General features: G+C 39.8%; 1 long non-coding RNA gene and 1 pseudogene across 1 annotated transcript; both read left to right on the forward strand.

Annotated features, from left to right (window-relative positions):
- Window positions 1-18,813: 18,813 nt before the first annotated feature.
- LOC147000672 (tRNA-splicing ligase complex subunit RTRAF-like) lies at window positions 18,814-117,407 on the forward strand (annotated as a pseudogene).
- Window positions 117,408-139,345: 21,938 nt separating this feature from the next.
- Window positions 139,346-143,617, forward strand: LOC110311233 (uncharacterized). Its single transcript, XR_002379945.3, has 3 exons — window positions 139,346-139,455; window positions 143,298-143,375; window positions 143,482-143,617. It is a non-coding gene; the product is annotated as an uncharacterized LOC110311233 (long non-coding RNA).
- The last annotated feature ends 562 nt before the right edge of the window (window positions 143,618-144,179 follow it).

Consider the following 144,179-nt stretch of genomic DNA (forward strand, 5'->3'; position numbering starts at 1 on the left):
TGCACTGCTCTTGGAACATCAAAACTGTGAGCTAAGTATAACTCTTCATTTAAAAAGCATATTCATGAAAGAAAAGCATTTCATGTAGGCGATTTAATTTCAAGTCAAAGGCTACCTGCACCGAGACCCTTCTAACTAGGGCTTTCCGTAAAATGCAAACAGCTCATACAATGTAACTGTCTTCCTTCTAAAATAAGGAATAATGCTATAATATCCTCTCTTCAACACTATGACAAGGGAAAAAATAAATAGTACTCATATAGAAATGGAAGTAGTAAAACTCTCTGTATTTACTGATGAGTGTCTTTATGAAATCTTAAGGAATTGGTGAAGAGAAATATATTAAAGCAAGCAAACACAGTTAGAGTTCAACATAAAATTAATCATGTCTCTAGAGAGTAGCAACATAAAATCAGAAAAAGAAGTTAGGAGAGCAAATACACTTATAACAGGATATACATTGAACAGGATATACCACTAGTAATACCTTTAAAAAAGAATCCCATGACAGATCTTCCATAAATCATTGTTTTCAATAATAAATAAACACATTGAAAAGCATTACATGTTCGTTCGTAGATTGCATTACAATTTTGTGAAGTTATAAACACTTCCAAAATTGATCAATGGACTGAGTATAATCCCTACCAGTCAGCTGGCATATTCATAAAAACTGTCAGGGTAATTTTAAATTTGACCTGGATAAAAGGAACCTATACACCACCCAATGCTCCCAGAGACTAGACCACCAACCAGGGAGTGTACAGGGAGGAATCCATGGCTCCAGATACATATGTGAGGCCTTGTCTGACATCAATGGGAGGAGAGACCCTTGGTCCTGTGGGGGTCTGATGCCCCAGCATAGGGTAGCTACTAGAGCGATGGGGTGGGAGAGAGTGAGTGGGTCGTGAAGCACCCTCATAGAGGCAAAGGGGAGCAAGGAGAGGGTGGATGTGGGGATGTGGGGTTTGTGGAGGGGTGACTGGTAAATGGGATGTCATTTGAGATGTAAATGAATGGAATGATTAATAAAAACTAAACACAAAAAGAAAAAAAAAGGGACCCATACATAATAGGGGAAAAAACAACCTATGAAAGAAAACACAGTTCATATTTCAATACCTACAAGTTTTATAATCTGGGAATGTATTTTGGGCACAGTTATAAGCATAGAATCTGGTGGAATCTATCATCAGTGCAATCAGTTATGTAGTGAGTGCATAAACACTGTAATATCTATGGTCAATTGGTTTCCATTGAGTGTCAAAGAAATTTAATAGGTTAGGAAAAATTAATGAGAGGTAGACTAGAAAGCCCTGAGTTTGGTTCCTACTACTATATAAATCAGGCATGATTTATAGTAAATGCCAACAATCCCAACATGCAGGAGGTGGAAGCAGGAGATTAGAAGTTCAAGATCAAACTTTACTATATAGCGAATTTAAAGCTACCCTGAGATAGATGAGCTCCAAACCTATGAACCAAATGATTATCTGCTTGTCAAAGAATGAAGTTGCCCAGACTCTGGTATGTAAAACACACATACTCCATGCTTACACAAGTAACCTTAATCAAATGCAGTGGGGAAACCAAAACAGACATGAGAGTAGGAGAGGACTTTTGTGGAAGATGGGATTCTGTGGGGGGAGAAAAGGGGATAAAAGAGAATAATGAAATAAATATGATTAATATATATAATATATATGTGAAATTGTGAAAGAATATTTTTTAAAAAAGAAACCAGAAATGCACTTTTCATGGCACAGCTACATCTTAACAGGGCATCAAGTGAGGGATGGGGTTGCCATCCCACAGTCAAAACTCTGACCCATCATTGTTCCTGTCTGAAGAACTGCAAAGAGAAAAATGGAGACGAGCCTGAGGAAAAAGGAGGTTCAGCAACAGGCCCAAATTGTGATCCATCTCAAGGAGAGGCCCCAAGACCCAACACTATTGCTGAGGTTATAGTATGCTTACAAACAGGGGCCTATCATGACTGCCCTCCGAAAGATCCAACAAGCATCTGAGTCAAATGCATATATCTGCACTCAACCAATGGACAGAAGCTGCTGACCTCTGTGGTTGAACAAGGGAAAAGCTGGAAGAAGCTGAGGAGGACGGTGACCCTGTAGGAGGAGCAGCAGTCTCAATTAACCTAGACCACAAAAATCTCTCAGATACTGGACCACCCACCAGGCAGCAGACACCGGCTGATATGAGACCCCCCACCCAAACACACATACAGCAGAGGACTGCCGAGTCTGGGTTCAGTCAGAGAAGATGCACCTAACCCTCAAGAGACTGGAGGCCTCAGGGAGTGGGGAGGTCTGGTGGGGTGAGGGTGGTTGGGGACATCCTCACATCCTCTTGGAGTTCGGGGGTGGGGAGGAGGTATGGGATAGGGAACAGTGAGAGGGTGGACTGGGAGGGGGATAAAATCTGGAGTGTAAAAACTGATTAAATAGAAATTTTTTAAAAAGAAACTAGAAATGCACTTTCCATGGCACAACTACAGCTTAACATAGTAAAATAGCTACTATGTTCTAGCTATTTTCAAGTATATGTTTCAAGTATATGTTGGAGAGCAACAATAGGTCTGGAGAGATGACTCAGTGGTTAAGAGCACTCACTGGTCTTACTGAGGTCCTGAATTAAATTCCCAGCAACCACATGGTGGCTCACAATCATCTGCAATAGGATCTGATGCCCTCTTCTGGTGGATCTGAAGAGAACAACAGTTTACACGGATACATTTTTTTAAAAAGCAAACAAAATCTTTTTTAAAAACATGCATTCTATCCTTAATATCCATCAATTTTCTTACTATGAAGAAGGATTGTATAAATTTAATCCATATTAGTATAAAATAATGAGTACTCTAAAGAATAAGCCATTTTGTGTTTGATCAGAATTACAAGCTAATTCTTTCAATCTTTAGAGCTTCATGCCTCTGAGAAAAACTAAGTAAGTGGATCTCAGAAAACATTTTAAAAACAAAATTAAGGGCCCAGCTCTTCCACACTTACTTTAATCACCAGCTCCCACGTTCAGCATTCTGAAAATACAGAAACAAAGTCCCTCGGTCTAATCAAACCCTTCTGCAACATGCGTTATGCAAGCATCGAAGTGACTTCAGAAAGACTATGAGCAGTGATCAAATCAATAGGTGAGATCACACCAACTCAGTTGTCCAAGTGATACCTTCTAAATGTGAAGTTTGTAAGGCACAGATGTCAACAGTTCTATGGATCATCTAGGTAAGAAACACAAGGAGAAGAGGAAGACTTCAGGTGCCGACAGCCCTGGTCCAGATATCGATTATACTTCTCTGTACCCTGAATAAGCATGAACATCTTCCTTTCCTAGAGTAAGCCAAACACAGAACCATGGATTTTTCAGAGCTTGAAGAGAACTCCTATTTTGATAAAACAGACAATTGCTGCACAAAGGCGAGATTGGAGAGGACATGATTAGTGTACAGAACTACTTGAAGGTCAGGTACTCACATGCAGGATTTTTGATTCACAGATGTTCATCCACTCTCTTTGGCTTCCTCGGTTACAGTTCTTTAAAGCAACTGTAAATTGTTTGTGAGTAAAAACTCACCCCTCTACTTTTTTTTTAACTCCACAAAGTATGTGCCACGGGGAAAGGTTGTATGAAATTTAACTTACTCCCCTTAGCAGCAGTGTGAAATATATTTGCAGTTGCCCTCAGACCACAACTTGATTTAATGATATAGAAGCACATTAATAATTTTAAAGACTTAATGCGCCCCTTCCAGTCCTACGAGCACCAGGGTAGCTAGGGCGCAGAGTCAGCTGACACCCGCCAGCTACGCACTACACCCACAACGGGATCTTAAGACTTCGGGTGAGTGGAACACAGCGTCTGCTCCAATCTCTAAACAGAGACAACTATAACAACTAACTCCAGAGATTACCAGTTGGCGAAAGGTAAACGTAATAATCTTACTAACAGAAACCAAGACCACTCACCATCATCAAAACCCAGCACTCGCACTTCGCCCATTCCAGGGCACCCCAACACACAGGAAAAGCTAGACCCGGATCTAAAAGCATATCTCATGATGATGGTAGAGGACATCAAGAAGGACTTTAATAACGCACTTAAAGAAATACAGGAGAACACTGTTAAACAGGTAGAAGACATTAAAGAGGAAGCACAAAAATCCCTTAAAGAATTGCAGGAAAACCAGACCAAACAGGTGATGGAATTGAATAAAACCATCCAAGACCTAAAAAGGGAAGTAGACACAATAAAGAAAACCCAAATTGAGGCAACGCTGGAGATAGAAACCCTAGAAAAGAAATCTGGAACCATAGATGCGAATATCAGCAACAGAATACAAGAGATGGAAGAGAGAATCACAGGTGCAGAAGACTCCATAGAGAACATCGTCACAACAATCAAAGAAAATACAAAATCCAAAAAGATCCTAACTCAAAACATCCAGGAAATACAGGAAACAATGAGAAGACCAAACATACAGATAATAGGAGTAGATGAGAATGAATATTTTCAACTCAAAGGACCAGCAAATATTTTCAACAAAATTATAGTAGAAAACTTCCCAAACCTAAAGAAAGAGATGCCCATGATCATACAAGAAGCCTACAGAACTCCAAATAGACTGGACCAGAAAAGAAATTCCTTCCGACACATAATAATCAGAACAACAAATGCACTAAATAAAGATAAAATACTAAAAGCAGTGAGGATAAAGGTCAAGTCACATATAAAGGCAAGCCTATCAGAATTACACCAGATTTTTCACCAGAGACTATGAAAGCCAGAAGGGCCTGGACAGATGTTATACAGAAACTAAGAGAACACAAATGCCAGCCCAGGCTACTATACCCGGCCAAACTCTCAATTACCATAGATGGAGAAACCAAAGTATTCCACGACAAAACCAAATTCACACATTATCTTTCCAGGAATCCAGCCCTTCAAAGGATAATAACAGAAAAAAACCAATACAAGGACGGAAACCACGTCCTAGAAAAAACAAGAAGGTAATCCCTCAACAAACCTAAAAGAAGATAGCCACAAGAGCAGAATGCCAACACTAACAACAAAAATAAAAGGAAGCAACAATTACTTTTCCTTAATATCTCTTAATATCAATGACTCAACTCCCCAATAAAAAGACATAGACTAACAGACTGGCTACACAAACAGGACCCAACATTTTGCTGCTTACAGGAAACTCATCTCAGAGAAAAAGATAGACACTACCTCAGAATGAAAGGCTGGAAAACAATTTTTCAAGCAAATAGTTGGAAGAAACAAGCTGGAGTAGCCATCCTAATATCTAATAAAATCGACTTCCAACCCGAAGTCACCAAAAAAAAAAAAAAAAAAAAAAAAAAAAAAAAAAAAAACAAGGAAGGGCACTTCATACTCATCAAAGGTAAAATACTCCAAGAGGAGCTGTCAATTCTGAATATCTATGCTCCAAATACAAGGGCAGCCACATTCATTAAAGATACTTTAGAAAGGCTCAAAGCACACATTGCACCTCACACAATAATAGTGGGAGACTTCAACACACCACTTTCACCAATGGACAGATCATGGAAGCAGAAACTAAACAGAGACACAGTGAAACTAACAGAGGTTATGAAACAAATGGATCTGACAGATATCTACAGAACATTTTATCCTAAAACAAAAGATATACCTTCTCAGCACCTCACGGTACCTTCTCCAAAACTGACCACATAATTGGTCACAAAACAAGCCTCAACATATACAAAAATATTGAAATTGTCCCATGCATCCTATCAGATCACCATGGACTAAGGCTGATCTTCAATAACAAAATAAATATTAGAAAGCCAACACACACGTGAAAACTAAACAACACTCTTCTCAATGATACCTTAGTCAAGGAAGGAATAAAGAAAGAAATTAAGGACTTTTTGGAGTTTAATGAAAATGAAGCCACAACATACCCAAACTTATGGGCCACAATGAAAGCATTTCTAAGAGGAAAACTCATAGCTTTGAGTGCCTCCAAAAAGAAACTAGAGAGAGCAGACATTAGCAGCTTGAAAACACACCTAAAAGCTCTAGAACGAAAGGAAGCAAATTCACCCAAGAGGAGTAACGGCAGGAAATAATCAAACTCAGGGGTGAAATCAACCAAGTGGAAACAAGAAGAACTATTCAAAGAATCAACTAATCGAGGAGATGGTTCTTTGAGAAAATCAACAAGATAGATAAACCCTTAGCCAGACTCACTAGAGGGCATAGGGAAAGTATTTTATTTAACAAAATCAGAAATGAAAAGGGAGACATAACAACAGATCCTGAAGAAATCCAAAACACCATCAGATCCTTCTACAAAAGGCTATACTCAACAAAACTGGAGAACCTGGATGAAATGGACAAGTTTCTAGACAGATACCAGGTACCAAAGTTAAATCAAGATCAGGTTAATGATCTAAACAGTCCCATATCCCCTAAAGAAATAGAAGCAGTCACTAATAGTCTCCCAACCAAAAAAAAGCCCAGGACCAGATGGGTTTAGTGCAGAGTTCTATCAGACCTTCAAAGAAGATCTAATCCCAGTTCTTCACAAACTATTCCACAAAATAGAAACAGAAGGTACTCTACCCAACTCATTCTATGAAGCCACAATTACTCTGATACCTAAACCACAAAAAGACCCAACAAAGATAGAGAACTTCAGACCAATTTCCCTTATGAATATCGATGCAAAAATCCTCAATAAAGTTCTTGCTAACCGAATCCAAGAACACATCAAAACAATCATCCATCCTGACCAAGTAGGTTTCATCCCAGGGATGCAAGGATGGTTCAATATAGGGAAATCTATCAATGTAATCCAGTATATAAACAAACTAAAAGACAAAAACCACATGATCATCTCGTTAGATGCTGAGAAAGCCTTTGACAAAATCCAACACCCCTTCATGATAAAAGTCTTGGAAATATCAGGAATTCAAGGCCCATACCTAAACATGATAAAAGCAGTCTACAGCAAACCAGTAGCCAACATCAAAGTAAATGGTGAAAGGCGGAAGAAATCCCTCTAAAATCAGGGACTAGACAAGGCTGTCCACTCTCTCCTTACCTATTCAACATTGTACTTGAAGTCCTAGCCAGAGAAATTAGACAACAAAAGGAGATCAAAAGGATACAAATTGGAAAGGAAGAAATCAAAATAACACTCTTTGCAGATGATATGATAGTATACATAAGTGACCCTAAAAATTCCACCAGAGAACTCCTAAGCCTGATAAACAGCTTCAATGAAGTAGCTGGATATAAAATTAACTCAAGCAAGTCAATGGCCTTTCTGTACACAAAGGATAAATAGGCTGAGAAAGAAATTAGGGAAACAACACCCTTCTCAATAGTCACAAACAATATAAAATACCTTGGCGTGACTCTAACTAAGGAAGTGAAAGATCTGTATGACAAGAACTTCAAGTCTCTGAAGAAAGAAATTAAAGAAGATCTCAGAAGATGGACAGACCTCCCATGCTCATGGATTGGCAGGATCAACATTGTAAAAATGGCTATCTTACCAAAAGCAATCTACAGATTCAATGCAATCCCCATCAAAATTCCAACCCAATTCTTCAAGGAATTAGAAAGGGCAATCTGCAAATTCATCTGGAACAACAAAAAACCTAGGATAGCAAAAACTCTTCTCAAGGATAAAAGATCCTCTGGCGGAATCGCGATGCCTGACCTAAAGCTGTACTACAGAGCAATTGTGATTTAAAAAAAAAAAAAAAAAAAAAAAAAAAAAAAAACCTGCATGGTACTGGTATAACGACAGACAAGTAGACCAATGGAACAGAATTGAAGACCCTGAGGATGAACCCACACACCTATGGTCACTTGATCTTTGACAAGGGAGCTAAAACCATCCAGTGGAAAAAAGACAGCATTTTCAACAAATGGTGCTGGCACAACTGGTTGTTATCATGTAGAAGAATGCGAATCGATCCATTCCTATCTCCTTGTACTAAGGTCAAATCTAAGTGGATTAAGGAACTCCACATAAAACCAGAGACACTGAAACTTATAGAGGATAAAATAGGGAAAAGCCTCGAAGATATGGGTACAGGGGAAAAATTCCTGAATAGAACAGCAAAGGCTTGTGCTGTAAGATCGAGAATCGATAAATGGGACCTCATAAAGTTGCAAAGCTTCTGCAAGGCAAAAGACACCGTCAATAAGACAAAAAGACCACCAACAGATTGGGAAAGGATCTTTACCTATCCTAAATCAGATAGGGGACTAATATCCAATATATATAAAGAACTCAAGACGGTGGACTCCAGAAAATCAAATAACCCCATTAAAAATGGGGCTCAGAACTGAACAAAGAATTCTCACCTGAGGAATACCGAATGGCAGAGAAGCACCTGAAAAAATGTTCAACATCCTTAATCATCAGGGAAATGCAAATCAAAACAACCCTGAGATTCCACCTCACACCAGTCAGAATGGCTAAGATCAAAAATTCAGGTGACAGCAGATGCTGGCAAGGATGTGGAGAAAGAGGAACACTCCTTCATTGTTGGTGGGATTGCAAGCTTGTATAACCACTCTGGAAATCAGTTTGGCGGTTCGTCAGAAAATTGGACATAATACTACCAGAGGATCCAGCAATAACTCTCCTGGGCATATATCCAGGAGATGTTCCAACCGGTAAGAAGGACACATGCTCCACTATGTTCATAGCAGCCTTATTTATAATAGCCAGAAGCTGGAAAGAACCCAGATGCCCCTCAACAGAGGGATGGATACAGAAAATGTGGTACATTTACACAATGGAGTACTATTCGGCTATTAAAAAGAATGAATTTATGAAATTCCTAGGCAAATGGATGGACCTGGAGAGCATCATCCTGAGGTAACACAATCACAAAGGAACTCACACAATATGTACTCACTGATAAGTGGATATTAGCCCAAAAACTTAGGATTCCCAAGATATAAGATACAATTTGTTAAACTCATGAAACTCAAGAAGAACAACGACCAAAGTGTGGACACTGTGTCCCTTCTTAGAATTGGGAACAAAACACCTATGGAAAGAGTTACAGAGATAAAGTTTGGAACTGTGACGAAAGGATGGACCATCTAAAGACTGTCATATCCAGGGATCCATCCCATAATCAGCTTCCAAACGCTGACACCATTGCATACACTAGCAAGATTTTGCTGAAAGGACCCAGATAAAACTGTCTCTTGCGAGACAATGCCGGGGCCTAGCAGACACAGAAGTGGATGCTCACAGTCAGCTATTGAATGGATCACAGGGCCCCCAATGGAAGAGCTAGAAAAAGTACCCAAGGAGCTAAAGGGAACTGCAACCCTATAGGTGGAACAACATTATGAACTAACCAGTACCCCAGAGCTCTTGACTCTAGCTGCATATGTATCAAAAGATGGCCTAGTCGGCCATCACTGGAAAGAGAGGCTGATTGGACTTGCAAACTTTATATGCCCCAGTATTGGGGAATGCCAGGGCCAAAATGTGGGAGTGGATGGGTAGGGGAGTGAGGGGGGGGAGTGTATTGGGGACTTTTTGGATAGCATTGGAAATGTAAATGAGGAAAATACCTAATAAAAAATTAATTCAAAAAAAAAGGGAAAAAAAAAGACTTAATGCCTGAGATGACAGCAAGTATCCCAACATCTTCCTTCCTCCCAGTAATGTCCCTCCTCCCAGGAACCCAGAACTCCGCCTTATCAATGACTTACAAGTATCATTCTCTCTGTTTTTTGTTGTTTCTTGTTTCTCTTTGCTGCTTTTAAAAAAACTTTTTAATTGGATATTTTCTTTATTTACATTTCAAAAGTCATCCCCTTTCCTGGTTTCCCTTCCAGAAATGCCCTATTCCATCCCCTCCCTGCTGCTTCTATGAGGGTGCTCACCCACCCACCCACCTACTCCCTCCCACCTCCCTGCCCTGGCATTCCCCTACACTGGGGCATCGAGTCTTCACAGGACCAAGGGTCTCTCCTCCCATTGATGTTCTACAAGGCCATCCTCCAATTCCCCTGGCTTTCCTTCTATTTTTCTGCTGAAATATACAAGACAAAGGATGGGACCAACCCAGGGATTTGGACAATGAACAATTGTTCCTTTTGTTTCCTCTGAGAATTTATTCTCTCAGCCCCCAATACGTGAACAAGACACAAACCCTTCCTGTTTTCTATTAGAGCCATCCTCATTTATTTCAATCACTCCATAGACTGTATAGACAGGAGAACAAATGGCTAATACATTCTCTCACAATTTCTGTGTTTGAAACATTCAGCAGTGGGAGAGAGGAAGGTGGACAGCCTGACAGTCTCTCTTAATAATAGTATTACTGTTGTTTTCCTTTCATTTTATCTTTGAGACACTGAAGCTTGGACATGTTAGTGTTTTTGTTTATCATGTCAAGTTCTTACCAAAGCATCTGAGCTGGAGTTCATCCAACATCTATAACTCACCATGTAATGCATAATTTTTCTGTCAGACAGTTGCAAATTTTGACACTTACTTTGCCAGAAAACACAGGTATGGATATGAAAGCGCCCCCTCTGAGATTTACAGCTTCGTCTCTCACTGGTTCCCCAGTTATCTATTGTCAAAGCCCTGCCACCTTCTGCATATTCCCAAGCAAATTTCATTACCCTTTGTTTCTGTTCAAATTTGCTTGAAATCGCCCATTGAAAAGCTTCCGTGGTGAGCTTGTTTAATTGTTAATTTATTCTAATCTGTCAAAAAAAATGAAATGCCATAAACTGCCCCCGACAAAGGAGTTTCACAACAAACATACCTGTCAATAATCTTACAGTTCTCTTAAAATGGAATCATAGATGTTAGCAGTAGATATTAAGAGCATAATTTTTCTCATTTATCCAACTTGATCTACACAGCACTGCTTCTCTTTACACTTGCCTGACTTGATGTTCTTTGTTTCAGGTATATAAAAAACGAGTTACTCACAAAGGCAAAAGGTGCATTTTTTTTAAACTAAGGAAATATTAAAATTCTTAATTCAGTTATATCTGAAATTCAGCATATCCTGAGTTAAATTAGTGCACCACTTGAGTATCTGCAATTCAAATAAGTCATCTGAGAAATTGGCCCCATAACCAGTGACGTGCTGCCTAACTGAACAGCTCTCCAAACTATCCTAACAGATTTCTTTCTTTCTTTGTAGAATTATTTCCATCTGGTGCTTCAATATTAAACCTGGAATATGGAAAGGCTCTCCCCTCTCACCCTATTTGACTTCGAAATCCTGGCAAAGAATTTGCATGGTCAATGAATTGAGTGTTAAAATGTTGAACTTAACTGTGTAGTTGTAAGATGAAACTTTTTAAAGCAGTAAATATCTAAAGAAGTGAGTTTCTTTATGGACTTCTGAAAGCCTCGTTATATACAGAAGATCCTTGAAACCTGTTGTGTTTGAAGAATAAAATTTTTCTCGATTTTTCCCCAGGTTATGGATATTGAAACAAATTTCTGGTGAGTGTCCTAAGCCATACTGAACATTTTAAAGATGTTCAAATTTGAGCATCCAAAACTTTGAGGAGCTGAAATATATGTACACAGATGTTTATATAATATAAGTAAATAGCTATTTGCAGGCATCCAAGTGACACTAATAGTGATTTCTTCCTAAGAAATTAAAGGTCACTGTAAATTTGTAACTTTTAAGCATGGCAACATTTTTTTTTATAGCATCTTGACTGGAAAGCACAGAGTTACTTCTAAGAAACATAATTGCTTCCAGAAATTTCTAAACCACTAAAAGAATGTTTATATGAAGTAAGCAATAGTCACAAGGACTGAATAAGCCCATTCCTACACACATGGCAGCCCAGCCCAGGCACGCATAAGAACTGCAGGAGACCCAGGTGCAGTACACATCACTATGGTCACCTTCTTCCTGCTTGCATTAGTCTTGCCACCTGCCACCATTCCTCTACCATGCAACACTAGAGAGCAGAGGCCTTCAATAGGTCAATGAGTCCGGTTCACTCTCCCAAGTCTTCACCCTGGCATCTGTCCTCCCAGCCTTCCTTTCATTCAGAAGCCTCATCATCCTTTCTTCACATTGTCTCTTACTCAATTGCTTCCTTTTATCTCTTATGGATGCTGATCTTCCTTGATCTTCTGGATTAGTCTGATGCTATGAAGCAAAACGATACACATTCTGTCCTTCATAGCTGATGATAAAAAGGATGCTGAGTTGCTACACAAAACTTGGGACTATTCCTCATCTCTGATCCATCCTCATCTAACTTTGAAAAAACATTGGAGGAGTGATCTGTTGTCCCAGAGGATCTTGGAGAGTCCCATTGTGTCATATCAGGTTCCTTGTCTCAATGAACTGGAATAGATACCAAGGATCAATAATAAAAGTATAGATCTGTTGAAAGAGGGAGTAAAAGGGGCTGCAGTCCACAGACTCAGCAAACTCAAGTTTAGATCTGAGAGTTCTTTTCCAAGCTCTTTGTATGAGTTAGAGCTAGAGCAGCCCATCCGCAGGGGAAGACAGAGGATAGATCCTTATCCTGATTGATTGACAGGCTGATAAAGCTTTGGACCATCCCTTCATGGCTCATTCATCCCATAATTCTAAGCATCTGCAGAGCCTATCATGTTTACATATGAGATGGTTGATCCATGCTTTCCGCTGGCAGGTCACTTGAAGGTCAAACTAGCCTTGAATCAGTTAAGTCAAATTCTGGCTTAAGCCTGCTTTCTTAATATTTCTTTTGACCATAAAGTACCTAAGCCCCAAATTATCCTCAGGAGACAAAGTGCTGATGTTGCCCCTCCAAGAGGTGGAAAATAAGGAGACGTGCCACCAGAGCTGGACTGTGCTACAGTCTCCTACCTCAGGTTCATACGACCTGAACAAGAACAATAGAGAATGGACAACTACTACATGTTCTTTCTCAATTTATTAATGCTTAAAGAGATGGAAAGATTAACCATCGATTTGATCATTATATAACATATGCATCTATCAAATTGTTGCACTCTACCCTGTAAATCTATACAATAAAAACAATGATTTTAAAAATATTTACTGATAGCAGAAATCACAGTGTCCATGAATCCTGGTCAGAAATGCCCGAGGGAGTCTGAAAAGCCTCTTAGAACAGTTAGAACTCAACTCAAGCTCCAAACGTCTCCAAACACGAAAGCTCTAACAAAATAAGTGAGAATCTTCCATAAAACTTTAAGATGCCAAAGGACGGATTTTTATCATTCCCCACCACGCAAAATGTCACTGTCCAGAATCAGAGCTAGGACGCAAAGGCTTTCGTCTCAAATGTAAGGAAAAACAAAACAATAATGCCCATTGCAGTATACAGAAAAAAACCACAATGTGTGCTTCTGGCTCAGAGCAACAAACAAAAAGGTCTATGTTGAGGAGTGATTGATGTAGCTGGTTTGTATCTTTAATACTCCAGGGCAACAGAAAGAAAGCAAGGAGAATTTAATTTCCTCTGATTAAAAGTTGCGTTTTCTTTTCTGTCTCTGTCTTCTTTCTCCCTGCCATCTGTCTTCCACATCGTCGTCGTCCCCGCCCCCACCCCTGGCCCCCCGAGTTTTCTCTATTTGTACCCTGGTGGCTCAGATTCAGAAGAAAGGTGGAGTCCCATGACTTGGGTGGTCCGAGTAAATCTTTAGTCTTTGGCTAACCTCTCCTTAGACTGGAAAGTGGCCAAGAATTTGCAGTGTTAGGGAGAGTCACTTTGAAAGGCTGCAAAGCGTCCATCTGGGTGCGTGTCAATACAGTTTCCCTGGTTTAGTAAAAAAAAGAAGGGAACAGAAACTTTCCAGCCAGAGCAACAACTGTTTCTCCCAAACTTAAAAGTGCACCCTTGGATAAGCTGTGTTTCTTACCAGTTATAATGTCCCTTTATTTCCGTTTACGGCTTGACCCCTCCTGCTAACTGAGCCAACAAACTCGTCATTCTAAAGAAACTACTCCACCCCACATGTATTCTCTTTGTTCAGACTCTCTACTCTCTCTTGCCCTCACAACATTTCATTAAATGCAGGCTCAGGACAGATCGGATTTGCTTTTTGTATCTCAGTATAAATTTAGGAACATCAAGATCTCTCTCCACGGCACCTCCTCTTTATTATAACATTAAATTAAGTTCAGGCTCATTCTGAAAGACCAGTTGTATTTCTTTTTAATTAAAAGGAGAAATAAAATCTCCTTTTTTCTATAAGTAGGTTCACAAAGAATGCAGGAGTTATTTCTCCCAATAATAACTTAACAAAAGAGATTTAAATCCTCTGCATTACAGGGAGGATTAGAGAGGGAAAATCACCTGCGTAGTTCGAATACATTATCACAAATATTGAAGGGGATGTATCTTTTGGTACCTGGCAAAAGTTAATAAAAATACCCACAAAGGTAACAATTGTGTAGTGTCACTACAGTGAAAATAACCCAAATTGCTGCCAGACGAAAAGGTTCTAAATCTACTTAGGCTCATCAATGCAGGCTTAGAAATTTCTAATGAAGGACTTCATCAAAGGAAGGTTTAAACACTTCGTGCAAAATCAAACTTGTAAAATTAAACTCAAACTGATTCAATTTTTAAGGGTCTCAAATTCCCACTATTCTAATCTCTTAGCTCTTGAAATCATTCTTGAATCAAACTATGTCAGGTGGGCTACAAGCAAGGAAATGGCTATTAGACATGGAAGACTGTGTAACTAGTCTCCACTGGTGGGCAGCTCCCTCTGGAAACCCTAATGCTCTAAACTGTGATCAGAATGGTACTGAAAAAGATAAACAATACCACACTGTAATAACGCAAATATGTGACCTGGGTTAAAATAATTAGATAAACCTTACTTTTAAAATAAAAAAAAAAACTCCAGCAGAAATGATATTCAAAAAAATAAAGGAAACATTTCAAATTCACATTTGAAGGTTTGTTTTATTCTGTCTGTCTGTCTGTTTTGTATGTGTATACACAACTGTGTGAAGGTGGAGCCCAGAAGAGGACATTGGAGTCCTTAGAATGGAAGACAAAGATGTAAGCCACCCACAATGGTGCAAGAACAGCAAGTGCTCCTAGCCTTTGGGACATTTCTGCAGCCCCTCAAGTTTGCATTTGAAATTTTCTAGGTTTTAGTATATTTTTCCTATTTTAAAAAAAAAAAAAAAAAAAAACAGAGCTAAACTGACTGAGCTACAAAAAGGGGGGTGGGGGTTAATTCAGATAATACCAGACTAATGTTTTAAAGAACTACAAACTACTTAATTCCAAATTATACCTACATTTTTTAAATCTTTTTATATGAAAAGAAAATCATATGATTTTCCACCTTCCCCAGTTCCTACCAGATCCTCCCCCTTTTCCCATCCACCCAAAACTGCACACCTTCCTTCTCTGTGTCATGAGTCTGGGTGTCTCAGTTCTTCTTGAGTATTTGTGGGAATCCTGAAGACATGGGCTCTAATGACAATGAAGAAATTGATTTGCCAGCCAGAATGAGAACACGCAGGCAAAGAGAAAGCCAGCTTCCTTCCCTCTTCTGTGTCCTTTACATAAGCTGCCAGAACAAGGATGGCCCCATCTCGGAAGATCCAGAGGAACTGTAAATCTTCCCAGGTCAAACACTTTCAATTAAGGAAAAGCCCTTATGCCTCTTAGCTTCTATGTGTAGTCAAACTGACAACCAAAAGTAGATATCACACATATCATTTTCCTTTGTGTATATATTATGGTTTCCGGTTTTGTGTTTTTGTAGGATTGCTATGGGTATGAATGTCTGTATTTCTATGTATACATGTGTTTCTTACTATTTTTCTTTGGCTTTTTTTCTTTTGTTTGCTTGTTTGTTTTGTCCTATTGTGATTTATTTTTTCCTCTTCCTCTTTTCTTCTAGTATTGTTATTATTATTATTACTAATTATAACCATCATTATTATTTATTATTCTATCTACTTTCCTAATGTCCTACCATCCCCCATGCAAACCGTTTGACTTCTCTTTCTTGACACTAACCCATACAGCAGTTATAATCTCTGTCAAACACTTTCCATGCACTCCTGTTCCTTTCTTGTACAAACTGAATATTTTTTACACTTTTGTGCTTTGTGTGTGTGTGTGTGTGTGTGTGTGATTCTCACTGTAAACCTAGCCAATCCCAACCAACAGTAACCATGCAACACCCTGAATATTATGTAATTATGAAACTTCCCCCACTAAATTAACTAACCCGTTACTTTTAAATTTAACCTCATTAAACATTGAGGAAACAGCAAGATGAACACAAAGCCTTTTCCAGAATGTCAAGTGAATTAAATTGGATCCTATTCTTTCTGGAGTCATCCCACCTCAAACCTCATGTGTACAATCTTTGCTGTTCATTTTTCTACCACAATTTTTCTCTTCCAGCATCCCACTAGAATTCTCCAATAAGCAAGGCTTGGAAGAATATGGGACAAATCTCTAGCCTAAATCTCCAACCCTTCCTAAAAATCAGTTCCAAAGGCCTAAGAACCATGTGGCCTAACAATCCCTCAGTTAATGTTTCCTCTTCCCAGATTCCAGGTTTGGGTCAAGTTCACAAAACCTAGCCAGAACATCAAATTCTTCGACTCAGACTTGTAGTGGCTTGTCTGGCCTCTATGCCAATTAGGTAAGAAGAAAGAATAAAAGCTGTCTAGATTAGAAAGGAAGAAAGGCTGCTTTTGAACAAAGTGACCTTCTGTGTGAGTTTTTATATCTAATAAATATGTTTTGGAAATTAATGATGTAGCTGAGCAGAGGAATGTTGCTGGGCAAAAGCATCCTACATTGAATCTAGAAAAAAAATCTAATAAACAGGCAGAATAGAACTCTTTAGAAGTATCTTTCTCTGATAGTCCTGGGGAGAGGCCTCATGAATTTTGTGATCTTAGCTTCCAGACCCTCATAAGTATTTTTTTTAAAAAACTTTCTTACCTAAGTGTCTCTACTGCCTGCAAGAGGGGCCATTTCGATTTCAATAGCCGCGCAGCTGGCATGAGCCCAGACTTGAAGGAACAGACCTTAAAACTACAAGAGGCAACATGAGGCAGTGCATGGAAGCTTTTGCACAGCAAGTGAAATGATCGAGTGAAGAGATGATCTACAGTACGGAAGATAGCCGCATATTGTACATCAGACAAGTTGTCCATATCCAGAAGATGCAAGGATATGCATATTAAAGGAAGAGGAAAGACGAAAAACAAGTGAGTAACTTCGTTTAATAGTTGATAGTGATGGAGATGGTTTAAGAATTCCTGCTTCTTTTACATAAGAACCAAGCTGAGTTTTCAGCATTCCCTTCAGGAAACTCACAACCACCTGGAAAGCTAGGTACAAATCTAAACCACAAACCAACGAGTGCACACATGGAGGGACCCACGGCTCCACCTACTGAGTAGCAGAGGATGGCCTTGTGGGGCATCAGTGAGATGGGGGCCGTAGGTCCTGTAGAGACTTGACACCCCAGCATAAGGGGACACTAGAACAGTGAGGCAGAAATGGGAGGCAGGGGAGCACCCTCATAGAGGCAAAGGGGAAGGAGGTGGGATGGGGGTATTGTGGAGGGAAATCTGGAAAGGGGAACAACATTTGAAATGTAAATAAGTAAAATAACCAATAATAATAATAATAATAAAAGAACCTGAGCCATTTTCACCTGGCAGACACACAGACACACAGGCATACATGTAAATAAAGTCTTGAATTGGTAATAAGTTTAAGGAGACATTATCCAAAAGGAGACAAATAGCTGAGATATATGTGAATAAATCTTCACCTTTGCTCATTATCAGGAAAATTAAAAATTAAAACTACCGTGAGATATCACCTCACCTCAATATGAATGGCTGCTTTCAGAAAGTCAAAAGATGGTTAATTTTATGAAGATAACCAAGGAAACAGAGCACTAGTACGTCTTAGCAAGGATGCAAAATAGTAGTGAAGTTATAAAAATTAATATAGAGGGTCTTCAAAGCATCTACCAAATGATTCAGAAGTTGGACCACCCACCAGATATGCAAAAGAAAAGGCATTCCAAGCGACATCTGTATGCCTATGAACAGTATTCACAACAGCTAAGAAACTGAAACAACCTGAGTCTCAAAGGTGATAAATGCATTAAAATGTATGTAAAATAGAATGCTACTCAGCCGGGATACAGGAAAAGCTCCTATCATTTGTAGCAACATGAACGAGATTATGGACCAGCATTATAAGTAAAATAAACTATTCATCAAAGGCAAGTGGTACAAATTCCCACTCATATGTGAAATGTAAAAACATTGCTCTCTTGATATTGAGAGTAGAATGGTGGCTATTGGATTGAGATGGAAAGAAATCGATCAGTGGATACATATAGTTATCCTAAGTGAGTCCTGGAGTCTCTACAGACCAACATTGTGACCAGTTAATAAGGATGCACTGTGTGTTTCACCATGGAGTGACAATGGATTATGAAGTATGAAAAGTATCAGAGGAAAATAAATAGGTTTAAACTTATTAAAATATCATGAAATATACATATTATACCCTGAACGGCAAGTACATATAATTTTTCTGTTTACATAACAGAAAAAAATACTAAAATAAAATGGTAAATACAATGTGGTTTGGAAGAACAATGTAGAATGTAATGGTCATTTATAAAGCTTCATTAATCAACATAATTCTATGTCACCATGAAAACAGGGAGTGCAAATCGATGGGAAAAATTCTGTGGATAAGCGCTCACCTACATACACAATGAGGTTTAACAAAGATGCAAGATTAAAATTACAAGATCTTTCAAAAGATGGCGGTAAGAAAATGGGATGTGTATTTGGAAGATATGAACTTTGATCTATATCTCATACTGTATACAAAAATTAAACCAAATGGTTTAGAAGCTTAAGGTTAAATTCCATAGTGATAAAATATCATAGCAAAAACTTAAAAAAAAATAATAAGTGACTTTGAATTAAACAACTTTTTAATACCAGGATATGTTTTTTATTAGATATATTCTTCATTTACATTTCAAATGCTATCACCAAAGCCCCCTATACTTTCCCCCCTCCCAGCTCCCCAACCCAGCCACTCACACTTCTGGGCCCTGGCATTCCCCTGTCCTGGGGCATATGATCTTCGCAAGACCAAGGGCCTCTCCTCCCATTGATGGCCGACTAGGCCATCCTCTGCTACATATGCAACTAGAGACACAGTCTGGGGGGTACTGGTTAGTTCATATTGTTGATTGTTGATTTTTAAAATAACTTTATTCCATCAAAATTAAAAAGAAAAAAATATTTTCCAAAGATTGTTTAAAAGTGGTGGCGCACGCCTTTAATCCCAGTACTCGGGAGGCAGAGGCAGGCGGATTTCTGAGTTCCAGGACAGCCTGGTCTACAAAGTGAGTTCCAGGACAGCCAGTGCTATATATACAGAGAAACCCTGTCTTGAAAAAAAAAAATAAACAAAAGTTTAAAAGTGACACTCGTTGCCAGCTCATGCTGGCAAGGATGTGGAGAATGGGGGAAATCCCTCCCTTCCTGGTGTAAATGCAAACTTGTACAGCCACTTTGGAAGTTAATAAGATGGTTTCTTAGAAAATTAGAAATTGGAGCTGGAGAGATGGCTCAGTGGTTAAGAGCACTGACTGCTCTTCCAAAGGTCCTGAGTTCAATTCCCAGCAACCACATGGTGGCTCAAAACCATCTGTAAAGGGACCTGATGCCCTCTTCTGGCATGTCTGGAAACAGCTACAGTGTATTCATATAAATAAAATAAATCTTAAAAAGAATAGAGAAGAAATTTAGAAATCAATCTATCCCAAGACACAACTATACGACTCCTCCATATATACCCAAAGGATTCTCTATTCTACCACAAGGATACACACTCAACTCTGATCATAGCAGCATTATTCATACTCACGAGAAACTGGAAACAACCTAGATGTCCCTCAACCAAAGAATGGATAAAGTAAAGGAGGTACATTTACACAATAGAGTATTCCTCAGCTATTAAGAGCAATGGCATCATGAAATTTGCAGCCAAGTGGATGGAACTAGTAAAAAGATAAAATCCGCACCCTCTCCACTGCCCACCTTGCTTCTCCTGTCCCCCAGGAGGCCCAGGCGGCCCATGTTCCAACCTCACAGCCCTGGAATACCACAACCCCTCAAGCATCAACTCCAAAGATGAAACAGAATTTAGAGACTTTACCATTTGGATTAAAGACCAGAAAATCAGACACTACAATATCGAAGACAGAGGTAACTTGAGAATCATCCACAACAGAGATGTTAACTGTCCCTTTAAGATTCAGGATCTGCAAGAAGCAATTAACTGGCTTCTTGGTTGAGCTGTTAGACCTGAATATGGAGATAACACTGAAAAATACAAAGACTTAGTACCTGATAACAGGAAAAATACTGACAACGGTGAGCCATTGATCAACTTGGACATAAATAATCCTGATTTTAAGACAGGTGCCATGGCTCTAGCTATCAGCTTCCTGATGACTACTTGGTAATGCTTAAGGTAATTCAGTTTTTGGTTCAGGAACATCTAACACAGGATGCAGTTGCCAAAGCAAATCAATCAAAAGAGGACTGACCTGTTGCTTTGGGCAAACATATTCTTGGCTTTGACAAAGGTGATGCAGTTCTTAATGAAGCTGCTCAGATCCTGCAGGGAGGGAGGGAGGGAGGGAGGGAGGAAGGAAGGAAGGAAGGAAGGAAGGAAGGAAGGAAGGAAGGAAGGAAGGAAGGAAGGAAGGAAACAAAGAAAGAAAGCTGAGAGAAACATTAGAAGAAAAAAAGAGATCCTTGTTCATGAATCTACAGAGTCCTATAAAGGTACCATGGTGACAAAAGTTAGACACAAATATCAATATATCATTGGCATTTTTTCATGTCAACAGAAAAGGAATCTTCATGTTTATCTGGAAATACAAACAATCCTGAATATCTAGAAGAATTCTGATAAATGCAGCAGTGTAGAAGTCCCCTGCTTTCAAACTATACTGCCATGGTATAAGAACAGAAACACCATGAGACATATATGTTAAAAAATAAATAAAACAAAAGATTCCAAAATAGGCCCAAGCAGGTGCAACCATCTGATTCCTGACAAAAATTCCAGAACATTCATTATTTTAAAAACAAACAAACAAAAAACCAGCTCCTGAAAAAGGGGGTCCTGAATAAAATCAGATCAATGTCTCTCGGCCTCTAAAAAAAATAATGAAAATAGACCCAAGACATTAATATAGGTTTTTAGTTGTTTTGTTTCATTTTTGTTTTGTTTTTTGTTTGTGTTTCTTTGTTTTTCTATACAGGGTTTCTCTGTGTAGCCCTGGCTGTCCTGGAACTCACTCTGTAGACCAGGCTGACCTCGAACTCAGAAATCTGCCTGCCTCTGCCTCCCAAGTACTGGGATTACAGGCATGTGTCACCACTGCCTGGCAAGGCATTAATATAGTATCTGAATCTTTGAAAGCACAACAAGAAAACAGAAGTAACACTTCAAGGTCTAATGTAAGCAAGGATTTTTTCTAAATGGGAATCAGCTCAAAATTAAGAACAAGAACTGGCATCAAATTAAAACACTTGCACAGCAGAGGAATAACTAACAGGGGGAGTCTATGTGCAGAGTGGAAGAGAAGTATTTCTCAGAGGAATAACCTCCAAAATATGCAGATTAAACTCAAAAAGTTGACAAAAGAAAAATAACCCAATTAATTAGTGGACAATGAAATTGAACAAGTACTTTTCAAAAGGAGACATACAAAGTATCAATAAGTACGTAAAGAATATTCAACATCCTCAGCCATTAGGGAAACGTAACGCAAACCTATGCAGAGATCCAGCCTTATCTCCTTAGATTGGCTATTGCCAAAACACAAGGGACAAATGTAGGTGCTGATGCACAAGGTGGGGTGGGACTTTATCTATTGCTGGTTAGAACGTCAATTTATTCATCTATTATGGAAATAGGTAAGATGGGTACCTTAAAGGACCAAAAATATAATTTTCATATCATCCAGGCATAATACTTCACAATATACAACCTAAGTCAGCTTACTAGAGGGATACCTACCTACCAATGTTTATCAGAGCACTATGACAATCACCAAACTATAGAATTGAGAAAATATTCTCCTGTGGATGACTGGGTAGATGGGTAGATAAAGCATGGAATATACTTGCAATGGAATTTTATTCATTGAAAAAAAATAAATTTATGCCATTTGTGGGAAATGAGTAAAACCAGAGACTAATAAATCAAGTGAAATAAGCTAGGCCCATGGAGAAATGTAGCAGATGATTTTCTCTTATCTGTAATCTATGGCAGAGAAGAAGAAAATCATGAGAACAGAGCTAGGGGCTACTAAATACACAGAAGGGGAATGGAAGGCTGCCAACAAAGGTTAAAGAAGGAATGAGTACAATCAAAGTAAACTGCACGCATGCTTGTAAATGTAAGTTCTTACTTAACACAATTTAATACACACTAACAAACACTCTAGAAAGAAAAAATGCTATTAGATGAATAAAAAGGCAGCCCATATACTAAACTTAAACATTTACAAATTATATACGTAATAGTAGATGTGTGCCGAAATACATAAAGAATTCTAAACGTTAATAGAAGAAAGCAAACAACCCATTAAAAGAGACAAGAAACTTGGATGAGCATTTAACTGAAGAAGTTTCACTAGAGAATACGGATACTAAAAATATGCTTGATAACTTTAGCTGGAGGGGTAAAAAAAAAATCATAATAATATCCAACTATACACATATTAGAAAGGTCAATTTAAGATGACTGATCAAGTGCTGCCTATGATATGGAGAGACCAGAGCTTTTGTCTGCTGCTGGTGCAGATACAAAATAGTAACAACTTCTATGGAAAACATCATACACAGGCAAAATATATATATATATATACACACAGTATATGATCTAGCCATTCCACTCCTAAATATTTGCCAAGAGATTTAAAAAAAATGTGTTCACACAAAGACTTACACATGAATGTTCTTAGCAACTTTATTTCTAACAACCAAAAAAAAAAAGCAGTCAAAAAACCCACTACTAACAATGGATACACAAACCAACATACCCAAATAACAGACTAGCAATCAGTCAAATGAATGTTCAGCTGATGTGTATTATACGAAGTATTCTGAATAATCAGCCAGACTAAAATAAATGCATATTGTTATTCTATGTATATAATTCTATGTACATAATTCAGTGACACATAATAACAGAAAGACCTGGAGTGGCCTGAACAATTACACCACGGTGACCATGCTGAAATGAATGACACACCAACTGCAGAGAATTTCAATATCAAAATAAATAATGATGGTAATGTATCATAACACTGAAAACCCTAGGTCATCTAGCCATGAGAGACAAACAAAAACCGGAGCAGAGAAATGACCTTCCTGGGCCAAGATTGCCATATCCATTAACATTGAATGAGATAATCATAAGGTAGACATCTTCAACCTTTAATATAATAATGGTGTTAGGGGAAGTCAGTAATTTGTGCAAAATACAGCTTAGAGACATTTTGTTTTGTTTTCTTCTGAACTGAAATGTAGTTCCTGGAGGGAGGAGGAAGCTTGTAAGACTAAGAAAACCAGTGAATTCCAGCAGGATCAGGAAGCTTGGAAAGCTCTGTGATCTGCCAGACCCCAGCCAAGGCTGTGAATACAGTGGACTATTTCTGAGGAAGCTAGACCCACTCCCTAATAGAGGAGCAGCCTGCAAGTTGGGCAGGGAGCTCCGGAGATGCAACTTTCATGACCCATGCTGGTCCAAGATTTTCTTTTTTTTTTTTAATATATATTTTTATTATGTATTTTCCTCAATTACATTTCCAATGCTATCCCAAAAGTCCCCCATACCCTCCCCACCCACCCCCCACTCCCCTACCTGCCCATTCCCACTTTTTGGCCCTGGCAATAACACAGCTACCTTGGAATCATCAAAATCCCTGTATATAAACCCAGTCACCTCATTGGTTTAGCAAGCTAGGCTTAGGTAGAATGGGTTCTCTCATCAGTGCCTGATCTAAGGTGACTAAATATTTGTTCACATCTCCCCCAGAAGAGTCTTAGAACAATTTTGTATTTATTTTTCAAACATTTTAAGAGCTACTCCACTTCTTCAGCTAATATTAGCTGAAGATCTGCTCCCATGTCTTTTGCATGCATTCAACCTGATACACTTCTCTTGGAATGGGCAGCAATTCTGATTAGCATGTGTGAAACTATTAAAGGGATGGTGGTGTTTTCAGAGAAGACTTGATGCAAATCAAGGATAGAGAAGTGATTTATAAGTTCTGGTCTGCTGGAAAATAACTTAAATGTCTGTCTCAAATCATTCTCACAAAGAGAGACACAGGCCTATCCACAAGAATCAACAAAGATGCTTTTATACGGTGCTGCCTGCCTGAGGCTTTTGTGCTAATGACAAGGAGTATAAAATGTTCCTCAATTTCTACATATCTAAAATTGTATGGAAGCAAAGAGGTTGATAGCATTCTCTCTCTCTCTCTCTTTTTTTTTAATTCTTTTTTTCTGTCTTGACAGCTGGCATTTCTCCTTTATATATAATAAACAAAGACAAATTTGGGGAAAAAAGATTCGAACACGGCTGATATGATTTCAGCAGCTAAGTGTGCAATCTGGACACTTCACCTCTAGCAATTTCAGTAATTTTTTTTTCCAATTAGCTTGGGCGCTACTGCTTTATATAGCTCCAGGTGTGCAGAGCAATGGAATCCCCCCAGTGGTTGAAGCTGCTCTCAGTATTCTGCCAGGAGTCTGAACACATATCTATTCCTCTCTCCGTTAGCAGCAAAATACCTGAGGGATTGTGTAACTCATGGAGTGTTCCTGTTATTTAAAATCCATCCCTAGTATTAGTTTTATAATTAAACAAATTCCAAGTTATGTGATTTTGACTACTGGCACATTACACTAGACATTATTAAGAGGAAGAAATGAAATGATCATGTCTATGCAAGAGCATCCTTTTAGGTTACTGACTTGACATAGTGTAATCATTCTAAAGGAAATAAGAGAGACACTGGATACATTTGGTGCAGTCATTTTATATTAGTTTTGTTTTCTTTTTATGACAGGGTCTCAGTATAGTCTCAGTTTTGCTTTGAGCTCATGTGACAAAGAATAACCTTAAACTTGTGACTTTCCTGCTTCCTACCAAGAACTGAGGTTATGGGCAGGTACTGATACACTGTGCTGGGTTTTCCTACTTCATCTATAGTAGAAAACTATTTTTTAATGCTTGGGTTGCTCTTTTCTCTATTTACCATGTTTTTTTACCAGCTTGTGAATCTTATGTCTTGCCAACAAAGCAGCGGGAAGTGTTCCCCCTCTCTATCCTGTAGAAGTTATTTCTTTATCCACAGTATACTACCCTGGTTCTATCTCAGGAGTCTAATACTAGTTGCTGGGTTACATTTCAGTTATGACACGGAATCAGCATTCCGTCCCATCAGTTTGGGGACTCAGGAGGCACTAAGCTGCTCACCTCAGAAACCAGTACCAAATACTGGAAGCAGGGGTACCCAAGTCACCCACACAGACAACCACTGGCTGTTCATCTGGGATGACCACATTCTCTTTCAAATCTGTATACACTGGAACAAATGAAGAAACTTAAAGAAGTGAGTTCAGTTTTGGTTTTTGTGTCATAGAGTCAGGATATCACCTTGTTTTTGAAAGGGACACAGGACAATGAGACTTTTGCTAGGAAGTTTCTTAGTCAGGGTTTCTATTCCTGCACAAACATCATGACCAAGAAGCAGTTGGGGAGGAAAGGGTTTACTCAGCTTACACTTCCACATTGCTGTTCATCACCAAAGGAAGTCAGGACTGGAACTCAAGCAGGTCAGGAAGCAGGAGCTGATGCAGAGGCCATGGAGGGTGCTGCTTCCCCTGGCTTGCTCAGCTTGCTTTCTTATAGAACCCAGAACTACCGGACCAGGGATGGCACCACCCACAATGGGCCCTCCCACCCTAGATCACTAATTGAGAAAATGCCTTACAGCTGGATCTCATGGAGGCATTTCCTCAAGGGAGGCTCCTTTCTCTGTGATAACTCCAGCTGTGTCAAGTGGACACACAAAACCAGTCAATACAGTAAGCAATTTCATCCAGCATTGGCTCAGTGGATTACTATCCAAATATAGATAGATAGATAGATAGATAGATAGATAGATAGATAGATAGATAGATAGATGATAGATAGATAGATAGATAGATAGATAGATAGATAATTTATAGATATAAGAGAATATAAGTGTATTTATGTACTTATTTATATGAATTATGTGAATTACATATGAATATATGATCTAAATAAATGTATAGAAATATATAGATATAGATTAGGTAGATAGGTAGAAAGGTAGATAGATAGATAGATAGATAGAATCTCTATCATCATAGTGGAGCTTTGCCTTATATACAAGTTTTGCCTTTTCATTCCCCTAATACAGGTAACAGGTAACATACATTTTCACTTGGTATGTCATGTGTCTACAGAGCTCTGATACCAAGGCTACACAAATCCCATAGGCTGCTGTGACATTAAGTCACTGAGACCATACAGTGAGATGGGATTGCCATGCAAAGGACACATTATACCAAAAGGACACATTATACCATACTTGTGCTGACACTGAAGACTCTACAGTGTTTCTTTGTTCTAAAAAGACATTTACCACATCAGGGTATAGAGCTCATCTTTAGCATCCTATGTGTTTACTAGCCAGGAAGCTCCAAATAGCTTCCAGTTCTCAACATTACAGTTTCTAAAGAGTTCCTTTACAGAGAGACAGTTCGGCAGGTAAAGACATTTGCTGCCAAGTTGAGTTGGATTGCTGGGACTGAAAGGTTGAAAAAGAGAACAAGCTTCTAGAAGTGTTCTTCTGCCCTCCACATGTACCCCATGGCACATACACACACACACACTCAAAAAGAAATGGAAGAAAGGAGAAAGGAAAGAAGTGAGGAAGGAATACTTAAAGGAAAGAAAGAAGATAGAAAGTATTCATTTACATAGGCAAGGTTAAGCCCAATCACCAGTGGCCATGTGAAGATCAGTCCCAACCCTCCGCTCTCTCTTGACCTGCTGTAAGCAATGATCTTCCAAACTTATAAAACTGTCAAGGTGTTAGCTACAATATTATCATAATTCAAGATATTCCTGGGAAGAAATCCATGCCAAGAAGCTGGAATAAGAGTCAGACAAGTTCTTTATTAAACTACATGTGCTCAGCTGATACTAGCACCTTTTATTAGCTACAAATCTGTGCCCACTGTGACCTGTTAGCCACTCTCTGTACTGTCTCATCCCACCTGCTCCAGATCATCGATCATCCCGTTAGCTCTGTCTTTGTTGCTGTCCATTTCACAGGTTGGTCTTTCTGCCATTGTGGGTCTTGTTCCCATCCCACAGCTTTGCCCATACCACAGCTTTTCGGATTCCTTCATTTCCTCCATTTAATGAATAAAATGAAATCTTCAGATTAGCAAATTGACATCTTATGAAAACAAATTAGCTACAGCTAAACACTTAAATAGAAATGGAATCAAGAGAAAAGAAGTTCAACAGGATGGTTATCTTCCTAATGAAGAGAAAATTTACCCAGTAAAATAATTGCAAGCATCTGAAATTCCATGCTATTTAATTAGCTCCTCAAATACTTCCAAGCAAGTAGCTTCTCTTGAGAAGCTCAAATGGGGTGAATTGCTTGCTTCCCCAAAGGTTTGTAATGATCAAGATTTACTTCTAAGCCTTCACCTTGGTGGAACCACTATTACTAAACTGGGAAATTGCATACATTTCCCTATTCCAACTACACCTGCTATATATATCCAGGCTACAAAATTTTGTAAATCTATGACCTTCATTTCTCCAACCTAAAATATTACTAAGATTCGTTTAGAAAGCCAATCTCCATTTCTGCAGAATTCAATTTGCTTACTCGGTTTATTTCAACGGCACTTTGAAGAAAGTGAGCACCACCAGTAGCCATGGAAACTTCATTCCTTCTAGGATTCTTATAAGGATAAGTTTTCGCTTATTGACCAGTTTGACCTGGTTTCCCTCCCCCCCAAAAATATTCTGATATGTTATATTGTTAATACGCTGTGAACAATAATCTACCCTTTCTCTGACCCAGGAGTCTGTGTCTTCAGATGACTTTTACAAAAAAAAAAAAAAAAAAAACTTTTACAAAGTTATAGTCTACCATCTTAACTTGCACGAAGCATAAAATCTTAGACCCTCCATAGCTCTTGACAAGCTGTTACATTAGAAAAATAGAAATGTGTGTAATGATATTCATAACTGGTATTTATCAGGAAGGGCAAAAGAGAAAACTGGCTTGAAAACTATCCATTAATCAGCCTAACTTTTAGTGGATCAGGAATTTAAGATCAAGTAGCATGCCATGTGAGAGTACAGAATGATGTCTTGAAAGCAGATTGGGGATCCTCATCAAACCAGGAAGGGCCTTGATCTTGGAACTCCATATGCTAGAACCGTTAGTACAAAGACATGAATTCATTTTAAATGGTCCATCCTCAATACCATTAGACAAAAAAAGACTATAACTTTGCATCAATCTTTAAGAAAATAATGACAATATATGTAGGGATAATCTCGTGTTCACTTTATAACAGCCTCACCTGTCAATAAAGACCTGAATTGGCTATAGCAATGCAGAAGAGAATAGGTGGGACTTCTGAGAAGACTTAAGAATTCTGGGAAGGGGTCAGACATGGGAGATTTGCCACCAAGACACAGGGAAAAAAAGGTAATCATCCATGTAGCATAGAATAGAATAAATGAGATAATGTAGTTACAAGCTAGCTGGAGAACAAGCCTAACTTAAAGCCTAGGCATTAATCAATAAATAAATAAGCCTCTGTGTCATTATTTGGGAACTGGGGTTGACATAGAAAAGCCAATATTTAAATATACAATTAAAGTATGTAAAACACTATATCACCCTGATGTCTTACTATATGTAAGAATATATTTTATACTACATTACATTTCTATTTTCTTTCCTACAAAAATGAACTTGACATTACATTGTCTAGAACTTTAATTTGCAGCAGAATGGGGAAAGTGGACGAATGTGCAGAGGAGTGGCTGAAGGAGCCGATCTTCCATGAGACAGCCTGCTTCCAGCCAGGGGCACCAGAGGGCCCCTTACAAGTACAGACACCCTTGTCCCTTTTGACCTGGTCCTGTTTCTACCTGCTCCTTCTCTGCAGATTATTAGAAAATGAACTTCGCTCAACACAAACCCCGGAAGCCCAGGCTGGACCAAGGGTGGGCATGGCCACCTTCTCTCACTTTGCTGGGGTCTCCTGCTTCAAACAGGCTTCTCCCACTCCAATCCCCTGCCTCATCTCCCCAGGACCTGAGTGATGAGGTGGCCCCAGGGCTGATCTTTATCTACCCTTGCTAGCCCCGTGTAGACTGTTCTGGAATGGAAGGGCTATGAACCGCCCTAGGACCTGTGCACCAGAGGGGTGGAGGGCCCTGAGGAGGGACTCGGGCTAAGCTCTGCCCTGCTCATCTTGTTGGAACCCCACCCCATTTTCCCTGACAGAACATTCCTAAGTCTCAAGGAAGAGTTTCCCTGAGGAGCCAGGCCCAGGCCTAACCCTCTCCCTCTCAAGCTGCTGCATGTAATGTCCTTGCTGTTGGGGGCTGGGGGTGAGTGGGGTGGGTGGGTGTGGATGTGGGGCCCGTGGAAAGTCGGTTCCCCTCCCCACCTAACCGTGCCTATATCTAATATATAAATAAATATAGAGATGTGTATATGGCAAAAAATGCATTGCATACATATGTAAAATTCTCAGAGTGCAGAAAATACTTAAAAAAAAAACAAAAAGCAAAAAACAAACAAACAAACAAACAAACAAACAGAGGCTTACAAGTCTCTGGTTTTAACACAGACAAGATAAAACTCAAAACACACGCCTGTCTAGGAAGGCTATGACAAAATTGTGACAGCCATCCCTCAGTGTTTGATTCCTCCCTTTATCTCTCATATAATCATTCATCAAGTTTGTATGCTCGTTCCCACCTCCATTCAGCCAAAGCCTGTATAGTCTTCAAAACTCTGTCACCTCATGTGTAACCTTTTGCTAACCCATCACAGCGTATGACTGATTCCTCCAAACTGAAGCATTCTCTCCTGGAGGAAGGTGAGAAGTTCATAAAGCTGCAGGAGGAAATAAACATACAAAGCCCAGGAAGTACATAAAACTTAGAAAGCCCAAGGTCCCTCCCCACGGGTATATAAGCAGTAAGAACTGAAAGAGGAGAGTCTCCTACCATCTGTGCTCCCTTGAAAGTCACAGAGAGCTACAGAGAAATCGGTTTTGTGACTCATCATCTATGGTGGGTGGGATTTTTCAATGATGCCAATGCTTTTGAACCAATTACTGGTGCTCCTATAAGCAACCCTTCACCTGTGGTCCTATATGAAAATCCCAGTAACCTTCCTGGCGCACTCAACTAGATTTACATAGAATTTCTTCTTTGTTCTATCACTGACTGGTGTCCTCTCTTTGGTAAATAGACATCTGTTTTCATCTCGTCATGAAAAGTCGACACAACAGTGATTTAGATAACTCTAACCTATAGTTCCATGGTGCCAAGGACCAGCCATGGCTTAGTCATGTGTCCTGAGGAAGGGGTGTTTGCGAGCAGCAAAAGAAATGACTGGAAGTTGATCATAAGGTACAAACCAGCAAGCCCTGAGTTTTGCTCAAGATGGCTCTCCAAACAGCTATGTATATATAACTCTTGGCTCTCCAGTCTGCTCAAGATAGCTTTCTGCTCCAGACAACTCCTTGCTAGAGACGACTTTCTGCTAGCTCTCTGGATAGCTCATGGGTTTTCCAACTAAAGTCAGAAAAACTACTAGAAAAAAAAAATTCTTGGATTTTTCCAACCAAAATCAGAAATCCTGTTAGAAAAAACTCTTAAAAGAGCTGAGTTTGCTCCCCAAACTCTCTCTCTCTCTCTCTCTTTCTCTCTCTCTCTCTCTCTCTCTCTCTCTCTCTCTCTCTCTCTCTCTCTCTCTCACACACACACACACATCAAAACCCAGTCTTTCATTTACATACCAGTTCAGTCATTTTTTTCCAGGTTCCCTTTTGATTATCCCACAAATCAGCATTTTGTGATGTTAGTCCTTGATTCTTACAAAGAGATAGCAAGTACATTTAAAAAAAAATTGCAAATGAATTCAGAGATCTGCCTATCTCTGACAGACAATAAGCTAGCTGGGTGGGATTCCATCCTGAAACTACCATTCCCACCATGCCCAGACCTAAATTTGCTCTGTCCCACACTGACCTTGAACTCGGGAATCTGCCTGCCTTTTTATTTTTCTGACAAGCTGGCTCATTAGTGCAGCTGCCTTTATTCTTTTAGGTCTGTGAAGCCTCTCATATACTTCATATTACATCCTTATATTTTTCATAGTTGAGAAATTATATATTCCTAAGCTCTTGTTTTCAGAGTTCTTTCCACAGCCTTAAAGGCTATCCTGAAAGTCAGTGTTTACCATTTTGCTAAGGACATAGACACACCCTCAATTCCTGGACTCATGCTGTTTCTAATTAGCATGGAGTCCTTAACCTTGGCAGGGAGAATATTTCCCAAAGGAGGAACATGAAGCTAAATATATACATTATTATACAAACAAGGCTCACATTCAGCACCCATCAACACTGGTGGAGGCCCACAGTCTGCTGGCTCTATTCCAGGGGTGGGAAACCAGGTCATGCTGTCCCGTCCAAGACCATGCAGAACTCAGCACCATAGCACCATCAAAAAAAACAAAACAAACAAACAAAAAAACATAATATTCCACAGGCAGCACATTCCACCCCCTACTTTTTTTAAGCTGTGCATCTTCCTCAGTGATGTGTTAGAATGGTGGGTCATGTCTCTACAGCACACAGGCCAAGACAGTTCCACGTGGAAGAGGAGAAACAAGGTAGTGGCAGAAAGAGAAGAGGGGAAGAGAAATGGGGGAGGGGTGTTGTCCCTATTTATATGGAGAATTATGTAAAGGTAAAGGTGGGAGATGAGCCAAGTGGATGTTGAGAATATGGTGCCTGTCACCTTGGCAACCGGTATGCAGGTCCCTGCTTATGCTGCCGCCTATGGGATGTCATAGGTTTGGGAAGTCCTGATGACAACACTCGATATCTGACATTTTTTTTTTTTTTGGATGTTGTTGTTTTTATAAGTACACCATTTCTTTGATGTCATGTCTGTATTAGATGTTCATTTCATATATTTAGGCTATAATTCTACAGACATATTTTTAAGGTTTCACCAATATAGCTACCTTTTTGTACTTAGTCTGGTTTGACTAATTTTTTTTCAAATACAATTCAAGTGCTTAAAATTTCCTGATGCAATCCCACCTTTTTCATGTAAATTCCTCCAAAGGATTCTAGTTTTACATGTGGAAGATTTCTTTGTTTTTCTAAAATGTCTTTATTATTATGCAGATGATCTCATTTCCTTTTTTTCATTAGATAGTTGGATTTTTTTCCCTGATTTACTGCCCATTAATTGTCACATTTATCCAAAGCCAGGCATAAAAGAATCAAAGAGATATAGTAAACCCTCAGAGACTAAAACAAAGAAATCAACAGGCTATCACATCTTCCCTTTCTTCCATGAATGATGTTGTTGGCAGAAATCAAAACAAACGTCAAGCAGTGTGTCTTAACTAATCAAAGCAATTTTTTTTGTTTTGCCTTAAAAATTTTGTGTTGAATCCAATGAAACATTCTGCCACATGCCTATAATCTCTCCAACTGACACAATGGTAATTGTGTACATTGCATGGTGGTGAGTCCTGGTGGGTAACTTAGAGACAGGGACTTTGATTCTTGTCCTAGGTCACAACCATAAACTCCCTTGGTTATGCCTTCTCCAGAGGCCATAAATGCCAGAAGTGCTTAAAGGCTGTCCTTCCTGGTCTGATTTCTTGTTATCATTCCCATTACTCAGCTTCTCCTTGTATTCCATTGCTTGTAAGCTGTCCATGGGGCTGACACTGAAACTACAGTTGCAATACTTAGGAAGGAGGTGTATAGGGAGCCTCATTGGTAGAACACCTGGACTAACTAGCTCATCTTCTATGCCTCAACACAGGAAAAGCCATACGAGTCTCTAGACAACACTCAGGGGAGCCCATTCCTTTGGACTTTCGTTTGATAAAGAGGAATCCTTTTGCTTCTGAAACTAGTGCCTGTGAACATACAATAAAACCCGTTCTCAACTAAGGAATACCGAGTGGCTGAGAAGCACCTAAAGAAATGTTCAGCCGGGTGGTAGTGGTGCACGCCTTTAATCCCAGCACTTGGGAGGCAGAGGCAGGCAGATTTCTGAGTTCAAGGCCAGCCTGGTCTACAAAGTGAGTTCCAGGACGGTCAGGGCTACACAGAGTAACCCTGTCTTGAAAAAACAAAAACAACAACAAAAAGAAATGTTCAACATCCTTAGTCATCAGGGAAATGCAAATCAAAACAACCCTGAGATTCTACCTCACACCAGTCAGAATGGCTAAAATCAAAAATTCAGGTGACAGCAGATGCCGGCGAGGATGTGGTGAAAAAGGAACACCCCTCCTTTGCTGGTGGGATTGCAAGTTAGTACAACCACTCTGGAAATCAGTCTGGCAGTTCCTCAGAAAATTGGACATAGTACTACCTGAGGACCCAGAAATACCACTCCTGGGTATATACCCAGAAGATGCTCCAACATGTAATAAGGACACATGTTTCACTATGTTCATAGCAGCCTTATTTATAATAGCCAGAAGCTAGAAAGAACCTAGATGTCCCTCAACAAAGCAATGCATACAGAAAATGTGGTTCATTTATACAATAGAGTACTACTCAGATATTAAAAACAATGACTTCATGAAATTCTTAGACAAATAGATGGAACTAGAAAATATCACCCTGAGTGAAGTAACCCAATCACAAAAGAACACACATGGTATGCACTCACTGATAAGTGGGTATTCGCCCAGAAGCTCCAAATACCTAAGATACAATTCATAGACCACATGAAGCTCAAGAAGAAGGAAGACCAAAGTGTGGATACTTTGGAGGGGAAACAAAACACCCATGGGAGGAGTTACAGAGACAGTGTGGAGCAGAGACTGAAGGAAAGACCATCCAGAGACTGCCCCACCTGGGGATCCATCCCACATACAGTCACCAAATCTAGACACTATTGTGGATGTCAACAAGTGCTTGCAGACAGGAGACTGATATAGCTGTCTCGTGAGGGGCTCTACCAGTACCTGACAAATACAGAGGTCGATGCTCTCAGCTATCCACCAGATTGAGCATGGGGTCCCCAATGGAGGAATTACAGAAAAGACTGAAGGAGCTGAGAGGGTTTGTAGCCCCATAGGAGGAACAACAATATGAACCAACCAGTACTCCCAGAGCTCCCAGGGACTAAGCCATCAACCAAAGAGCACACAAGGAGGGACTCATGGCTTCAACCACATATGTAACAGAGGATGACCTTGTCAGTCATCAATGGGAGGAGAGGCCCTTGGTCCTGTGAAGGTTCTATGTACCAGTATAGGGGAATGCCAGGGCCAGAAAGCAGGAATGGGTGGGTTGGAGAGCAGGGGAGGGGGGGTACAGGGGGTTTTCAGAGAAGAAACCAGCAAAGGGGATAACATTTGAAATGTAAATAAAGAAAATATCTAATAAAAATAGGGAAAAAATATAATCATTTCTAAATCCCATTCTGCTGGTTGTCTGAGAAACTCCTTCTTCAAGTTCATGAAACAAATGACCTGGAAGCCAGTGCCCACGGGTGGATTTCATGGCCATTGGTTTTCCAAGAATATAGCTTTCCAAGCTACTGTTCACTTGAGTTGGCAAAGCCTCCTCCATTGTATATGAGAATCCACATACTTTGTCCCTGTATCAGTGGAAATTCAGATATAGGATAAGGTCAAATATTGGTGCAATTTATCTAGAGTCACTAAATCTTAACTGTAAAAGCAAAAGGTAAGACTGTTTTGAGTTTTTATAAGCAAAACATATTATGAACTTGTAAATTAACTTTTGAATGGCTGACTTAGCCCCTTGTCTTTGATTATTATAACATATGTGTATTGTGGGAAATATTTAGAACTAGCCCTAAGCCAGTCACTTGCTTGGTCTCTCAGCCCATCAACTCACCAACCCTGCTGAGCCACATGGCTCCCACCAGGCCATCTCCCAGATGGGCCCTCCCAGAGTTCCTCTCTCTTTCATGCAACGCCCCACGCACCCCTAGTTAGTCATCTCAATACCTAATTATCCAGTAGCATCAAGACTCTTAATGCTCAATTAGCCAATCAGATTTATGTATCAATAATAACACAATTTACAAGATGCCAATACAATAATTTCAGAGCCAAATGATAATGATAAAGCTTTAACACAATTGTTCTAACCTTTTGATAACACCACGTCAGCCTCCATTCTGGTTCTCCCTCTCCTCCTCAGGCCTCTCTCTCTGTCTCCTCAACTTCTCACTCCACCTCCCTTCTCCTATCCAATCACAAGCCTCCCACTGCCCTAATGTGATTGGACAGGGAAAATTCTGCAGTATATATGTGTGCATATATTCACATGTACAAATTAATACACCCTGTGGAGTCTCTTTTTGTCCTCTGTGGATATGGTTCCAAAACTAACCACTCTATATTAGACAACAAATATGGATACTCATCTCTGGGAGAGACTGATTTAATTCTCCTTTCCTCCGCAGTTACCAGTTAATTCTCCTTTCCTCCGCAGTTACCAGTTGTCTGTAGTTCTTTGGCTAGGCATGAGACTCAGGAAACTCTCCTCCTTCCGTGTTCGCAAACTCACTGCTATTGCCATTGCTACTGCCATTTGTGCAGCCATTTCTAGGAGACAATATTCCATAGCTGACTTCCTGGTACGCTGGCTCTTACAATCTCTCAGTCTCCTGTTCCAAGATGTTCCCTGAGCTGTAAATGCAGAAACTGGTGTAGATGTAGCCATTGGATCTGAGGTCCCCACGATCTGTTGATCTATGCATTGAGATTTCCCATGATGCTCTCCACTTGCTATAGAGACTTCTCTGACAAGGTGTGGTAACTACAATGTAGGAAAAACTATGCAGCTCTAGCAAAGTGGTAGCAGTAGATTCTTTTCTAAGAACCATGTCCTCTCCAGCACTTGGAGAACTGGTTCTGTTTTGAATGTCAGGCATGATTCCCATCCTGTTAGTGGGCCTTAAGTTCAATTAGACAGCTGTTGGTGGCCACCAACATGTGACTTCCGCTTATTGTGCCTTTATGCATATCTTAGCATGCTAGTCATTATCTTGGTTCATGAGTATTGCAGTTCAGTAAGACTTTCGCTGCTTCCCTCCTTTGGTACCTTGTATAAGAATTTCTGGATCCATGGACACTAGATAGTGAGGGAAAAAATGCTTTCTTATCAGATCCAGACTGCTATGTCCTAAATGTGCACTGTCTTCAAAAATAGGGATCCAAGAGCAAGAACCAAGGGCCACATCTATAATCTATATTGTTTTGGGAGTGACTTAGACTACATTGATAAACTATCCTCCTGTCTGCTTTTCCCAGCATTGGGGTAATGGGCGTGCAATTACACTGGTTTTCTATGTGGATGCTGGGAATCACAGGTCACAGATTTATGCTCAAAAGTCTTAACCACTGAAACATCTCCAAGCCTAAGTTTTTTTTTTTTTTAGAACAACAATGAGCTATCATTTCAGATCATGAGTTATGGAAAAGATATGAGTTTTATCTTTAAGTACAATGGAGTAAGAGGTTTAGGTGTGGTTAACCCCTGCTGGGTGATATATTTGATTCATAATATTAAACAGCCTTTCAAATTCTCTGGGAGCCCATTGTCACCTCACCACAATGAGAGAATTAACATGAAGATTTGTAGAAATTTGGAACAAGGTGCAGAAAAGCATTAGGATGGCATCAAGTACATAGACAGTTTTCTTGGTATTCATCACTCCCTTGTCTAGTCTCAATATGGCACTGCCAGATTGTTAAATAAATAAGTCTCATATCTGTTCCACCCCCCCCCCTTTTTGAGACAGGGTTTCTCTGTGTAGCCCTGGCTGTCCTGGAACTCACTCTGTAGACCAGGCTGGCCTCAAATTCAGAAATCTGCCTGCCTCTACCTCCCGAGTGCTGGGATTAAAGGTGTGTACCACCACTGCCCGGCTGTTTCCCCCTTTCTAAGTAAGCAGGTACCCATTCCTAGTCCTAGTGGATCATTTACCAACATTTTTAAGGTTTCTTAAGGGTTTTTATTTTCAGAAACTTCCTATTCTCCCGCATCTTTCTAAGCATAAAGAGCAGAGTAATATTTGCCCATTTGTTCTGCACTGCTGTCTCTCCCTTCTGTCTGACTACTGGAATTCGCTTTTCTTCACATGCCTGCTTTCCATGAGCAGTTTGGCTGAGAGTAACTATTTGTCCATATTGATACACTTAAACAGTTCTTCATCCATATTTCCTATTTTATACTCAAGCAAAGATGAAGGTGAGTTTTCCATACACCTGAGTTGCCTCTGCTCTAGCCTGAAATCCCCACCCCATGTATCACTCAGTGCTCAGTTTTGGCTGTCTACTGTTCCTGTGCAAACCAGAGACTTCTTCATAAAAGAAAAGGTGACTATAGACAAACAGTTGAATGATTCTATATGGAGCTTCAGGAACACTACCAGTTTGCAAGTGTCACAGAGTTTAGATTTGGCCCTTATTGACCAATCTGCACGATTGTAAATTAACTTCCAACTCCAGCGTTCTAACAATTGACATGATGAAGACATCAAAAAATGCTTGTAAAAGTTAAATATGTGTGTTGTTGTGATTGTTGCTGTTTTATTCATCCTAAATTTCATTTAGCTATTTTCAGAAGCTTCTACCAGCCTGAAAACTCATACATTATTTCCAAGCTGATTCTAATTTACACACACTATCATTTGACAGGCAGAAATGTACTTTTCATTTCACTGATTATCCAATAATTCATATCTTTTTATTTATATGTTTGTAATGCCAATCATCTAATAACGTGCCTTCCAGCAGCACTGAAGCATGGCTAATCTGTCATAACACTCCTACGTGCTTTACTCTCCGTGGGTAAGGCTGTGATCATTCAGAACCACCATTACCACTGGAATTTTAACTGGACCTCTTTAGTTAGAAGTCACTTCAGTGATAGAGCAACTGGTGAGATACTTAATGCCTTTTGGTAATAGCAAAAGGAAAGGAAAGAACAAAAAGTAGTGGCTCTTGTTGAGGTCAAGATGGCTCAAAGAGCCCCTAGATGACTATGACTCTACATTTTCCAATTATGACTTTGTTATAAAACTGATGAGCACTTTATCAGCTGCTGTTCTATAGAACATTCTCAAAGATGTTTATAGTTATTGAATAAAACAGAAGGAAAGGGGTCTTGAAATGTAAATTATGAACTCAAAATAGCACTTCATTGATTCCCATAGCTAGTGTTTATTATTATTCTAAAAACCAAAATGATCAATATTTTATTAAGAACCTACTTTAAATATGAATAGCTATGGAAATTTTTAGAATAATGTGACACAGAGTGAAAGTTTCCCAGCTGATGTGAAATACTATTTTTTATGTTTTCTTTACTAATCTTTTTTTTTAAATATCATTATATGGGCAGAGAGATGGCTCTGCAATGAATAATACACACTACTGTTGCAGAGAACCCAAATTTAGTTTCTAGCACCTATGTCCAGTGGTTCACAAATACCAGTAACTCCAACTCTAGGGAAGACTAATGCCTTTGACTTCCATAAGCACCTAAAATCGTATGCACAAATACACATACACACACACTCACACATGGGGGGGGGGGAGACTGGAGAGATAGCTTAGCAGCTGAAGGCACTCACTGCACCACAGAAGACCTCAGTCCTTCATTTGTCAGCACCCATATCAGGCAGCTCCCACCCAACAGCAACTCCAGTTCCAAGGAACCCATGCCTTCTGGCCTCTGTGGATACCTGCATACATATGGTGAATATAAACTCAAGTATTCTCTCTCTCTCTCTCTCTCTCTCTCTCTCTCTCTCTCTCTCTCTCTCTCTCTCTCTCTCTCTCACACACACACACACACACACACACACACACACATACACACACACCAATAAAAATAATAAAAGGCCCTTTAAAAACAAATAAAACAATCTTTTAAAAATAAATATTATTCATGGTATGCACTCACTAATAAATGGATATTAGCCCAGAAGCTCAGAATACCCAAGATACAATTCACAGACCACATGAAGCTCAAGAAGAAGGAAGACCAAAGTATGGATACTTCAACCCATCTTAGAAGAGGGAACAAAATAGCCATAGGAGGAGATACAGAGACAAAGTGTTGAGCAGAGACTGAAGGAAAGGCCATCCAGAGACTGCCCTACCTGGGGATCCATCCCACATACAGTTCCAAACCCAGACACTATTGTGGATGCCAACAAATGCTCACTGACAGGAGCCTGATATAGCTGTCTCCTGAGAGGCTCTGCCAGAGCCTGACAAATACAGAAGTGAATGCTTAGCCAACCATTGGACTGAGCACAGAGTCCCCAAAGGAGGAATTAGAGAAGGACTGAAGGGGTTTGCAGCCCCACAGGAAGAACCACAATATCAACCAACCAGACCCCCCAGAGCTCCCAGGGACTAAACCACCAACCAAAGAGTACACATGGCTCCAGCCACATATGTAGCAGAGGATGGCCTTGTGGGACATCAATGGGAGGAAAGGCCCTTGGTCCCGTGAAGGCTCAATGCCCCAGTGTAGGGGAATGCCAGAATGGGAAAGCAGGAGTGAGTGGGTGGGGGGAGAGAACACCCTCATAGAAGCAGGGTGGGTGGGATGAGATAGGGAGTTTTCAGAGGGCAAACCAGGAAACGAGATAACTTGTGAAATATAAAGAAAGCAAATATCTAATAAAATAAATGAATAAATAAATAAATAAATAAATAAATAAATAAATAAATAAATAAAATTACATGACATGCTGTTTTTAAAACCCGTTTTCTGCTTTCACTGTTTCTCATGCCAAAGAAATCAATGTCCAGCACCCACCAGAGGTAGTGGAAAAGAAAGGATACAGGGAAAGTGAACCTGTTTAGAAAGGTTCTTTGGAGCAACTCCCATCTGTGCTGTCTGGAAATCAGCAGTTCAGTTCACAGGTTATCAGTGGCAGCTCAATCCACTCTGAAACACTTCACAGATACACCAGCAGTCCAGTTCAGTAGGGATAGCAAGCAGGAATCAGCAGCAGTGCCACTACCTAGCAGAGACAACCAGGCCTCAGTACCAGTCAGCAGGAAGGACCCAGAGGAACACCAGGAGAAGATCTCAGCTGCGCCTCTCTCAAGGAAGCAAAGATCAGCAAAGACATGAGACCAACAAGCATTGCACAGCTAGCTATACCAGCAAGCCAAGCTCCACCCCCACAACTGTCTGTCAAGTCCTACTTATACCCTCTAAACATCATGCATCCTCCACAAGTCTACTCAGCATCTGCCTTGTACATGCATCTGTCTCAGCTGACATCACCCCTGCCAATCAGCCTGAGTCTGTAGAAGCTGCAAGAAACTGCAGCATACCACCTGAAGATTTTTGGTGCAGTTCTCTCTATGGAGTCCTGACAAATGCAGCTCAACTATACAATGTAAGGCAGGCAAAAAAAAAAATGCCTATTGTTAGCAAAGAATCCTTCATCACGTGTACTATCATATGTTTGCTTTAGCAAAACATTCTTTCACCTGTGTCTGCTTCAACTAAACATTTCTTCTCATGTTTGCCCCAGCAAAACATCATCCAACCAACTTTCCAAAGAACCCTTAAGTTTCCACTTCAAGTCAATTTCTCTTTTTGAGTTTTAATGAAGATAAGAACTCTGTTAGGTCCTGAATCTCAAGTGATCCCTCCTTCTCTGTTCAATCTCAGGCATCCCTCCGCCTCTTCTATCCCAGGCAGTATGCTAGCAGACACCCCACTGACATCACCACCTAGTACTATAAATAGACATCTAATTTCCTGCCAACTTTATAAGCTCCAGTGACAAATTACTGCTATTGGTTATCAGTGTTCACATATATACTCTGAGGTCCAATAACTGCACCTGGAACTCTGTTAGTTTTTAGCACATGACACTTCATGATAAACCATCAAAGGTGTCATTAGATTCTCCATGTTATTCATGAATTTGTCAAAAGTTTAAATCAGAATCAAAATCAAACCAAAAGACAGTCTGTAAACTAACTTTGTCAAAACCCAATCACATTATTTTTAAGCTAAATTTTTAGTTTGTTTTGGTCTGTTTGTGGGGGGGGTGTATGGTCTTAGTGTGTCTATGTGTATGTGGTATGGGGTATATGGGGAGGTGTGTGTGTGCATGGTGTGTATGGTATGTGTATGTGTGGTATGTGTGTGGTATATGTGTGATGTGTGTGTAATGTGGTATATAGGTGATACATGTGGAGTGTGTGGTGTGGAGTGTATGTGATATGTAGTATGGTGCATGATGTGTGTGTTATTTGTGTGATGTGTCTGGTATGTATGTTGTATGTGTCTGTGGTGTGTAGTATGTGGTATGTAGTGTGGTATATGTGATGTGTGTGGTGTGTGTAGGTGTGGTATGTGTGAGTATGGTGTATGTGTGGTATGGGGTATGTGGTCTAGTTTGTGTATGAAGATATGTATGTGGGGAGGGTGTGGGTGTTTATGTGTGTGTGTGTGTCTGTGTGTGTGTGTGGTATAGTATGTGAATGTGTGGTGTGTGTGGTTGTGTGTGTGGTGTGTACGTGAGGGATTGTGTTCATCTGTCTGTATGTATGTGGTATGGTGTGTTGCTTTTCTTTGTTTCATTTTTTTGCTGCAGCATCTACAGCTGAGCCCTTTCATTATACTACATTCTCACAGTTTTGTTTATTTCATTTTACTTGAGTGATCCCACAAGAATAAGTTTGTTACCCTGACATTATGGAAGAAACACTATTTATTATGTTACTGGTATAAAAAAATCAGATAACATATTTTGTTAGAAATAATAATTATATTTCAGTAAATCATTTATGCCTAGACAACTTTCAAAAGGCCATTATCAGCCACCTGCCTCAATGCGCAAACCCTGCCCTTGACCTTAGATATCAGTGAACTGTTTCAAGCATAAGTGTATCCACAGTTAAACACTTTTACCCCACCACTTAAATTATTCTTAATAATAGCAGGTTTAGTTTGATTTGTGAGTTAAAGACTTAGTACGAGTTGTTCTTCTGTAATGACAGATAAACTTATAAGATCTACAACAAAAAAGAATAATTATACAACTACACAAAGAAGAAACATGAACTAACAATTCAAGACAGAAGTGGAGGTAAGCTAAGTATTTGCTAAAAATTTGGGCAAAAATGTGAGTAAAAGAGACACAGAATAATCTGCTGTTGGCAATAATCCAAGTGTTGGTAACACTTGGGTTCAGTGTCTAGCTCCATAAAATAATAATAATAATAATATAGTCTTCTTGGGAATTAATAATAAGTCTTAGTCATTAGCAAAATAAAGTGTGTGTGTGTGTGTGTGTGTGTGTGTGTGTGTGTGTGTGTGTGAGAGAGAGAGAGAGAGAGAGAGAGAGATCTAGGATGAATAATTACAAACCAGTAAAACAGTGATCTCACAGCCTAGCAAGTCTCATATGCTTTGAGAAGACTTGTACATTTCATCTTACTATAAAAATTAACAGTGGGAATTAAGCAAAGAACATTAGGCTTAACTATTTTGCTTATTTGTTCCCAGCACATCATTAGGGACCTATAGATCCATTTGGATGACTTTGCTTAAGCCCATAGGGAAGCAAAGGCAGAATAACTAGGTCAGAATGTGAACTTGGCAATTCTATCGATTGCAAGGTAGCACGGGTGTTATGTGCCAGGGTTTAAACTACACTTCCTGGATCGGTACAAAAATTTATAGTTATAAAACATTGGGGTGATCCGGCACCCTCCCAGCCGGAGGACAGTGACCTGCCCTGCAGGGAGCGCCATCTTGGCTCCGGGACTCCGCCGAACTTAGTCTGTACAGGTCAGAGTGAGGACCACAGAGGCAGACAGCTTCTGGGACAGGCGGGAGCCACAGAGCCGCTGAGGCAGCACCCTTTTGGGGCCGCAGACTTCCGGCACCCTCCCAGCCGGAGGACAGTGACCTGCCCTGCAGAGAGCGCCATCTTGGCTCCGGGACTCCGCCGAACTTGGTCTGTACAGGTTAGAGTGAGGACCACAGAGGCAGACAGCTTCTGGGACAGGCGGGAGCCACAGAGCCGCTGAGGCAGCACCCTTTTGGGGCCGCAGACATCCGGCACCCTCCCAGCTGGAGGACAGTGACCTGCCCTGCAGGGAGCGCCATCTTGGCTCCGGGACTCCGCCGAACTTAGTCTGTACAGGTCAGAGTGAGGACCACAGAGGCAGACAGCTTCTGGGACAGGCAGGAGCCACAGAGCCGCTGAGGCAGCACCCTTTTGGGGCCGCAGACATACGGCACCCTCCTAGCTGGAAGACAGTGGTCTGCCCTGCACAGGAGCCCTCTGCCTCAGGAGCAGGGAGCACATCTTGGATCCAGGACTCCACTGAACTTAGGAACTTAGTCTGCACAGCTGAGAGTGTGCACCACAGAAGCCTACAGCTTCTGTGACCTGCCAAAGCAACACAGCATCTGGGAAAGGTCCTGTTTTCCGCCTTCTTCTTCGGCCAGGAGGAGGTCCAAACGCCAGATATCTGTACACCTTCCCTTTAAGAGGAAAGCTTGTCAGCAGGGAGTGCCCTAACCACTGAAACTCAGAGGAGAGAGCCTGTCTCCCAGGTCTGCTGACAGAGGATACTCAGAATCACCAGAAGAACAACCTCTGAACAGAGAGAGACAACTATAACAACTCCAGAGATTACCAGATGGCGAGAGGTAAAGGTAAGAATCTTACTAACAGAAACCAAGACCACTCACCATCATCAGGACCCAGCACTCCCACTTCGCCCAGTCCAGGGCACCCCAACACACCTGAAAAACTAGACCTGGATTTAAAAGCATATCTCATGATGATGGTAGAGGACATCAAGAAGGACTTTAAAGAACTACAGGAGAACATGGCTAAAGAGTTACAAGTCCTTAAAGAAAAACAGGAAAACACAACCAAACTGGTAGAAGTCCTTAAAGAGAAACAGGAAAACACATCCAATCAGATGATGGAAATGAACAAAACCATACTAGACCTAAAAAGGGAAGTAGACACAATAAAGAAAACCCAAAATGAGGCAACACTGGAGATAGAAACCCTAGGAAAGAAATCTGGAACCATAGATGCAAGCATCAGCAACAGAATACAAGAGATGGAAGAGAGAATCTCAGGTGCAGAAGATTCCATACAGAACATCGGCACAACAATCAAGGAAAATGGAAAATGCAAAAAGATCCTAACTCAAAACATCCAGGAAATACAGGACACAATGAGAAGACCAAACATACAGATAATAGGAGTGGATGAGAATGAAGATTTTCAACTCAAAGGACCAGCAAACATCTTCAACAAAATTATAGAAGAAAACTTCCCAAATCTAAAGAAAGAGATGCCCATGAACATACAAGAAGCCTACAGAACTCCAAATAGGCTGGACCAGAAAAGAAATACCTCCCGACACATAATAATCAGAACAACAAATGCACTAAATAAAGATAGAATACTAAAAGCAGTAAGAGAAAAAGGCCAAGTAACATATAAAGGCAAGCCTATCAGAATTACACCAGATTTTTCACCAGAGACTATGAAAGCCAGAAGATCCTGGACAGATGGTATACAGACACTAAAAGAACACAAATTCCAGCCCAGGCTACTATACCCAGCCAAACTCTCAATTAACATAGATGGAGAAACCAAAGTATTCCACGACAAAACCAAATTCACACATTATCTCTCCACGAATCCAGCCCTTCAAAGGATAATAACGGAAAAAAACCAATACAAGGACAGGAACCACGCCCTAGAAACAACAAGATGGTAATCCCTCAACAAACCGAAAAGAAGACAGCCACAAAAACAGAATGCCAACTTTAACAACAAAAATAACAGGAAACAACAATTACTTTTCCTTAATATCTCTTAATATCAATGGACTCAACTCCCCGATAAAAAGACATAGACTAACAAACTGGCTACACAAACAAGACCCAACATTTTGCTGCTTACAAGAAACTCATCTCAGAGAAAAAGATAGACACTACCTCAGAATGAAAGGCTGGAAAACAATTTTCCAAGCAAATGGTCTGAAGAAACAAGCTGGAGTAGCCATTCTAATATCAGATAAGATTGACTTCCAACCCAAAGTCATCAAAAAAGACAGGGAGGGGCACTTCATACTCATCAAAGGTAAAATCCTCCAAAAGGAACTATCAATCCTGAATATCTATGCTCCAAAAACAAAGGCAGCCTCATTCATTAAAGAAACTTTAATAAATCTCAAAGCACACATTGCACCTCATACAATAATAGTGGGAGACTTCAACACACCACTTTCACCAATGGACAGATCATGGAAACAGAAACTAAACAGGGACACAGTGAAACTAACAGAAGTTATGGATCAAATGGATCTGGCAGATATCTACAGAACATTTTACCCTAAAACAAAAGGATACACCTTCTTCTCAGCACCTCATGGTACCTTCTCCAAAATTGACCACGCAATTGGGCACAAAACAGGACTCAACAGATACAAAAACATTGAAATTGTCCCATGCATCCTATCAGATCACCATGGACTAAGGCTGATCATCAATAACAAAATAAATAATAGAAAGCCAACATTCACATGGAAACTGAACAACACTCTTCTCAATGATACCTTGGTCAAGGAAGGAATAAAGAAAGAAATCAAGGACTTTTTAGAGTTCAATGAAAATGAAGCCACAACATACCCAAACTTATGGGACACAATGAAAGCATTTCTAAGAGGAAAACTCATAGCTCTGAGTGCCTCCAAAAAGAAATTAGAAAGAGCACACATTAGCAGCTTGACAACACACCTAAAAGCACTAGAACAAAAGGAAGCAAATTCACCCAAGAGGAGTAGACGGCAGGAAATAATCAAACTCAGGGGTGAAATCAACCAAGTGGAAACAAGAAAAACTATTCAAAGAATCAACCAATCAAGGAGCTGGTTCTTTGAGAAAATCAACAAGATAGATAAACCCTTAGCCAGACTCACTAGAGGGCACAGGGAAAGTATTCTAATTAACAAAATCAGAAATGAAAAAGGAGACATAACAACAGATCCTGAAGACATCCAAAACACCATCAGATCCTTCTACCAAAGGCTATACTCAACAAAACTGGAGAACCTGGATGAAATGGAGAAATTCCTAGACAGATACCAGGTACCAAAGTTGAACCAAGATCAGGTTAATGATCTAAACAACCCTATATCCCCCAAGGAAATAGAAGCAGTCATTAATAGTCTCCCAACCAAAAAAAGCCCAGGACCAGATGGGTTTAGTGCAGAGTTCTATCAGACCTTCAAAGAAGATCTAATCCCAGTTCTTCACAAACTATTCCACAAAATAGAAACAGAAGGTACTCTACCCAACTCATTCTATGAAGCCACAATTACTCTGATACCTAAACCACAAAAAGACCCAACAAAGATAGAAAACTTCAGACCAATATCCCTTATGAATATTGATGCAAAAATCCTCAATAAAGTTCTTGCTAACCGAATCCAAGAACACATAAAAACAATCATCCATCCTGACCAAGTAGGTTTCATCCCAGGGATGCAGGGATGGTTCAATATACGGAAATCCATCAACATAATCCAGTATATAAACAAACTCAAAGACAAAAACCACATGGTCATCTCGTTAGATGCAGAAAAAGCATTTGACAAGATCCAACACCCATTCATGATAAAAGTCTTGGAAAGATCAGGAATTCAAGGCCCATACATAAACATGGTAAAAGCAATATACAGCAAACCAGTAGCCAACATCAAAGTAAATGGTGAGAAGCTTGAAGCAATCCCTCTAAAATCAGGGACTAGACAAGGCTGTCCACTTTCTCCATACCTATTCAACATAGTACTTGAAGTCCTAGCCAGAGCAATTCGACAACAAAAGGAGATCAAAGGGATACAAATTGGAAAAGATGAAGTCAAAATATCACTTTTTGCAGATGATATGATAGTATATATAAGTGACCCTAAAAATTCCACCAGAGAACTCCTAAGCCTGATAAACAGCTTCGGTGAAGTAGCTGGATATAAAATTAACTCAAACAAATCAATGGCCTTTCTCTACACAAAGAATAAACAGGCTGAGAAAGAAATTAGGGAAACAACACCCTTCTCAATAGTCACAAATAACATAAAATATCTTGGCGTGACTCTAACTAAGGAAGTGAAAGATCTGTATAATAAGAACTTCAAGTCTCTGAAGAAAGAAATTCTAGAAGATCTCAGAAGATGGAAAGATCTTCCATGCTCATGGATTGGCAGGATCAACATTTTAAAAATGGCTATCTTGCCAAAAGCAATCTACAGATTCAATGCAATCCCCATCAAAATTCCAACTCAATTCTTCAACGAATTAGAAAGTGCAATCTGCAAATTCATCTGGAATAACAAAAAACCTAGGATAGCAAAAACTCTTCTCAAGGATAAAAGAACCTCTGGTGGAATCACCATGCCAGACCTAAAGCTTTACTACAGAGCAATTGTGATAAAAACTGCATGGTACTGGTATAGTGACAGACAAATAGACCAATGGAATAGAATTGAAGACCCAGAAATGAACCCACACACCTACGGTCACTTGATCTTCGACAAGGGAGCTAAAAACATCCAGTGGAAGAAAGACAGCATTTTCAACAAATGGTGCTGGCACAACTGGTTGTTATCATGTAGAAGAATGCGAATCGATCCATTCCTATCTCCTTGTACTAAGGTCAAGTCTAAGTGGATCAAGGAACTTCACATAAAACCAGAGACACTGAAATTTATAGAGGAGAAAGTGGGGAAAAGCCTTGAAGATATGGGCACAGGGGAAAAATTCTTGAATAGAACAGCAATGGCTTGTGCTGTAAGATCGAGAATTGACAAGTGGGACCTCATGAAACTGCAAAGCTTCTGCAAGGCAAAAGACACCATCAATAAGACAAAAAAACCACCAACAGATTGGGAAAGGATCTTTACCTATCCTAAATCAGATAAGGGTCTAATATCCAATATATATAAGGAACTCAAGAAGGTGGACTCCAGAAAGTCAAATAACCCCATTAAAAAATGGGGCTCAGAATTGAACAAAGAATTCTCACCTGAAGAATACCAAATGGCAGAGAAGCACCTGAAAAAATGTTCAACATCCTTAATCATCAGGGAAATGCAAATCAAAACAACCCTGAGATTCCACCTCACACCAGTCAGAATGGCTAAGATCAAAAATTCAGGTGACAGCAGATGCTGGCGGGGATGTGGAGAAAGAGGAACACTTTTCCATTGTTGGTGGGATTGCAAGCTTGTACAACCACTCTGGAAATCAGTCTGGCGGTTCCTCAGAAAATTGGACATAGTACTACCGGAGGATCCAGCAATACCTCTTCTGGGCATATATCCAGAAGATGTCCCAACCGGTAAAAAGGACACATGCTCCACTATGTTCATAGCAGCCCTATTTATAATAGCCAGAAGCTGGAAAGAACCCAGATGTCCCTCAACAGAGGAATGGATACAGAAATTATGGTACATTTACACAATGGAGTACTACTCAGCTATTAAAAAGAATGAATTTATGAAATTCCTAGCCAAATGGATGGACCTGGAGGGCATCATCTTGAGTGAGGTAACACAATCACAAAGGAACTCACACAATATGTATTCACTGATAAGTGGATATTAGCCCAAAACTTAGGATACCCAAGATATAAGATACAATTTGCTAAACGCATGAAACTCAAGAAGAATGAAGACCAAAATGTGGACACTGTGCCCCTTCTTAGAATTGGGAATAAAACACCCAGGGAAGGAGTTACAGAGACAAAGTTCGTAGCGGTGATGAAAGGATGGACCATCTAGAGACTGCAGTATCCAGGGATCCATCCCATAATCAGCTTTTAAACGCTGACACCATTGCATACACTAGCAAGATTTTGCTGAAAGGACCCAAAGATAGCTGTCTCTTGTGAGACTATGCAGGGGCCTAGCAAACATAGGAGTGGATGCTCACAGTCAGCTATTGGATGGATCACAGGGCTCCCAATGGAGAAGCTAGAGAAAGTACCCAAGGAGCTAAAGGGATCTGCAACCCTATAGTTGGAACAACATGATGAACTAACCAGTACCCCAGCTCTTGTCTCTAGCTGCATATGTATCGAAAGATGGCCTAGTCGGCCATCACTGGAAAGAGAGGCCCATTGGACTTGCAAACTTTATATGCCCCAATATAGGGGAATGCCAGGGCCAAAAGAATGGGAATGGGAGGGTAGGGAAGTGGGGGGCGGTATGGGGGACTTTTGGGATAGCATTGGAAATGTAATTGAGGAAAATATGTAATAAAAAAAATCAGTGAAAAAAAAAAAGCATTGGGGTAACTTACTTCTAAGTGTCGATTGCTGACAGTCGAATAGCACCTCCCACATATATTACCTGACATATGCATGTGAAGGTACTCAATACCTCTTTTGCCATACCCAAAAAATTGACTATTAAGTATTATTCAGTCTGGTGAAGAAATCAAGAGGCAGGAAATATGGAAAATTCATTTTCCTGTCCAAATATGAAATACACAGACAATGTTAGAATATAAAGATGATTTGAAAAATATAGGGTTATTTTTTCCTTTTCTCACGAAATTATCATCTGCCTCTTATTCTGGTCCTAGTTTGTGTCCTGCAAAGCAGGAAACTGAGGCTGCTAGAACTCTTCTCCTTGATCCTTCACATCCATTTTCCATCTGCTCCCTGATTATATATGTCTATGCAGTATAGCAATGGGTCTGTTCCTCTTTGGGTTTTTATTTGATTCAGCCAATAGGAGCATCTAGAAATGATGAAGAAGACAAGCAGAATCAGATGAACTAAATTAACACATTGTAGTGTTATTGCGAGATGGCTATGTCCATCAAGCAAAGATGTTCAACTTCTACCTAAAAGCCCTACTGATTCTAGCTTAAGTCTTACACTACATTTTATTTCACCCACCTTAAAATTTTCTCTAGTCAACTCTCTTGAAAAGTTTTCCAAATGGAGTATATCTTTTATGGTTCTGCTAATACCCTTACTGACCCACAAAGAATAAAATAATCTAGATTTGAACATTCCAAAGGATTGGGAATTAGAGAAACATACCTTGATAAACTAAACAGAATTCTTTCCTGGGCCCCATGGGAAACTTTCAACCAGTGAAAAATACTGGAGAGAAATAGTTAGGATAGTGTTCATGCTATGAGTACTGCAAAGTAGTAATTAATGAGAGGAGTTGATTATTTCTCATACAAGATTGTTTCTCAGTTGACTGGCACAGAAAGAATAGGCTATTGAAGGGTCCAGCTAGTACACAAGGATAACCCACATACTTAGAGTGAGCAATGATTTCACCAAGAGAAGCCATAAAAGAACAAATCCCTAAAACTGGTGAGACAAACTACACTTAAGTGGAGATCAGCTCATTATATGACCAGAAAATATAGACCAGAATATTGTGCAAAAGACAGAGAGAGATACCAAACACAGATGAGGTAAGCATAGAGGGGGGTGTCATAGCCAAAATAGTCCTCTTCAAATGACATAAAAGACATAAGACAGAGGAGTACCATAGCCAAAGTAGCCCCCTTCTAAGGACATAAGAGAAGTACTATGACCAATGTGGTTCTCTTCCGGTGCTATGAGGACATAAAGTTTCATTCTGAATAAAAATGTCATCTTTGGTAGGAAAAGGAAGAGGACAAGATCACTTGAGAGGAAAATTTAGCAATAAAGCAAAATGGCAGTAAGATTCTAAACAAGTGATATATAATCTATAGTATTTAAATGGCAAACTCTGGAGGCCACTGGGTACCTGAGAACTAGGTGAAATATTAGTAGCTATAAACACCTCACTTATATTGAATTTCTGCTTCCCAGTTTGTGATCATCCAAACCAGTCTTTACCATAAAGATGTTCACATAGAATATGAGAAGCCTCTATGTATGAACATGGGCTGAGACTGCAATCCTGTCATTGGATACTTTTTGTGGACTCTATCACTCTACAAACGGGATCTATTTGAGAGGATCTCTATGATACCCATAAGTACCCTTTGGACCAGCAAATCAGCCTCCTGAAGTATTGGCTGACAAGAAATCATAGCAAATAGAGTTCCATTCCTGGAACCCAAGAGACGTATAACTGCACTAATATCCTTCCCCAGGACACTTCCCATCCACTAACTAGTTCTCCACTAGATCAGGAGGGATGGAGATAAGATCACTGATGTTCCAGTATCTTAACTGGGAACAGTCATAAAGAACTGCATAAACTTCAGCAAATATGTCCAAACTTTTGACTTTGCAATGCAACATTGTCATCTATGAAGTTCATGTTCAAGAACTGCATTACCAAAATAGAAAAAAGACACACGAAAATGCTTTGAATAACTTTAAATTTTCATATTTGGCTACATTTCTCATTATCCTTGGCTGTGGCTGCATGCATATCTAGGTTGTCCACGGGGACACATGTTGAACACACTTCCACTGCCTTTCAAACCTCTTTCTGCATCTAATCCTGTTTCTTTTAAGCCCTTCATCCCTTAATTCCTGAGTGAATTCACCAATAAAATTTCTGTATGTAAAGAAAGCTCCATCTCAGAGGGCCTTGATCTTGTAAAAATTATATGCCCCAATTCAGGGGAATACCAGGGCCAGGAAGCAGGAGTAGATGGGTTGGAGAGCAGGGTGGAGGTATGGTATAAGGGACTTTTGGGATAGCATTTGAATTGTAAATGAAGAAAATATCTAATAAAAAATTATTAAAAAAAAAAAAAAAAAAAGAAAAGAAGCCGGGCGTGGTGGCACACGCCTTTAATCCCAGCACTTGGGAGGCAGAGGCGGGCGAGTTTCTGAGTTCGAGACCAGCCTGGTCTACAAAGTGAGTTCCAGGACAGCCAGGGCTACACAGAGAAACCCTGTCTCAAAATACAAAACAAAAAAAAAAAAAAAAAAGAAAGAAAGAAAGCTCCATCTCAAAGTCTATTTCATTTTTTTTTTTTACTTTAAATTTACAAATGGTTTTTTCTTCTTTTTTAATTTTTTCCCTGGGTTGTTGTAACTCTTTTACTTTTTTATTATTATTATTAAATTTATTTTTTATTCATTCTTTACATTTTTCTCACTGTTCCCCTCCTAGTCACCCCCCCCCACAATCCCTCACCATTCCCCCTCCTCCTCTTCTCCTAGAGGGTGGGGCCTCCTGAGTGTCCCCCCAACTCTGATACTTCAAGTCTCTGCTAGGCTAGGTGGTTCCTCTTCCACTAAGGCCAGACAAGGCAGCCCATGTACAGGCAACAGCTTTTGGGGTAGTCTCTACTGCAGTTGTTTGGGACCCAAAATGAAGACCAAGCTGTACATCTTCTACATATGTGCAGGGAGACCTAGGTCCAGCTGGTGTATGTTCTTTGGTTAGTGGTTCAGACTCTGAGAGTCCTAAGAGTCCAAGTTAGTTCACTCTGTTCTTCTTCCTGTGCAGTTCCTATCCCCTTCAGGGCCTGGAATCCTTCCTGCTATTCTTCCATAAGAGTCCCCAAGCTCTGTCCACTGTTTGGCTGTGGGTGTCTGTATCTCTCTGAGTCAACTGCTGGGTGGAGCTTCTCAGAAGACAACATGCTTCTTGTCTGCAAGCATAACAGAGTATTGTTAATAGTGTCAGGGATTGGTGCTTGCCCATGAGATGGATTATTGGTTGGCCATTCCCTGTGCCTCATTTCTTGTAGACAGGATAAATTTGAAGGTTTGGGTGGGTGGATTGTCTCTATGGCTCCACTAGCTTTCCTGCCTGGCTACAGAAATAAGACCTCATGAAACTGCAAAGCTTCTGAAGGCAAAAGACACCGTCAATAGAACAAATCAGCAGCCTACAGATGGGAAAAGGATCTTCACCAACCCTACATCTGACAGAGGGCTAATGTCCAAAATGTACAAAGAACTCAAGAAGTTAGACACAAATAACACAATTAACAAATGGGGTACAGAGCTAAACAGAATTTATGCCTAAGTCCGCTAATCTAAGGCAGCTGAACTCTAGGGCTCCTCCAAGAAACAGGAGCTAGAACTGAACCTTGGAGTTGAGTCTTCTGTCGATGGTTAGCAGTAAGGTGGAGTGCCACCAGCCCTTGATGTATGACATCAGTGCAGCCTGTGCTGGACACGGTGGGAAGTGAACATTCTGTGTTGGAGAAAAATAGCAATCATAAGGAATAAGCATGGAATGCTATTGCTAAAGGCTATCAATTCATTAGAGAAAGACAATAAAAATCTGGAAATAGCCACCAACTAAAAGTCAAGTATGAAAGTCATGGATATTCCTTGGCAGTATATAAAGAATATCTGAGGACTGAGGGTGCACCTGAGTGATAGAACAGTTCCTTAGTCCATGCAAGGTCAGGGGTTCCATCCCTAGCACTAAAAGAAATAATGCTGCTTTTCTGGAGCCAATTTTTACCAAAGAAAGCAAAGGAGCCTTCCCAGGACTAAATAAACTATGCAAATTCTATCGCACGTTACATCCTAAAACAGGCAATTTTAAAATGTCAACACCAGTTATCTGCCTTAGTAGATCTGAAAAAGAAACTTGTATGCTTTTCACTCAAAACCTCGGCCACCCAGCTTGTTTTGCAAACCTTCTGGACCCATCAGCAATGACTTAATGTTTCTTTTGAAAGATTACGGACACTAATTAGTGTCTACCTTTCAAGACAGCTCATGTCCTTGGCATGTCCTGTCCAGAAATGCCAAGGTCACGTTGATTACTCGGGAAATTAAAGTCATCTGGAATTCCTTGGCAGAACGGGTGCAATTATCAGAACCACTAGCATCAAGATGGTAGAACTTGCCAATAACTATCTTCTCTCTCCTGAACATTGTAGTAGAACTGACAGTCTCCCAGGATCCCGCTCTATGTGGGCTGCTTGACATTTGTATAAAAGTTCTTTGAAGAGAGAAAGAGCACATTGGTGTTGATATCTTGAGAGTTGAGTAGTTAAGCTGTTGATTAGCCTGAGAAGGGTATGGTAACCTACGGTCACAACCCTAACTAGGGTTGGCGGGATTACTCACTAGAAAATCCATCTATGCAATATTATTATATGTCCATTGGACCGGATTGTTCAACAATATCTGTATGCAGAAGTAATTCACTTCTTGGTTAAAAATCTTTAACCGGTATGAAGTCATCAATGGCTAAATGTCTATGACGTAGCTAATAAAGTAAAAGCTATTCAAAAAAAGAAAGAGAGCCCACTGTCTACAAAGAAAGAGAATACACAATAATGTAATACAAATTAGTCAGGAACTGAAAAAGGAAAACATCCCTCCAGTTTATTGGTTTATCTCTTTTCTCTCCAAGCATGAAACAGAAAGAGAAGTTCTGCAGAGATATTATTTCATAATCTCAAAACATCGTGGGATTATTTCCTTAATATGTTATCAAAACTCAGAAGTTCAAACCTACATCAGCATCATTCTATCAAGCAGATACCTCTACAGCAACTGTACTGAGTCAGATTTTAAAAGGTTCTACAGAGATGCATGTTTCAAGGAAACACATCTTTAGTTCTAACTAAGATGAAGTCATTGTGTTTTAAAAACAAAGTTTAAGATGATGCAGTAGTCACAACAATCAGTCACCCACCCTTAAATTATCTGTTGTAATCTCCACTTCTGGATATGGATAGCTAAATGACAAAGTATAAACAGGCCGCATCAAAGTGCCTTCTTGGCTAAATGCCACCCTGCCACTTCTGAACTGAAGCCAGTTATGATGACATCACTCCAGCTTTGTGTCCTACATATGTTGCTAAAATGCATTAAATGTCTTCCTTCCAATTTGCCCTTTATTCACTTTGGCTTCCTTTAAATAATGACTTGACATCTCTTGACCTCAACCTACAATTTTGGCTAATATTACCACTGAGCAATTGAGCTACAGAGACAGTCTTGTAGAATCATCTTCTGTGTCATATGTAAATGTGTGCAAGAGAAGACTGAATTTATATAACACAGAACTGAGTTTATTTTAAGTACACAAAAGCCTCACTTTGATTTCATAGGTAAGATAGGGTGTCCGTCAAGCTGAGAAATCCAGGTTTTATGGTACCATAACTATAAAAAGATGTATAATTAGCAAACCCATGTTCACAGATGTCTATTTAGTATTCTTTAACTGAAAAAATTCACTGTGACCACTCAGTTAAAACCGTAAGTTATGTCCTATTAGTTAGGCCTCCTAAATGTGATTAAAGGCTTGGGTATGTTTGACTATCCACAATAAGAAAGGAAAATTAAGTAGCTCTCCATTTGAAGCAATATTATCTGTTTGAAGTGGTGAAGCTCAAAAGCTTGTTTTTCCTTTAACTATGACCTACTTAATAAACACTCATTAGTATAAACATTACAGAATAAAGCTTGAACTCACTTATTTAATATTGTCCCATCATCTGCTCATTTACACATGATAATTAAGTAAAAGTTTATCAAAATTACTCAAGTATGAGAAAGTTTTGGTTTTCTTCTTAAAAGTACCTAAAGGAATGACATGTGCATAGTGTGGCTTCCTCTTTAGAATTTGACAGTAAAGTTGCAGGTACTCGGCAGCACTTTAGAAAGTAAAGACTCATGGAAAAAGAGAAAGTGAATATTTCTTTTTAGTTTCTACATGAAAAAATATTATGAAATTTACACTTAGTTCTGAAAGTTATAACTGGTATCAAAAAAAAATGAACGTGATATTCATTTGCTAAAAGTTGGAGCTAGTCAGGAACCCATCTCTGTGAGAATCCCCTTACATCACTAATATCCTTTAGTGAATGCTTAGCTCTCAGGTTTTGTTTCTTTCAGAAACAGGCTTTGCAATTTAAAAGATAAACTTGTCACCATACCAAATCAATATCCAATTCAAAGTACCCCCTTGCCTTTAAGAACTTTGTTTAGCAGGCTCTAAGCTTAGTCAACTGATGCATTTCCCTCAGCTGCATTCCATAATGGGGCATTTCAAATTCAATGAATAATTCTTGGTGGGGGGTCGCTAGAAAAAGAATGTGGGAGGTCAATGTATAGTTCTCTATTCCTTGACATCATATACCTCCATTTATTGTTAATATATCAGGAAAGAAAAGCACATTGACATATAAACATAATAACAACCACCAAGAAATCCAGAGATAACTACTCATACATGAAGATGGCTTTTCCTATCCATTATAAATTATTACATACCCTATAGCCATATTACCCTGTGTGTATATTACCCATGGTGGAAAGATGATGGGCTCAGTCTTATGTGAGTCTTCAGCAGGTAACTACAGCTGAAGAGGTCACAGGCACAACAGTGAAGCCGAGTGAAGGGTTAAAATTGGTCTAGGTACATAATTTGTTTAAAAACAATAGAATACTCTATCTTTTTTAAACTAAAACATAGGGTACAAATAAAAATGAGGTCTAGAGAGAAATAATGATTAGGATCAAGTACAAGAAGTCCCAACTACAGTGATGGACTATTGGGCCTTGAACATTGTGTAAGCCTGGTCAAGAACTGACTTCATAATTGGACCTGAACGCCCTACAACTCCCTGACACCAGGTGATCCACAGTAGAAAATACAGAGGCTAGAAGTAAGCCACTGTCCAAAGCAAACATTGAGCAGAACGGTAAGAAGCCTCTGTCTTGATAATTATAATACACGAGGGCTTTCCTAGCTCTTTCTGTCAATCCTAGTTTTATCATATGATTTTCATTTAGATGAACAATGAAGATACTTGATCATTGTACCGGTTTCATTGCACCCTTTAAATGCAAATGTCATTTTTAATTCTTGTTTAAGGACAAGTGGAATCACTTCAGACTGCATAAGTAAGATGATATTTAATAGTCTAAACTCCTCTCCATATTTGAAATTGGTCTGTCTCTCTAGCACTTGTGACACGTGAGTCTACCCTTTGCATTTTAAATGAATTGCTGCCACCGAAGCCTGCCCAGCTGAGTCACCTCATAATCCTATCAATTCCAGTCAACATCATCCTATACACCTACATATACTTTGCTATCAAGTATAAAACCCAAAGAAACATTTATATTATTAAAGCCAATCTTATGAAACAGATTTGTCTCGATGTAGAAAAAATAATTTAAACAAATTTCACTGTATATTTGATCTTATGTTAGCTAAGACTCCCACGTCAAATTGGTAAAGTAATCAATAGTATAATCTTTTGATAGTATTTATTTTATTTTATTTTATTTACATGCCAGTTGTTGCCCCCACCTCCAGGTCTCCCTCCCACAGTTCCTCCTCCCATTCTTCCTCTCCCTTGACTCCAAGAGGGTGCACTCCCCCAGCCCTCCGCCTTCCCTGGGGCCTCAAGTCAAGATTAAGTGCATCTTCTCCCACTGAGGACTGACCAGGCACACCTCTGCAATATTTGTGCCAGAGACCTCAGACTGGGTTAGTTGAGACTGCTGATCTCCCTACGAGGTCTCTCTCCTCTTCAGCTTTTTCAATCCTTCTCCTAATTCAATCATAGGAGTCCCCAACTTCAGTCTAATGGTTGGGTATAAATAACTGTTTCTTTGTCAGTCAGCTGCTGGTATGGCCTCTCAGAGGACAGCCATGCCAGGCTCCCATCTACAAGCACATCATAGCATAGTAGTGTCAGGCCTTAGTGCCCCATATGAAATGGATGAGAAGTTGGTCTAGTCATTAGATCACATTTCCTTCAGTCTCTTGTCCATTTTTGTCCCTGCAGTTCTTTTAGACAGGAACAATTCTGGGTCAAAAATTTTGATTGTGGGTTAGTAACCCAGTCCCTCCACTTGAGGCCCTGTCTATCTACTGGAAGTAGAGTGACTCTTCAAGTTCCCTCTCCCTAATGTTGGGCATTTTGGCTAAGGTCACACCCATTGAGTCCTGACAGTCTCCTACCTTCTGGGTCTCTGGTACTTTCTAGAGGGTTCCCCCATCTCTCACTACCCCCCCCAGCTGCTTTTTACCATTAATTCTCCTGACCTTCTGGCTTCTCTCCTATTCCCTCCCCCAAAGCCTGATCATGTTCCCCTTTTTCCCTCCTTCTCCCCTTTCCCACCCATGTCCCTCCCTCTCTCCCTCTGCCTCCCATGATTCTTTTCTTCCCCCTTCTAAGTGGTATTGAAGCATTCTTACTTGAGCCTTTCTGCTTGTTACACTTCTTATGGTCTGTGGGTTGTATCCTAGGTATTCTGTACTTTTTGGCTAACATCCACTTATCAGTGAGTACATACCATGCATATCATTTGGGGATCTGGGTTACCTCACTTAGGATAATATTTTCTAGTTCCATCCATTTGCCTAAGAATTCATGATGTCCTTGTTTTTAATAACTGAATAGTATTCCATTATATAAATGAACCATATTTTCTGAATAGATTCTTCAGTTGAAGAACATCTGGGTTCTTTCCAACTTTTGGCTATTACAAATAAGCCTGCTGTGAACATAGTGGAACACATGTCCCTGTGGTATGATGGGGCATCTTTTGAGTATATGCCCAAGAGTGGTATAGCTGGGTCTTATTTCCAATTTTCTGAGGAAACACCAGATTGCTTTCCAGACTGGTTGTACCAGTTTGCAATCCCACCAGCAATGGAAGAGTGTTCTTTCTCCACAACCTCGACAGCATCTGCTGTCACCTGAATTTTTTCTCTTAGCCATTCTAATTGGTATGAGGTGGAATCTCAGGATCATTGTGATTTGCATTTCCCTGATGACTAAGGATATTGAACATTTCTTTAGGTACTTCTCAGTCATTCAAGATTCTTCAGTTGAGAACTCTCTGTTTACCTGTGTACCCCAGTTTTTAACTAGGTCATTTGGTTTTGGGAAGTTAGCTTCTTGATTTCCTTATATATTGTGGATATTATTCCTCTATTGGATGTGGTGATGATGAAGTTTTTTTTTTCCCAAACTGTAGGTTGCCGATTTGTCCTATAGATTGTGCCTTTTGAAATACAGAAGCTTTTCAGTTTCAAGAGGTCCTATTTATTAATTGTTGATCTTAGAGCCTGAGCCATTGGTGTTCTTTTCAGGAAATTTCTCCCTGTGTCAATGAGTTGGAGGCTCTTTTCCACTTTTTCTTCTACTTGATTCAATATATCTGGTTTTACATTGATCCTGGTTCCACTTGAACTTGAGCTTTGTGCAAGGTGATAAATATGGATGTATTTTCATTCTTCTACATACATACTACCAGTTAGACCAGCACCATTTATTGGAGATTTTTTTTTCTCCATTGTATCTTTTTGGCTTCTTTGTCAAAGATCCAGTGTCCGTAGGTGTGTAGTTTTATTTCTGGGTCCTGGATTCTGTTCCATTGATAGAACTGTCAGTCTCTGTACCAATACCATGCAGTTTTTATCACTATTGCTTTGTAGTGCAGCTTGAGGTCTGGAATGGTGATTCCCCCAGAAGTTCTTTTATTGATGAGAATTCTTTTGGCTATCCTGGGGGTTTTTTTTCCATATGAAGTTGAGAATTGCTCTTTACATGTCTGTAAAGAATTGTGTTGGAATTTTGATGGGGATTGCATTGAATCTGTAGATTGCTTTTGGTAAGATGGCCATTTTCACGATGATAATCCTACCTATCCATGAGTATGGGAGATCTTTCCACCTTGTGAAGTTTTCTTCGATTTCTTTTTTCAAGGATTTGAAGTTCTTGTAGTACAAGTCTTTCACTTGATTATTAAGAGTTAGATCAAGATATTTTATACTATTTGTAACTATTGTGAATGGTGTTGTTTCCCTAATTTCTTTCTCAGCCTGTTTATCATTTGTATAAAGGAAGAATCCTGATTTGTTTGAGTTAATTTTATATCCTGCCACATTACTGAAGTTGGCTATCAGGTGTAGGAGTTCTCTGGCAGAATTTTAGGCTCACTTATGTACACTATCATATCATCTGAAAATGGTGATAATTTGACTTGTTCACTTCCAATTTGTATCCCCTTGATCTCTTTTCATAGTCTAATGTCTCTAGTAAGAGGAATAGAACAGATATTGAATAGAGAGAGAGAGAGTGGGCAACCTTGTCTTGTCCTGAATTTTAGTGGGATTGCTTCTAATTTCTCTCCATCTAATTTGATGTTGGCTGTTAGTTTGCTGCATATTACCTTTATTATGTTTTGGTTCCTGCCATGAATTGATCTCTCCAAGACTTTTAACATGGAAGGGTGATGTATGTTGTCAAAGGCTTTTTCGGCATCTAATGAGATGATCATGAGACTTTTTCCTTCCATCACTTTATATAGTGGATTACATTAATGGATTTTCATATATTGAACCATCCCTGCATTCTTGAGATGAAGCCTACTTCATGTGATGAATGGCAGTTTTGATGTGCTCTTGGATTTGGTTTGTGAGAATTTTATTGAGTATTTTTGCACTGATATTCATAAGCTAAATTGGTCTGAAGTTCTCTTTCTTTATTGAGTCTCTGTGTGGTATAGGTATCAAAGTAGCTGTGGCTTCATAAAATGAATTGGGTAGTGTTCCTGTTTCTATTTTTTGAAATAGTTTGAGAAGTATTGGTATTAGCTTTTCTTTGAAAGTCAGGTAGAATTCTGCACTAAAACCATCTGGCCCTGGGCTTTTATTGGTCAGGAGGTTTTTAATGACTATTTCCATTTCCTTAGGGGTTATGGGACTGTATAGATAGTTTGTCTCATCTTCATTTAACTTTCATTTACTTGGTATCTATCTAGAAAATTATCCATTTCATCTAGATTTTCCAATTTTGTGGAGTATAGGTTTTTAGTAGGTTCTTATTTTTTTTTTAATTTCCTCAGTTTCTGTTGTTATGCTTCCATTTTCATTTCTGATTTTCTTAATTTGAATACTGTCTTTGTGTCCTTTAGTTAGTTTTGCTAAGGGTTTGTCTATCTTGTTGATTTTCTCAAAGAAACAGCCATTGGTTTTGATGAATCTTTGTATGATTCTGTTTGTTTCTAGTTGGTTGATTTCAGCCCTGAGTTTGACTAGTTCTTGCGGTCTACTCCTATACCTAATAACCAACTTCTGACAGCTCTGCATTTATAGGATACTTGGCCTTTTTCCCTTACAGCTTTTAGTATTCTTTGTTTGTTCTGTGCATTTAGTGTTTTGATTATTATGTGATGGGAGGAATTTCATTTCTGGTCCAATCTATTTAGTGTTCTGTAGGCTTCTTAGACACTGTCATCTCTTTCTTTATGTTAGGAAAGTTTTTTGAGACAGGGTTTCTCTGTATAGCCCTGGCTGCTCTGGAACTCACTCTGTAGACCATGCTGGCCTCGAACTCAGAAATCCGCCTGCCTCTGCCTCCCAAGTGCTGGGACTAAAGGCATGTGCCACCACCGCCCGGCTGCTGTCTACTTTTGTTGGGTGTGTTTGCTTCTAGAGCTTTCAGGTGTGCTGTTAAGTTGCTTGCATGGGATCTCGCCAAATTCTTTATGAAGACATTTAGTGCTATGAATTTTCCTCTTAACACTGCTTTCATTGTGTCCCATAAGTTTGGGTATAATGTGTTTTCATTTTCATTGATTTCTATAAAGTCGTTGATTTCTTTATTTCTTCCCTAAGTTAACATTGAGCAGAGATGTGCTCGGTTTCCATGAGTATGTGTGATTTCTGTTGTTTTTGTTGCTGGAGGTGGTATTATGTGTGTATGGTTGTTACTTTTGGGATTGTTGTAAAATGTCTAATTTCTGTATTTTTGGGGGGTATACCTACCCTCCTTGTGTTGGAGATTTCCTTCCAATATCCTCTGTAGGACTGGATTAGTAGAAAGATACTGTTTAAATTTTGTTTTGTCATGGAATATCTTGGTTTCCCCACCTATGGTGACTGAGAGTTTTGCTGGGTATAGTATACTAGACTGCCATTTGTGTTCTCCTAGGGTATGGATGACATCTGTCTAAGATCTTCTAGCTTTCAGAGTCAATGTTGAGAAGTCTAGTATAATTCTGACAGCTCTGCATTTATATGATACTTGGCCTTTTTCCCTTACAGCTTTTAGTATTCTTTGTTTGTTCTGTGCATTTAGTGTTTTGATTATTATGTGATGGGAGGAATTTCATTTCTGGTCCAATCTATTTAGTGTTCTGTAGGCTTCTTAGACACTGTCACCTCTTTCTTTATGTTAGGAAAGTTTTCTTCTATGATTTTGCTGAAGATGATTTCTGGCCCTTTGAACTGGGAATCTTCACCCTCTTCTATACCTATTATTCTTAGGTTTGACCATTTCATCGTGTCCTGAATTTCCTGGATATTTTGAGTTAGGAGCTTTTTACACTTTGTATTTTCTTTGATCAGTGTTTCAATATTTTCTACGGTATATTCTATGCCTGAGATTCTCTCTTCTACCTCTTGTATTCTGTTGATGATGCTCGCATCTGTGACTCCTGACCTCTTTCCTAAGTTGTCCATCTCCAGGGCTGCCTCCTTTTGTATTTTCTTCATTGTTTCTATTTACATTTTTAGTTCATGGAAGGTTTTGTTCAATTCCTTCACCTGCTTGATTGCATTTTTCTGTATTTCTTTAAGGGATTTATTAGTTTTGTCTTTAATGGCTTCTACTATTTGCCTGTGTTTTCCTGTATTCCTTTAAGGGAGTTTTTTTATATCCTCCTTTAAAGGCCATCTTCAAAAGATGGGATTTTGCATCACTATCTTGCTTATCTTGCATGTTAGAGTATACAGGGCTTGATGTGGTGGGAGACTGAGTTCTGGTGGTATCAAATTACAATGGGTTCTGTCATTTATTATCTTGCACTTGCCTCTGGCCATCTGGTTGTCTCTAGTGTTAACTTGCCTGGGTGTCTCTGACTGGAGCCAGCTCCTTGGAGACAGGTAGAGCTCTGTGACCTGTGTTAAAGCTGGTCTTCTTAAAGGCAGGCAGTGGTTCGGGTGGGCCTCCTGTGTCTCTAGTTAGAGCAGGCCTTCTGTGTCCCTGGTTACTGTGGAACTCCTGGAAGGCAGACAAGCTGTCTAATGTGGGTAGGTATCGGGCCACTGATCTATCCCAGGTGAGGAAGCCTGAATGTTATTTTTTATTGGTTATTTTATTTATTACATATCAAATGTTGTCTCCCTTCCCAGTATCCCCTCTGCAAACCCCTCATCCCATTCCCCCTCCCCTTTGCCTCTAAGAAGGTACCTCTCCACTCACCCAAACCCTCCCTCCTCACCATTCTAGCATTCCCCCTACACTGGGGCATCAAGCCTCCACAGGACCAAGGGCCTCCCCTCCCATTGATGCCAGATAAGGCAATCCTCTGCTAAATATGTAGTTGGAGCCACAGACACATGTATACTCTTTTAACAACCAGGATGGGGCATTACTTTTTTCTTATTACATTGCAATGTAGAGTTCATAATAATAATAAAGTAACTACATTAACAGATATCTATTTGTTCTTAGTATTTGACTTGACTTCAGATTTCAAAAACTTTAAACAAAGGAAGAAATAAGCCTTGCTGTCTGGACTATAGATGCTCAGGGTATGGGTGCATCCTAATTAGACCTCTCAATAGTTCTTGATCTAAAATAGAGGCTCATTGAAGCTGTGAACTGTAAAGTATTGACAGGCTGCAAGAATTCAAAACTTAGCAAGAAAGGACATATTTAATTTTAAAACATGGGTGCCAAGCAAACTCTATATATTTTAAACACAGTCAATAGATGGGAAAGTGTTCTATTTGGCAGAAACTTGATGTTTAGAAATAATAAGCTCTTCTGTGGAGGAAGGTGATAAATCAGTTCTGAGAATTTTTAGAAGTTTTTAGTTGAAAGGAACAAGTGGGACATGCAAATAGTGATGTCTAGCAGGAAGTCAAGAAGGTGTGGCTGGAATCTCACTGAGGGGGCAGGGGAGAGCAAAGCTGCAAAGCTGGAACATTTACACGAAGCAGTAAAAGCTGCTGTGACTATAAATGGTGAGAACTGGAGAGTAGCAAACTGTCCATGATGTGAGAAGGTGTGGAGACAGACATGTGGACAATAGCAGAAAGAAGACAGGGTGTGGGGAGGCAGCAAAGGGAGAAGACATCAAATCAGTGGTTAGGAAGCCAAGAAACCAAGGGAATGTTAAAGACATCAGAAAGCGAAATCATTAAGAATGTGATGATCCCATCAAAAAGGACAAAGTGGCAGCTTAGAGAATGGGGCACCATTCCCTTCACCAACCTTACATCTGACAAAAGACTGATATCCAAAATATATAAAGAACTCAAGAAATTAGATAGCAACAAACCAAATAGCCCAATTAAAGAGTGGGGTACAGAGCTAAACAGAGAATTCTCAACAGTGGAACCTTTAATGGTCAAGAAGCACTTAATGAAATGATCAACATCCTTAGTCATCAGGGAAGTGCAAATCAAAATTACTCTGAGATGCCTCCTCACACCAATCAGAATAGCTAAGCTCAAACCCTCAGGAGATACCATATGCTGGCGAGGATGTGGACAAGGAGAATACTCCTCTCCCTCCTATGACGATGGCTCTGGAATAAGAAGGCTCCTTTCTTGCTGCAGTAGAATATGGTTTTTTGAACTATTAAACTCTGTTTCCAGTGCACATTTCCCACCTTGAAAGCAGACTGTCTCTGCTTTCATTCTTAGTCCATTGTCCCTATCCAGTTTCTTTATTCTAAGACACAAAACCGTGGAAGCCCTCTAAGGATGCCCTTGGAACTCCAGTATATCCATGGTACTTTGACTTCCAGACAACTTTCCTGTTCAGCATTTGCAGCTCAGAACAGTTAAACAAAGATTGCTAACAGAATTGTGGGCCACAGCTGCTACAGTTCTGAGGAACATTTGCACTTAACATTCTAGCCAACTAGAAAAATGGGTAAAAATCCAAGCCACATGTTCCTAATGGCCACGACACTCAGTTGAGAATGTACTTAGAAAAAACATCGCTCCTCAAAATAACTTGTAGGAAACCTCTCATTCAACTTATGTAAAACTGAAGGTCTTGAGTGCACCAAGTTGATGAAGATGTTTCTGTGATATTTTCTTTGCATGTGTATATGATGTTTACATTGTCATGTGTGTGCACATGTGTGTGTTCATGTTTGCTCACACCTGTGGATGGGGCCAGGTTGCCCTCTAGTGTCTTTATGATACTCCCCATTTGCTATCTGAGAGACAGGATCTCTCTCCTGAAATCCTGAGCTCACTGATTTCCTGGTCTACCCAGCTTGTGAGGAAGACCTGTACTTCTTCCGGGATTACAGACAGGTTCCTCAAAACCTATGTGATACGCGGATACATACACAAACAAATGTAAGTCAGCCTAGCTCAGAGACTTCCACACATCCATGTTTATTGCAGCATGATTCACAATAACTAAGAAATGGAATCAGCTTATGCATTGTCAGCATGTGAACAGATAAAATAACTGTGGCAAACATGCACAGGGAGATTGTGTGTGTGTGTGTGTGTGTGTGTGTGTGTGTGTGTGTGTGCGTGCGTGTGCCTTAAAAGAAAAACAAAGTCAAGACTACAGCAGGAACATGGGTGGAGGTAGAGATTATGTTCAATAAAATAATACGGACACAGAAAAGCAAGTACATCCCTTCTGGTATGAAGAATCTAAATTTAGACGTGCATATAGTGTGTGTGTGTGTGTGTGTGTGTGTGTGTGTGTGTGTGTGTGTGTGTGTGTGTGTGTACATGCACACACACATATGTGTACATAAGTCATGTAAGTAGAATGGGGAAAGTGGTCTTTGGGGAGAGGATGGGGAAACATGAAATTAATACAGTACAAGTAATATACAATCATCCCTGCTCAAGAGAGAACTATTACAGGATAGTAGGAGGTCAGGAAGAAGGGAGCAATAAGGACAGATAGAGGACAGTGGAGGAGGAGGGAGAATAAAACATCAGCAATGACCTCTACCTAGTTACCCACTTTGTAAACTAAATTAATAATGTATGTTTTTTAAGATTTGGAAGGTAAAGGGCAGCTTCTACAGTCTTTCATTTTGCATCTCAAAGAGTCTCCTGGGCAAGGCTAGAAATGTCCTGCTGGATTTTTCTAGCTGCCATTTTCCTCTGATAGTAGCCATCAAAGAGGAGTGTTGTCTGGCAGCTCTGAATCCCTCCTGGCTCCTCCTCTTCTCTGTAACCACTGTGTTTTATTCTGGGAAAGTGCTTCAAGTGTCTTCTTTTCTCTCTCTCTCTCTCTCTCTCTCTCTCTCTCTCTCTCTCTCTCTCTCTCTCTCTCTCTAAAATGTGAAAATAGATGTAACTAAAGTTGAGAAAAATCAAAGATGACATTCTAAAATATATACCTAACAAATAGTTTCTAATAGATCCTGGGAGAAGAGCCAAGGAGGCCAAAGTCACGGAATGGCTTTTGAGAGCTATAAAGGTACCATCAAATACCGGCAGAATAGCATTCTACGGTGTTCTTAGGAGTTCTGACTATGTGAGTCACCACCATAGAGAAGGATTGCTTCAAAAATAAGTTCTCTTCTATCTAAACCCTCATGTATCCAACTGAGAATCTCATTTGCATTTCTCCATTAATAGCCTGAACCTAAGGCAGACAATGTCTCCATGGCCCACAGCTCAGCTCTAGCTAGTAAAAAGGAGAAAGCTGGGATTTTCCATTGCTGCTCCTTTTTATCTTCCCTGCATTATTGTTTCCTCCACTGTTCACCTTGAAAACACACACACACACACACACACACACACACATGCAGTGTGTAAACAATTCTCAGAAGCTCCTGAGAAGTTCCTAAGGTGGACAGCACAGGAATGTCTTGTAAACATAAACTAAGATAAAAGATGTAGAGTCATTGACATGGTCAGTTCATTGAAAGAATAATTTCTTATAAGTTGTGGTTAGCATGAGTCTATGCCCTCGGTGTTACGATTTCAAGTGGCATGTGCCATATTGTTTAAAAATAATATTCATCACTCAAACTGGCTCACTACAGTGTTTAACTTAGGGCAGATGGGTAGTACAAAAACTCTGAGAAAAGTAAGAAAATCAAAGAGATTAATAATGATGTGGAGAGAAACAAAAGAGGTACTATTGCCAATGGATTATGATATTACCTTTGTGTTTTGTAAATTTATTGGATAAATAGTAAATGAAATAAAATAAAATAAGATAAAATAAAATATATAGGGACTCTTTCAGCTTAAATAACCAGTCCCTTCCGCTGTGTAATCCCATGGAAATTTTGTTTCTTGGGTTAAACCACTTACGATGAAATCACCATCCATGTGTCCATCCTTAGAACTCTAGGAATAAGAAGAAAGGGCGCTGTCCGTTGAAAATGGAATCTTAATTCATTTCCACCCAGACTGTTTTTTTTTTCACCTACTGTCTGCAAGCTCAAGCTAGCATGTTTTAAGTCTAATGCAATCACAATTTGCTCATCATACCTTAGCCAGTGTTTCACCTTTCACTGAAAGCTCCCCACCCTTGAGTTATAAAACCACAAAGTCAAAGGCTGAAAGTAATTCTTTCACTCCTGCAAAAAAAAAAAAAAAAAAAAAAAAAGGAAAAGATTCTAACGTCTGCTGGACACTCCGACTTTTGTTCCTTGTTTCATGTCACAGAGGATGAAACTGAAACCCAGAGACTTTTAATGTCCTAACCAAGTTCACAAGTCAGAAGAAATCTATTCGAAAGGCTCAAAGAAAGTGCTATGAGCTCATTTAACCCCAGTTATTGGTATAGCTGGGTTTCTTCTTCTAAGCATTTCACAAAATATTAATGTAGGAAAAAATCTTTTGTGGCAACCCAGCTGCATGACTCTTGCTGCAATAAAGAATACTATCATATCCAGATGAGCCCCAAGAATTGCAACATTTGAAAACATGGCTTAGGTCTTTCACTGGGGTGCAGCCCTACAGTCAGAAGTTTCAGGGTGCTCATTAGGAATGCATCATCTTGAGCTTCACCCAACACCTCTAAATTACTCCTGCCTTCTAACAATGTACTTCAGGTTAGTCCTATATGTGTTAAAGTTTGAAACACTGTCTTGAATGTGATTGGAAAAAACTTCCAACCATAATAATATATGACCTAAGATGTGTGTGTGTGTGTGTGTGTGTGTGTGTGTGTGTGTGTGTGTGTGTGTATGTGTGTGTGTATTTGTGTGTGTGTGTTTAAATAATACCAAGGGGGTATTATCCCTCAAAGTAACTTGGGTATGGGTATTTTTATAAAGTGTTAAATCCCTTCTAACACAAATGATCTCCTATCTATCGTAGATGACAATAGAAAATTTCTGTAAGTCGACTTTCTGTTGCATAACACTCAAGAACCACAGGAATGCAAGCATGAAGAAATAAAATATTCTTAAAAGAATCTCTGAGGCAAGCTATATATTAATTTCTGTTATTTGGAAACATGCTTACTCAAGTTTCAAACTTGATTACATCGAATTTATTTTTATTTAGTCAGAGTTTAGGAGAAATTCTGTTGAACTCTTGATATATAAAGAAGGCTCTTAACTATATAATTCTCAGAAATTTCTTTTGGGAAGCACACACTAACAAATGTGTGATCCTCTATTTCCATATAACTCATTGTTATGTAAGCAAGAATAAGTATTGCTTTGTTCGTTCAGCCAGCCAATAGCACATGGTTCTTGACTAACAGTTAAATAACTTTATGAAGGCAGTCGTAGCTTTGTGTGGCTGTTCACATAAAAATAATAAAACTAAAATTCTCTTAAATGATAGATTATCTCTGACTTTAAACAAGGCCAAAGTGGACTGCATTACTGAATTCTAATAACTCGTTCCATATCTGAACCTTTTCTTGAGATTCTTGGAAAATATGAAGACAGTGTTATGGTTTCTGTTTGGTGAGCTTTGCAAAATCTAAACTGAGTAGGTAGCGTGTGTGTGTGTGTGTGTGTACCCAATCAAAAGCAACCTCTGACACACAAGACTCCTGCCTCAACTACAAGCTCGAAATCTTGTTTTGATAAGCAAAATGGGTTGTAGGTTTAAACAAATAAATTTTTAGTTTACCATCCACATTTTCTTTTTGATATGCTCTGGTTATCCTATTTTAAAAACTACCCACTGGGGGTGATTGTTTCATATCTGTAGCAATATAATTTGGTACACATTTTAAGGTCTTTGCATAGAACAAGAATATTGCATCCAAAATAGAAAGCAACTTTTATTTTAGAGCGCAGATCTTTTTTTTGAGGATTACGATGGAATTGCTGTGTTACACATGCCTGAAATTCCCACAACTAATTCTCTACTCTCTGTTAGAAAATTGATTTAGAAACTGCATGTATTATTATTATAACTATTATTGCCACTGTTGGAGTACCGTAAAAGCTTCATTTTGCAGTTCCTTCTGACCTATGTTGCTTGCTCATTTTTAAAATCTGTAATCACTCTAGAAAATATAATTTTATGCCACTTTTTAGACAGCTTCCAAATGTTACATTTGCAAACTGCCCGCCTCAGAACTTCAGTGGTGTACACATGAGTTCTTGCTGCACTTAAGCCCTTGAGTTTCTAGATTTATTTCATGTATTTAAAATCTTTCCTTAAATCAGGAGTCCAGAGATCATTAATAACAAACATCTGCTGACTATTTTCTTCCATTTGTCACAAAGATTATATATATATATATATATATAATTAGTTGTTTAGCAGCATATAAGTATCTCCTTTCGAAGGTCCTGGAAGAAAATGACCAGACCTACACAGAGAAGAATTAGGAAACACAACGCATACTTCTGTGAATGGGTTGTTTATGATAATTTAAATGAAGATGAGAGGCAAATGGATACCCTCTAGCATTCCCTAGTAATGCTAAGTGATGTTGAGGAGTAGACTAGGTACCAAGAAACTTTAAAGGCAAGAAGTGTTTCTGCACAGACTGACAGTTGCCTCTCATGACACTATGTTATAAAAGTCCTATGGAAAAGTTCTCTTCTGTTTGTGCTGTGTAAATATTACCTCAGAAAAATGCCATAATTCAGCTAAATAAGTCTGCATAAACATAGCAGTGTTTTATGTTGGTGTGCTTAGTTTTGCTGCATTAATTCAAAACTCAAACCACGATTCACTCAACACACTCTATAAAGTACTATTCATAACTTCATGCCATGAAGGATGATATTTTCCTTCATAAATGCCATATAAAATCTGTGGTAAAATTTTAAATAGAAAAATTGTGAAAACCCCAACATAACCACAAATTGCCCTCCATCTCTCGCCCAATAAATTCTACCTTCAAGTTTTTACTCTGTGACAGAAATCCTTTATGGTCTTAAAAGCAAAGGTAGCCTTCTTGACTACAGTTGACTGTGGGACTTTCTGTATTCCAAGTGAATTGACAACAGTGCTATAATTTTTATCCACATAGGGAAAATTGATGGGGGTATTTTCATCCGAAATCCTACCTAGAAAACCTAAAAGAAAATTGCAAGATTCAGAGTGGAAACAAACAAGCAAATATAGTGCACACACACACACACATTTACAAAAGAAATGTGATTCTAAAAAAATTAATCTAGTAAACAAAACCAGATAACAACAAACATGTACATTAAAATGACTTTTAAATGTAACAGTCATCAATTACAGTGTATCAAGACTGGAAACTTGAAGCTTGGGCTACATCAGTGTTAATACTTGAATGCAAATGGAGGGTTTTAGTCATTTATGAAAATTGTTGCCAAAGGGTAAAATCAAAAAACTAACTTAGCCATTAAAATGTTATATCATTGTTACTTCATATCAAGATATTAGAAAAATGTGTACTTATGCTCAAGGCTTATTAAAAGGAAGAAAACCATGTTGCTTTATATTATATTCTTGACTAAAGTTTCACTGGAAAGTTTTTAAAAGGAGGCACAGACAGTTAAGGTTAAAATTATCTGTTGCAAGTTTGTATTGGTGGGAACTCCTTGGTTGTCTTGAATATATAGATATATTCATTTTAAAAGAACTAGCCCTATTATTGATAAGAAATTAAATTTTTGTTCCTACTCGACTAGCTAAGTTTAATTATCATACTGACAACCAGTTGATAAGGTTTTACATTGTATAGCACCCTTCTGGATCTTTCTCTTCTATACATTCAGTAATTTCTCTCCTCTAATTTTTATAATTATTTTGCATAGTTAAGATGAATATTTGCACATACATACTATATTCCACCCATGTTTAGGAGTCTGCTGTTTTATGCTACTTAAGATATAAGCTAGAAAAGTCCAGAAAATAACCTGTTCAGCTCTCTATTACAATCCATCTTATGCTGCAACCAGAATAAAATATCTCACAATACAAGCACAGGGTAGAAAGTACAAGAAAACAAAAACTATATTCAGTAAAGAGAAAAAGATTTGTCACAAAGCAGGATTTCCCCACTGACTAATTAAAGTAAGAAACACATCTTGCCTTCTGTAAGCAGAGGATGGTCCTTTTTATTATTATTATTATATAAACTAGAGACAGATGACCATTGTGAAGGCTTCTCAGGGACATTAAACATCCCTAACCAAGACCAAACAGAGGAAACACACCCATATGCTTTAAAAATATCAGGGCACCTTAAGGACAAGCTAGCAAGTTTGTCCTCTGAGATCACAGCAAAGAAATGATGGGCTCAACAATTTCAGACTCATGTCAAGAAAAGAGTCAAAAGGGAAGTGAAAGACCTAGCTCATTAAGATTCACATTTGTCTTCTTTTTACATATGTCACATGATCCCAATGACAAAAGTTAAATATGAAGATATTACTGGTGGCTAGCAATGAACATGGAGTATGTTTTCAGTCTTGCCAACAAAGTTCGCCATATCTCAGCCTGTCGTAAATTTGCTATTGAGTTACGGAGCAAACTTAGCCTTTTAACACAAATTTTTTTATTTGTATATTAATTCTTTAAAAGTTAAAAAGAATGATAAGAAGCAACTTATGTGAAGAAATTTTCTGCTACAGAAAGGTTTCTTGTTTTTTCCCGGTAATGATTAAAATAAATGATTGAATAAAGTGAACAGCCAGCCATTCAAAGAATGAGACAATAAATATGATACAAGAAAGTTAAAACATTTTTATTGATATGACCCATCAATTACCAAAAACAACGCCTGCTCACTGCTGGTATATTGGAGTCCATTTCATAAATAAACACCAATTATTCTCAACTTGCTTTACTGTCAAACCAAAGGACAAATCAGAACCTCCTTTATGAATGCAATTTTCTGTGTACGAGTATTTTACCTGCATGTGTGCAAGTGTGCACTACATGCATACCTTGCACCCATGGAGACCAGAAGGCATAAGGTACCTGGAAACTGGAGTTAGAGATGTTTGCAACTGCCATGCACGCTGGGAACTGAACATGGGTTCTCTGTAAGAAGAGCAAGTGCCTTTATCCACTGTGCTATGTCCCTCCAGACCTACTGTTATTTTTCTTTAAAAAGAGATTTATTTGTTGTTGGGGTTGTTTTTTTCTTTTTGCTTCCCTGAATCAAGTAATATAGTCAACTTAATCTACATAAAAAATATCCTCCATCTTCGCTTCTTGAAAGAGGTTTATTAGCAGCATGGATCATAAGCACTAAGTCAATAGCCATAAACACCTTTCAGGGTGCCCAGTATCTAAATATACAATTTAGTTCTCATTTAGCTGTTTTTATTAAATAACCTTCTACAGTAGTAGCGCATGCCCATCTTGTTCTTCAGAATAGGTAGCTTTAGATTCACGTAACTAGAGCTAGTAAAAGCTGATGAAGAGATACTTACTATAAACCATCCTTTAACTGGTTCTACAACGCAGTCCTGACAGTGGAATTAACTCATCATCCGACTAACGGCTACGAGAAAGTTATTATTTGTGAGTAGTAGTGAGTCGGTGTAGCATGTGACCTCCTTGGGAGTTTGCATTTTAAAAGAAACACTGAGGTTAATGTGAGGTAATAAACTATTAATCATGACTCTTGCTCTCTCTCTCTCTCTCTCTCTCTCTCTCTCTCTCTCTCTCTCTCTCTCTCTCTCTCCCTCGTGTATTCTTGGAAACATAATAAAAGTAAATTGCTTCTCAAAAAGGCACTGATATAACTTCTCTGTACACATTACAAATAATTGACGTTTACTACAAAAATCATAGAGCTAAATTTGCAGAGATCTCATTTCTCCAGCCATTGGACATATCTTACTGTTCCCATGTCTGAAGTGTTATAATTCATGGTTTGGTTTGGTTTGGTTTGGTTTTTTTTTTTTTTTTTATGATCCTGAATCTGTGAAAGCGTATTTCTCTCAGGGTAATTGAGCTTCAATTTCTAAAGTCTTGACATCACAACCCCATCTCCCCTAACCTAACACCCACCAACAGTTTGGAAGTTTCATCCTTCCACATTTAACTTTGATGGGTGTAATTTACTTCTCTCTTACTTGAATAAAGTTAATTTAAAGTGATACCCATAAAAGTGTGTAATAAATGTTTCCCTCTGACTTTTGGAGGGGCTCTGTGTTCTGGCTTGCAGAACCTCCCTGTCAGGGTTCTGTACATTTACGCAGCCCCTGGCCCCCTTAGCTTCAAGGCCTCCAGATGACTAAATCTATCTACTTCTGCATGAAAATGTATTTACAATTTCTGATTTCAGTAATAAAACAGCTTTGGAGCAAAGTCATAAGTGGGTTTATGACTTAGGATGGCCTCCTCCTATAATTTTGACATTGAAAAGCCATAAGATAAGCAGCAATTTTAATCTATTCACAACTTGTAACCTACCTCAGTTAATCAAGGAAAAGAAAAGTAAACATTACAGTATTAACTAAATTTGCTGTAATATATGGATATTCCTACCCCAGAATTGCCTGTTGAGTTCACATTAATTCTATTTGTTTGAAATGTTCCTGGAAAAGCAGTCTTAGAGTATAGGTCTGGCTTCACTCATCAAAAAAAAATATTGAGCATCAACTGGTCTAAATATTTCTTGAAGAACTTCTATACTTCTAATTAAACCCCAAACATGCTTTTTCTCTTTTTAGATAAAAAGGGAAACCCTCGTTTATTAGTGCCCTGTATCTAAACTTAGCCAGAAGAAATGCAGCACCGTAAGGCAAGTTAAACACATCTGAACTCCCCTCGGCTGCCCGCAGCTTGACCTGTGTTTCCTACTCAGCTATCCTGCTGCTCTTCTCGGGGCCAAGGATGCTCGGTTTCCTTTGTATCACTTTCAGAAGTAATTGGTGTGTTCAAAACTTTTCCACATGACTCAGATTTTCTCCCCTTTGCTTTCAACTCCATGCGATAGTCCACATTCACTCTGTAGAACGTGTTTTAAACAACCCAGAGTTCATACCAGGTGTACAGACTTCTATTTGTTTTATATTTCTATTCCAGTGGATAATAATTCCTCTGGGTTTCTATTTTCTCAAACAAAATATTTCTTTCCACCTGTGGATGCATTCAAATCAGGCTTAATGAATCTTACTCCCTCATTTAAGGTTTTAGGAAATAACTATTATTTAGCAAGTGATAATTATGGAGACAATTGCTACAATAAATCATCCTAAATTATTTCACTAACAAAAGGGCTTTCTAGGTTAATAATGTAAAATTTTTACTATACTAAATTGCTTCCTGATTATTCTACTACTATTTAAACAACATATATCAGTAAGACCATAGATGCTATTTTATATTTCTCCAACTCGTTAACATAATAACCATATGGGAAAATAGAAACACACACTATTTTTCCTGAATCCTCAAATGAAACTTTCTATCTATAAAAACAAACTTATCTTATTACGTACTCGTTCCAATTATCTTAGAAGTTCCTACAAATAAAAGGAGCCTTATCATAGCCAAAAAGATTTTTTATAAATATGAAATTTGGTCTCAGTGTAGAAGGCAAATTTTATAGTGATATAAAGTTAAGAAAATACAACTGTTTCTTTGAAAAACATCACTTAATGGAAAATGTTTAGTTCAGTCTAATAAAATTGTCATTTTAAAGATAATTTCTGACTACACATTTACTTATCAGCTCATTTCCAGATGTTAAAAGCAGAATGTAAACTATTGTTTGTCCACTTACCACTGTCCATAGTGTTCAAGAGTTTTCTTTGAGGATAATTTACATGTGGAGCTAATATTTTAAGTTTTACTCAAATAGCCATCGGTCACAATGATTCGTCAATGTAACTAAAATCTTGGAATCAAATAATGACCAAGACAAGCTCTTGACCCCCCAATCATCATGCCTACCGGAAAGAGGACAGTGAGATCCCTTTTTTAACTGAAAACACAACATAATAAAGAATGCAAACTAAATCCCGAATGTAACTGTATGACCAAAAAAAGTATTTGCATGTAAAAATGTGTTGCCAGACTAAGGCAGGTGTGGAGAAGCCTCTATAGAACACACAGAATGAGACTATCTGAAAGTTGGTATATTCTACTGGATAATCTTTTAATCTATCATTAATTAATTATTAAATACATAGAAATGTATGCCCCGTTGATAAGTTTCTGGTTGGTGAATTTAATACTTGGAAAACTAAGTTCAGTCCTGCAAATGAAGAATTAATTTTTTCTTTCTACTCAACCAAAGTTTGTCAACACAAACATCATGGCCTCTGTCTCCTCTGACCTGGGGCATTTCTATAAAAAATACTCTATTGTATTATTATTCCGATTCCATGAGATGATCTCAGGAACCTCGAGAGACTTAAAACATGGCAGGTTAGCTGGGGAGTCGTATAGATATGCTATTAAAGCAAAGAGGGCTGACATCTGTACCATTTCTTGTACATAATAATAAGACTTTAATGAGTTTTGTTAAAAGAAAGAAATGCCTGGAAAAAAAAATTCCCTCTATCGGGTTAGCCTTCAAGAATTTCCCGACAGACTGAATTATTTTCACAAAATTTAAACCAATATCAGAGCCTGTTTATTAAAATCACTCCCTCAATGTCCGACTATTCTTTTCGTTTGACATTTTTAAATGCTCGTCTTGTCTTCCTTTGTGTTTTTAGATGAATTCGTGTGCAGTACATTGATCAAAAGAAAGCGCTGCAAGAGAGCTTGCCAGGCCGGGGAAGGCAGTGAGCACTGAATTCACTGTTCAGCATCTAGTAACACAAGAGGCATGTGGATAATAGTTAGAGATCTAGCACACCTTAGTGGAAGCAATTATAACTACAACTGCTTCAAACACATTTCCACTTCAATTCCATTGTTTCAATGAAATTTCTTTGTACCTAAATAAAGGGATATTGGTTCGGCTTGAGCTCCTCTTAATTATGTATGCTTCCTTCCACTGAATCCTCACAGGAATTATGCAATGAGAGGAAACCTGATCATGAATTTCAAAACCAAAAAGCCTCCTCTCTTTTCAGAATATGCATGATGTTTTCATAGAGCTCCCCTGAAGCTACTGTACCAGAGACAATTGCATTTCATGTGGCATCGTATAAAGTATCTCACACACCCCCACCCCCGTGCAACCCATCAAACTACTGGTGTACTCTTGAACCACAAAGGTTTATCAGATCAACTTTTCAAAGACTTCAAACACTTCTGTTTGCAAGTCAGTCTGTTTATTCTGCTGGTGGGGTCTTTTAGGCCATACAACTAAAATGTCATGGAGAAAGCAGAAAAGACATCGCAAACATCTATCCTGTTATCCAGAGAGGTTTGGGAATGCTTGGTTTACATCCTGTTCCATGACTCTGTTACAGAGTTGAGATGGGTAAGCATTACTCCCTGAAGACATTTCCCTCTCTGAAACTGGTATTGGAAGTGTAACATGTTTAGAACTGGACCCTAATGGAAGACAAGCAAGACAATCGTCACTGAAAGAACACTATGGAGGTGGTGTGCTCCTATCTCCTCCTACCACATGAAGATGCAGCAAAATGGCTCTTCCTGGACCACACATGTTGACACGCTGATCTTGAATGTCTCAGCCAACAAATTTGTGAGAACTACACTTCTGTTCTTCATCAACTATCCAGTTTGACTCTGTAGAAATTGCTTTTTGTTTGACTACTTTCTAAATTATCAACCAAAAGAATTTGGTGGGGAAATACAACCGCTGCTTACTTTCCCATATGCACAAGTGCTGGCCAATGCCTGTGGTGTGAAGGAGTAGTCAACCAATCATCCATAGGCTCAGCTGTCAGAGCCACTGGAGACTAGTTCCTATACTCCCTACATCCCTGGGACTTGATCTAGGCAACAGTGGCAGGAATGCAGTCAAGAATTTGTTGTAGTGACTGACACACTCTAGTAGGAAAAATAGAACAGGTCTCAACTGCTTTTATGGTGTACCTGTTGGCACTTCAAAAGAAATATGTCTGCCCCTTCTTAGAATTGGGAACAAAACACCCATGGAAGGAGTTACAGAGACAAAGTTTGGAGCTGTGATGAAAGGATGGACCATCTAGAGACTGCCGTATCCAGGGATCCATCCCATAAGCAGCTTCTAAACGCTGACACCATTGCATACACTAGCAAGATTTTGCTGAAAGGACCCAAAGATAGCTGTCTCTTGTGAGACTATGCAGGGGCCTAGCAAACACAGGTGTGGATGCTCACAGTCAGCTATTGGATGTATCACAGGGCTCCCAATGGAGAAGCTAGAGAAAGTACCCAAGGAGCTAAAGGGATCTGCAACCCTATAGTTGGAACAACATGATGAACTAACCAGTACCCCGGAGCTCTTGTCTCTAGCTGCATATGTATCGAAAGATGGCCTAGTCGGCCATCACTGGAAAGAGAGGCCCATTGGACTTGCAAACTTTATATGCCCCAATATAGGGGAATGCCAGGGCCAAAAGAATGGGAATGGGTGGGTAGGGAAGTGGGGGGGGCGCTATGGGGGACTTTTGGGATAGCATTGGAAATGTAATTGAGGAAAATATGTAATAAAAAATATTAAAAATTAAATAAAAAAAGAGAAAAAAAAAGAAATATGTCAAAACACATTACACACACAAACTCACACACCACAAACACACATGCATACACATGCATACAAACATACACAGCTGCAAACCCACACACACACATATGCATACAAACACACACCCACACCTCTATAAACATACACACAGCACACACACATACAAGCACATGCACACATACATACAAATGGGCGCACACATAGAAACACACACAATAAACTATAAAATTACATCTCCTTTATCTACTCAGAGAGGAAATTCTCACTCAGCATTTTGTATTGCTTTGTTCAGTTCTACTCCTGTCTTATTTTGTTCTTCCTTGTATATTAATCCGGATTCACTAGAGGACAGAGTCTGCAGAGTTTGTAGGATGAATATATATACTTACTATATCAGCTGACATTGAAATAATAATATAGTTGTTACACCTGGGATTCTGAAAACCTAGTAGTTGCTCAGTCCTTGATACTCAGTACCTCAGCAGTTGGAGCACTCCCACAGTCTCACACCGCAGAGACCAACAACCCAACAGTTGGTTAGTCCATGAAGCGAAGCAGTCCCAGTGTGGTGTGGAAACATGGAAGTTCCCTGGAGAGCTGCCCGTCCTTCGTCAACAATGGAAGCCTGGAAACTCTGGTGCTGATACCTGTCCCGAGCTATCGTTCTCACCGGCAAGAACACACTCGAACAACCGGATTCTTCTGCGGAAAGCTGTATTGCTTCTTAAGGAGGGAAGACCCAGAACCTGGAAAATGGTGCTGCTTATATAGCCCTCAGCGTGGCAAGTCAGCACCTGATTTGGCATGTCAGCACCTGATTTGTTGCTCGCCCATAACCTCATTACTACGCCCCGAGATGGGCAGTGACTGGGCGTGAATTCACTCTTGCACTTGCACACAAGTCTTGTTTACTAGTTAGGCACAGTGGAAGCCAGCGCCATCTTATAATGGCGATTGCTCACGGCACGGCTCTCCACAGATACCATTGAAGGAATGAGCAGCAACAACACAGAAGGCCAATCTCTCAAAGGAAGGGTAATCTTTCTACCATGCCCTTTTTATCTGGGTGCTAGCAGAACATGCGGCCCCTCACTCAGAGTGAGTCCTCTCACATCAATTAAGGCAATCAGGACAAATCTTCAGTTAAGGATCCCTATTCAGATTATTCCAGTTCATGGCAGTTGCCATGAAAACCAACCATCACTACTCCTCCCTGAAGTTCTCATAGCATCATCCGGGATCTTTCCTATCTTACATCCTTTATTTTTCCAATCCCTGCTTTTTTTTATGAATTACCAACCCCATTGTCCTTACTAATTTTTACATGCTCAGTTTATCCTGTATCTTAGAGCCTTCCTTTACTATCCTAGAGGAGGACGTAGTTTTTAATTTCCAACCATTTACTCTACTGTTTTCAAATATCTAGTTGGTTTCTAGAGAAGTTGTTATTGCTGGAGTCTTTTTCTCTTATAAGTGGCAGTGGCAATTAAAATTACTAGGGAATGTGTCTCAATAGGAAAACCCCTGTATAAAACTGGACAGGTTATCCAACCCAAAGGTGTAAATTGCAATGCAGAAAGAAATGCAATCAATCTGGTAGTATGGCTGCTCTAAAAATCAAACTCTTTGTTGATGAAATTTCAAGGATATCAAAATGGTTTAAATATTAGACAAAATTTAGAAGTCTAGTTTTAAAAGTGACCAATTGTCTCCAGATGGAGACAAATAAATGAGATAAAGTAAGTTCAAGACTTCAAAAGTCTGAAGATGTTCTTCGTAGTATAGAGGCAATCCTAAAATTCACATAGATATGTGAAAGATGCTAACTAGTCAAAAAAAAAAAAAAAAAAAAAAAAAAACCTCTAAGCAGAATGACCAGTACTACAGGTATCATAATATCAGATTCCAAATTAATATACAGAGTCATACCAGCAAAATCATCGTGCTGCCAGCATAAAAATAGATGTACGGATAAATAGAATTAAAAAATAGTGTACTGGCTGGTTTTGTGTGTCAACTCCACACAAGCAGGAGTTACCACAGAAAAAGGAGCCTCCCTTGAGGAAATGTCTCCATGAGATCAGCTGTAAGGCATTTTCTCAATTAGTGATCAAGGCAGGAGGGCCCAACCCATTGTAAGTGGTGCTATCCCTGGTCTGGTAGTCCTGGGTTCTATAAGAAAGCAAGCTAAGCAAGCCAGGGGAAGCAAACCTGTAAGAAACATCCTTCCATGGCCTCTGCATCAGCTCCTGCTTCCTGACCTGCTTGAGTCCTAGTCCTGACTTCCTTTGGTGATGAAGAGCAATGTGGAAGTGTAAGCTGAATAAACCCTTTCCTACCCAACTTGCTTCTTGATCATGTTGTTTTGTACAGGAGTAGAAATCCTGACTAAGATGAATAGAGAGTCCAGAAATAAGCTTATGCAGCTACAGTGGCATTATTCTCAACAAACCTTCTAGGAACATACATTGGAGAAGAGACAGCCTCCTCAACAAATGGTGTTATAGAAACTGTATATTCGCATACAGTACAATGTAATTACATCCCTATCTCTCACCTTGATTAAAATAGAACCAATTCAAATTACACTGAGGGCCTTAAGTAAGGTCTGAGGCCGCTAGAGAAAAACACTGCATTGTAGGAACATAAACTGAAACTTCCTGTAAGGCAGTCAGTTGGCTCCAGAAACAACATTCGTTGACGAATAGGAAAGCAGCAAGTTGAAATGTGTTCAGTCTACGAATCAATCACCAGAGTAAAGAATAACCCTACATAATGAAGGAGAAATGTTTCTAGCTATGCATCTGAGAGGGAAATAATATCCAAGACATATAATAATAATAATAATAATAATAATAATAATAATATAAATAATAATAAGCACCAAAATAATAAATAATTGGATCAATAAGTGGGCAAAATAACTAACAAATAAATGTATAAATATACAGGAAATGGCCTTCAAAGTACATCTTTAGTCATCAGAAAAATACAAATTAATTTTATACTGAAATCCCATTTCATTCCAGTCAAAACAGCTAACATTCAGAAAAAAAAAAAAAAAAAAAAAAAAAAAAAAACAAAGAAAGAAAAGAAACTGGCAAGGATGCAGGGAAGGAAACCCTTAGCACTGTAGCAGAAGGCAAAGTAGTGCTTCTATTGTAGAAATCATTATAAAGATCTCTTGTAAACCATTATATTAGACTAGAATAGGTCTTCTATGCTTATAATTAAGATATAATCAGCTTACTATAGAGATAGATGAACACCTATGTGTATCATTACTATTGACAATTTCCAGTTCATGAATCAACCTATCAGCATATGATCAAAGAAAATATGATTAATTTTAGAGTCGTATTCGTCCATAAAGAAGAAAATGATTTCTCTTGCTTGAATATGGATGGCTCATCATAGTAAACAAAATAAACAAGATTTACAAAAATAGATATATATGTTTTCTCTTGCTCTTATGTGTATGGAAATTAAGGATGAAGGAAACAGGACATTCAAGTCAAAAAGTGTATCTATTACTCTTCTATTGCTGTGATAACATAGCATCATCAAAAGCAACTTAAGGAAGAAAGGGTTTATTTTAGCTTGTGGTTCCAGAGGAAGAGTCCAGAGGCAGGGCAAAAGAACAGGAAGCTAGCTGGTCACATTACATCTATATGCAGGAAGTAGAGAAGCACAGAACAAGAAGTGTGTCAAGGCTATAAACCCTTACTGCTCACCCCAGTAATAAACTTCACCATCAACCAGCAAGGCTCCACCTTTTAAAAATTTCATAAACTCCCTACACAATGACATAACTAGGTAACACATGTTCAAATACATGAGCCTAGAAGGGACATTTCTTATTTAAACCACCATAATCGATGAGTATTAGAGATGGGGAAGAAGCTAAAGATGGAGAAGGTAGATAATGACGTCTAAGGATGATGATCAAAGTGTAGTACATTCCTGCTCAGTCTACAGTGTGTAGTTGTAATACCACAGTCAGAGAAAAACAATACAAGAAGAAGGGGAAAAAAAACTCCAGACCAAGTCTTTATGAGCATCAATGTAAAACCCCTCAAAAACGTATTAACAAACCAAATTCAACACTACACTTAAAGGATTGGCACCACTGAAGGTGCGATTGGTTTCTGGAATGTAAGGGTTTCAGAGAAGGAAAAAAAGAACATCAATACATACCACATTATTAGCTAAATGAATGATCAAAGCCTGTGGTTCTACTTTATGCACAGCTGCAAAATTACTAAGAGATATTTGCAGTTATATGTTCACAGCAGCATCGCTTGCAATAGCAAGTTCTAGAAATAACCAAGATATCTATCAAAGAGATAATCAGAAGCTTGTATGAGGGCATGAGTATTCGTGTGATGGAAAATTGTAAACTCAAAAGAAAAACAGGAAACTGAGGTGGCAACAACAAGGCTTATTGCACCAACACGGTTAAATGTAGGAGATACTGTAAGTAAAATAAAGAAGGTGAACTTAGAGAAGCAGACTAGAAAGGCAGTTACAAGGGTTGTATTGTAAAGGAAATGGAAGAGTTCGCATAAAAGAGTTTTAAAGAAAAGTCTGCAGTGAGATAAATGAGGTCTGAAAACATGTTGTAAAATATGACGTTTAGAGTTAATAATATATCATGCATGTGAAATTGATAAAGTGGGTATTGGATGCTTTTATTATAAAAATAATGACTAGCTGTGTTAGATACATTATTTATAGTAACCACCTCCACAATGCATATGAAGAGCCAAACTCATACAGCAGACAACGAATAGGGAGACAGAGGCTAGAGGACCAGCAGCTCAAGCACAGCCTGGGCCACTTGAGACACTATTTAAAGAAAAATAAACTTGAGTTTTCTGCAGAGATCAACGTAAAACAGGATACACTAAATCTCATAGAAGAGAGGGGAGACAATTTGGTACAGGACAGTGGAAGGAATTCTGCTATTGATTTTTCTACTTGTTCCTGTTAATATTATGTTTACAATTCTAACCAATCCAATAAGGTCTAAAAATTAAAAAGGAATGTTCTTACATCTTTCATGATGGAGAGAAAAAAAGAAATAAATCAGACTTTGCTTGCTGATTACATGATCCTGTAGGAGAGAAATCCTTAGGGATGCTAAAACTAATAAAATTTTAAAGGTTACAAAATACATGTTCAATATATATACAAAAAAATGTCTTATATCCATGTAATGGCAATAAAAGTAATCCAATATTGAAATTTGGGAAATTCCATTTATATTAACAGAAAAAGGAATGGAATAACTAGGAATCATTTTACTCCCAATATTGAACACTAAAATACTCGAAAGCATTGCTGAGAAAAATTAAGCAAAACCTAACTAAGTCAAAGGGCATTTTTGTGGATCAGACTACAGCATCAAGATTCCAATGGTCCTTACATTGAGCTTCATATTCAACTTAATCACCATAAAAATCTCAAGATAGTTTTATAGAAACAAAACTACCCTAAGTTTTATACAGAAGTACAGATCTTTTCCCACAATCTAGCCAATAAGAACTCTGAAAAAATTTACAGGGGCTTAAAGAGGTGGCTCAGTGATTAAGATTGTTGAATGTTCTTCCAGAGGATCTGGGTTCAATTCCCAGTGCCCCCATGGAGGCTATCACCCATCTATAATGCCAGTTCTAGGGGAACCAATGAATGCCCTTTTCTGACATCTATGGACACAGCACACACGTAGATCACAAACATAACTACTACAGGAATACAGCCCTTATATAAGGGATACATAAAACTCAGTAAAAAAGATATCACAATGTAAAAAATGAGCAAAAGACAATGAAAATACTAAACCTAAAACGACACATGAATGGACACATAGGCACATGAAAAGACACTCAATGGCCTTTATGCAAATACAAATTGGCCATTATGCAAATACAAATGAAATGGCTACAAAAAAAAAAGGCAAACAATAATAAAAAATAGCAAGATATGTATCAGATTGGAACCTTCATAAATTGATATCAGGAATATAAAATAGTGGAACCGCTATTTTTAAAAAGCTGAGTATGAGCTTACCATGCAATTCAATACAATGCACTACCAGAAATGTATGTGCAGATAAGTGAAAACACATCCCAAACAACGTCTATGTGTGAGTGCTTATGGCAATATCCATCACAGTGGGATAAGAAAATGGAAGCAACGTTTATATTCACCAGTGTTAAACATATAGAATGAATGCGTAGAAACAACATGGAGTATTATTGAGCAACAAGTGGAACATGCTACTGATACACATGCCAACACTAAACCTTCAAACCACGTTAAGTGCAGGAGGCCAGTCTTGAAAGACTGGATCTAGTCAGTCTCATTCATAAGACAAGTCCAGAGAAGGCAAATCCACAAACATGCCAAAACAAAGCAGGGCTGCCTTGGCTAGAAGGGCAAGTGAGGCTTTGCTTGAAAAAAGAACCAAGAATCTTTGTAGAGCAGTGGAAATGTTTCCAACTTGGCCTGCAAGGATTGTGGCCAAACCAGGTATGGGAGTTTATGATGATTAAGGGTGGGTTTTGTGTTCAATAAATTTTAAAAGCTCATTAAGTCAATGGAAAGGGACACATCATAAGACCTACGTGCCAGACAGGTTTTACTCCAAGAAAATTTCTCATTGGTCATCACACAGAAACAGCTGCCTCCTGTCCTCCTTTACTTCCTCTGTTGCTGGAATGAAACCAACCAAAGGAGTTAAATAGCTTGCCACCAAGCCTGACACTTGAGTTCTATTCTCCACACCTACATGGAAGGAGAGATTTGAAACCAGCGAATTATTCTCTGACTCCCCGTGCATGCATAGCCCTTCCCCAATAGACAAAACATAATATATGTAAAAAAAAAAATGTGATGAAGAATTAGAAGAGGAAAAACTTAGTACACACTAGAGAGCACAAGAGTGTATTATAATATTTCAGAACAGCCATGATGACCTGCATTCCAGTCCAGGAACTCAGCCACAGAGAAGCAAGTCCAGATTCTGTTACTATAAACACCTCTAAGCAACACTAGAGGGGAGTGTTGCAAACACATTCCTCCCAAGGCAGAGCAGGGTGTCTCAGCTGGAACTCTTGAAGGCATGCTGCTGATGATGTCTAAGAACTTTTTTAATTAGAAATCTAAAAGTAAGATAGAGCCTCCACTCATCTACCTTCCTGTATGTCTCTGTGTGTGTGTGTGTGTGTGTGTGTGTGTGTGTGTGTGTGTGTGTGTGTGTGATTTAAAAGAGTAATTCAGAAGTGGGAAAGCCATCACAGAAATGCACATTAACAACTATTTGAATTTGAAAATTCAGACCACTATGGGATTGAATTTCTCTTAAAACCTATGTTGCTTACTTTGGATATCCCAACATCATATGGTTGGCTCCTTTAAATTTAAAAAAAAAAAAGCAAGATCACTTCATCAAAATTGGTGTTTATTTGCCATGGTGTCTTACAAGAAGTTTAAGCTTAATGAAGAAATGGTGGGTAGGTGGGAGCAGAGTCAATATGGAAAAAAAGGAATGAGAGGCAATTAACATTAAGGCTGTTTAATAAATCTTCATGGAATCACATTTACCTAAACTTATACACGATGCATTAAATTATGTATATAGTCATATATATGTATATGTGTGTGTGTGTGTGTGTGTGTGTGTATCTTTAAGGAAGTTAAGTCACTTTGGCTGACATTTCCCACAATAATCATAGACAGGTTATGAAGAGACACCATGACCAAGGCAACTCTTCTAAAGGGCAAGATTTAATTGGGACTTGCTTACAATTTTAGAGGTTTAGTCCATTGTCATGCCAGGAAGCATGGCAGCATCCAGGCAGACATGGTGCTAGAGGAGTTGAGAGAGTTCTACATCTTGATCTGAAGGCAGCTGCAAAAAGACTTTCTCTTCCTCCCTGGGTGGACTTAAGCATAGAACCTCAAAGCCAATCCCCACAGTGACACACTTCCTCCAACAAGGTACTCTAAACTGCACACTTAGGCCACACCTACTCCAACAAGGTACTCTAAACTGCACACTTAGGACATGGGACTCTGATGATTCAAGCTGTAAATGAGCTTAAAGTCTCTTTTCTGTGGTCTAGCTTCCATGGTTCCAGAAAATACTATGCAAGCTGCCAAGAAAGCTAAGCAATTAAACAGTCCTACCAGCTGCAACACCTATGAGCCAAGATAATTACTAGCATGGCAAGATGTGTATCAAGGTGCAATGATTGGAACCCACTTGTCAGTAGCAACCAACAGATATCTAATGGACATAAAGCCCACTCAACAAGAGGGAGATGATCATGCCTTAAGCTGGAGACTGAACTGACTTTCTGGAGCTAGAGAGGTCATGGCATGGGCCTTAGAAAAGAATCTACTACTGCCACTTCACTAGATTAATATAATTCTTTACTATATTCTTATCTCATCCTTAGCCTCATAGATAAGTATACCCACCAACCCTCACCAAAGATGCTTCTCTTTACAGCAAGTGGAAACCATCACAGAAAACCACAACTGGACACAATGCAAAGGTCAACAGCCAAGCCCCAATATATACAACTATATCACAACAGTTCCTGCATCTATGGCTTAGGGAACGTGACAGAAAAAGGCATAGAAAGATCTGTAAGAGCCAAAATAACAACAACAAAGAATTAGCTGTGAACAAGTTTCTCCTAGAAATGACTGAAAAAAAAAACAGGATGGAAATTATGGCAACAACATTGGATATGTTAAAATGGAAGGAGGGATTCCACCCATAGATAAAAAGCTAGCAATTAATTACTGCTGGAAGAAGGAAAAGTAACCTCTCCTGGGGATATGCCCCTTATTGGTTGTTCATTGATGCATGGTCAGCCTTAAAACCATATATACACAAAGCAAAATGAACTCAGCATATTGCATTATATATACATGTACATATACATACATATATGAGAAAATAATAATCAAAGAGAAAGGCTATCGACCTGAGAGTATGGGTAATGAGAGAGGTTTGAGGGCAGGTATTGGGAAGGATGGATAGAGGAAAGAGGAGAAAGTGATATCATTCTATTTCGATTTAAAACATACTGAAAATTTAAAAAACTTAAAAGGAGGAGTAAAGTTCTGAGATTCTATTCACTACTAGAGTATACTATTTATGGATTGCAACTTTTTCCATTGACCAATTGTTACATTCATCTTTTTGTTCTCTTTTTCTCCTAGTGGAGAACAGAGAAATTGCTACTAAAGACAGAGAGATCAATAATGTTTCTAAAACCTGTAACTTTTTGGAAGAAATTCTATTTTGTGGTATTCAGTTCTCTTCCCATAAGCCACAGCATAACTACCAAGTGTGATATTTAGACCTCAACTTTCATCATTTCTTGCCTAGAAACCTTATTCCTGAACGATCTGTATTAACCCACAACCTGGCTGTTTTGGTAACTCTCCATTGTCTCTCATCAGAGATTATAAACGTAGTTAGTCATACCTCGGTGGATATCCTGCCTTCAAGAAATACTCTTCTCGTGGAGAAAGAGGAACACTCCTCCATCGTTGGTGGGATTGCAAGCTGGTACAACCACTCTGGAAATCAGTCTGGTGGTTCCTCAGAAAATTGGACATAGTACTACCGGAGGATCCCACAATACCTCTCCTGGGCATATATCCAGAAGATGTTCCAACTGGTAATAAGGACACATGCTCTACTATGTTCATATCAGCCTTATTTATAATAGCCAGAAGCGGAAAGAACCCAGATGTCCCTCAACAGAGGAATGGATACAGAAAATGTGGTACATTTACACAATGGAATACTACACAGCTATTAAAAAGAATGAATTTATGAAATTCCTAGGCAAATGGGATGGACCTGGAGGGTATCATCCTGAGTGAGGTAACCCAATCACAAAAGAACTTACATGGTATGTACTCACTGATAAATGGATATTAGCCCAGAAACTTAGAATACCCAAGATACAAGTTGCAAAACACATGAAACTCAAGAAAAATGAAGACCAATGTGTGGACACTGCCCCTTCTTAGAATTGGGAACAAAACACCCATGGAAGGAGTTACAGAGACAAAGTTTGGAGCTGAGTTGAAAGGATGGACCATCTAGAGACTGCCGCACCCGGGGATCCATCCCATAATCAGCCTCCAAACGCAGACACCATTGCATACACCAGCAAGATTTTGCTGAAAGAACCCTGATATAGCTGTCTCTTGTGAGGCTATGCCGGGGCCTGGCAAACACAGAAGTGGATGCTCACAGTCAGCTATTGGATGGATCACAGGACCCCCAATGGAAGAGCCAGAGAAAGTACCCAAGGAGCTAAAGGGGTCTGCATCCCTATAGGTGGAACAACAATATGAACTAAACAGTACCCCCAGAGCTCATGTCTCTAGCTGCATATGTATCAGAAGATGGCCTAGTCAGCCATCATTGGGAAGAGAGGCCCCTTGGTCTTGCAAACTGTATATGCCCAAGTACAGGGGAATGCCAGGGCCAAGAAGCAGGAGTGGGTGGGTAGGGGAGTGGGGGAGGAGGGTATGGGGGACTTTTGGGATAGCATTGGAAATGTAAAATAAGAAAATACCTAATAAAATGAAATGTTAAAAAAAAAAGAAATGCTCTTCTCTATTGGTATTTGAAATAAACTATCTGATTTTTTCTTTATGGGTCAATAATCCCAAATCAAAAGATGAAAGTTAATAGAGAAAGTCCTTTGCCTATTGACTTTCCAATCTTAGTAATCCAGACTGCAAGGCTCAACTTCCAGGTAGAAGAGCCACTGCTCTATTGTTAAATAAAATCATGTTTCCCATGAAGATAAAATCTCATCCAAAATGGTTCAAATTTTTGAAGAAAACCAATATGTACAAACTTTGGATTTCTCTGTCTAATATAGTGAATGGACTTACTCCGATTCCAATCCTTTTATCCCCAAACTGAGGATTGGATATAGAGAAGTAACACTGTATATCACCAACAAACCTAGAACATACAATGTATCCTAGGAGAATGGTAGACACACACACACAGGTGGTGAGCTGTCAGCCAGCATCCCATCAGAGTCTCCAAAAGCCACTTCTCATGTGAATCCAGATGCTGCTGTGTGAGAAAATGTGGCTTGACTGGTGAATTGGGAAAATGAGCCCACTTCTCTGCTTCCCTTGCTGTAAAATGAGTCCTTGGCCAAAGGCAGTGCTGTATAGACGACAGTATTAGCATGTTGATCAACTTCATGATGGTAGTTAAGTATTTCAGGTAACAAATATGTGTGTTCATTGTAAAACTCTGCTCCTATAAGAACAAAGTCTAGCCCTTCCGCGATATGAACAGACCTTGTCACGAGGTAACTAACTGATAAGTGCTCCAAAGAGAGGCTGTCATGTGAGGAGCTTGACGTTCATCTCTGGTGTGAACAGATTGGATGGATAATAACCAGGGTTTAAAACTAAGTGAGATTAATGGAACTGAATCTACGTAGCCAGGCCTGTATATACTCTCTGCTTACATCACCATGGTTGTTTTGTTTATGAGACCTCCAGCAAAACACAGGAGTGGCAAGGTTAGAAGGTTAACTTATTCTAGAGACTAGGCCATCCTTGCCACCTAGTATTGTGATTTTTTTTCCTTGTGTCATTTGTTCTTTGATGATTATTTACATGGGACACTCTCTGAGGGAGAACTATTGATGGGCTTTTTCTTCCAATATCTTTTTTTTTTTTTTTTTTTTTTTTTTTTTTTGGTTTTTCGAGACAGGGTTTCTCTGTGTAGCCCTGGCTGTCCTGGCACTCACTTTGTAGACCAGGCTGGCCTCGAACTCAGAAATCCGCCTGCCTCTGCCTCCCGAGTGCTGGGATTAAAGGCGTGCGCCACCACGCCCGGCTGTCTTCCAATATCTATGTCACTTATTTTTCCAGTCACACATCTTCCAGAATCTTAACTTCATCAAGACATTATCTGAAGCCCATGAAATAACATTGATCTATAAATCCTGTCATCTACCTTCCCTGGAAACAATAACAGAAGTCAATAGAAATACTTAAAGCTCCCCAACTGACATCAGTGCCATGTCAAAGTAAGCCGATCATGCTGTAGACATCTTTTTTTTATTTATTTGTTTGTTTGTTTGTTTGTTTATTGGTTGATCTCAGCGTAGTATGAAGAACTGCTCAGAGGTGGTGGAGCAGAGTGAAAAGTCATGAAGCCCTTGAGGAGGCGACACTTGCAAAGCCTTAGCCCAATCCCTGTGGAATACCAGTTCCTGCTGCACTTGCTGTACAATGAGTCTCTCCCCAACTAGCAGCCACAATCACAGCATTTGCCACAAGCATCTCACCAGAGCAAGCGGAAGCTTCGGCCAGGTGCTTCAATCTCTAGAACTGTGAGGTAAATATACTTCTCTTAGTCCACAAAGTACCCAATCTCACAAGTATTTTGTTATATTAAGTTAATCGACAAAACTACTTCTGATGCGGTTGCCCCGTTTGTATGCTTCAACTAATGCAATTGTTTGATAGAAGCAAGCTCTGTGGAATGAATAAATTGTCAACTTTTGAGAATTCTCCTGAAACAGTCTATAATTTGAGGGTGCACTGTCTTTACGCAATATGAGGTTGACCTCAGGTTACCTAGTCTAAGGGACAAAGGCTAGATTATTACAGAAGATGGAAAGGCAAAATAACCCTGGAAAAGACAAGGAAGGCATCCTGCTCTCCTGTCAAGACAGCAGCCAGCTTATGACAGCTTTACTAATCGATCTAAAGAAAGGTTAATAACTGCATATTAGGTATGAAGGCATAGGTTGCCTTATTCAAAAGAAAAAAGTGTTTCACATGTCAGAGTCGATTGAAATCAACACTTGATTTAGTGGGCAGTGGGTATGGTCAGTGCCATTCTTCAAGATACATCAGTCTCCTGCACAGGACACAGAGATGAGTCAAATGAGCACATTTTAATAGTGGCCTCACCGGGTGAGGTGGCACATGCCTTTAATCCCAGCACTTGGGAGGCAGAGGCAGGTGAATTTCTAAGTTCGAGGCCAGCCTGGTCTACAGAGTGAGTTCCAGGACAGCCAGGACTACACAGAGAAACCCTGTCTCAAATAAATAAATAAATAAATAAATAAATAAATAAATAAATAATAATAATAATAATAATGGCCTCGTTGAGAACACTCCTCTGAGTTAAAATCTGTGCACATAACAGATAAAAAACTACTGAAAGCTATTTCAGAGTCAAGTAGCCTCAAAATATACACAGTCCCGTGCATGCGGTTCACATTAAAACAAAGTATGCCAGCACTCACCCATCCAAAGAACTCGCAATCCTTTCATTATCAACTCTCACCTCCACTACTTGTTTATCACTGCTCTATGGATTTTATCTCCTAAATATTTCCCATCTGTATCACCAGCTACAGCCACCACCCTTGTCAAACTTCTTCCTTTACCATCCCTATTCACTTTTCCTTTTTCTAATTTTTCTCCACACTGTATGCAGAGTTCATGAGATGAGAAGCTAAACGAAAGCCAAAGGCGACGCGCTTGTTTGCAACTCGGGGACCTTGCACAGAATCACTCTTAATTAGTTAGAAAGTATTCGTTAGGCTGCTGTTTGCATGGGATGATTATTACTGCCAAGTTGTTTTAAATGCAAACAATGATGCTTTGTCCAGAAACCTTGGGGAAACAATAAATAATAGGTTAGTTATAGGTACACATTACAGCATTCACTTTAAGATTCAGCATGCACACAGAATGCCTCGTCATTTTCCACAGACCTTGGAATACCAATAACGCTCTACAAACAAGCTTTTGTCTGATCCCGAGATTCACTGAAGATTAGCTGGCTTGAATATCAGAGAGGAGTTGGAAGTCTGAGCCTTTGTTCTGACTGAAAAGCTTTTATTATTAACACAAAGATACTTCATTGATTTTTTTCTACATCATAATTCTAGCTAATATTGACTTACATCTTTGGCTTCATATGCACATTTATATTCAGTTAAATCAATTTCTGGCCAGAATTTTGTCACATAACCTCATCTATAGATAGGGCTAGTAAACACTGCCTAGCTGAGTACTCAGAGAGAAAACAATAGAATAGATTAAAATGTAACACTGTGGTGAGTAAAACATTAGGAAATTCAGCTGTATAATGTCTGCTGGTTTTTGCATGTAGTTAATGCATACAATATGATGGTTTGCTATGTATATGTAAAGTAAGCTGATTATTACAGCCAAGCTCAAAAAGGCAACTGTGTGTTTGCATGTGTATATAATGAAAGGAAAGAAAAAGGCTGCTATAATATGATGGTATGTACTATATATATATATATATATATATATATATATATATATATATTACTGGAACATGATAAATGCAACATGTTACACACTACTTTCCATCACTCTGCACTAAGCTCTAACTAAAAGAGATTTAAAAAGGGAGGTTGGAGGGACAATAGAATAATAATAGAATAACAGAATAGAGAATGTTGGAGGGAGAATAGACTTCCATCGTCTGCCTCCTGTGTTAGAAGGCATTCTTGAATATCTGAAGACAGCAAACTCGAGAGCTGCTGTGCCTCGGTTTTAATGCCAAACTCCCTGGAGTAGCAGTGTTAGAGTTCCTTCATGTATAATGGAGACAAGTATAGGCAAGCTTCCATAAGATCCAAATAAGCTTTTATCTCCACACTAGATCAGGTCATGTGACTAATAACTGGATCCTTCCATAGGCTTTTACCATCCTTTTAGTGATACACTTGGCAACTGTTGATTTCATAAATCTAGTCCCAAGTTACTATCCCACTGGGGATTAGACTGTTGAGCCCCAATCACCTAGCACACTGATGCATTTACAGTTCATAAGAGCTCAGTTTACAAGTACCAAAAAAGCCTTTTTCATATCTGGATTAGAGTCTTAATAATACTTTTACATTCTCAATAACTAAAAACAATTGTCATACCTTAATAATACCTCTGCTTCACACTAATGCACTACACATACCCTTAAAGAAACAAGAATATGCCACAGATGTTAACAGTTCCCAGATCTGTTTTCCTGTTTTTATTATTATCTACCATGCAGAATAATCAAACTCATTACTTGAAGATTGGTTTTAAAATCATCTAATGTAAGGCTAAGTTAGTACTATGATTGTCTAACATGCAGGAAGCCCTGGTTTCTTCCCAGCACCATATAAATCATATATTGTGGCACATACCTCTAATCCTAGCACTAAGGAGGTAGAGGCAAAAGGTTCAGAAGTTCAATATCATCTTTTACGACACAGAAAACTCAATGCTAGCCTAGGAAACATGGGAGTTTTGTCTCATGGTTGAAAATATTGTTGAATATTAACAGTTGAAAATATTAAAATCATGTTCTACAAACATCATGGAAATATTATTGAAAATTTTCCTCACTGTACTTGAAATTAGCATTTTCTTAATGCTTACCATCAAAGAGTGTTTGCTATTTTGAAACTTTTAAAATATACTTAAGGATGAAATAAAAAAGAAAATAAGTGATTAATGCAAGGGATTAAAATCTCATATTCAGGAAATAAATCTGGTTTGCGGAATTGTATTTATGAATATGCAATTGCCTTTAACGTTTGGATTATAACACATTTTAAAATACAGAAATTGCTGTGGAAGAAGTGGCAAAAGGAGCTTAAGAGCTAAAAGATGAGGAGGAGCCCAGTAAAATGCTGTCTTCTGACCATGACAAGGCCAAAGCACTGATGACATCACAGCAGGTGTGCTCACCTGCACAGGGCCTTAGCAGCTTGGGCCTTTCAGTAGTCTGGCATGCATGGGGACATATTCATTCATTCATTCATTCATTCATTCATTCATTCATTCAATAAACCTTCTACCCATGCTCATGGAAGTAGCCCTAGTTAAACTCAATGGGATGTAAACACACACACCACTACCCACGACAACCACAACAATAACAACAAGACATGAAAGTGGGAGAGGGCTTTACTGGTAAGAGTAAGGGGCTGTGTGGAGTAGAAAGGGGATGAGAGATGACAACAATCAAGTCATTGTACACATGAGTCAAATTATCAAAGAAGAATAATTAACTGTACCAAAAGACTATATGTCAGTATGTTCTCAAGGATTTGTTATTGATGTGTTCATATATGAATGTATGCACATGTGGGAAGGTTACACATGCTTATGTGGACTGAGGACACTAGAAGGTACCTGGTGCTCTGCTCTATTACTCTCTACCCACTCCTTTTAAGGCAGGCTCTTTCCCTGAACCTAGAGCTTGAAGTTTCCAAGTAAGGCTAGAAGCCAGCAATCCCTAGAGATTCTCCTATGTATACATCTGCTTCCCTCCGAGTTGGAGTTATGGGTGTACATAGAATGCCCTACTTGCTACATGGAAGCTGGTGTCTGGACCCTGTGTCTTAAATTGTTGCATGCAAGCATTCTTGCAACTGAGTCATCTCTCTACAACCATTGATATGTAGTTATGCTGGACCTAGATACATGAAGAGTCCAGGGATAATGGATATGAATCAAGATCCCCAGCTCCAACCAAATGATTTTTTAATTTGTTGTGTTTGGAAGTTCCAACTGTCAACAAAAAGACGGTTTATCACAAAACATGTAATGGCTTAGGGGACTGAAAGCTGAGATTGCCCTTGCTTATTTCATATTCTTATTGTTGTTTTTGTTTTGATTGTTTTTCTGAATGATGGAGGCCATTTGAATTCTGTTTTCCAACATATAGCATCACATATCTACATAGTCACAAAACATTACTAGCTCAACAGTGAGGCACCCATGGGACTATATGTTCTCTATGACAATACTCACTTCACTTTGAAAATAGGTAGCATTATTGTGCTTATTTACAATTTCAAAAAGAACTGGATATCTAGAAACATGTTTTTGGATTGTGGAGTCAAATTAAATAATGAGGAAGCCAAATGTTTGTCCGGGAAGGCAGGGAAGAGGCTAGGTACAGAGGAATGCTGAGTGAAAACCATGATGATTTATATCATCTTCAGAAATGAGAAGAAAGATTATACATGTAACACATACAGATCCTTGGCCTGCATCCGTTCACCTTTTGATTTATGAAGCCAGAGGAGGAAAATAAGATTTTGCCCAAAATACCTACTTACTAGAGAAAAAGGCTGGGAATTGAGAGTTGGCGTTTAGCTTTGAGATGGCTGCCTCCGATTTATCTTATTTTTAGGACAAGTTGATTGATCCTCTCTTCTTACACTGTTTGACGACAATAGAATGTGCACATGTTTTATTCTGAGTATCTCCTAGCAAGCTGAAAAGAAATTCTGTACTCTGCTACCCTTTGTGGGATACTTGAAGTTGAGAAATTCAAGGTGAAACCTGGGCTGGGGATGACAGAAGGAGACAGGATTTGTGACTGCAATCGATTTCAAAGATCATCAGTATCTTAAACAGACTAATTTCTGTATAGCCCTGGCTGTCCTGGAACTCAGAAATCCACCTACTTCTGCCTCCCAAGTGCTGGGATTAAAGGTGTGTGCCACCATGCCCGGCTATGTTATGGTTTTGGTATGCAATGATCCCCACAAAACTCATGTGTCTTTAAGGTCTTGGTCAAAAATGCAAATTTCAGAGAATGAAATCTTGGGGAGGGAGAGAATCATGAACGCTCTGACTTATTCAATGAATTGATCTGTTGACTGATTCATAATTTGATGGCCATATTGGGAGATATGAAATTAGGAGATGACCTTACTTCCACCCATTCTCCTGCCCTCTGAGTCCTCTGGGGCAAGCCTAGCTGCCCTCAGCAGCATGCTCTCCCCCTGGACATTGTTTGGCCTTCCTCTGACCTGCAGAACCAGGAACACACAAGTCAGATCCCTTCCCTACACCCATTTCCCTGCCCACCAGAGGCCTGGTACACGAGGAACACTTAGGTGAGGCCTGCCTCCCCAATACCTGCTACACCAGGAACATCTAGGGACAACCAGATGGCTAAAGGCCAGTGTAAGAACACAAACAAAAGCCAAGGCCATATGATGCCATCAGAGTACAACTATCCTACTACTGAAACCCCTGGATTCCTAATATAAATGAATCACAAGAAAGTGACTTTAAATCCAATCTTAAAAGGATGATAGAGGCCTTTAAATAGGAAACAAAGAAATCACTTACAGAAATACATTAACTCAGGGGTCGAGATGTAAGTAAAACAAGTTATTAGTATCTTTGCTGACGTCTTTAAATAAGTATTTAAATTTAGGATACTTTAATTTTATAATTTATTAATATTTATTAATTACAAAAATATTTGCATCCTAAGCCCATGCCTGCTATCTCAGACTAATAAGATATTGCATTCTTCTATTTCCGGCAGTTAAATAACCAGTTTTGACCCATTATGTTGAATTTTTTAATGAATCTTTGTCTCATGTTTATTAAACATCTCTTCATTAGAATTTCTCTTGTTTTTAGCATGATTAAACTCTAGCTCTGGATTTTAAGGGGAAATCCACAAAAGTTACTGGTTTACAACCCCTTGTATTAAAGTTGTTTACTATTGATGTGGCTTATTGATGTTAGTATTGGTCATGAGGTTAATGTATTTGTGGGGTTGTAAGTTACTCTTTCTCCCCTTTTCTGCCTGCAGAAAGTTACTCTGAGGAACCATTGCCAAAGAAGTAGAAAGTTAGAGCTCACTGGAAGGAGTTAGGAGACAAAGTTTGGAGCTGAGACGAAAGGATGGACGATCTAGAGACTGCCATATCCGGGGATCCATCCCATAATCAGCTTCCAAACACTGACACCATTGCATACACTAGCAAGATTTTGCTGAAAGGACTCAGATATAGCTGTCTCTTGTGAGACAATGCCGGGGCCTAGCAAACACAGAAGTGGATGCTCACAGTCAGCTATTGGATGGATCACAGGGCCCCCAACGGAGGAGCTAGAGAAAGTACCCAAGGAGCTAAAGGGATCTGCAATCCTATAGGTGGAACAATAATATGAACTAACCAGTACCCCCCCCGGAGCTCGTGTCTCTAGCTGCATATGAATCAGAAGATGGCCTAGTCGGCCATCAGTGGAAAGAGAGGCCCATTGGCCGTGCAAACTTTATATGCCTCAGTACAGGGGAACACCAGGGCCAAGAAGTGGGAGTGGGTGGGTGGGGAAGTGGGTGGGGGAGCGTGTGGGGGACCTTTGGGATAGCATTGGAAATGTAAATGAAATAAATACTCTATAAAAAAATAAAATAAAATAAAATAAAATAAAATGTGTGTATGTGTATGTATATATTCATATATATACATATGGCATTTTGATTATATTTATCCCTCTCACTTAGTGGTCTTGCTTTTTTTCATTACACCTATATTCTGAGGCCTTGTTTTTCATTTTATATGTATATGCACACACACACACAAATCTTGAATTACAAATTCAGGATTAATCAGAAAAATGCAAATCAAAACAACCCTGAGATTCTACCTCACAACATTCAGAATGGCTAAGATCTAAAACTCAGGTGACAGCAGGTGCTGGCGAGGATGTGGAGAAAGAGGAACACTCCTCCATTGTTGGTGGGATTGCAAGCTGGTACAACCACTCTGGAAATCAGTCTGGCGGTTCCTCAGAAAATTGGACATAGTACTACAAGAGGACCGAGCTATATCACTCCTGGGCATATACCCAGAAGATGTTCCAACTGGTAAGAAGGACACATGCTCCACTACGTTCATAGCAGCCTTATTTTTAATAGCCAGAAGCTGGAAAGAACCCAGATGACCCTCAACAGAGGAATGAATACAGAAAATGTGGCACATTTACACAATGGAGTACTACTCAGCTATTAAAAAGAACGAATTTATGAAATTCCTAGGCAAATGGATGGACTAGGAGGGCATCATCCTGAGTGAGGTAACCCAATCACAAAGGAACACACATGATAGGCACTCACTGATAAGTGGATATTAGCCCAGAAGCTTGGAATACCCAAAATACAATTCACAAACCACATGAAGCTCAAGAAGAAGAAAGACCAAAGTGTGGATACTTTGGTCTTTCTTAGAAGGGGGATCAAAATACTCATGGCAGGAGATGCAGAGACAATGTTTAGAGCAGAGACTGAAGGAAAGGCCATGCAGAGACTGCCCCATCTGGGGATCCATCCCATATACAACCACCAAACCCAGACACTATTGTGAATGCCAACAAAAGCTTGCTGACAGGAGCCTGATATAGCTGTCTCCTGAGAGGCTCTGCCAGTGCCTGACAAATACAGAAGTGGATGCTCACAGCCAACCATTGTATGGAGCACAGGTTCCCCAATGAAGGAGTGAGAGAAAGTACCCAAGGAGCTGAAGGAGTTTGGAGCTCCGTAGGAGGAACAGCAATATGAACTACCCAGTACCCCCAAAGCTCCCTGGGACTAAACCACCAATCAAAGAAAACATATGGTGGAACTCATGGCGCTAGCTGTATATGTAGCAGAGGATGGCCTAGTCGGTCATCAGTTGGAGGAGAGGCCCTTGGTCCTATGAAGGTTTTATGCACCAGTATAGGGGAATGCCAGGGCCAGGAAGCAAGAGTTGGGTGGGTTGGGGAGAAGTGGGAAGAGGGAGGGAATAGGGGGTCTTTGAAGGGGAAACCAGGAAAGGGGATAAAATTTGAAATGTAAATAAAGAAAATATCTAATTAAAAAAAAACAAATTCAGGATTATTTGGTTGTTCACATTATTCCACTAGCTGTTGGCAATTCTTGCCCCAAGTAATTTTGATAGGATAGTAAAAAACAGTTGATCTTTACTCTAGGTGTCTGAACTTGATATAAATCATGAAAGGTGTTAGAATTATTTTTTCCAGTGTTAATCGTTAAACCCAGGCCTCAGGCATGCTAGGCACATGCTCTATATACTGAGTAAGACCTACAGGCTTTCCAGAGTAGATAAAAGATAAAATCAGTTGTCAAAAGAATATATATATACATACATATATGTATATATATATGTGTGTGTATATATATTTGTATATATATATTTGTGTATATATATACATATATATGTGTGTATATATATACATATATATATATATGTGTATATAAACAAATCAGTCATAATGTACCTAAGAGACAACAGCACAGAATTTAATGGTCTCAATTTTTCAGTCACATCTATATTCTGAGATCTTGTTTTTCATCCTGAGTTTTATATACCATTCCAACTTTCACAAATAAAATGTATCTATTTCTTCAACCTAAACGGTTCATCATGGCAGGAAAGATGCCTCTACTAATGAGAGTTCTTGTTGAACAAGCATGAGAACGTGACTTCAGATCCCTGTACCCACAAAAAAAAAAAATAAAATAAAATAAAATAATAAAAATAATAAAAATAAAAAACTCTTATATCTGAGTAATGGACATAGAAGAAGGTATAAATTTCACTTTAATGCAAAGAAAATATTTTCTGTTTTGTTTTTTGAAACAAGGTTCCTCTGTGTAGCCCTGGCTGTCTTGGAACTCGTTCAGCCGACCAGTCCGTTCTCAAACTTAGAGATCTATCTTCCGCTGCCTACTGAGTGCTAGGATTAAAGGTGTGTTCCACCACTGCCCAGGTGATTCCCTTTTCTATCAGATCACAGTCAAAATTGGCTACAAATCAACAACAAAAAAATTCTATAGCATATAAAACCTCATAGAAATGAAGCAACACTCTATTGAATAATAAATGGATCCTTACAGAAATCCAAAGATAGCAAAAAGCATTCTAAGAATCAAATGTAAAAGAAAACACAACATACCAAGACCTATGGGTTACAATGAAAATATCTCTAATGGAGAATGTTATATAGCTCTATGCGTCTACATTAAAAAAGCAGCCATACCGCAAACAAATAACCTAGTAATACACCTGGGCTTCTAGAAAAAGAAAAACAAGCCAAACCCCAAGTCATGAAAAGAAATCATTAAGATTAGAGAAGAAATTAATTATAACAAAACAAAGTTTCAGTGAAATAGATAACTGTTTTTTTTTTCAAAATATAAACAAGATAGACAAAGTCATAGCCAAACTAACCAGAAGAGAAGACTCACGTTAATAAAACTGGAGACAAAAGTTAACCATTATGATGATACCAGTATTTTTTTAAAGCATTATATCATACCTTAAAGAAAATATGCCATTAAGTTGGAAAATCTAGAAGAAATTGATGAATTTCCAGCCATGTGTGATCTTCCATATTTAAAACAAAAGGACATAAACAATTGAACCAAACCTATAACAAGTAGTAAGATTTGAGCAGTAATCAAAAATCTCCCTCCTAACAATGAGCCCAGGTATACATAAATTCACTGGTGAGTTTTACTACACATTCAAAAAATAACTAACACTACTCTCTTTCAAACAATTACATAAAATAGAGAGAAAAGAATATTAGCAAACTCTTTGTATGGTGTCACCCATACAAAGCCAAAACTAGACAAAGATGCAACAACAACAGCAAAAATATAAAATAAAATTACAGTCTACTCTCCCTGATGACCATAGCCAAAGTTTTCTCCAGAAAACACTTAAAAACGATTGAAGAGATCATCCACCATGTCTGAACTGGCTTTATTTCATAGGTGCAAAGATGGTCCAACATACATAAATCAATAAATGTTATGAATTATAAAAAATAGACTCAAGGTCATAACTCACATGGTTTCATGCATATAAATAAGAAAAGGGTTTTTAAAAAGATCCAGCATCTCTTCAATGCTAAAAGTCCTGAAGAAACTCAAAATAGAGGGACCATTTTTAACATAATAAAGGTTATATATATATGATAAATCGGTAATCAACATTATAGAACAACTCAAAGTATTTCTACTAAAATTGGGAACAAAGATGTCTACTATCTCTACTCTAATAAACATACTGATGGAATAAGACAAAAAAGCAATGGAAAGAATACAAATAGGAAAGAGAAGTTACCATATTTTTCTTTATAAATGTGTTAGATAGTTTACACTCTCAACAACCTGAAATTATCCAGGGGGTAAAAAAAAACCCTTGATGTGAAATTTGTTCAGTCAGCTGGCCCTTGGATGACTATCTTGGTCTTTTTAATATAAGAACATCCTACAGGTCACTGGGGGTGCCACCATTCCTTAAGCTGAACCTTTAGCATAAGAGTAGAGAAAGCTAATAACCAAGCAAGCAAGAATCAATGTGTTTATTCTCTCTGCATTCTTGACTATGGATGTGATGCCTTAAGTTCCTGCCTTGAGTTCTTCATAATAAAGAATAGTAAACTGGAATTATAAGACAAATGAGTCCTTTCTTCTCCTATGTTGGGTTTTGTTCATATTTTTGTGTATGTATGTGATTTTTATAATATTTATTAAAGAATCCATGCATGAGTATTGTTTCTATATCATTTCCACCATATCTTCTTCCCACTTCAAATCCTTCTGTGCCCTCCAATTCCCATTTATTCCAATTTATTATTGTTAAATGCACACACATATGTATTCATATATGTATATGTAAATATAGTCTACCAAGTCCATTTGGTATTGTTTATATGTATGTGTTCAGATTAACCACTTGAGATTGAATATATATATGACTTGTCCCCAGAAAAAAAAAACAATTCTTAGCAGCCATTAATTTCTTGAAGCACTTCAAGTAGATGTAGGGCTTTGTGAGATTTTTCTCTCTACATTGGGATATCTATCAATGGATGCTCTCACTGTGCAGGTATTATTTAGGCCACAATATTGTTAGGATTTCATGAGTACAGTTCCCTGCCATATATAGAAAATACTTTCTTGTATCAGACATCCTAGTCCTCTGGTGCTTACAATCTTTCTCTCCTCAAGGATGCTCTCTGATATCTAAGTGTAGGGGTATTATCAGAGTATTTTATCACAGCAACACAAGTGAAACTAGAATAGCTGATGCTTACATAGTTCTAAAAATAAGATATTCCAAAGACTATCAAAAAAAAAGTATTGGAACTGATAAATAACTTTCAACAAAGTGTTAGGACATTAAATTAACATACAAAAATCAGTAGCCACACTGAGAAGGAAATTAGTGGAAAATCCTATTCACCATAGGCTCAAAAGGTAAAACACCTTAAAAATAACTCTAACCAAAGTTGTAAAAGACCTTTATAATGAAAACTTCAAAATATTGCCAAAATACACTGAGGAAAGTACTAGAAGATAGAAAGATCTCCCAAGCTCAGGGGTGGGTGGGATTAATATACTGGTTCTTCGACCCAAGGCAATCTCAACTTAAGTTCAACTCAATCTGAGACATTCTTTGGAAATAACAATTTTTAAAAAGCTTTATTGAAATGAGCTGTTTTCTAAGTTAATTTTAAAATATAATGTTAAAGAATTTGAATGGCTTTACCTAGCATGGATAGACAGTGCTGCTCCAATACGGCATGAGTTATTGTGGTGTAACAATTTCCTCCAAGGTTGAAACATTCTATCCTACAAAGGAAGTTCCTTAAGCATCAAGGTAAACTGAAAATAGCTCAAAATAGCTTCAGGAAGTCCCTGAAACTGACCAGCTTCCTTGCCAGATTAATATTATAAAGCTGAAAGTCCATCTCAGAAAAAAAGCCGAGCTGCTGAAAAGACTCAGACAAGCTGAGCTGTAAAGGAATCCTAAAGAAGATTCAGACAAGACCAGCTGCCTGGAAGAAGAAACCAGCCCAGCTACATGAAAGAGGTTTAGACCGACTGAGGTACCAGGGAAAGATACTCTCCAACTTGTTGAGCTGCCTGCAGGCTGTACAGTGTGCTCTAGGTCCTCAGCTTTGTGAGCTCTCACCCATGCTGGGGTTGGCTTTGGTAAGGCAGCTGTCTCTGAGTCATTTCTACTCCTATAAGTAAGCCCTCACCCACACTCCTGTAAGTAAGCCCAATAAGCTCATTGGTAAACCAAGTTGGACTTTGATGGTATCTGTACTTTGGTCTGTTGTGGTATCCCTGTCTCTCTTTTGAGTCTCTCCAGGAAACTTTTTTCATACAACAGCTATTAAATGAAAATCTCAGCGCTGGGCATGGGGTGCCTTCCCATGATTTAATTGAAAAGTTCCCAGAGGCCCCTAAAACATCAGACGCTATTGCTATTGCTTTAGGTTGCCCACAATGGATAGATAAAAAGATCTTATTATTGAAGACATCAAAGGTATTGCTTGCAAGAAATAAAGTTCAAACAGTTCAAGAGAGCTCCTCTCCATGAGCTAGCTTTTATAGTACCAAAAGTGTTATGCAATCTTCTAAGGAGAAAAAAATATCAATGGCCTTACTAAACATGGAGTCTGCGTGCTCTAAGACTGATGTGCTGGACAAAATGTACCTCATGCTACAATAGTGGTGCAACTGTTAGGGGATAACCAACTACATTCTAATTTGATTGGAAATGTGTTCCACAGGAGAAAATTTATGCCGTACATCTGATCGAAAGCAGAGCCATAGGAAGGAGCCTAGAGATTGCTATTGAATAGGACTCTCCTGAGGTATAATGGCTGGTTTTTGTGTGTCAACTTGACAGAGGCTGGAGTTATCACAGATAAGGAATCCTCCCTTGAGGAAATGCCTCCATGAGATCCAGCTGTAAAGCATTTTCTCCATTAGTGACCAAGAGGAAAGGGCCCAGCCCATTGTGAGTGATGCCATCCTTGGGATGACAGTTCTGGGTTCTATAAGAAAGCAGGATGAACAAGCCAAGGAAAGCAATCCAGTAAGCAGCACCCCTTCATAGCCTCTACATCCATTCCTGCCTCCAGGTTCCTGTCCTGTTTTGAGTTCCATTCCTCACTTCCTTTGGTGATGAACAGCAATGTGGAAGTGTGAGCTGAATAAACCCTTTCCTCCTCTACTTGCTTGGTCATGGTGTTTCATTGCAGCAATAGAAATCAAAATCCCTTAACAACATTGCCAGTACGTGTACTAGAGTTGGCAGATTCCAGCAAACCACTGACACCTTCAAATAGAAGATTACTCTGGTCAAAAACACTCTGAAAAAGACCTGGCTGCTGTATGAGTTTGGCCACTGTTACCTGGAGCTGGATATATGTAATGCCCGTATATATACGATGAGAAATACCAGCAGTGTGATAAGACAGAAGGGCCTAGCTTGGCAGCTGAACATCATTCAGCATTCTTGTGACATGGGCACGAGTGAAGCTGAGTAGCTTCCAGGGGGCTGTGAGCTTCTACACCAATGTCCTGGAAAGAGCAAAACTGGCCCTTAACAGTGAGATGCAGGAGCCATCATAAGCCTGAGCCTTTACCTATCAGTGTGCTTGCGGAGTGGGAAGGTTGTGTGGTGGGTTTAAGCTTCCCTCAGCCTTCCTAGCTACGTATTACTCAACAGCTTCAGGACGCATGCTGGGTAGGGCAACAGCCTCCTTCTGTATGGCATCTAATACACATGGTTTTATTTGCATTAAGACATCAAGTGGAATGCCTTACTGGGTGTATTTACCTCTACAGTGTACTACACACACTGCAAAAACAAGGATGTCAATAATAAAAACTAAAGAAACCCGATAGGTCTCTGAAAAACAAGTTCTATTTAAGAAAATAAAACTCTAGGAAGGAAACCAGTGAATTTAGGATTTATTCGGTGACAGAATAAGAATTCAGAAGGAGATGTTCTCCATTATGTTTGTTCAATCATTATCTCTTCAGGAGAATGGTGTATAGGAGGCTGGGACATCAAAAGAATATCCTTCAATGATACACGTGTAAAGCATTTCCAACCCCCTGATAGAGCCTATAGATCTGCAGCCTGAGTACTTATTTGATAGTGTCTATAGCTAGATACTTTGGTTTTGATGAATATTTGACATGTTGTCAGAGGAAAGTGCAAATGGTAGAAGGTGCCCTTCATCTCCTCCATGTTTAACAACTATGGACTCCAACTGAGGACCAAGTCTGATGCTGAAGGGAATCCAGTGCTCATCTTTTCTACTTATTCCCATATCTAATCATGTCTTTGCCCAAAAGATTAGCATTCTGTCTTCACCTACAAATCATCCTACCATTCAAGGAAAGACAGGAAAGCTGAAGAAATCAAAACTAAACAGAAAAAGAGCCTGTGGTTCTCCCTGCTCTCAGGGGTCATTGGACATGGTCCCTGAGGTCAGTGAGAGCAGAGATGACAAACAGGGGAATCCAAAGTTCTGTGAGTACATACAGCGAGGGACCACAACGGGACCAGATATCAGTAGGCAGATCAACATTACATTGGGTGATTTGAGACTTATATTCAAGGCTTATAAAGTTTTGGAGGGCTGAGGATAGAAACATCTAGGATGGACAAAGGTCATTGGCTAAGGGGATAGGATACTAAAATGCCTCATTAGCGGGATGAAGCATTTCAGGAATCTCAGGTGATGGCTGAACAGGTTCTTACCAGGAGATAGGAAATTGTTCCTGTAATCTACTTGAGACTATGTGACACTCCTTGGGTAGAGGCATATGTGTGGGCTTATAATTCTCCAGAAAAGGTCAAAGAAGGAAAAGCCCCACTAATGGAATCTCCCACATTGTGCTGAGCCCAGAGGCTATCCAGTCATGGTAGACTTTGACCTTAAATAGCGGAGTTTTGTTTTTGTTTTTTGTTTTTTTTTCACAAGAGCTTATCACACACGCGCACACACACGCACAGAGAGAGAGAGAGAGAGAGAGAGAGAGAGAGAGAGAGAGAGAGAGAGAGAGAGAGAGCACTTTAAACACATGTATATGCATTCTCCTAGCAGTCATTTGATAATAGGGTCCATTATTGTATTATCCTTGTTTTCATGTTAAAAAAGAAGAGAGGTTAAGTAACTTGCTCAAATTAACAGAACTGGAATAGAGAAATTAATCTGGCGTCCAATATCCACACTCACAACCACTACCAATAGGATCTCCCCACCCCCACTCCTTTTTGGCACATTGAGAATGTGCTTCTGTGAGACAAGTAAACATTAAAAGTTAACCCGTGTGCCTAGTGCCAGTAAGAGGATTCTTCATAAAACGTGTGTATATGCTTAGCCGAAGGAACGGGAAAAGAAAACTGAAGAGCTAGGAGAGGAAGAGCTAATGACGCAACGTCTGGAGCGGAAGCAGGAAGTAGCTTCCACGGCCCAAAACAGTGGCCTTCTTCCCCAGGAAAGTGACATGAGGTTAGAATACAAGTAATATTTTGGAAACATGCTAGCAAACGGTGTGGCTCAGGCCTGACAAAGCTGGAGATGGAAGAGGGTGAAACTTGTGCTCAGTGTGAGAAGATGGGAGGGATTGTAGGTAATGTGTTTGGAATTCCTGCTTAGAGGCGGCCAAACATGTTCAGCAGCAGCGTGGGTAGGTCAGCTTGGGGCCCGGTGCAAATGAAAGCAGTGTTCCTCCTTCAGACATGCTTAAAGTTTCCAAGACAACAGAAAAGCATGGCATTAGAATAAAAGCCAAAGCCCTGCAAGTGTATGACCCCCATACTGCACCCGTCAGCCATCAATGAAGCTAGTCCTGACCACAAGTCAGGAGTGAAATGATGCTGCGTTTCACTCGAAGGAAACGGGGTTCAGAATAGGCTTCCTCAACATACCCTACTATAGTACAAATTGTCTTTGAAATAAAGGCCACTGAGAAACAGAAGGTCCAGAAAAAAAATCTCTTGGATTTCCCTGTCTGCCAAAAAGCACTGTGTTTTTATACAGGGATCATAAATGTCCATGTATAAAGGCACCAACTTATCCCACACCAGGAGGAGGATGCTATCAGCCAGAGACAACACCTATGAGTGGAGAATGCATAGCCTGAAATCTGCGTTGAAATCTTTACAATAAAGCTGTTTCATGGCCTGAACATTTGTTCCCACCTCAAAAAATGCATCTATTGAAATTCTACCTCTGAGCTGGAGAGATGGCTCAAAGGTTGAGAACACTGACTGCTCTTCCAGAGGTCCTGAGTTCAATTCCCGGCAATCACATTGGTGGCTCACAACCATCTGTAACAGGGAACCAATACCTTGTTCTGGTGTGTCTGAAGACAGCTATAGTGTACTCATATAAATTCTAACTCCTAAACGATGCTCTTATAAGTCTGGGTTCTTAGAAAGTTAACAGGTCATGAGTGGAGTTGCTATCCTTGGACCCTGTGAAACTTGCTCACTGCCTCCTCTGTCTGGGAAGACATCATCTATACACCAAAAAGCAGTCTACCAATGTCTGCCTTTGGCCTTGCTGGACTCCAGAACTATGAGAAATAATTTCTGTTGTGTAAAATCTACCCAGTCAGAAGCATATACTGTGTAGAAGCCTAAACTGATACATTTATCTTCCATTTATGTCTCCTATATATTTACTTTCCCACCGGTTAACCTTCCTATGAGCTTGCTTTCTAATCTCTCCTCAATGACATCTTTAAATTTGTCCATGCTGTGAGCAGAGCCTAAAAGCCACAGCCTGGCTGCTTTGAGTCTTCATTTCTGTGACAGCCTATGTATGCTTACTCAATAAACCTCTTCTGCTATATTCATTGTCAGTGTGGTTAGCGGAGGCCCAAGTAGTGAGCCTAGGGCAGAAGACACTGAAGGTATTTTTCGTCCTTTGACACTGGTATCAACCATAGACCACACAAGCCAGATTTGATTCGCCCAGTCATTCCTTAACAAAGTCCTTCTCCATGGGGAATGGTATAGGGACAGGTAGAGACCAGCCTCCTCTAGTTTTCAGCTGTAGGAAACAATCATTCTCTCCTTTTCAAGATGGAGACCGACTGACCGACCGCTGGGTTTACTTCCGAGTTTTAAATTACATTGTAGCAACATTACAGCATCATTCCAAACTGTATCTTAACTTCAAAGAACTGACATTAAATTGAGATTTTTTTTCATTCCAATGTAAATATCTTCCTCTTTACTGTCCCCAAACTAGAGTTTCGCTCAAACAGTATTTCAAGTATGAGTCCAAAATATCCACTTTAGAACTAATGAGGTAGTCAAATATTTGCTTAAGTCCTTGGATAGTCTGACTTCTGTGGCCGGCCGCTCCTGCCCATGAATTCTCAAGATGCTGTGTATATCTGCTGCTTCTTGGAAAGATACTTGTGTTGCCAGATGAGTTGAAAGTATTTTAAATATGTATGTAGAGGCTTTGGAAGCAGACAAAATGCACCTGAGGAAATATGTCCAAATGCAAGAAATTCCGGCATCTGCTTGTCCCTCCATCCTAAGGATGCTTATTAGTAAAAATGGGCCAGTTTCAAAAAACTATCTAAAACCCAAATGTTTTGTTGTTTGTCCGCTGCTTATGTAGACTAGTCCATAGAGTCACATTTGGATCAAACTTTCAACATGGTAATGCTGGTGAATCTTTTGAGGAGTCTCTTAAAATTTCAGAATCTCTGATTCTTAATCTTTGTAATGGAAGTTATCACTCATGAAATAATAATGGAAGCCATTTACACCACGTAAGTTAGTGCATGGTGTGTGTGTGTGCCTGTGTGTGTGTGTGTGTCTGTGTCTGTGTATGTCTGTATGTGTTTGTGTGTGTGTCTGTGTATCTGTATGTGTCTGTGTGTGTATGTGTGTGTTTGTATGTATGTGTCTGTGTGTGTATGTGTGTGTTTGTATGTATGTGTCTGTGTGTATGTGTCTGTGTATCTGTATGTGTCTGTGTGTGTATGTGTCTCTGTGTGTGTGTCTGTGTGAATTTGTATGTATGTGTCTGTGTGTCTGTGTGTGTATGTGTCTCTCTGTGTGTGTCTGTGTGCATTTGTATGTATGTGTCTGTGTATGTGTGCCTGTCTGTGTGTATGTGTCTATGTGTGTATGACTTTGTGTATGTATGTGTGTCTGTGTGTGTATGCCTGTGTGTGTATGTATTTATGTCTGTATGTGTCTGTCTGTTTGTCTGTTTGTGTTTCTGTCTGTGTTTCTGTGTATGTATGTCTGTTTATGTGTGTGTGTATGTGTGTATCTCTATGTGTATCATGTCTGTGTGTGTATGTGTGTGTGTGTTTCTGTCTGTGTGTGTATGTGTGTGTGTGTTTCTGTCTGTCTGTGTGTGTCTATATGTGTGTCTGTGTGTCTGTATGTATGTGTGTCTGTGTGTCTGTATGTTTGTGTGTATGTGTGTCTGTGTGTCTGTCTGTATGTGTGTAAGGAGCCTGTTAGAGCTTAGTGTTCTAACTTCATTATCCTGGAGGGACTTATGTTATATCAGCCTCTTGTCTCATTGCTGTAACAAAATACCCAACAAAAAGCAAATGTAGAGGAGCACAGGTTTAGTTCAACTCACAATTCAGGGTCCCGTCTGTCAATCAGGAAAGCCACTGTGGCAGGAGCTTGAGGTCGCCAGTTCCACTGTGTCCAGTCAGGAAGCAGAGTGGTGAACACTGGTCCTCAACTTACTTCCCCTTCTTAAAATGTTCAGGACCTGAAACCATGCTAAGTCTTCCCACGTCAACTAATCAAATCTAGACAACGCCCAAAGCTTGTCTCTTCGGAGATTCTAGATCCCGTGACGTGACAGTGACTGCTAATCATCACAGCAGTGGACTGGACCCTACAGACGTCCTGTGCCATCGATTTCAGCAAACGACTTGCCCATAACTGTGACAGCAACACATATAGAGTGTAGATAAAAGTCAGTGAGCTTATATCCTTCCTTAGCTCTAAGAAGACAGACAGGCAGACAAAAGATTGCTAGGTAGGAAGGTGGATGGATAGAAGCCTATCTATAGCTGCCCAAAATTTAGTGCATAGAACACCTCTGTTTATTCTCAGGGTTTTCTTAACCTAGTCAAATATCCTGAATCAACCAAGTGTGTGTGCTTGCTTGTTATTCAGAAGAAGAAATATTAAATTGTCAGTGTGATTTGGTACAAATAGGAGCAGCCATGCTCCAGCAGTGAATAAAAAAAATATGCAAGTTTCCTTGACAGAATTATTGGAAATTTCAAACTAATGACAGCTCAGCACTAAGCCTGGTGCAGGATCCTTATCAAACCAAATCCTAGGGCAGCTTCGTAAATCAGCCTGTCCTGCCTCCAGCTAGAAGCTGCATCAGGGGTGAGCGAGGTGGCTCAGTGAGCAAGGGCATTGGTTGCTAAGTCTGATAACTAGAATTTGATCTCCAGAACTCATATGGTGAAAGAAGAGAACCAACTCCTGAAAGGTGTCCTCTGTCACCCACATGTACACACACACACACACACACACACACACACACACCATTCACACACAGAGAGAATTAATAAGTAAATGTATTTTTAAAAAAGATATTTGAAATAAATTATGGCTCACTTTCATAGAAACTACTCCATGCTACAGAGCTTGGCAAACTTGCTGCACAGAATGCCCCAACAACACTCATCACCACAGGCCTGGATGAGCCTCCTGACCACCTCACAGCCACTGCCACAAAACTCCTCAGGTGAGCATGTCTAGTTGTCATCGGGAGTGCAGCAAAGAAAGTTCTCTATGGTCTCCGAATTTCTGTAGACCCTAACTCAGTTTCTGCCTTTAAAATGATTAAATGAGAAAGTCAAAGCCATGTATCCAGCCCTGTGTCAAGGAATGCTGGGAAAGGATGCAGCCAGTCTTTGGTGGCATCCACTAATAGGCTGTAGGAAGATGACAAAGGTCCTTTAGAAATATGAAACATGAGGATAGTGGTGTCACCTGCCTTTCATCCCAGCACTTGGGAAGCAGAGACAAACAGATCTCTGTGAGCTTGAGGCCAGTAGGGTCTACAAATCGAGTTCCAGAACAGCCAGGGCTACACGGAGAAACCCTGTTTTAGAGTGGGGGAAAGGGAGGGAGGGAGGAAGGGAGGAGGAGGAGGAGGGGGAGGGGGAGGGGGAGGAGGAGGAAAGGAAATGGAAGGAGAGGTGGGGGGAGAAGAATGAAATATTATTTTCAAGAGATACAAAGTAATGCAGCTTGGCCGATGTGTCGACTCTACTTGAAAATCCCAAGGTTTATCCTATCTGAAGGGATCTGATCATGACAGAGTGACGGAGTGTAGAATGTATCATATGTAAAATACACACATGAGCATTCTTTTCTTTCCAGCTTCTGCCCCTTAAGATCCACCTGTAGGCTCTACAAATGGCCCATATTTACTCAGGTATAACAATTACCTTAAACCAATATCACTCCCAACCGCAGAAACAAAGTGGTGGTTTTCGTCGTCTACCCACAAACTTCTCTCTCCCCAACCCTGGGACTGTGGTGGGGCTCACTTCCCCCTGCTCCTGTGGTCACATGTGCCAAGGACTTCCAGGCCCAGACCGTCACAAAAGCCTCTCCTGCGAGCTGTCTCGTGGACACTCTTTAACTTCAGTGTCCACATCAATTACTTAGGGATCTTTCAATATAAATACACTACACTCAGGACCTGAGGACACACCTGACAGCACATCCTTGCAGCAAGCTCTCAGATGATGCCTACTCTATGTGGCTTATCTGTACAGGACACTGAAAGTGAAAAGGGCAGGGTTCTCTTCTGAGGTCTGAGGTAGAGCATCCCAAGCAAGCCAGGTCAGAGACTGCCATATCCAGGGATCCATCCCATAATCAGCTTCCAAACGCTGACACCATTGCATACACTAGCAAGATTTTGCTGAAAGGACCCAGATATAGCTCTCTCTTGTGAAACTATGCCGGGGCCTAGCAAACACAGGAGTGGATGTTCACAGTCAGCTATTGGATGTATCACAGGGCTCCCAATGGAGAAGCTAGAGAAAGTACCCAAGGAGCTAAAGGGATCTGCAACCCTATAGTTGGAACAACATGATGAACTAACCAGTACCCCGGAGCTCTTGTCTCTAGCTGCATATGTATCGAAAGATGGCCTAGTCGGCCATCACTGGAAAGAGAGGCCCATTGGACTTGCAAACTTTATATGCCCCAATACAGGGGAATGCCAGGGCCAAAAGAATGGGAATGGGTGGGTAGGAAGTGGGGGGGGGGGGTATGGGGGACTTTTGGGATAGCATTGGAAATGTAATTGAGGAAAATACGTAATAAAAAAATAAATATTAAAAAAAAAAGAAAAAAAGAAAACCAAGAGAGTGGATGAGGGGAGTGGAGAAAAGGGAAGTGAAGAAGGATGAGACCCATATGGTGCTGTAACACATCTTCAGTCTAGCTGTGCCTGGCACCCCATCACCCCAGGGCACAGACCAAGGAAATCTCCTTTATCTCTAAATAAGGCTGCATCCAAAAGAATGCAAGTGATAGAAAACGTCCTTCAATGGTTAAGCTTTTAGTATCAAAGCTGTCCTGAACAGAAATACTCCTCATGACCCCTCCTTCGTACTTAGGAATTATATCTCAGGACCATTTTAAATAATAGGAACACATGCATAACTTTCTTTTTGTATTTTAAAATCCACTTAACTTTCCTTATAGATAATGTTAACAGTCCATATTTTAAGGACTTAAATTATTATTTAATTATTAAATTATTAATTATTATTTAAGTCCATATTTTAAGGACTTTTTTCTCTTTTAACAATTAAGTCAAAAAAAAAAAAACGGTAATCATTATCATTTTTTTCAGGCTTTCATGGGTAGAGTGTGTTCCCTGCAGACGTAAGGACCAGAGTTCAGGTACCTGGGACTCACAGAAAAGCTAGGCAGATGAAGCAGCCACCTGTAGTCCCGGAACTTGGGTAATAAAGAGAGGCAGGCATCCCCAGGTCAGCCAAGATTAACCAGTTCTGGGTTAAGTGAGAGACTCTGGCTCAAAAAAAGTGAACAGTGATCAAAGAAGCTACCTGAAGTGAACTTTGGGCCTTCACAAGCATGAAGATATTTGTGCACCCACGCGCAGGATGATGCTTTCACGCGCATGCGCGCAGACACATGCTTCCCACTCTTCTGGCATCCTGTATTTGTCTCCTGATATACATAGGAGAAACAAGTGCGACTAGGGCCAGAATCGCAATCCATCCTCATTTCAGCATGTGCTGGCATCTAGATATTTATAGAGCTAAACTACTATTCAAAACGGACTCTGGTTCTAGAATTCCACACTGTCTTATAGACACTCTATACACTACACTTACTCATAAGAATGAAAACTAATTGTTTTCAGTGAACACTGAAGGCGAGATAAGTTTGCAGTTTTAGAATCGCGCTTTCCTTACCTCGATTGTCTACTGACTCTACTCACCCTTTTCTATGGGAAGAGCCTGAATTATTAGTCCATGGAGAGACGAAGCAGTTTTGAACACCAGGTGAGCAAACCCTTGGAAAAATCTTCCTGGCTGGAAGGAAGGAAAGAAGGAAGGAAGGAAGGAAGGAAAGAAGGAAGGAAGGAAGGAAGGAAGGAAGGAAGGAAGGAAGGAAGGAAGGAAGGAAGGAAGGAAGGAAGGAAGGAAGGAGAGAGAAAGGGTGAGGGAGAGAGAAAGAGAGGGTAGGAGCGAGAGAGGGAGAGAGAAAAAGAGAGAGAAGACTGGGACGCATTGTGTTGGTGTCCCGGTCCTCAGAGACAATACAGAGAAGACTCTCAGTCTTGCAGTGCAAACAGTAATTAGCAGATTCACAAAGCCTGATTATTATCCTTTTTGTTGCAGCATTTTCTGTTTAGTCCAAACAACAGTTTACTAAAGCCTTTGCTTATCCAGACTAGGGGAAGTCAAGACAGCCACAGGCTTTAGCAATCCCCTCACAGGCTTCGCTTGCATCCTCTGCCTGCACCGGTCCCCCGGAAGTGGAGGAAGGTCTCTGCCTATCCCACACTGCACCTGGTCTGCATCCCACACCTGCCTCAGAGTCATGACTACTTATCTTTCTAATTCTTTCCCTGCCTCTTCCCACACCAACAAGGGATCTTGGATTAGAGCACAAAGTGTTTTGTTTTGTTTTGTTTTGTTTTATTGTTTTGTTTTAGAAAACGCTGTACTTCGATTTATAATATGAAGGGTCCCTTATGCTGAGATTCACTTATTTCTTGCGTCATTCTTATGTGACCTGCTTTGGAAAAAAAAAAAAAAAAAAAAACTCCACACATTGTTTTTCCCTAATGCCTTGACCTGAAAAGGGTTTTTCTTATATAAAACAAAACTATCCAATGTTGCTGAATTAGCTTTTAGAAAACACTGAGTTATTGTGTCCAACAAACTACAAATCCAGAGCCGTCGGTAAGTTTACTTAAAGAATGACAGATCCCATTTAAATACTGTCTCAAAAAGTTTATAAGCCTTCTCTTGCAGTTGGACGGTTATTTCAACAACGGCCACTAGGGGGTGCTTTGCGTCTTCTATTTTCAATAAACAGCCTGCTGTAGTTAACGGCACCGCACATACATAGTGACTTAGAACACCTATAACCTGACCTTTCCACTCTTTGTGTGGGCAAATTAACATGTTCTCATTTTTTATATTAGCCCTCATGTATCTAAAATCAGTAAGGGGAAAAAAACTCCCTTCCTGTTTAGTTAATACTCACCTATTTATACTCAAATAATCACTTTCTTGAAAATTTTAATTCTGAATGGAATTTTTTTCTGTTTTCATATTCCCACTGACATGAGAAATGCATGTGTCGAGTAGTAAAAGTAATAAATTTTTCAAATCCAAAACAGTCATTATATATGCCTAAAGACTTTTAAAGTAAAGCCATGTTTAGTATTCTTACATATGGTTCCCAAACTTTGTATAGGACACACTTATTACACAGCGCACTGTCTTGGACTCTCACACCATAGTCCTGCTTGATTCCCAAGCACCCAAAGTTCTATTTGCTAAGAACTCTGGTTTGAATAATGTAAAATGTATTTAAGTTCCGACCATCCAATACCTCTTTGAAAACAGTATATACATAAATGGGGAAATACTTTATCTTTCATTATATCTTACTGGCTCTGTTAATTATACTTAATAATTGTATTATATGATGATGTTTGTATGGGATCTGGAGGGATTTCAGCTGAATAGCTTGGATCTCTGATGTGGGTACAGTTACCATTGACTGAGGACATAGATAAGATTTCCTCGAGACTGAGGCAGGCTTCTAAAGATAACTCAGTCCCACGGTGCCTCAGCTCTCTACTTTATGTATGGTTAGATCGGATCACTTTCTCACCACGTGGACTTCTCTAGAAAAGGACTTGCAGGTCTTTAGTTGTAGCAGCTCCCAGAGATGAAAGAAAATGGCTCTATGGCTTTCTAGGACTTACCCTTGAAAGTAGCCCCGCCCGCCCCCCAATACTTCTGTCAAATTACATTCCTAAAGTGCTGGTCAGTTGGTTAAGCCCACACCCAAGGAAATGGTTAGACTCTATTTCTAAAGGAAAGATTGTCTAAGAACATTTGATCGTCTTAAAACCATCACAGTACCAGTCAGGCACCTGTCAAACATCAGAATGAGATTAGCACCGCTATCATCATTTCCTGACTCTCAGATGTTTTCATATGGGCTCTGCTTTCGACCACAACAACCACTGAAAACTTCGTCTTACAGATGTATGTCTTCGGAGAACCCAATGAGGTGCAATTTGCAACCGCCCCTGAACGCGCAGTACCCGTGGCGGCCAAGAGATGTCGCTGTTCTCTCTCAAAAAAGCCACGTTGCCCACTGAGCTCCCAAAATAACGCCTATGAAACTACTAAGCCATTTGGAAATTGACGTGATCGCCTTTTGCTCAAAGACAAAAATAAAGGTTGAAATTTAATGCAGCATTCTGAGGGGGCTACTGGGCATAGAAGGGCAGGGCGGGGCGGAAAGGAACGTAAAGACGATCAACACAAAGTGGCTGTGAAAACACGGTAATCTGTTACTTGCGGGCTGAGTTTAATGCTACTAATAAGAATTTTATTCTCATGAAGTTTCGCAGTTACCTAAAATTCTGTTAGATTTTTCTTTTCTTCTCTGCCAAAACTGAGAACCCTATGCCAAATCAGACTTCCGGTTTTTGTAGTAATTTTAAGAACACTCAGTGACAAATTAAAGTAGTGTTTGAGACAGACATTGAGAGAGAGAGAGACAGAGCGAGACTGGGAGCAATTACCTTCAGCTGGTACTTATCACGAAGCCTGATCTGAATTCAATCCGGGGACACATGACAGAAAGAGAGAACCACACCCCACATCCCACATCCCACACCCCACACCCCACACCCACGCACATGAACACACACAGGTGCGTGTACAGATGCACACGTGGAGGCCAGAAGTTGATGGCCAGCGTCTTCCTTGATGGTTTTCCTCCTTCTATAAGGAGGCAGAGTTTCTCACTTGAGCCCAGAGTTTGGTGACTGGAGTAATCTACCAGCTTGTTCATTGACACACAAACACCCATGCAGAAGTAAATCAATCAACAAATTAAAAAAAAAAATGTAAGAAAGAAATGCGTAGATGGATGGATGCGTAGATGGATGGATGGGTAGATGGATGGATGGATGGATGGATGGATGGATGGATAGAGATATAATAGATAGATGGTAGATAGGTGATTAGGAAAATTATAAATGAGGAAGCTGTTTCTATCTGTGGAAACAGAAGAGCCTTCTACCCCTCTCTGCTTTACCTCCTTTTCCCCCAGGTTATCAATATCAAATCTACGCTAGCCTCAAATCCATAATCTTTCTGCTTCCAAAGTGCTGAGCCCAGTATCCATGTTAACCCCAAAACAGCTGAATATGGAGGAAAAGCCATTCAAGGAGGAGAAAAAAATAAATCAGTTTAAAACTTTAGCTTTAAAAATTCAGGTGTGAGACTCTGAGTTTGGCGCCTGACTATGCAAAGAGCTCAAAAGAGGAAAATGAAAAGAATCACCAACCAACCAAATTGTGCCTCGCTTATCTTTTTCATAACGTCTCTTTTTCTTTTCTAGCATAAGGCGTTTTAGTGCGGGCTTCGAGCCTCCACCAAATGATCACATGGCCATTACTTCCTTACTCAGAGAAAGTTAATCTTTAGTAAGAAGGGCAAATATTTGCGGCAGATAAAATGATACTCGTTTCTTTTTGTACTTGCCTGAAACTAATTTTAGTAAGAAAAATTATTTTAAGTTATAATCTCACAAACACGAAAGGAACAGAGGAAGTGGTTAAAGATTACTGTCCACAAAATACCAAAACATTACCAAATTCTTGGTACTGTGAAAATAATATGAAGCCAGTGGTAAAGTGACTCAGATGTCGGCATTTTGTGCTTTCCTAACAGCTTGAAACAGACAAACCCAACTAGAAACATATGCACTCGCATCACAGAAGATATGAGAGAGGGGCCAGATTCGTGTCACCAGAGAATGTGGGGGCTCCAAACAAACGGGGTCACTTTACTAAAACCTTCATTAGTAGGCTTTCTGTCCCTCCCCATAATCCACACTGGCAGGTAGCTTCATGTACAGAAGAAAGCGTGGGCTTCCTGCTGATTCTAGAAGTAGATATTCAATGAGTCTACATGCAAAAGAGCGAGCTCTCTAAGACTCTTCTACTACTGCACCCTGAGGACACTGATGGCTTCTGCCCTGTCATATGACACTATAGAGTCTACTGGGAAGCTCCAGTGTGTCTGTGTGTGTCTGTGTGTGTGTGTGTGTGTGTGTGTGTGTGCGTGCGCACGCGCATGACAAAGACCAGGGATCATGTGACAAACGTCTCCAGCATATATAGAGATGGATATGTACCCTCTTTCTCGTGTGCCCAGTCATAATCCTGACATGGTACTAGCTGATGGCCACATGCATCAAGCCTGCAGCACTTCAGTGTCCCATGCTTTCTACAACCAAAGTAACTTCAAATAACTCCCATACAAATCCCTAAGTTGTAACAATGAACTGTTGCATCCTTTTTATTCCTATCCCCAAAGGCTACCCCTTTTTATGCATATGTTTATTTTTTTGCCATTTGTCTTTCTCTCTTTGTGCCACTATTAGTCGTTCACTGAACCTTCTATTTTTAATCTTGGGCTACATGTGTGTGTGTGGTCACACATATGAACATATGCTCACTTATGTCCATGTGTGTGGAGAACCCGTGTTGACATGTGTGTAGAAGCTAGAGTTTAACATTAGGTATCCTTGCTCTCTGTTCATGGTATATACTGAGACGGGATCTCTCACTTGAACCCGAAGCCTGCCCTTCGAGCTGATGTAACTAGCCAGCATGTGCTCTGCCTCTGTCTCCCACATACTGGAACTGTACGCAGGATGCTACGCCTGCCTGGCATTTACTTGGTTGCTTCGAATCTAAATTCCAGTCCACATAGATGTGTGGCAAGCCCTTTACCCACCGAGTCATTTCCCCAGCTCCCTCTGAAATTTCAAAAAGTAAGCTTCAGATGCCATGTTCCCTCGCACAGTGTGTAGCTCCCCAAAACAAAACAACTTCAGATTTTGCTAGAGTCCCAAACAGTCTTTCTTTCCTTTTGCCTCCAAGAGTGGAGCAAGAAACTGATTTGGGTTTTTTTTAGGTCTTTTCAGAGTAATCCTACCAGGAGCACATTTCTCATTCTCTGGGGTCTGCTATAGTTTGAATCCAGAGCATCCCCTAGAGCCTCAAGGCCTAAAGGCATAGTCATCACCACTCTATCCTCATAGGAGGTGATGGCACCTAGAGGAATATGGTAGCTTACATGACAATGAGCCCCATAGGCTCATATACAATGCCCGCTCGCCAGGGTGTAGATTCGGTCACCTGGGAATGGAACCCTTTAAAGAGATAACAAAGATTAAAAAGTATCGCCCTTTTGGAAGAAGTGTCTCACTGGGGTGGGTGAGCTTTGAGGTTTCAAACGCCCATGCTAGTCCTAGTGTCTAGCCACCTATGGCTCAGGATGGAGCTCTCAGCTACTTCTCCAGCACCAAGCCTGCCTGCTAACATGCTTCCTGCCATGATGCTAATGGACGAAGCCTCTGGAACTGTAAACAAGCCCCCATCCTAATGCTTTCTTTTATAAGAGCTACCTTGGTCATGGTGTCTCTTCACAACAACAGATCAGTGACTAACAAAGGAGGCAGAGCCTAGTGGAGAGATGTTTTGCCATTGGAGGCATGCCTTTGAACGATCAGACCCTCGTCTAAATCCCTCTTTCTGACTCCTAACCCTCATGAGGTGAGCAGGTTTCTCTGGTCCAAGTTCCAAATGTCCCAAGCAACAGAGCCAAGCAAGCACTCACCTGTAGCTTACTATACAAATAGGCTGCACGAGTTTATGTTGGCCTCTGCACCCAACAAACAAGTCACATATTTAAAGCGGATTTAAGTTGTCAGTGAGGTTAATGTTACTAAAGACCTGGAAACCGCAGCTCAAGAACACAGGACACTACAGAGCACCTCTTGGTTTCCTTCCTAATGACAGGGAAACCCTCTGAAGGGGAGCTACAGCCAGCTGCCGCTGCCCAGCTCTGCCCAAGAGAGAGTATCAACTACAGGTTCTGAGCTGCAGAAGGTCAAGTTTCAAAATCCAGTTTCTATCGAAAGAGTATCAAAGTCGTGTTGTCCTTCCAGGCTGAGCATATGGAGGGGAGGGTAGCGCTTCTTTATCTGTAGGCTTGGCAGAGAAGTCTAACACCAAAACTCTCTGACCGTAAGCATATGTGAAAGGTCCACAGAAAATCGTTGTCCAACCCCTGTGTGACTCGGTTCTGATAGGAACGACAGCAACAGCAGAGTAAACGTTGAGTCTCAAAGGAAACCAAAAATTCTGTCAAATGAGTTGGGTCTGCGGGAAAACAGAAAGTGTTTGCTCAGTGTCTTGAGTTCTCTTAGTTTTATAATAAGAAATAATGAACAAATATCAAACGCTGAAACTCAAAGCAGTCGAGTGAAAGCTGTGTTGTTTTTGAAATATTGGGAAAGAACTGAAGTGTTGCCTGTGGTGGAGCCTCTCGGTACAGTTTACAATTTTCATTTCATTGAAAAGCTGAAACAAATAATTTGGTTTTAGTCGGGCATGATGGCGCACGCCTTTAATCCCAGCACTAGGGAGGCAGAGGCAGGGGGATTTCTGAGTTCGAGGCCAGCCTGGTCTACAGAGTGAGTTCCAGGACAGCCAGGGCTACACAGAGAAACCCTGTCTAGAAAAAAAACAAAAACAAAAAGAAAAGTAATTTGGTTTTACTTGTAATTTTTCATCACAAACTAACATTTTAACCCTGTACATGACTACCTTCTTAAAAACTAGATTGGAGAGCTGGAGAGACGGCTCAGCAGTTAAGAAGATCAGAGGACCTGGGTTCAATTCTCAGTGCCCACATGGCAGCTCACAACTGTCTGCAACTCCTATTCCCGGGGATCTGACCCACACAGAGAGACATACCTGCAATCACATCACCAATGTGTATAAAATAAAATATATAAATAAGTTATAAAAAATAAAGATGGGTTTTTACAAAAACAACTAGATTGGAGCAGGGCCCACTGGGGTGTGATGCAGTCTAAACTACTCAGGAGGTCAACGTGGGAAGTAGTCGGAGACCAGCTTGGGAAACATAGCAACAATCTCATCGATAAAGAAAGAAGAACAGAAGGGAAGAGAGAAAATGAGTTCTTGAGGCATCATAGTTATAATACAATCATCGTATTGTATTTTAAGGAAATTCAATCTGTCTCTAATGAATCCGAGGACTTAATGAAAACACAATTGCCTCAATTGTTTGAGGAGAAAGGCTTTCAGGGGCGTAAATCCCCGGATCTTAAGGAACGCGCTTGCAGGAGCTCCATCAGGCAACCCTGAGAGGTAGGTCTGATTGGCTCAACACTCCAGTGTGCACTGGGTCCAGTTGGTCCCCTGCTCTTCTCAGCAAACACTGGAGGGAGACGATGGCATCATTGCTAGCACAGTGTTTTCAGTAATCTCTCCCTTCTGCTCTGGGCTGTGTTCACAACAAAGGAAGTTTGGCGTTGTTCCAGCTTCAAGGCTGCTGATTCTCAGGACCTAAAACAGTTGAGTAAAGTGAAAAGGAGGGGGATGGTGAGATGGCTTAGCGATTAAGAGCACTGACTGCTCTTCTGAAGGTCTTGAGTCAAATCCCCACAACCACCTGTAATAAGACCTGATGCCCTCTTCTGGCGCATCTGAAGACAGCTACAGTGTACTTATGTATTATTTTAATAATAAATAAATCTTTTTTTAAAAAGTGATATATACTGATATACATGACATATGATATAAATATATGATATATATGTATATATATATGTGTGTGTATACAGTATACATATATATTTGGATATATAATGCTTATATGTGTGCATACATGAACACTATAAATAACTACTTCTACAGGGTCAGATTAGGAAATGTGGAAAGAAAAGTAGGTGCTTCTCTTCCAACTAGAATACTTCTTTTTTTTTTTTTTTTCCTAATTTTGTAGTGCAATGAACCTATAGATGGAATTAAAAGTTAAATGTGATGTCATAAACTTTTCTTTCACATTCTTCTTCAGGCCTACCTGGGTAGCAAAGTCTCCTGAGGGATCAGCATATTATATAATTTCAGCAAGGGGATTTTATTTTTATCTTGGGTGGGGGGGGTATTTTTAAAACACCATATGCCCACATTCTCTCAATTTGTAAACTAAAAACTTTTCCTGTAACAGAAAATGTTGATAGAAATATCAAATCCAAACCTCACTGGCCTGGCTCGTCGTGCACAGGACACTTTATGCTGCTCTTGTCAATGAGACAGGAAAAGGCAGTCTGTGAATGCAAATTCTTTATTCTTGCTAAGACTAAGGAGATGAGAGCAAAAAAATACAATGCCTGAGAAGTGTGTATTCTGAAGTGAGTTATTATGCACCGGGATTTTCGAAGCCATGAACACAGTAGGCCTTGAGTTTCCTTAGTTTTTTTAAATATATACATTATTGGGCAAACTGACAAAGGAAATATAAATATGAAGGGGAGGATCCACACTCAACCTCCTCATTCATTGCTGTGTTCTGTCACTGTGTTCTATCCCAGAGGATAGCAGACTTTTCTAAAGGTTCTGTTTGATTTTCAGAAATTTTAAATAGCATGCTCGAATTGGATAGAAAGATATATTCATAGCAGCTTTTTTTTATAATAACCAGAAACTGGAAACAACCCAGATCTCCCTCAATGGAAGAATGGATAAAGAGAATGTGGTACACCTATACAATGGAATACTGCTCAGCTATTAAAGACAAGGACATCATGAAATGTGCAGGCAAATGGATGGGACTAGAAAATATCATCCTGAGCGAGGTAACCCAGTCCCGAAAGGACATGCATGGTATGTAGTCTTTTGTAAATGGATATTAGCCAGAAAGTACAGGGTAACCACACTAAGATACAGAATCCAAAAATGCTAAATAACAAGGAGGGCCCAATGGAGTCTGCTTGAATCTCACTTGGAAGGGGAAATAAAACCGTTATCGGTGGTTGATGGAGGAAAATAACCGGGTGGGAGAGGGAATGGAGAAGGGAATAGGGATAAGGTATAGGGAGAGCCAGGGAGAGAGGGCCAAGAGTGAATGAAAATTGGCATATTGGGGGAGGAAAAATCTCTAAGACATGCCAGAGATCTGGATGGGTGGGCCGCTATGGAGAATCTATGAGGATAACTCTAGCTGAGACACCTAGCAGTGGGTGACATGAGCCTGAAGTGGCCACCACTTGTATCTAGGCAAGACTTCTAGTGGAGAGATAAAGACACCAACCCACCCACAAAACCTTTGATCCAAAGTTTGTCCTACCTACAGGGACAAAGATGGAGCAGAGACTGAGAAAATCACCATCCAATGACCAGCCCAAGTTGAGACCCATCCCATGGGCAAGAACCAATCACTAACACTATTATGCTTGCAAACAGGAGCCTAGCATAACTCTTCTCTGAGAGGATCTCTCCAGCAGCTGACTGAAACAGACGCAGAGATCCACACCCAATCATTGGAGATTGCTGAGGGAATCTTTAGAAGACCTGGGGGAAGGATTGAGGGACCTGGTTGTGATAAGGACTCCACAGGAAGATTAACAGGGACAGGTGACCTGGACACTTTGGGGGCTCCCAGAGATTAAGTCACCAACCAACGAGCATACATGGGCCAAACCTAAGTCACCTGCACATATGTAGCTTGGTCTTCATGTGGATTCCCCAACAACTGAGTGGGGGCTGTCCCTGAATCTGTTTCCTGTCTGTAGATCCTGTTCCCCTAAATGGGCTGCTGCCTTGTCTGGCCTCAGTGGGAGAGGTCCTACAGTGACTTGATATGCCAGGGTTGGGGAATACCCATAGAGGCCTCCACCCTCTCAGAGGAAAAGGGAATGGGAGGATGGGGGCTTTCGAGCAGGGTACTGAGAGGAGAGGGATGTAAAATTAGTTAGTTACTTAGTTAGTTAGTTAGTGGAGAAACACACTAAGAAAAAATGGTATGAAGTAGATGTCACTATAACTGACAGCTTCTCATCATTGATTTATCTGTCTCAGAGCGTGGGGGTGTGGGTTAGGGTTGTTGGTTGTTTTGTTTTGTTTTCCAACTCCCATCAACAGACGCTATCAGATATTGTATCCTGGGAGCTGAATGAGATGAGAACAAAAACGTGTCCTGATAAGTCCCTTTCTGTGTAACTCAACATATGTGCTCTTAAAAATGGATTCCCCTCTCATTTTTAATTACTTTGAGAGTTGTAGGGTGTAATTTCATCATATTCATCCCTCCCGGAATTCCTCTCAAATACATTTCCACCCTTCCCACCTAACATTGTGTTTGCTCTCTCTCTCTCTCTCTCTCTCTCTCTCTCTCTCTCTCTCTCTCTCTCTCTCTCTCTCTCTCTCTCTCTCCCTCTCTCTCTTTCTCTCTCTGTTTTAAACCCATAGAGTACAGCTGTCCTGTCCAAATCCTGTAGGATATATAACTCTCCATTGAAAGATAGGTAATCTACCAATGGCTTCACCCTTTAAGAAAACCAACTCTCTCCTATCAGTTATCAATCGCCAACAGCTCTTTAGCTAGGGTGGTCTTCATGTCTGCATCTCCTCTCCATGCTGGCTTGAGCTTGTAGCAGTCTTTTGCATGCTTTTACAACCACTGTGTGATCAGATGTAAATGCTTTGCTGTGTTTGAAAAAAAAAAAAACAACAACACTTTTTCCTTATAGTTTACTGCTGCTGGCTCTCACATGCCTTTTCTACCATAATTCTGAACCTTGATAGGAGGGATATGAGAAACCATTGAGGACTGAACATTCCCCGGTCTTTTATTTTCTGAACATTTACCACTTGTAGGTCTTTGATTAATTGCCTGTCTACTGCAAGAAGAGGTTTCTCTAAGAAAGATTAATAAACACACTCATCTATGGATATGATGATGAGTCACTGTGATTGTTTTAATACCATATGTGATGTCTACTCCTGGATGTCAACATAAATACATCTGGAATGAACTACAATCCAGAATTGGAGGGTTCACCTGTGATCTGGATCATGAAGCTGGAAGACAAAGGCTTCTGACCCAGACCATGACATGGAGATCTTGAGGCATAGTAGCCATGAGGAGCTGAGACCCAGGCAAGGTAGTATACACCTTTAATTCCAGGAGATTGAGGCAAGCAGATATCTTATCTTAAAGCCAGCCTGGGACAAAGCATGTTCCAGATCCAGGCACGGTGGTACACACCTTTAATCTGAGCCACACCTTCTGCTGCAGGCCTACATAAGGACATTGGTAGAAGGCTCACTCACTCTTCTTTGCCTGCTTGCACTTACTTGCCCAGCACATCTGTCAGAACTTACGTCTTCAGGATTCCAGCTTATATAGAATAGCAGCTGAAACAACAACCTTGCAGAACAATAGCAACTACTAGATTTTTGGACTTTCCATTCACAGCTGGCCATTGTTGAGTTAGTTGGACTATAGGCTGTTAAGTCATTACAATAAATTCCCATAACATATCGAACATTCTGTAAGTTGTGTGTCTCTGGAGAACCCTGACTAATACATTATACCTTTTTTCACAGTAATAGTTTAGGTTTTCTACTCGAGCCTATGACCTGTCAACCCATGGGTTCTTAGCTTCGATAATCATGTCAGGTATGGATTTCAACTTGTGAACCAGTCATATATCCAATTAGAAAGTAATTGGTTACTCTCATATTTATGCCACTATTATACTGGTGAGCATTCCCTGCCAGGCTTCTTGTTATCATAGTTCACATCTGGGTAAAATCAATGACTATTTTTTTTTCCTTTGGTAGCATGTGCAAGCACCTTCTAGCACCAGGAAGGTTTGACAGTAGGTACTGAACTTATAGGTCGGTACCAGCGTGATCTCTCCATGTTCTGGGACTCAAGTGTGTGGCGTCTTCAGTAATAGTATCTTGCCATCAAGTTCTGCAGTATCTTATAATGTGTGGGGAGTATATGGGACCTCACTGATCAAGAGGTACCCCATTTCTGGTACTGAACACTTATTTGTTACCTATAGGTTTAGTTAGGGGCATTATTTCCGATTATTATAGGGTAACTCCATTTAAAATTGTTTATATATGGACCATTTAGAGACTGCTGTATCCAGGGATCCGTCCCATAATCAGCTTCTAAACGCTGACACCATTGCATACACTAGCAAGATTTTGCTGAAAGGACCCAAATATAGCTGTCTCTTGTGAGACGATGCCGGGGCCTAGCAAACACAGGAGTGGATGTTCACAGTCAGCTATTGGATGTATCACAGGGCTCCCAATGGAGAAGCTAGAGAAAGTACCCAAGGAGCTAAAGGGATCTGCAACCCTATTGTTGGAACAACATGATGTACTAACCAGAACCCCGGAGCTCTTGTCTCTAGCTGCATATGTATCGAAAGAGGGCCTAGTCGGCCATCAATGGAAAGAGAGGCCCATTGGACTTGCAAACTTTATATGCCCCAATATAGGGGAATGCCAGGGCCAAAAGAATGGGAATGGGTGGGTAGGGAAGTGGGGGGCGCTATGGGGGACTTTTGGGATAGCATTGGAAATGTAATTGAGGAAAATATGTAATAAAAATATATTTAAAAAATTGTTTATATATGCACATGTATACACTTCAGGAAGCTTTTATAGTTGCAGATTTCCATCTGGCTTTTCAAAATGCCTTTACAGTAAGTGAGCCCTCGCCATATTCCCTCATCTACCCTGCCCTCCCGGCTCCTGCCTCATTTAACCATTCCTACTCCATTATCTTCCTTTAACCCTTTAAACCATTGCTCTCTTGTTGTCTCCACTCTCTTTGAGATGGCCCAGCATAGCCCTTTACTAATTTCATGACCTCTATGGGCACTGCAAATATAACACACACCCCAATCATAAACAACACATGACCCTTGCTTTTCTGGTTCTAGCTACCCGCACTGTGGGTGATTCTGTTTTCAGATCCTGTGATTTTCATGATTTGCTTTTTTCTTAACAGCTGAATAATATTTAATTGCATAAATTCACCACATATTCATTATTCATTCATCAGGTAATGAGTATCTAGGGAGCAGCTGGGAGCAGCCGAGTACCACAGAAAAGGAGGTGGATCAGGAGGAGGTAGCCATTCCTTGCAAGCGGTTGTGAGGCTTGGGTGACCAAAATGGAGGCAGTTTTGGGAAGGGGAGCACACATGGTGACTCCACGTGTGGTATCTAGAGAGTCCTTGCTAGGGAACAGTCTTTGATCAGGTGACTCACAAAGACTAAAAATGTTGTATAAAAAGGATATTGCCCAAGAATCGCTAACAAGAAGTGTGGTTAAGATTGTTAGGCAGCAAGCGTCATCAATGACTTCATCACATGGAACAAACATCCAAAAGGGCACTGAATGTGACTTCTGAAATCTCTGTGTAGTAATAATCAGGAGAGCAGGGCTTGCTAATGTGGACAGGTTTGAGAAAAGAAAAAAAGAGAGAAATCCTTAGGAATTTAGTGCAGGAATCGCCTTACTCCAGTAATCGAGTCTCGAAAGGACACCTTCTAATTAGGAAAGGCTGTGAAGCACATGTCATTAGGTACAAAGCTAAAACAATGAGCATTTAACTGCCCTGGGACTGACAATGCAGCCAGTGCTAGGGTATTCTTCTCAATGTATAAAGCCCTGGGTTGGAACTTCCACACTGCTTAAGACTGGGTGTGGTAGAGAAGATGGAGACAGGAGGATCAAAGGGAGTTTGAAGTTAGCATGGGCTATGTGAACCCTTGGATAAAAAACAGGTAGAGGGTTAGAAATATGACTCAGTTGTTAAAGGCTAAGGCTTACAACCAAAAGGAGGAAGAGGAAGGGGAGACAGAGAGAAGGGGAAAAGGGAGAGGGAGGGGAAGGAGGGAGGGAGAGAAGGAGGGAGAGAAAGAGAGACCTGTAGATCTAAAAATATATACACTATATTATATACTAGTGGAGACCCATCCATGATAATACTAAGTAGAAACCAAGTCTTAGATCTAGGTCTATGATAAGATAGGTTTAGGCAGAAATATTCAAATAGGCAAATATGGGAAATATGCAGGTGAATAATCTCAGACCTCTTCAAACTTGTGTTTCTGAGGAACTTACATACCATACGGCCATTAGAATAGAGTGTGAGCTCACCATCTGGGGCTAGAGAGTTAAGACTTCTTAATTGTCTCTGTGGTTAAGAGTTCTTACTGCTCTTGCAGAGGATTCAAGTTCAGTTCTCAGTACCCATGTTGGGTAGTTCACAACTGCATACATGTATCTCCAATGCCAGGGGATCAGATGACCTCTTCTGATCTCCAAAGACACTCTTATACACATGTTCATAGACACACACACACACACACACCAGTACATACAATTTTATAAGAAAAAGAAATTAAGAAAAATGGAAACTCAACATGTCTGGCATAGAAAGCAAGGGGGAAAGATTACAGGGCACTTGTCCTTGTCCACCATAAACAGAAAGTGACAACTCTTCAGGACCAGTGGGACGCCCGGAGAAGAGGAAAGGAACGGTACCAGGAAGTGGAACCCAAAGAGTACACCCATGACTGAAGCAAGAGGTGTGGCGGAACGACTGCTTTGCTACACAACAAGCAAACCAAAACAAATTCCTCAAGCTGAACAGGTGCTTGGGAAGTCCCTGCGCAGCAGACACGCAGCTCCCTTCCCTTCATCCGGAGAGACTAGAACACCCATCCCAGCCTGTGTACCTCACGAAAGGAACCGAATCCAGATTTCTGGAACTCTCAAGTTGTTCGACTTCCCTGACACGAGGCCACTTCAGATGTGATCTGTTTCGTTCTTTTAACAGTCAGGTTGTGACGTAAAGTACGAATGCTGTGGTTGGGTCCATGGGGACTCATAAAAATTCCATGCTCTTAGGAAGGGAATTTGTCCGAGTATTTGACACAGGAACCTCTCCAAATTCAGGAAACGAGTTAATTGTTATTGCCTGCCTATTTACTAATCTCAGTCATACTCTTAAAGGCACACAGGAGCCTTTATTGTGAAACACTGTTGCTTCGCATAAATCAGTTTTAGAGTCAATTACCCAAGTTGTTTTGATTGCGCTCCAGGGTTCTAACCTACCCACACACCTTGCTGACCTATATCTGCCTTTTGTTTTTAAAAGTCTCGTATTCTTGCAGTAAGTCCGTGTCTACCATGGGCGGAGGAGAAGGGAAGTTCGGCTTGTAAGGAAACATCTTGCTCAGTACCAGGGAGCTAATTCTTTACAGTGTTGAATTTGAGTCAAGACTTAATGACTGAATTCAGTTTTTCTCTTCTAAAACGTTAAACTACAGTAAGGGAACCCAAGAGGTTATGTAAGAGGCCCTAATGGCTGATGGAAGTGATTGATATCTACTGAGGCCATGAGTTTGAGAGAATTGTCCTTATTTGTCTACCAAGTGGCTAGCTCCCCAGGGCCCTTGCTCTCCAAAGGCCTTCCTTCTCTTAGCTTGCACTTCCAATATTATCTGCCAGTATTTTCACCCGCATCCAGTGCAGTTCTATATGAGAGTGTGTTTGTGACTATTATTTTTTTCTCTTATTCTCTTAGCATTATTCTTGTTTGCCCTCCTCGTAGCTGTTTATCTCATCTGTCACCCCACCCCCACCCCCGTAACACTTGGATCATAGCTCTAAGGTCTATTTTAGAACACAATTTTTGTTTCTGTCTTTACAGTCACCAAATCCTGACATTTATCATGGCAAGATCTGCTTGGTCATGTTTGTGCGAAGGCTTAAAGTGTACATACATTAATTGTATACACATTGTATTGATTTTTACTCTATAAAATAAGTGTTTTGAAATAGTACCTGCGAATTATATTTCTCCTATTTTTTTTTAAAAATTGCACTTTACTTATTTTTTTTAAAGATTTTTTAAATTTTATATGAGTACAGTGTCACTGTCTTCAGACACACCAGAAAAGGACATTGGATCCCATTACAGATGGTTGTGAGCCACAATGTGGTTGTTGTGAATTGAACTCAGGACCTCTGGAAAAGGAGTCAGTGCTCTTAACTGTTGAGCCATCTCTCCAGCTCCAAACTGCACTTTTTAGATAATTCTTAGATCCCTTTCAATCTTGTATCTTCAGTTTGTAATTCAAATCTTTCAGGGTGACTTTGGGCAAGTTATTTAAATACTTTTCTTAAATGAGAAAAATGCTTCAAATTTGGAAGTTGGAACGAGATCTGTATTTCTCTAAGCCCAGGCTGAATATTTTATAAGGACAGAGTTTATTTGACTCCTCATTGGCTGGAAGGTCCAGTGTAACACCTACATTCTGGCAACGAGGTACTTTGTTGTGGTATGATAGATGGGGAAGCGGAAAAGAAAACATCTATGAACCAAAGATACCAAGATGGACTACCTCCTGAGTGCTAGGATTAATACAAGCACCGGCATGCCCCATCTCCAACGCCCTTTGCAAGGACAATATCAATCGTAGGAACGGAGCCTGGTGACTTCAATTATCTCCCAATAGGTCCCATCTCTTAAAGTTTCCCTAACCTTGACATCGCTGTGTGGGGAGCTAAGCTTCCAGGGGAACCACAGGGGAACAAGCCAGACCCAAACCCCAGCAAGGATTGAATGAACTTGATTTGGATTGCTTTAGTAAATGACTGTTTTGAGTCATGACCTACCAAGTGTATATTCAGGATATAGACACAGATAAGTCTCTATCCTGGGGTAAGTTACAAGCTAGAGGGCTAGCCTGTCTCATCCTGTAGATTTAGAATCTCTGTTTCTGCCTTCCCTCCCTGTTTGTTCAGTTACACGCTATCCGAAATGGGAATACCGTGGGAGAAAGCTTCACACTTAATATTTCTTTCTCATTTAAGCTAACCCAGAATCGCAGGCCACTTTCTCCTAAAAGAATGTATGATTTAGAAATAGCAAGGCCAGCAGGAACAGGCCAACATTAGAAGGGAGTGCTGTGATCTCAGAGGTATGTTGTGGGAGTAACAAGCCAGAGTTTGCCCAGACTTAGAACAGCATTTAAGATTTCTTTATCTTACGAAGAGAGGAATAAAATTCTGTTTCACTATCAGAGGAACAAATTAAACACAACAATTAATTTTCTAGCGCTGTCATTTTATGTCTGAGTTACAGCATTCAAACAATTTAATAAGAGGGTTAGGCCATTCTTTTCAAAACAAGACACATAATGATTTTGGTTTCCAGGAAAGCTGCCCAGGCATTTAAAAAGTCTATAATCAAAATTTCATTTTGAAACCAGCTTTGCTGGCCTGATTTATTTTACTTCAAGAAACAGCCACCTCTCTTTGACAGTCAAGCATATATGCTTGCAATGTGGCCCGACAACACCAGGGGTGTTTTGTTTTGTTTTTTGTTTTTTGTTTTTTGTTTTTTTGGGTTTTTTGGTTTTTGCTTTTTTGTTTTTTTTTTGTTTTGTTTTGGTTTGGTTTTTTTTTTTTGGCTTTTCTTCTTCTACAAATGAACAGAGTAATTTATTCACAAAGATATATGGTAGTAATTATTATTTGAAAATACTAAATTAAGAAATTTTATAATGCTGAAGTTTCCTTTGAAAACAACTATCTGGCTGCTGTGTTCTGTGGGGTTTGGCTCAGTGTGTTCTTATAACCAGTTTTATTCATCACAAATAGTTTATTTCCATCAAAATAGAAAGCAGGAATTCCATAGAGTAAATTATACATTGAAAGGTGTTTCTCTCAAAGGAGAAGTCTATCCAGCAAACACAGATACTGTTTAGTTTTCAGATACCAGAAATAAGACAAGGAAAAAGTATTACTTGACATCCTTGCACTATCACGGGAAGAGATAAATACAGAAAGCCACGGTACAAAACAAGGTGAACCATATCTGAAAGGAGGCAGCCGAGAAGAGGCACAGGAGCAGAGAGCAATAACGAAGCTGGGGCTGGAGCTGTTGGCAGTGGCTTTAGACGAAGAGATCCCCGATGTCCCAGAAGAAAAGCAGGTGTCACATGATGGAAAAATAGGGGAAGCAATTGTTGGTAGGATCAAAAGGACCTTTGGAATCGTGGAGTTATAAAGACCCAATCATGGAAATCAAGAAGGCCTTTGGAATGTGGACAGTGAGGCTGGTATGGTTAGCTGTGCCTGCTCGTGAATAGTCCTATCTGAACTTCTCAAGGTGCTGGGAAATCGTTATGTGTGGGAGGTGCCAGTCATTTTTTAAGCAGGATCGTGAAAGCCTTATATTTATATTGTGACTGGCTGTTCTGCCTGTCCATTTATATTACCACCTGTCCACTGTCTCTGCCTGCCACAAAAGTTTGTAAGGACTTCGAATTCCTACCACTTTCCATTCTCTTGTCTTGTGGTACCCAAGGGTGGAACCCGAGGCCAGGGACATGCTAGGCAACCACTCTACAACCAACTATGATCTTAGCCCTTGGAACGTAAAACTTCTAGACTTGAGCATAACACTTGGTTTCTGTTTCCAAGGTGTGGGACAAAGAGGTTAATTCTGTTGCAAAAAGACATTTAGGATGTATGCCTGAGGGAGAATCTGTATCGTCTTAGAGGAAACAATTAAAGATGTCCTGGAGACTGAGCAAAAAATCTGTAACATTGTTGCAGTTTTATAAGACAAAATGAAATATGCTCTTATGGCTCTTAGCTCTATGTGGGGTCCAGGGGTTCTATCCTTTGCAAGGTGGGAACTGACTAGTGCATTCATCAGTATCAAAGGAAACTTGACTCCTTAACAGAAAGGCAAAACTTTGTTTACTTAGAGACAGGAAGATTTGGTTGATACTCATTCATCACCTATGGTATTAACAGCAAGAGCCCGAGACACTTTGTAGTCACAAATGAATGTAACTGGGGTACTTACAGAGCCCTGATATTCACTCTTACTTTCTCTTATTGAGACATAAGGGTGTAATATGTGCGGAGGTGGTTTCAGTTTAAGAGCTGGACATGGCTCATCTAAAGTAAGAGCTATGTATGTATGTTGTCTGTTTGTTTGTTTGCTTGCTTATTTATTTATTTTACCAGTGATTAGACCATTGTTCAATCATTACTCAATGGCTGTGAGATACAAGGAAAGGTCTCTTGGGAACATTTTGGGGAATTCTCCTTTTGAAAGTGCTAGATTTGAAGCCACTCTATGTCTTGTGGCATATGAACAGAGAACACCGTTCTGGTCCCTCTGCGAAGTTGTCTTAAGATTCCAAAGTCAAGTTAATTTGAAGCCCTGGGCCGGGTATGAAGGCAAAAGGAGCTAAGATCTGGTGTAATAACACAATTCAGTGTTGAGTCTGTCTCACTCCAGGCATTCACCTGACTTCTAGACGTCCCATTGTGATAATAAAAACATCTCTTTAACACACACTGGTTATTTTGTGATTGTGTGTGTGTGTCACACAAGCCTCCTTTTTGACTCATTCTATGTCACTCTCTACAATTCCTCCCATATCCTCTTGATCCCAAGATCAGTGTTTTCTATTCACATAGGAAATTGACAAATACTGTACACAGTGTCTTCTATTCAAATTCTACCATTCACCAGGGTGATCAGAAAACCATACTTGTCATGCTTATGTCAGATTCAGTGAAGTCTATCCTTAGAAAGAAAGAAAGAAAGAAAGAAAGAGAGAAAGAAAGAAAGAAAGAAAGAAAGAAAGAAAGGAAGGAAGAAAGAGAGAAAGAAAGAAAGAAAGAGAGAAAGAAAGAAAGAAAGAAAGAAAGAAAGAAAGAAAGAAAGAAAGAAAGAAAGAGAGAAAGAAAGAGAGAAAGAAAGAAAGAGAGAAAGAAAGAAAGAAAGAAAGAAAGAAAGAAAGAAAGAAAGAAAGAAAGGTTTATGTGAGTACTCTGTAGCTGTCTTCAGACACTCCAGAAGAGGGAGTCAGATCTCATTACAGATGGTTGTGAGCCACCACGTGATTGAGGGGATTTGAACTCAGAACCTGCAGAAGAGCAGTCAGTGCTCTTAACAGCCGAGCCACATCTCCAGCTCCAGTGAAGTCTATCCTAAAGACCTTTAAGTTTGCTCATCCCATTCACTTCCAAATCACTCTCCCATAAACCCCACCTCTCCATTTTCCTAACCACCAAGTCCTATCCGGAAACATCTGCCACGTGTTAACTCCCTTCCTGGGGGAAGCTGGTTGCATCGCTTCTTGTGCTTGCTCTTGGGTTCCTTTCTGGTTTCACATTAGTTCAGTTACTTCCCATTTTCTTTCTTTCCTGAACTTGAAAGAGGTCATGCTTTGCCCTCTCATAACCCAGTCTGTGCTCGCAGCAGACCCTTCCTCTTCCTCTGCCCTTCTACTCTCTCAGTTTCTAGCTTTGTGCAGTCCATACAGCAGGGAGGGGTTTGCTGGAGGAAACGCACGTAAGTAATTAAACGGAGTCTGCTAAGCTTGCTTGCAGCTCATTTGGACTTAAGTGCTTAGCTCTCTCTCTCTCTCTCTCTCTCTCTCTCTCTCTCTCTCTCTCTCTCTCTGTGTGTGTGTGTGTGTGTGTGTGTGTGTGTGTGTGTGTGTGTGTGTGTGCGTGTATGTACATGCCCAAACACACACGTGAAAGTCAGAGGACAATCTTCTCGGGTCTGAACTCAGGCTATTAGACTTGGTGTCGAGTGCTTTTACACACTGAGCAATCTCAATGGACTTTCCCATCGCTCTCATATTTTTTTGCATTTTGCTTCTGTGTCAGAGAAGCATAGCACAGAAATACCTTTCCCCTTCTCCCCATGATCTTAATGATCTTGTTAAATTTTTTTTTTGCCAGCCCTCATGCTTTAACCAGTGAATAGTCATATCTTTGTGCACATCTACAGCCATAGCTTCCTCTGTTCTGTTCTCATGGAGGCTGGCATCATTTCAGTCAGTCTTGGCACACTCGGTGGCAGCCATTTCTTGAGCTATGTCTAATCAAATTAGGGAAGCACTCAGGCTCAGAGCGGGCAGCAAGGCTAAGCTATGGAAGGGTTAGCTTTCAGCTGGCTTTCCTTTTCCTCTTAACTCCCTGTGACTGACTTTTCACTAGAGCTTCCTGGTTAGTGTGCAGAGCAGAGCCCCCAAAGGGGACTTTCTGCCTGGAAAGGGTAAGTCGTGTGTCACAAAACTGCCTTTGTGGTGATCATGAGCACAAGGGAATCTCATTAAAGGGTATTGAAAGTTTCTGGAGCTTGCAGGAAAAATTCTAGTTTTGGGAGTCAGTGAGAGACTGAAGGAGAAATTCTAGCAAAAGGACCAGAATCAGAGCAGCTGCAGAGAACTGGGAGGTTGCAAGCACCTGGACAACTGGCTGGGGGGAAGAAGGGTCACTATAGCCACTATAGTACCCACATACTATGTGCATCCCCCCAAACACACACACACAATTTTTTAAAGTTCCTGATTAACTTGGCCTGGCTTTAACTCTAAAAGGGAAATGATATAGTTTTCATTATAACACGGGCAATCATGCTTAAAATAGTGGCACCCACTGCCTCTGAAAATGATTCCCAAAAAAATGATAATTAGCAGGATAAGCAAGCAACTGACCACTTACTTTAAAATATATCATACCTCCTATCTAATTTCCAACTGATAACTACCATTTCTTTCACCAGATCTCTTGTGTATGTGTGTGTGTGTGTGTGTGTGTGTGTGTGTGTGTGTGTGTGGTATAGAAAGGGAATCCAAGGTTGAAGTGTGAACATTCTTTCTATTAAACCACAGAAATAGAGCCGGGCGTGGTGGCGCACGCCTTTAATCCCAGCACTCGGGAGGCAGAGGCAGGTGGATTTCTGAGTTCGAGGCCAGCCTGGTCTACAAAGTGAGTGCCAGGACAGCCAGGGCTACACAGAGAAACCCTGTCTCGAAAAACCAAAAAAAAAAAAAAAAAAAAAAAAAAAAAAAAAACCACAGAAATAGCCTTGACTGAAAAGATACCATGTGGTCAGCAGTAATGGTCTGCACATGCTTCTAATGCCAGCACTTTGGAGGCAGAGGCAGGGATCTCTCTGTGAGCTCAATGCCAGTCTTGTCTACTAAGTGAGTTCCTGAATAGCTATGGATATGCAGAGAAACCCTGTCTCATGAAAACAAAATCAAACCAAACCAAAAAGACTTCACATGCATAAATAAAGAGGCACCAAGACACCAGCACTTGAGCTACAATCCCAGCTCCCTAATGTACTTCTTTAAAGAGAATATGTATTTATTTTTATTTGAAATATACGAACATTTCCTGTCTTTACAGATACCCAAGACACGTGTGCCTGGTTACCAAATCTTCTGACTGGAATTACAGACAGTCACGAGCATTTATGTAGGTTGGAAACAAACCCAGGTCCTCGGTAAGAGCAGCATGTTCACTTAACCACTGAGCCTTTTCTCCAGCTCCCCAGTATACTCTCAAAAGGAGTTTCTGGAGCCAGCAAAAGGCTCTGCAGATAAAGGTACTTGCCACCAAGCCTGATGGCCTGAGTTCAATCCTATATAGTAGAAGGAGAGATCAAATCCCACATGTTGTCCATGCCATGTACTGGTGCACCATGATGCTTGCATGTACACTTGCAAGTACATATACACAAGTGCACACTAACTTAAATATAATAAAATAAATGTAAGGAAAAGACAACACAGTCTATATAATTTTGGCATGGCGAACACACTGAGAGCACACAGCACTGCAGAGATAATTCCCTGGTGAACATGACTGCCTACTGTACCCCCTTCTGTGTCGAGCAAGGGCGTGGGAGCCCCAGGGAGGATTGTTGAAACTACTTATTTGCTTCACATGCTATCATTATCATTACATCACTGGGGGCTTGGGTAGACATTTGTTTAGCTCTGTTACAGTCTGGAAAGTTCATGTTCAAAATCTTTAATTAGAAGCCACATTTCTCTAGACTGTTCTGACGCTAAAGCAAAAGTTACGCACTCGCACTTGTTGAGATTTCTCCCTTTTCTCTCAGTTGTCACAGTTGTCAATGACCAAAGACAAAGCCAGCCCTCTTGGTCTTCAATGTAGGAAATACTGTTCCACACCATTTCATAATAATATTTACAGATTCACTAGTTGGGACGATCACAAATCTTTACTAGTGCGCGTGCACTTTATGTTAACCGTGAGTTAATGGTTCTAGATGGCATTTTGTGTTTCTTATTTGCTTATATTGCTGTGTCAGGACTTAATGGCTTTATATATTATTCTGTGTTTCTTATTTGTTTGCATTGCTGTGTCCAAGGTCTTTACACGTTGTGGACTTGTGGCGTGCAGAACTGCATTGTGGTCTGAAGCCTCGTTCTATCTCTTCTAGATCCCTCCCATTCTCTAATTTTAAAAATAACTCTCTTGCATGCTTAAGGTCATCCTGGTGTTCATTTTTGAAGACCTGAACTGATGCAAGCAATAGTGAAAGTTGTCCAAGAAAGCAGTAACATCATAGTATGGAATGGTCAACTACTTCTCGCTAGCCTTCACATTATGTGAGGTAGCAAAATCTCTCGGTTATTGTTTCTTCTGTATGTGTACACACACATAGACATGCTGGTGCATACATACATACATACATACATGGGTATGTATAGAAGCCCGAGGTCAGTACTGTTATCTTCCCCAGTTGCTCTTCATCTTAATTAATTGAGAAAAGAATTCTCAATGAATGTGGAGCATATCCATTCAATACTCTGCCCCTCCTAGCAAGCTCCAGGGATTCTCCTTTCTCTGCTTCTTTAGTCACCACTAAAGACATTATAGGTGCTATGCTAGCTTTGTATGGATGCTTAGATTCAAACATAGGTCTGTCCTCATATGGTAAGCACTCCATCCACTGAGCCATCTCCCTGTCGTCGTCCCCCCCCCCCACGAACTTACTCTTTTTATAAACGTCATGATTGTGGAATGTAATGCTTATAGCTAGGATGATGCATAGGAATGTTCATAATAAAATGGCCCATATATATGAATACACATGTAAAATGACATAATATAATGATCAACAAGCAAGGTTACTGTCAGGACTTATGACAGGTTCCCAAGTCTTTCTTCTTTCATAGAGGAATTTTGGCAAGGGATAACATCCAAAGACCTAGGTCTGTGTGATCCAGGTGGAATACAGACACTCCCATAGTTCACACCTTCAATCCCTCTGACTGGAACACAGACATACCTTTAGTACACACCTCTTTTACTATGCAATGAGTGTTGAAATGTCAGAGGTATGAACAGTTTGTATTTTAGATTCTAAAACTAGTCCTTCCCGTCCTTGGAGCAAAAGTTAATTGAATCCTGTCCATGTTTGTTTTCATGTTTGTTCCAGCGCTTGCCATATTTCTCTACACCTGGAGAGAATTTCAAAGCATTAATTATTATCTGCTAATTGCTGTGAACCTACTGCATATTCAATACAGTTTCCATTCAGTAGACCAGATTTATCAGACCCCATAAATTGTTTATTTTCTTCTTTCTCCCCTGAGTACTTTAATGTCGCTTTAGAGGGAGAGGAGAAAATCTGTAATATTTAAAGTATAGTCCATCTCTCAATGTTTCTAGACTACTAAGCATTTTTAAAATGCATATCTAAGATATATAATTCCAAAGCTATGTGATGCAGTATATCCTATGAGAACCATAGAAAACACATAGTGAGCCTTGAGGGAACTGCATCTCTTATCAGAATATACTTCAGAGATTGAAATTGAGGGGATAACATTTATTAACAGCTTATAGCTTTAATCAAAATTTATTGTAATGGTACTGTTAAAAAAAAAAAAAACGAATGAACATCAAAGTCTCCTCCCGATTCTGCTCTATTCCCCTTAGAATGAATCTTCTTGTTCCAGTTGTTGCTATGGTTACCATTCATGTCTTAGCTGTATTGTGAATCTTTTGCTTTCTGCCCTGGGCTTCTCCATCCTAGATGTGGGAGATGCCTATGGGAACTTGTCCAGATATTCTAATGCATGGACAGATTTCAAAGGTGAAAATATTAATATTTCATGTGACATCATTTGACCAGTGGATGATGGGAGACTGGACAGATATCTGTCTTCTCTCAAGTGGATAACCTTGGGCCGCGTTCTCCAGAGTCTCCTGTTGGTAGTAAAATCAAGACCCAGCTGCTCACAATGAAGGTCCTTATTTGTGTTTCTTGGGTTTACCATCTCCACCCCAAAGTCATACTGATCTTGTTTTGGGAAACTCAGCAAAAGACAGAGAAACAAAATTGACATCTAATACACCTGTTGGTAAAGATACCTCACCACCATGAAGGAGAGAGTAGCCTTTATTAACTGGTTAGCAAATCGTATTTAAAAGTACCAAGTGTGGTCAAAACAAAGTGGTCCAAGCCCAACAGTAGGTATTTTTCTATTGGGGGAGCTTTAGCCATGGGTGGTGGTGTGCTTTGAATAAGCAAGGAGAGATAAGGGGACTTTGTGACTCATTTTTGCTCTATGATGTCACCTTATCTCTCCCTGCTCATTCAGAGCACTTCAGCACTCAAGACAAGCCACCATTTTTTCCTTCTGTTTTGAGCTCTGCTATATCAGCTTGTCCCTTCTCAACTAGGAAGAAGATGTTGTCACTAACAGATGATTTAAAGTGGATCCAACTGGTAACTGAATGAGGAATCTGCTGGTTTTTGTGGGTAGACTAGATAGTTAATAGGCTCTTTTTTTAATGAAAAACAAACAAAAATAATTTTATTGGTTCATCCATAAGAAGCAAATCCTCATGGTTAAATTATTATTATTAATTATCATATTTCTGGATTTGTTTTTTATTTTTTAATTAGGTATTTTCTTCATTTACATTTCCAATGCTATCCCAAAAGTCCCCCATACCCTACCCCCCCCCAATCCCCTACCCACCCACTCCCACTTCTTGGCCCTGGTGTTCCCCTGTACTGAGGCATATAAAGTCTGCACAACCAATGGGCCTTTATTTCCACTGATGGCCGACTAGGCCATCTTCTGCTACATATGCAGCTAGAGACACGAGCTAGTTAATAGGTTCTTAAAATGTTTCTTGAACAACCACCATCCTTCCTAGACTGATACACCCATAAGATACTCAAAATATCAAGTTCAGAGCAAATAAATGCCCCTTATACCCCCTAGTTCTAATTCTTGTTGCCTTTTTTGACAGTACATATTGTTATTAATTGGGTAATTTTATTGTCTTTTTCAAAATGCTTCAGATAAATTTTTCCCATTGTAGAAAATCTTGGTTTGGTGTTTGGCTTTTTTATTTTTTTAAGTTATTGTTGAGAGAGTTATCCTTGAGAGAAGTGGAATAGGAGCATTAGACCAAGAAATCTAATCTCATTTGAGGAAGCATATATCAGTTAAAATTGGTACGTAAATTCATTATATCACAAGGGGTTGACCTCTCTAGGAAGCACAGTGTGGTGATTTGAATATACTTGGCTCAGGGGTTGCCACTATTAGGAGGTGGGGGGTCTCGTTTGGAGGAAGTGTGTCACTTAGGAGCTGGGCTTGGAGATGCTCATGAGTCAGTCTTCTCCTGGCTGCAGTGAGATCAAGATGTAGAACCTTCAGCTGCTCCTGAACCAAGCCTGCCCAGAAGGTGCCACGCTTCCCGCCTTCATGATAAAGGACTGAATCTCTGACCCTGTAAACCAGCCGCACTTAAATGTCTTTTCTAAGAGTTGCCTTGGTCACGATGTCTCTTCACCGCAATTGAAATCCTAACTAAGACACACGGCTTTCCTGACGCTCAAGCCTATTACTTAAATAACAGGGAGTGTAAAAAAAAAAAATAACAAGAACAACACGTTATTAAGAGTTTATGATGGATTTTAAAAAAACTGTGTCTACTTTGGACATATCATTTCTAACTCTCAAAACAAGTCAGCCAGGGAATACTATTACCTTCATCTTTCACATAAAGAAAATAATAATTGAAGGGCAGACAGCCGATAGAAGGACACTTCAATTAGAATTGTATCATCACCACTACCACCATCGTCATCATCATCACTGATGTCATCACAATTTATTCAGACTTATGCACATGCTTGTGACCTCATCTTGATTGAGCATCTTATATTAGAAAATAATTCCTTGAGATATTCACATTGTGCTCATTCTGTAAAAGGAGCTATGTGATTTGAAGGTTGACTTCAAGGTCATGTGGTGAGTATTTGCATCTTTGGGACTTAACTGAGATATGAAGCCTTTAGACGTGATGCTAAGGTTCTGCCTGTCTCAACAGTAGGGTTTCTATCGAGCACATGTCAGGAGAGGTTCCATTTCCCACTGTCACCCCCAGCATCTGACTAATGCTGCTCTCTTCAAGGAACTATGTACATCTCCAGTTTAAGCAATGTGCAAAACAGCTGATGCGAATAAAACTTCTCCCTTAGAGGCCTTATCTTCTGCACGGTACATTCTTTGGTTTAACAAGACCTAAAGATAGCCCTGGAGGGCTGACCAGGGGAAACATCAGTAACTAACGTGCCTCAGTGAAGCATCACACGAAAACTTAAATGGAAAATAGACACATTTTACGGTCAATCAGTTCCATTTGTAAGATTCCCCACAATGGGGTGTACGCAGCTATGCCACGATGAGAAACTATGCTGTCAGTTGATTCTGATGTTTGCTGTCTTACTCATATACAGTGAGTGTTCTCTTCTCACGGGACAGAGCACTCTATCTCCAGTACTCAAGAAAGGGGGCAATGACTTCAAATGGATCCCAGCACTGTGGATTTTAGGGAAGAGTCTTTGATGTGTCTTCAACCTCACAGACCCTAAGGATAATACAAAATGGGAATGTGGTGGGGTCACCTTATCCATGGTTACCAACAGTGTCAGACAGTTTATCTTCTATTTCGATTCACCAAACGCCCAGCTTTTCCTCTTACACACACTCCCTAAAGTGTATCTCCAAAACAGTAAGCATGATTCTTTTGAGAACTCTTTAAAATAGGTGGGATACGATGATATGAATTTATACTACAGAAAAGAAAATTTCAAGTACATTTTCACATGTAAACTGTACTGGCTGCTTTTGTGTGTCAACTTCACACAAGCCGAAGTTATCACAGAGAAAATATCTTCCCTCGAGGAAATGCCTTCATGAGATACAGCTGTAAGGCATTTTCTCAATTAGTGATCATGGATGGAGGGCCCAGCTCATTGTGAGTGGTGCCATCCCTGGGCTGGTAGTCCTGGCTTCTATAAGAAAGCAAGCAAGCAAGCAAGCCAGTAAGGAACATCTCTCCATGGCCTCTGCATCACCTCCTGTTTCCTGACCTGCTTGAGTTCCAGTCCTGAAGTCCTTTGGTGATGAACAGCAGTGTGGAAGTGTAAGCAGAATAAACCCTTTCCTCCCCAACTTGCTTCTTGGTCATGAGGTCTGTGCAGGAATAGAACCCCTGACTAAGGCATAAACCAAGATGAAAATGCATGGAAAGAAGTAGACTCTACCATGGATTCGTTTGAGAAAGACTCATAACCCAACAACTATGCACATAAGTTGTCTATTCACTTGAGGGTACTCTGTGACGTCCTTAGTTCTATGATAATTACATATTCCATTTTACACAAGAACAGGTTTTGGTTGTACTTGAGACTTAAGCAGAAAATGAAGAGTCCTAATTACAATTTGTCAGTCTGTGAGAAAACACATTTGTGCTGAAGATACTGCTCAGCTGGTAGAGCCCCTGCCTACTATGCATGAAGCCCTGGGCTCATCGAACTCCAGCACCAAATAAACTAGGCATGATGGTTAAGGCTTGTGGATGATCATCATCAGCTGCAGAGGGTCCTGAAGCCAGCCTAGGATATAGAGACCTTGTGTGAGAAAAAAAACCACCTTTCATGTATCTTGGGCCATTTCGGCTTGTTTTCACTAATAGCTTTCCTAATAGCTTTTCTGCTAACGGAGACAGATGAGTTGCCATTATCATATCATCTCTGTTAGAAGACACTTCCCAAAGAGGACCATCAGCTGGCTCTAGCTGACTTTTCATCCTTTGATTTCAGTATCACCAGTTTATAACATCTAGATGTTAGTGCAAAAGCCTGGGGTTCATCTGACAATCTCGGTTTTTTTTTAATAACTCAACAACACAGGCTCATGAGGTGTACGTTCGTGGGTTTATTTCTCCACTTTCTGTTCAGGTTCCGAGTCATAGGAGCCAGGATGCAGGCTGGGCCCCTGGCAGAAAGAAAGGATGCTTTGCATTTGCATAGCTTTGTCCCCCAAAAAATAAGAAGCAAGGGAGATTTGAAGTTTGTTGAGAGTCCTGCTAAAAGGGCTTCTTATGTAGTCAGGCCTTGTAAAGAAGGCCATTTTTTTTATTTTTAATGCTACACATAACATAATAGCGGTAAAGCGCTCAGAAGTATCTTAGGAATGCCAGCTCCACTCAGAGTTAAGAATTCAGGTCTCTGTGTTTCTGCTTCCTTCCATGCTTCTTCCACAGGAGTCACCCTCAGAGAAACCCGCTTCCTACAGTGACTTTGAATCGCCTTAAGTTTCCTCCACTTCTAGGGTCAAATGCGTAAGTCCTAATTCTAAATATTTTTGATGGAGTTCAATTTCAAAGCATGACTCCTTTAGAAAACCTTTTTAGGAATTTATACTAATTGAAATTCTGTATTTAACAGGTCTTTATGGCTCTCTGTCGATGGCATGCAAGAGAAGTTGAAAAACTATTTTTATAAAGAGGACTTGGGTGACAAGGGACATTCAAGGAAGGAAGGAAGCAAGCAAGGGGTTTTTTTTGTTGTTGTTGTTTGTTTATTTGTTTCATTTTGTTTTTTTATAATAATGTTCTTTCTTCTTGGTGTTTTAAAAACCAAATACCAGCATACCATATTTTCAGAAAGGATTTAGACTTGACAGATTCCCAATAAAATGTATTGATAAGCTGTATTTAAATCTCTCACTAGTTCTGCCTGGTGTTTTAGTCAAGTAAGGAATCTCAAAAATAAATAGAAACACCGACAATCAAACTCTAACGCTGACTTGTTGACTTTGGTGCCCTCCTAACTTTGTACTTTATCAAAATCCCTGAGTCAGCATCCAATACTTCCCCCTCCTGGCTGCCCCTTGCGGATATACTGATCTTTTCTGATTTTAAAGGTCCATGTTAAGAGGATAGAAGATTGAGAGCTTTTTTTTCCCCCCTTTAAAGATTTATTATTATATCTAAGTACACTTAGCTGTCTTCAGATGCACCAGAAGAGGGCATCAGATCTCATTATGGATGGTTGTGAGCCACCATGGGTTTGCTGGGATTTGAACTCAGGACCTTCGGAAGGGCAGTCGGTGCTCTTAACCACTGAGCCATCTCCCCAGCCCG

The sequence above is a fragment of the Mus caroli genome, unplaced genomic scaffold, assembly GCF_978045245.1.
Source record: "Mus caroli unplaced genomic scaffold, Mus_caroli_1 scaffold_17, whole genome shotgun sequence".
NCBI classification, from domain to species: domain Eukaryota; kingdom Metazoa; phylum Chordata; class Mammalia; order Rodentia; family Muridae; genus Mus; species Mus caroli.